Raw genomic sequence first — 139243 nt, forward strand, 5'->3', positions numbered from 1 at the left:
CAGAACAAAGTGGGGTTTCAGAGAACGTGACTGTGCGCCATACTGCATAATCCAACAATCCCATCTTCCCAGCCTGATAAGATCCCAGCCAGCTAAACATAAAAACACTTTTCGTATGATGTTCGTAATAGTCCTCTAACACAACTTCAGCAGGGTGGTCGTTTCTCTGCCCCCTCAAATTAATCCAGTATAATAGCCGCAATTCTCAGGGTAGTTGTCCCATATCAGCCAGTAAATCCGAAACAGGAGACGATCTTACTGCACCACCATGCGATCTTATAGCCTGGGCTTCTATCACATCCAAGTATTTCACAGTTGAAAATGCTGATCCATGGGCCACACAGCCATAATAAAGAACAGAACTAATAAAACCAATGTAATTCCCTGGATCATATTTTTACTGTTATGCTGTATGTATTTCATTCAGCAGTTCGGTAAAAGCAGTCCGTTCTGCTTTCAGCCTGTCTGGGTTATTGCTGAAGATAAGGGATGATGAGGAATGTGTGGCATCCAACCAGGATAGTGAAATTCGGGGAGGTTTTCCTTTCTGGTGAGGGACACTGAGGTCGGGCCTGGGGCTTTGTTCGGCGGGGGGGGGGGTGGAGATGGAGAAAGGAGACGCTGGATAGAACAGGTCTCAGGATTCGACCCAGTGTGGGACCGGGATTCGACGAAGCCAGAGGCCGAGATCGATTGAGAATCAGTGAATGTGGTGAAACTTTGAGCTCCTATTTGTGCACATTTCTTTTCTTTTTTGTTTATTAACCCTTTAATTAAGTTCAGATTCATAGATACACTTCCTTTAATCGGATGCAGGGTACTGTCCCTCATTTCGTGGTACTAATTTGTAACAGGGTAACAAATTACACACATCCACACAAACCGGGGTCTGGGACAGGAAAGCCGTCTCGGTCTCGCGAGTCTGGCGGTATTTATTCTAGTCCAGTGTCTTCCCTGGACTTTCGCAGCCGACGAAACCAGAGGGTTTCACTGTTGGGGTCTTGTCCGGGATCGATTTCGTTGGATGCTGTGTGATTGCCCTGAGCACTGATCCAGTGGGTTGTGTGTTTAAGTCTGTGCTAAACTACTGTCCGGTAAAGTGATTACGGTGTGAGGTTACGGATGCTGCAGGGTTTGATCAGTGGTGCGAATTCACGGGGTTACCAGTAACGAATACGTGAGTATTGACTAGGGTAAACATTCGTATCCCCGACGAGTTGTTAATTCGAACTTTAAATATCGTTAAAGTAGTCGGGCCTCGCTATCAAAAGCTGGGAATTTTCTCGGGAGCGAGGCCCACACTCGAGGGGGAAGAGGAGTATCGGACTCCGGGCGAGCAGACCGCTCAGATGCTGGGTGAGTGGCAGTGCTCCGATGACGTAAAAGACAACAATTGGTTGATAGCTTGACGGGGCCGACTGCTGACGTATTGATATCCGTAAAGACACAAAGCCTGTTAACGAATCTGCGGGCTACATGCAAGCGCCAGAATATGTGTTTGGCACCACGGGAAGCTCTTGGAACTTGGGAACTTAGAACAGGTTTCAGGAGAAGGGAGAGATACTTTCCGTCTACATTTTTCGGCTGGAGAGGCAGCTGAGTAACTTGTGGCGCAGATGGCCCATTCAAAACTGCGGAGGTGAATCAGTTAAGAATGGCCTGAACAGTGAAAGGCGCACAGTCACAGGACACGATCTCTTGCGGTTCCGACTGTCTCGTAAGTCACTGCCCACTCCGTTGTTCGTTGAGCTGATCAGAGAAGTAAGAGAGGAGGATACAGTTTTGGAGTCACAGTGGTGGTGGTGGTGCGGTACTTCCTCGGTAGTAATCCCCAGCGCTGAAGTGACCACTGATAGCCCACCACGGGGAGTGGTGAAGGACCACATGGCAGAGCTGAGAACGGAGATGTCCCAGTTGTCATCTGCGGGTTCGCTTCCAACCAACCGCTCCTCCCACCCAAACGATGGAGCTGATAGGGAGGCGGACCCCCTCAAGGGACGGACGATGCAGAGCGCTGCTAGTGGCCGGGGTCCCACGGGAAGGCCAGCGGCCGGTATTATCTGGTGGAGGGACACTTCAGCCGATAGTGTGAACGAACGGGAAACCTCCCGGAGAGTGAGCCTCCGGGTATCTAAGCAAGAGAGAGGCGTCGGGGAGCCTAGAAGATACGCAGTGAGGGATCGGCCTGGCGTCTTGGGGGAACATGTTCCCAGAAATATATTAAGGAACACCCTGAAGCAAGAAAACCCAGTCTTGAATGCTGAGTGGGGCCCAGCTCCAGTGTATCGTTACGGATAGAGGGTATTTAAGCTACAGCCATACTTGACACAGGCTCGCAGGTCACTTTGCTGTACTTGACACATTTATCATTGATGACACACAGGGCACTAGAGACCTGGGCTCTTAGTGAGGGGTGATTATCCGTATGATGGTTATTTGTCATTGAAGCTGGAGTTTTCGGAGACAGATGTGGGAGCGGCTGAGGTTCTTGATACATTAGCGCTGGTTTGTCCAGACCTGTTGAGAAGGGGGGAGTTTCAATTCTTGTGGGGACAACTACTCCTATCGTGAGGAGGCTAATGCAAGCCTGCACGGAGAGAGCTGGAGAGAACTTTCGGAAAACATTGTCAATTCACCAGTGGTTTCGAAATGCGTGGCCGCAGTGGTCGGGAGAATGAGTTTAGACGAGAGACTATGTGGTTCATCCGGTCAAACCCAATCGTGTTACGGCCTGGGTAAGTAGCGAGAGTGATGGGAATCCCCAAGTTTCCCGGAACGCCTGCGGCCGAGGCCCTCTTGGTGGATGCTCCGGAAGACCACGAACAGAAGTCAGGCTGACCTGCTGGGCTGCTGCTGAGACCTAAACTGCAGAAGCCCTCGGTTGTACAGGTGAGCAAGATGGCAGTGACTGTCAGGGACACAATGAAGAGGGAGGTCACCTTTAAGCGGGGGATGCCCCCGGTGCACCTCTTCTCGGTGACGGTAATGTCTACTGTCCCTGTGAGACAAGCCGGGGAAAAACTTTCTTCGAGAAAGGGAAAGGTGACCGCTGAGTCATTCAGCTTCGGGACTCCCCGGTACCTGTGGGTTGGAAGAGGAAGCTGATACAGAGGATGTTGAAACTGGAGGGTGTTTTTCCTACTGATGAGCTCGATGTGAGTTGTTCCAAGAGCACTCGCCACACCCTCCGGGTGACCGAGGGCACTCCGTTCAGAGAAACGTCACAGCGACTGGCCCTTGCAGAGCTGGAAGACGTTCGGCAGCATTTGTGAAGTCTGAAGGAAGGTGGGATAATTACTGAGTCCAGAACCCTTACGCGTCCCCAATAGTAGTGGCCAGGATGAAGAATGGTAAGATACGGGAGTGTGGACTATAGGCCCGACCGGGATACGGTCCCAAGGATCGAAGAAGCGCTGGCCTGTCTGAGTGGTGCGAAGTGGCTCAGTGTGCTGGACTTGAGGAGTGGATATTACCAGATCCCCATGAGTGAGGCTGACAAACAGAAGACGGCATATATACGTCGCCCTTCGGAGCCTCTTGGAGCCAAATGAGATGCGAAATGTGAAGAGGCCTTTCAGTTCCTGAAGGAGTTGCTGACACCAGCGCCCGTGCTGGCTTTTGCAGACCCCCGATTACCGTATGTAGTGCATACGGATGCCAGCAGAGAGGGCTCCGGGGGCGGTCTGTCTCAGGAACAGGGCTCAGGGCTGAGACCTGTTGCATTTGTTACCCGGCGTCTGTCATCCTCCAAGAAAAACTATCCCACGCACATGTTGGAGTTCCTGACATGGAAATGGGCTGTGGCGGATAAGTTGAGTAATTGAATCAATTACAAAGAGAATGGCCCAGATTGGAGTTGAGGAACCAGATGCTGTACTGGGTCACGTCAGCTGGCCTCGGCGTTCCCAGCTCGTTCTGCCTGAGAAGTATCGGAGGATCGTGTTGAAGTCACTTCATGATGACTCTGGCTATTTGGGGCGTGGCAAGACCTACGGATTGCTCAGAGATCGGTTCTACTGGCCCCGAACGAAGCCGGAGGTCGAAAAGTACAGCAAGCCGTGCATTCGATGTGTACAGAGGAAGAGACTGCGTACGAGGCCGCTCCATTGTCCCATTAGCAGAGTGCGGGGCCCCTGGATCTGGTGTGTATGGATTTTCTGTTAATAGGGTCCGATGCCAGCAACGTGACGAATTTCTTGGTCATGCATTTCTACACCATTTATGCGCAAGTTTTCCCACCCAAGGATAAGAGGGCGTCCACGGTGGCAAAGGTTTTTTCGGAAAAGTATTTAATTTGTTATAGTCTCCCCAGGCCGATACATAGTGATCAGGGACGGGATAGGCTCATACATGCGTTACTGAGCATGCTTGCAGTTGAGAAATCGAGAACCTTGATAGACATGCTCAGGACCTTGGAACTCATCAAAAATAACAAGTGGAGTGAACATATTGGACATCTGGTCCACTGTTACAACTGTAGGCAGAATGAGGCTACCGGCTGCTCGCCATATTACCCGATGTTTGGGCGCGAGGCGAGGTTGCTCACTGACCTTTCGGGACTGGTGAGGACGATCGACCACGAAAGGCTTATCTGAGGTATGTGTCTGATATGAGAAGCGGGCTGAAAAGAGCTTATAAATGAGCCGAGGTCGCGGCTGCGAAGCAGAAACATGGAAATACGAGGAGGAATGATCAAAAGGTTATGTTCTCCCAACTGATGCCGGGAGTCCTAGTCCTCATAAGGAATTTGGGGTTAACTGGGAACATAAATTGGCTGACCGCTAGGTGGCTGCGCCCTATGTAATGGAGAGTCAGATGCCAAACGCACCAGTTTCCCGGGTGAAACCAAAGGATGGGAACGTGCCTGCGACGATTCTCCATCGGAACCACCTTCTGCCTCCGGGACAACAGGCTGAGCCGGACCTGACACCTGGTAAGAAGACTCTGGCGGCGTCGTGGAGAGACTGAAGGACTAGTAGCAGCAAAGATTACACCAGCCCTCTCCTCTGAATGGCATAGGAAATCGGAAGACGGGGAAATTGGGATGTGGTATACGCTGGCTTTTGCTAAATCCCGACCAATTGAGGGAGAGATTTCCAACCCTTTCACGCTGAGGCAGGTGAAATCGGGCGAACTATCTGTGGACAGATTGGGTTTCAGCGGGACCGTAAAGGGCATGAAGCGGTGCTCAGGCAAATGGCAGAGAGATCCGAGATGCAGGAGGGCACGAGTGACGGACCGGTGGAGGCCTGGAAATCTTGACCAGATATTCTAAGGAGCGTCTGAATTTGAAGAAGAAGTAGATAATGGGGTAAGGAGGTCTCAAATAATAGGGAGACGACCAGATAAGCTGGCCTATGTAGTAGTGCGGAACAGAGTGCTACGGCTATTCCCCGGGTGAAATATGTCACTTCCTTTACAAATGGATTGGAGGTGCTGAGATCACGAAATTCCTTTGAAAGCGGTAGAATTAAGATGAGGAGACAAATTATTTCAAGGTCACTTGGACACGACTATTTTAGTGGGGGAGAGTGTAATGCCCTGGTTCATATTTTTTTAATGTTATGCTGTATGTAATTCTTTTTGTGCTGATCTGTGGAAGCTGCTTGTTTTCATCTTGTGTTTGGGTTATTGTTGAAGATAAGAGATGAGTAGAAATGTCTGCTATCAAATTGGGATGGTTGATTTGAAGGGAAGGTTTCTCATTTGAGGAACACTAAGGTTGGCTTGCTTTTTTTTTCTTTTGGGTAGAGATAGATGAAGAGAGAAGACGCCAGAGAAAGAGATCGTAGGATTCGACCCAGAACGGGACTGTAATTCGACGAAGCCCGGGGTGAGATCTATTGAGGGTCGGTGACTTGGGGAAACTGTGAGCTCCGACTTGAGCACATTGGACTGTTTCATTAAAATGGGCCCTTTTCTTTTTTGGTATTTTTATTACCAACCCTTTAGTCCAATTAAGAATTTTAAAGATAAATCTTTTAATGGAATGTGGTGTGCTGTCTGCTATTTTGTGGCACTCATTTGTCGTAGGGGAGCGAATTACCCAGCATCCGCACAAACAGCTGTTCGGGATGGGCTCGCGCCTCAATCTCACAAGTTTGGCGGGACCGGAGATTGTCTTCCCTAGACTTACGCAGCCGAGGAAACCAGGGTGTTTCACGTACAATGTAAAAAGAATTGGGGTCTACAGAGATCCCTGTGGAATGCAACTAGTCACCGGCAGCCAACCAGAAAAGGTTCCCTATTTACTGCAAGATGACAGAGAGAAGTGACAGTGGAGCTCAGCTCAAACAAAGAAGACAAGCGAAACAAAGAACAGGAGAGTGGTGGTGGAGGGAACTCGTTGGGTCTGGTGTCCAGGTGGAAACGGAGAGCTCTGTGGCTTTCCTGGTGGGAGGTGGATGTGTATATGGACTGGGTATCCACAGTGAAAAGCAAGATGATCGGGCCAGAGAACTTGAAATCATTGAAAAGATTTTGTGTCTGTTGCCTGGATATCCAGCATCAGCAAATTTACGCTTGGTTGTGACCGGGAAATTCCGTTTATTGCGGACAGAGCGAATGTGGACTCCTGATCTACATTGGGTCTCACTGATGTAGAAGAGGCTGCACAGGGAGCATCAGATACAGTAGATCGACCTGACAGACTCACAGGTGAAGTGTTACCTCTGTCACGTAATGCAACCCTGTGAAAGTATCAGCAGTAATAGAACACACCGGGAGTCTGGTTTTGCTGTTGACAAAACACTATTTTATTACTAAATACGACACATAGTAACTTAAACCAGGTAAATCATGAGTTAACGGTGTTATGGATATATAGTTGTAAATACATAAATCCCCAAACTTCTTCAGAGCAAGGGTGGCAAATGATACAGTCTTACGATGGTGTGGTAAGGAAATTCAGTTCAGTCCACGGGTTTGAAGTGAGAGAGAGAGTTTTGTAATCAAAGTAAACAGGTGTCATCGATCCTCCTCGATGTCCTCCAAATCTTCCAAGTTAGCCAAACTTGACCAGCTTAAGAGCGCCGACTTCAAATAATAATCTACCAACTCAGGCAAGGGTTAGACACACCGGTAGATTCCACAGGGTCACCCTTTCATGCACTGATAGTCACGGATTGATTCCTCTTAATCGATCCTCAGCCCCACCCTCGTGGGCACTTAAAAGTTCAGTGGCGTCTGCGTGTCCTGCGAAAGGGAGTTACGCTTGTTTAAATACTGATGTGCTGAACACCAGCTGTCCATCAAGTAGCTCCTCCCTCTCTCTCTCTCTCTCTCTCTCTCTCTCTCTCTTACAGGCATGATTCTTAAAGGCACAGTCCATAATCAATAAAACTAAGATTCCATCACACCTCACCTGGACAGACTGTTTGTGATCCGGAATGGGGCTGAGGGAGCGGGTAAATGGGAGCCTGTAGAACTCCCCTCAGTTGTAGTGATATGCTCCAGGAGGGAGATTAGTAGGGAGGGACGAATGGAATCCTTGTGAAAAGCAGACATCTGGTGCGGGGAGGGGAGGTAAGGGTGAGTTTGGTGGGGTCAGAAGTTGCGGAGAATCCTGTGTTGGATGCGGACACTCATGGGTTGCAGGTAAGGACAAGAGGGACTCCATCAGTGCTCAGGTAACTGGAAGACGGAGTGAAGGAGGATTTTAAGGAAGCAGATCCATTGGGAGTAACATCAACAACAAAGATCTATTCTTTGCAGAGGGACATCTCTGCTGTCCTGGAAAAGGCAACCTCATCCCGTGAACAGATGTGGCACAGATACAGGAAAGAAGAAAAGGGAACAGCCTTTTTTTAGAGAAGACAAGGTGACAAGAGGTTTCGTCAAGGTGGCCATGCAAATCGGTCTATTTATTTTTTTTAAAAAGTGTCAGCGAGTGTGAATGTGTTTTGTGAGCCCTGCCACCTGCCGTGGTGGTTGTCTTTCTCGCGTCAGCTGTCACATGAACGCACCAGGGTGGATAGTGTGGAATTTTACAAAGATCTCGAGTGCTGTAGGGGAGAGGACGAGTTTACAAAATGTTGATGGTTAGACGGGTTTTCAGAGATAGCGAAGTCTGTTGGGGTCGGAAGAGTTTACAGTAATGGGGAGTGGTCTCGTGCATGGAAGAGTTTTCACAGAGGGCGAGGGGTGTTGGGGTCCAAACGGTTTACAATGATGGTGAGTGGTATAGTGATGGAAGGGTTTACAGTAATGGGGAGTGGTGTAGTGACGGAAGGGTTTACAGTAATGGGGAGTGGTGTAGTGATGGAAGGGTTTACAGTAATGGGGAGTGGTGTAGTGACAGAAGGGTTTACAGTAATGGGGAGTGGTGTAGTGATGGAAGGGTTTACAGTAATGGGGAGTGGTGTAGTGATGGAAGGGTTTTCACAAAGGGTGAGGGGTGCAGGGCTGATTCTCTATCACTGTGGATATGTACTTCACTTGTAGTATCAAACTAGCATTTCTGTCTGTAACAAAATGGAATCTGAATTGTATCAGAGTGCTTGGCCAGTAATGTTCGTGCAATATTACACTGATGGAATCTGAGCTCATGAGTGCAGAACCACAGCTGCGTTAGTGGAAGAATACTAATTAACTGATTCAGCAAACAGAATGCTCCCTGCTCTTGAACTTGTGTCTGAAGGACTGACTGTACTGTCTATAGTTTTCTTTTTGGCAAAGTTATTACTTGCTCTTGGGCAGTGCTAGTCTTCCCTTACTGCAAGTAAAATAAACGCTCTTATGATTGATACCTTCTGAGTTAATTGTTGGTTAGAAGACGTAGTGAAATATGCTTCACACCACCTCCTAGCTGGACACCCACTCTTACCTGCATCCGCAACTTACTCCCCATGGCTTCGCCATGTCTGCACTATACCACAAGTCATAGCAACTGAAATACCCATTCCGTCCATTGAGTCTTCTCCACCATTCGATCATAGCTATTGGATTCACCCTCTAAACTCCATATTGCTGCCTGCTACCCAACATCTTTGACACCCTTATTAATTAAAAACCCACCATTTACTGACTTCAAGCCCGTACCGCCGCTGGTGTTTAGGGAAGCAACAGAGGCTCACCAGCATGTTGTCTGGATTAGAGGCTTGAGATACTGTGTGAGGAGAGTTCAGATAAACTTGGGCTGTTTTAGAACATAGAACAGTACAGCACAGTACAGGCCCTTCGGCCCACAATGTGGTGCCGACCCTTAAACCCTGCCTCCCATATAACCCCCCACCTTAAATTTTCTCTGCAGTGCAGAGGCTCAGGGTGGACCTGATGAAGCTTGATAAGATGATGAGAGGTATAGATAGAGTAGAGAGATGCCATTGTTGCCCTTTAGGGTCAAAATATCTAATATCCGAGAGGATGGATTTACGGAGAAAAGGGACTTGTGGAATTCATTGCCACGGACGGCTCAGAGGCCAAGTCTTCGGGTTTATTTATGTCACATACCCAGTGACGGGAATAAAGAACCAGCAGAGATGGAAAACACTTTGGAGTTTAGTATTGGTATTAACTAATAATATTTATTAGTAACTACGCAATACAGTAATATAAATGTAGATAAATCATACAGGTTAGCAATGATTATATATAAGTATATCAGTGTGGAAATATATATGATAAACCAAGCTTCTTCAAGTCTAGGGGTAAAAAGATACAGTTTTACGATGACGGGTAAAGTTCAGTTCAGTTCGTGGTTTTGAGTTGAGTAGTGATGGAGAGAGAGAGAGAGGGAGAAATTTGAGTCTTCAGTTGAGTTGACCCCGTCAATCTTCCCGTTGTCCTCCGAAATCCTTTAAAAGTCACCGACTGTGACCACAACAAAGGGGACCGGTTTTCTGTGGTGGAGCTATCAACCCAGGCAAAGGTCGGACACATGGACAACTCCCCACCGATCAATCCCTTTTCTCACTGTAAGAGTCAACTGATTGATCCGCCTGATCGATCCTCCAAAAACCCAATTTTTCTGCGGGCACAACAAAGCTCATTCAGTGTCCAAAACATGTGCCTGAGGTCTATATCATCTGACCTCCTATTTATCTCACAGTACTGGGCACCAACTGTCATTCAAATAACTCCTTCCCTTCTCTGTGTAAGAAATGCAAGCAGGCAAATGTCCTTGGGAAGTATCAACATGCGGCTCTCGGTCACCATAGCAACTTACGGGCTGCTCGGTGCCATATCAACTCAGCAGAAATCCAAAAGTTAGCCAGTTCTTTCTCGTGCCTTAAAATGACACCAACAGTTCGTCTTCGTCTCAATCTCTCTTTCTCTTTTCAAAACAAGATATCGGAGGTAATTACCTCTCTCTCTTTCTTCAAAAGCACAGATCACAGGGGTAATTCAGGACCCCGTCACAATTTAAAACAGAGGTCGATCAGTGCTTGATTAGTAAAGGTTCAAAGGTCATGGGGAGAAGGCAGGAGAATGGTGGTGTGAAGAATATAAAACAGACACTGGGAAAGGTATAGAAAGAGGAAACTTTAGAGTGAGACGTAAATTTATTATCAAGGTGTGTTATCCAGATGCTACTGAACAATTCATTTTCTTGTTGACAAGGCAACTCAATGCTCACCCCCAGCCTGGGGTCGGGAATGGGAACAATTCCAGAGGGGGAGGGTTGGGTGAGTCCGGGACTTTGTGCAGGAGCCCAAACTCCATCTTCCTCATTCCCCTGTTCCATTCTCACTCCCCACCCTCACACTCCAGTGCATGTGTTTGTATGTGAGAGAGAAACCTGACTGCCCACTTCACCCTCCATCAACAAAGTCCCCTCTCCCCCAGCGCACTCACACTCCTGTGCATACAGTAATCCTTGCGGGCTCAAATGATCCAATAATCTTATGCCGTCCCTCCTGCACCAACTCCTTATCCAGATGTTAAATTGTATATTCTCCCTATTCCTGACTCATGACACAGATGACAGACCTGAGATCACAGCCCTGGACGAGCTGCCCTTTAACTTAGCACCTCACACCCTGAACTCCCTTTGCAGAACCCCGTTACTCTACCAGTCCATATCATTGGTACCCACATGGACCACGACCTTCCCTATTCACCGTCCTGAGGAATGCTGAGCATTCAACCCGAGCACACAGGAGACAACATACTGTCCTGGGATCTCATTCTCGCACATAGAACATCCAGTCAGTTCCCTTAACTAACGAGTCACCTATGACCACAGCTCCACCCTTACCTTCTCAGTCTCAGAGACTCTCAGAGCCAGCCTAAGGGCCAGAGACCCTCCTGCTGTGACTGTCCTTTGCTAGGACATCCCACCATTCCCAACAGCATCCAAAGTGATATATGTGTTGTGTCACGTGATTGGCAACAATGAATATAGAAGTGAGTCAAGTTTTATAAAAACAGCCAAACGTTTATTATTCTCTGCTCAATATTAAAAAAAAACACGAAAATCTTAACCGGAAGTAAACTGCTATGCGGCCATTTAACAAACCGTCACTCAGTACTAGTTCTTAAAGCGATAAATGCGAAAACAGTTCTTAAAGCGGTCAATTCAGACACAGTTCTTAGAATGGCAAATTCAAGTCCAAGAGATTTATACAGTTAATCAGGAAAGACTTTCCTGAAGTAAAGAATTCCTCGAAGACACGACGTCACTGTCGATCCCAGCCGGATCCTGCCTTGTCAGCAGGATTCACGACGACAGAGTAACTTGATTAGGTTTACCCACAATTTGACACGTATGACATGTTCTGCAAAATGTCGCCACATCTTTTCTTAAATTAGGTCAGTAAAAGTGTTTAAAAACCTTGTTCACAGTTTTCTTTACACCTAGATGGCCACCCAATGGAATACTATGAGCCATAGTTAAAATCTCATTATGATAGACTTTAGGAACTACTACCTGGTGGTTAAATTCCCATTCCTCACTTGCAGGAACTGTAGGACATCTCCGCTTCCTCATTAATACTCCCTTTTCAAAATAATATCCTACTGGCACCTTCTCAATTTCACTATCTGGAAGAGCTTGTTCCTTTAATTTAAGTACCTCAGGATCTCTACCCAGCTCTGCTATCATCTCCTTCCGAGATAAAGACAAATCTTCATGGTCAGACTTACTACCAAATAATGAAGGTAAGAAAGTTTCTGACACATCCTCAAAATTCGAATCTCGAGTTGAACAGTCATGGGTAACAACCTTATCCTGCACATCAGTCCTTTTATCCATAGCTCAGGTTACAACACAGGAAGAATTTGTGTTAGAATCCCTCTGCGGTTCCTCAGAATTAGGCTTTATTGTCAAATGCACTTCAGGAAAACTAGTCCATTTGCTAAGTCATTCCTAACAATAGAGAAACATCATTCACAGGTAAACTGGGTTGTAGTCCTACTTTAACAAGCCCTGTAACTAACCCTGACCTTAAATTTACTCTATGTAAATGTACTGGCATAAGAGCACTCCCAACTCCTCTTATATAGTTTGCCTCACAAATGTCAGACTCATCACTAAACTTTAGAACACTGTCTAACATTAGTGATTGAGAAGCTCCAGTATCCAGTATCTCTAAGTATTTTTTTTTTTTATCGGTACCAGAGTGGATCCCTCTTTCAAGGATACAAATCCTTCAGTTATAAAATGTTCATATCCCCTCTTAATTTGGTCAGACTCTGATAAAACTTCATTGGTATTTATCGAACTCTGTGGATTTACAGGTGTTTCAATAGGCTGCACACAGGCATCTGGCACGGCTTCCTTCTCTTTCTCCTTCAATCAAAAACAGTTAGCTATTACATGTCCAGGATTCTTACAATAATTACAAATAATACCAAAATGTCTTTCCTTCACATGTCTCCCTTCATCCTTGCCTTTCTCACTAACTTCAGATTTAATTTCTGATTTACCTTGACTCTCTGCTATTTTTCCTTTTAAAAGTTCTACTTGGAGAAAATTTACTCTTATGAATTAAAGCATACTCATCAGCTAACTTTGCAACTCCTGCAATGTAGCAGTGTCCCTTTCATTTAAGTATGTCCCTACTTCAACAGGAATGCTCCTTTTAAATTCCTTCAGTAAATCAACTCTTTTAATTTATTATACTCCCCATTCACATTTTTAGAGGAAACCCATCTCTCAAAACACACAGATTTCTCGTAGGCAATTCCACACAAGTTTTTTCCGCAGATTTCTTCAACTTTCTGAATCTTTTTCTATACACTTCCGGAACTAACTCATACGCCTTCAATATATGGTGTTTAACAATATCATAATCCAGTGCTTGATCAGCATGTAAAGCTGTATAAACCTGTTGTGCTTTCCCTTTTATTGCACTTTGTAACATCACTGGCCATTGCTCTTTCGGCCACTTTTAAACTCAGAGCAACAATTTCGAAATGCTGGAAATATTTGTCCACTTCTGTCTCACTAAATGGAGGAGTCAAAATAACCTCACGACTCATTTTATACCGTTTCTTAGAACCAGAGGACTAATTCTCGGACTTTAATTTCTCCATCTCCAGCACAAACTCTCTCCTTTTATCTGCTTCTCTTTCTTCAAATTCCCTTTTCCTATGGGATTCTCTAGCCTCGAGTTTCTTCTGTTTAATTTCAGCTTCTAAGCGACATCTTTCCAAATCAGATTCTAATTGCTTTAACTTTATTTGTTCAACATGTAACTGCATTTCCAGATTACTCATTGGAAACCTATCTAACACTTATTCATCAAATATTCCCAACCTTATATAATGCTCAGCAATTTTTCTCTGAATTACGGGCTTTGTTGTAACCTTCGTAATTCCGTTAATATCCAACCTTCTAGCAATCTCAGATACAACACTCTTTCTCGCTGTCGCTAAACACTCCGGGTCTGGCGTTTCCATAAAGCCGTCAACATTCATTGCTGCCAAATACCACTCATACACTAATCAAACAAAAGAATCGTGTATATCCCCTTTTCCAAATTGGGTTGGTACTTAACCAAGCACTTAAATTCAAAATTGGAACATATCCCAGACGAGCCCCCAAATTTATGTCACATGATCGGCAACAATGAATATAGAAGTGAGTCAGGTTTTAAAAAAACCATCAAACATTTATTAAACTCTGTTCAATATTAAAAAAAAACAAACGAAAATCTTAACCGGAAGAAAACTGCTATGCGGCCATTTAACAAACTACCACTCAGTACTAGTTCTTAAAGCGATAAATCCGAAAACAGTTCTTAAAGTGGTAAATTCAAACACAGTTCTTAGAATGGTAAATTCAAAAGTCCAAGAGATTTATAGTCAATTAGGAGAGACTTTCCTGAAGTAAAGAATCCTTCGAAGACACGACGTCACTGTCGATCCCAGCTGGATCCTGCCTTGTTCGCAGGATTCACAATGACGGAAATAAAACAGTTTAAAGGCACTGCCCTTTCTCTCTGGATACTAGATACTGCACAGCCTTTTCTGCTGCTTTTAGCAGAGGCTATCTCATGCAGATCACTCTTTCTTGAACGAATTCAATAATGGTCAATCCTATCCAAAACCACCAAACGACTCCTTCAGGTTCCTGTCTTCACTCTCCAATATTACTGAAAAGATACATCAACAAACCTGGCAGTGATTGGTTAAAATGCCGGCCCAACACTTTTGTATCTTAAAATAGAACGCAAAACTCCGTTTTAAATGGAAACTGCATCATAAGGAAAATAAGCAGTGGAGCTAACTATCTAGCTGACGTTCTAACTGGAAAACCCACTGCGTCACCACAGGGGTCTTCTTTTATACCTGTGGTGAACATGTCATCATGTGACCTCACATCGGCGGGAAAATTACATCAGGTGACCTCCAAAAGACCATTACATCATGGTCATAAGACAGTTGCAAGATATCCATGAGGTATGTAACAATTGTCCAGGGGGGTTGACACAGGGTTACACTGCACTCACTGTTTCCCCCTTTCACCTTCCTGACTGTCACCCAGTTTCCTGTGCCTTACACCTTGGTTTCAACTACCTATCCATATGTCCTACCTATCACTCCTCCAGCCTCCCGAATGATCTGGAGTTCATGCATTTCCAACTCGAACACCTTAATGTGGATTGTTCGGAGCTGAAGCTGGATGCCCTTCTCACAAGTGTAGTTATCAGAGACACAGGAGGGTCCTCTGCCTTCCCACATCCCGCAAGAGGAGCTTTCCACTAACCTGCCTGGTATCTCTACTGTTCTAACTGAACGAATGTAAAGAAGGGGCAAAAAAAAATTCTACCTCTGGCATAATTTTGCCTTCTCTGACTGAATGCTCTCCTCACTGAAACCTCAAAGAGGTAAAGTCTCAGCGTCTCCGCTCTGACTCTGTCCACTTCAACAATGACCACTCCTCTTGCTCCTGGCCAACATTAATATCTTCTTGATAATCCATCCTGAATGCTGATTGGCCACTGCTGAAAGCCCAAAAATAACCTGCCCTGAACCATTGCCTTTAGTACTCAATTGGCGAACCTGAGTGAATTACGTCTTTCTCAAGCTTCTGATCTCTCTGATTAGCGATGGGTCAAAGCTCGGTAGTGCCACACAAGGATGAATGAATGATTGAAACCCAACCCACATTCAGAGCACATCACCACCCTCACCACAGTGTGAACCCACCACTATCTCTGCAGCGTGGATAAGTGTGTGAATGCCTTCCCACAGTCTGAGCAGGTCAACGTCCTCTCACTGCTGAAAACAGTCTGGTGTGTCGGCAGGCGAGATGAAAGTGTGAATTCATTCCCAGTTGGAACAGAGGAACGGTTTCTACTCAGTGCGAACTCAGTGATGTTTATTCAGTTGAGATGACTGAGTGAATTCCTTCCCGCAGTCTGAGCAGTTGTACAATTTGTCCCCAGTGTTTACACGCTGAAGTTCATTCAATACTGGACTGAAAATGTTATATTTGAATGCACACAGCATAAGAAATAAAATGGATTATCTTGAAATTCAGCTACAGATTGGCAAGTATGATGTTGTGGATATTTCTGAAACTTGGCTAAAGGATGGCTGCCATTGGGAGCTGAATGTCCAAGGATATACGGTGTATCAGAAAGATAGGTCAGTAGGCAGAGGGGGTGGTGTGACCCTGTGTATAAGAAATAATATTACATCATTAGAAAGCAATGACATAGGATCAGAAGGTGTAGTCTCTATGATTGGTGGTAAGAAATGGCAAGGGTAAAAGGACCCTAATGCCAGTTGTAAACAGGTCTCCAAACAGCAGTCGGGATGTGGATTACAAATTACAGCAGCAAATAGAAAAGGCATGTTGGAAGGGCAAAGTCATGATAATCGTTGGGGATTTTAACATGAAAGTGTATTGGGAATACCAGGTCAGTACTGGACGTCAAGAGAGTGCGTTTGTAAAATGTCTAAGGGACAGCTTTTTAGAACAGCTTGTTGTTGAGCACACTAGCAGATCAATTGTACTGGATTGGGTGTTGTGCAATGATCCAGAGGTGATAAGAGAGTTTAAGGCTAAGGTACCCTTGGGGTACAGTGATCACAATATGATTAAGTTCACTTTGAAATTTCTGAAGGAGAAACTAAATTCCAACATTTGGTATTTCAGTGGAATAAAGGAAATTACAATGACATGAGACGGGAACTGGCTGAAGTTGACTGGAAAGGGACACTAGCAGGAAGGACAGCAGAGCAGCAATGGCTGGAGTTTCTGAGAAAAACTTGGGAAGTGCAAGACAGATATATTCTAAACAAGAAGTAATTTTCGAATGGAGACGGACACTACCGTGGCTGACAAGTGAAGTCAGAGCCAAAGTAAAAGCAAAAGAGAGGGCATACAAGGGGAAGATAGGGGATTGGGAAGCTTTTAAAAACTTGCAGAAGAAAACTAAGAAGGTCATTGGGAAGATAAAGATGAATTATGAAAGGAAGCTGGTGACTAATATCAAGGAAGATACTAAAAGCATTTTTAAGTATATAAAGGGTAAAAGAGAGTTGAGGTTAGATATAGTATCAATAGAAAACGATGCTGGAGATATTGTATTAAGAGATGCAGAGATGGCAGAGGAAAGGAATGCGTATTTTGTATCAGTCTTCACAGTGCAAGATGTCTGCAGTATACTGGACATTCAAGAGTGTCAGGGAAGTGGAGTATGTGCAGTGAAAATGATGACTGAGAAGGTGCTTAGGAAGCTTATTGATCTGAGGGTGGATAAATCTCCTGGACCTGATGGAATGCACCCTCCGGTTCTGAAGGAAGTAGCTGGTGAGATTGTGGAGGCATTAACAATGACCTTTCAAGAATGGATAGATTCTGTCATTGTACCGGATGACTGGAAAATTACAAATGTTACTCGCTATTAAGAAGGGTGGGAGGCAGAAGAAAGGAAACTATAGACCTGTTAGCCTGACTTCAGTGGTTGGGAAGTTGTTGAACTAGATTGTTAGGGAGGAGATTACGGAGTACCAGAAGGCACATGACAAGGTAGGCCAAACCAGCATGGTTTCCTAACAGAAAAATCCTGACTGACTAACCTACTGCAATTCTTTGAGGAAACTACAAGCAGGATAGACAAAGGAAATGCTGTAGACATGGTGTATTTGAATTTTCAGTTGGCCTTTGACAACGTGCTGCACATGAGGCTGGTTAGCAAGATAAGAGCCCATGGAATTAGAGAAGTTACTAGTATGGGTGGAGCATTGGCTGATCAACAGAAAACAGAGAGTGGGAATAATGGGATCTTATTCTGGCTGGCTGCTGGTTACCACTGGAGTTCCACAGTGGTCGGTGCTTGGACCACTGCTTTTTGCGATGTACGTCAATGATTTTGACTATGTGATTAATAGATTTGTGGCTAAATCTACCGATGATACAAAGATAGGTGGAGGAGTGGGTAGTGTTGAGGAAACAGAGCCTGCAGAGAGACTGAGATAGTTTAGGGGAATGGGTAAAGAAGTAGCCAATGAAATACAGTGTTGGAAAGTGTATGGTCATGCACTTTGGTGGAAGAAATAAACGGGCAGACTATTACTTAGATGGGGAGAGAATTCAAAATGCAGAGATGCAAAGGGACTTGGGAGTCCTTGTGCAGGATACCCTAAAGGCTAACCTCTAGATTGAGTCAGTGGTGGAGAAGATGAATGCAATGGTGTCATTCATTTTGAGAGGTATAGAATATAAGAGCAGGTATGTGATGTTGAGGCTCTAAAAGGCACTCGCGAGAACATACTTGTAGTATTGTGTGCAGTTCTGGGCTCCTTATTTTAGAAAGGATACTCTCCTTATTTTTGAAGAGCATTCAGAGAACATTCACAAGAATGATTCCAGGAATGGAAGGGTTACCGTACAAGAAGCATCTGGCAGCTTTTGGGCTGTATTCCCTGGATTTCAGGAGAATGTGGTGGTGGGGTGGGGGGAAGATGGTGATCTCATTGAAACATTCTGAATGTTAAAAGCTCTGAACAGATTATATATGGGAAATTTATTTCCCATGGGAGGGGAGTCTATGACAAGAGGGCACGACTTCAGGATTGAAGGACATCCATTTAGAACAGAGGTGAGGAGAAATTACTTTACTCAGAGGGTGGTAAATTTGTGAAATTTGTTGCCACAAGCAACTGTGGAGGCCAAGTCATTCGGTGCATTTAAGGCAGAGAGCGATAGGTTCCTGATTAGCCAGAGCATCAAAGGGTATGGGGAGAAGGCAGGGGAGTGGGGATGACTGGAAGAATTGGATCAGCCCATGATTGAATGGCGGAGCAGACTCGAAAGTCCGAATGGCCTACCTCTGCTCTGATATCTTATAGTCTTAACTGACATGGCTGAGTGAATCCTTTCACACATTCAGAACAGGCGAGTGGCATCCCCCAGTGTGAATTCGCTGATGTATTTTAAAGTCCGATGACTGAGTGAATCCCTTCCCACATTCAGGACAGCTGAAAGTTTCTTCCCGGTGTGAACTCGCTGATGTACCTTCAGTTGAGCTGACAATGAATCCCTTCCACATTCAGAGGAGGTAAACAGCCACTCCCCAGTGTGAAGTCGCTGATGTTCCTTCAGTTGAGCTGACTGGGTGAATCCCTTCCCACATTCTGAGCAGATGAATGGCTTCTCCCCAGTGTGAACTCGCTGCTGTGTCAGTAGTCAAAAACGCCGAGTGAATCGTTTCCCACAGCCTGAGCAGGTGAACGGCCTCTCCACCGTGTGAACAAACTGATGTTCTTTCAGATGAGTTGAATAGGTGAATCCTTTCCCACATTCTGAGCAGCTGAATGGTTTCTCCCCAGTGTGAGTTTGTTGGTGTCTCAAGAGCTGAGATGAACTAATGAATCCTTTCCTGCATTCAGAGCAGCGGAATGGCCTCTCCCCTGTGTGAACTCGCTGGTGTCTCAAGAGCTGAGATGAAAAAATGAATCCTTTCCCACATTCAGAGCAACTGAATGGTTTCTCCCCAGTGTGAATTTGCTGGTGTCTCAAGAGCTGAGATGAAGAAATGAATCCTTTCCCACATTCAGCGCAAGTGAACGGCTTCTCACCAGTGTGAACTCGCTGATGTATCTTCAGTTCAGATGACCGAGCAAATAACTTCCCACATTCAGAGCAACTGAACGGCTTCTCCCCAGTGTGGACTCGGTGATGCAATTTCAGTTGAGATGAATGGGTGAATCCTCTCCCACAGTCTGAGCAGGTGAATGGCTTCTCCCCAGTGTGAACTCGCTGGTGTCTCTGTAGGTTGGACGAGTGAGTGAAACCCTTCCCACAGTCTGAACAGGTGAATGGCTTCTCCCCAGTGTGAACTCGCTGATGTAACTTCAGTTCAGATGACCGAGTGAATCCCTTCCCACATTCAGAGCAGGTGAACGGCTTCTCCCCAGTGTGAACTCGCTGATGCTCCTTCAGCTTAGTTGACTGAGTGAATCCTTTCCCACATTCTGAGCATGTGAATGGCTTATCCCCAGTGTGGACTCGCTGATGTAACTTCAGTTCAGATGACCGAGAAAATACCTTCCCACATTCAGAGCAAGTGATTGGCTTCTCCCCAGTGTGGACTCGCTGGTGTCTGTGTAGGTTGGAAGAGTGAGTGAATCCTTTCCCACATTCAGAGCAAGTGAACGGCTTCTCCCCAGTGTGGACTCGCTGATGTACCTTCAGTTCAGATGACCGAGAAAATACCTTCCCACATTCAGAGCAAGTGAACGGCTTCTCCCCAGTGTGGACTCGCTGATGTAGCTTCAGTTCAGATGACCGAGAAAATACCTTCCCACATTCAGAGCAAGTGAACGGCTTCTCCCCAGTGTGGACTCGCTGATGCTCCTTCAGTTGAGATGAATGGGTGAATCCTTTCCCACATTCAGAACAAGTGAACGGCTTCTCCCCAGTGTGAACTCGCTGGTGACTCTGTAGGTTGGACAACTGAGTGAATCCCTTCCCACAGTCTGAGCAGGTGAACGGCTTCTCCCCAGTGTGAACTCGCTGATGTAACTTCAGTCGAGATGACACAGTGAATCCCTTCCCACAGTCAGAGCAAGTGAACGGCATCTCCCCAGTGTGAACTCGCTGATGTAGCTTCAGTTCAGATGGCTGGGTGAATCCTTTCCCACATTCAGAGCAAGTGAACGGCTTCTCACCAGTGTGAACTCGCTGGTGTCTCTGTAGGTTGGACGATTGAGTGAATCGCTTCCCACAGTCTGAGCAGGTGAATGGCTTCTCCCCAGTGTGAACTCGCTGATGTAACTTCAGTTCAGATGTCCGAGCAAATAGCTTCCCACATTCAGAGCAAGTGAACGGCTTCTCCCCAGTGTGAACTCGCTGATGTAACTTCAGTTCAAACGACCGAGCAAATACCTTCCCACATTCAGAGCAAGTGAACGGCTTCTCCCCAGTGTGGACTCGCTGATGTAACTTCAGTTCAGATAACCGAGCAAATACCTTCCCACATTCAGAGCAGGTGAATGGCTTCTCCCCAGTGTGAACTCGCAGGTGTCTCTGTAGGTCGGACGAGCGAGTGAATCCCTTCCCACAGTCTGAGCAGTTGAATGGTCTCTCCCCAGTGTGAAGTCGCTGGTGTGTCAGGAGCTGAGAACGCTGAGTGAATCCCTTCCCACAGTCTGAGCAGGTGAACGGCCACTCCCCAGTGTGAATTACCTGATGTTGTAGCAGGTGATTTGACTGAGTGAATCCTTTCCCACAGTCTGAGCAGGTGAATGGCCTCTCCCCAGTGTGAACCCGCTGGTGTGTCAGTAGTTTGGACGAGTGAGTGAATCCCTTCCCACAGTCTGAGCAGGTGAACAGCATCTTTTCAGTGTGAACTCGCTGGTGTTCATTCAGTTGAGATGATTGAGTGAACCCTTTCCCACATTCAGAGCAGGTGAATGGCATCTCCCCGGTGTGAAATCGCTGGTGTCACTGTGGTGTGGTTGAGTGTGTAAGTGCCTTCCCACCGTCCGAGCAGGTCAATGTCCCCTCACTGGTGAATTTTATGATATACCCTTAGCATCAATAACAGAATGGCTTCCCGCTTGCAGAACAGGTGGAGCATCTCACTTTGGTGTGAACTTGCTGATGTATCTTCAGACGGGATGACTGAGTGGTTCCCCTCCCTCACACAGAGCGGGTGAATGGCCTCTCCCCACTGTGAACTCACTGGTGTGCCTGTGGGTAGCCTGTGAGTGAATCTCTTCCCACACTGAGAGAAGGAGAATGATATCTCACTACGATCAATTCTCTGGCAATTCAGGACGTCAGACGTTTGAATCCCTTGTACAATCAATGCAGTTGAAGAACTGATCTCCACTGAACAAATGCTGGTGTTTTCTCAGCTTCCGGTTCCAGTGGATTTCACAGAGTTAAAACAGAAAACTTCATTTCAGAGACAGAATACATTACCAGCTGGAGATATGATACTTCTTCATCTCCAAGGATCGACAACAGATGTGTTGGTGTTGCAAAGAAAATATTTGGTCACTCCTTAAATATCCAGACAAAGTCAGCAAAACTGGTGTGTTGTTGTGTTTGAGATTCCCGTAAACAAGTGTTCTGCCATTTCAAACCTGTAAAAATATTTGCAAAAGGCATCAATGGGTGAAGGACAATATTTCAGGAGAGATTTTAGTCTGTGGTGAGAACATAAGATCATAAGAAATAGGAGCAGGAGTCGGCCATCTGGCCCATCGAGCCTGCTCCACCATTGAATAAGATCATGGCTGATTTGGCCATGGACTCATCTCCACCTACCTGCCTTTTCCCCATAACACTTAATTCCCCTACTATGCCAAAATCTATCCAACCCTTTCTCAAATATATTTACTGAGGTAGCCTCCCCTCCTTCATTGGGCAGAGAAATCCACAGATTCATCACCCTCTGGGAAAAGCAGTTCCTCCTCATCTCCATCCCAATTTCCCCCGAATCTTGAGGCAATGTCCTCTAGTTCTAGTCTCACCTACCAGTGGAAACAACTTTCCTGCCTCTATCTTATCTATTCCTTTCATAATTTTACATGTTTCTATATGATCTCCTCTGAATGTGAGCCCTGGCATCACAATTTTACCAATTTCAGCTCAAGTTGGGGGTACTCAACTTGAGATATACCCCAGGCTAAGCGTGCTGTGCTTTATTTCGGTACATCAAATCTTTGCACATTAGTAAGGACAGGAAAAGTACTAGAGGCTTAGATCAGCGGTCCCCAACCACTGGGCCGCAAAGCATGAGCTACCGGGCCGCGAGGAAACCTTTCCTCATTCCCTGTCACGCCTACTGTTGAGCCATTACGCACACGAGGTCATTACCCGCGCGTCATCCATGTCAGCGCGGGAAGGAGATCAACTCCTCGAGCTTGCAAATGACGGTGGGCTGAAAAGTATGTTTGACATAACATCTCTGCTGGCATTCTGGATCAAACTCAAGGCTAAATATCCTGAGATAGCCACGAAAGCACTGAAAACGTTGCTTTCATTTCCAACATATCTCTGCAATGAATGCAACGAAAACCAAATTGCGGAATAGACTGGACATAAGGAACTCCCTTTGAGTATCGCTGTCTCCCATCACCCCTCGATAGGACCGTCTTGTTGCAGGGAACAAGTATTCAGCCCAGGGCTCCCGCTGATTCAGCGATATTGGTGTGTTGCAATGATTTTATATGTTCATATAGGGAAAATATGTGCTGTGGGTTTACTATCCAAACGTTACTTAAAATGTTTTAATGCTATTGACTTATAAGTGACTTATATAACCATATAACAATCACAGCACGGAAAAGGCCATCTCGGCCCTTCGAATCCGTGCCCAACGCTGCTCTCACCTAGTCCCACCGACCTGCACTCAGCCCATAACCCTCCATTCCTTTCCTGTCCGCATACCTATCAAATTTTTCTTTAAATATCGAACCTGCCTCTACCACTTCTACTGGAAGTTCGTTCAACACTTACTTCAAGCTCCCCTGTCCTCCCCGATAATTGACTTATCACTATATTCATGCGAGGAAAATATGAACTGTGTGTTTAATATTAAATTCGTTAGATATGCCCTTTTAGAAACGAAATTGAGTGTATTAGCCACTGATCACCTATATTTCATTCGTGATTAACACCCCCCCCCAAACAGAATTGCCAAAAAGGATTTGCAGGGAGTAAAATCGGCACGTACACACATGCATACTGGTGCCTGCTCAAGAGTTCATGGTCATTGTAGTCTTTTTCGGGGTAAACACAACGTATTTGACTGCTACCCCTGTCCGTTGGCAACCCTACCCGCCCCCCCACCCCCCAGGTTGGCTGGTTCACAAGAACATTGTCAATATTAAACTGGTCCGCAGTGCAAAATAGGTTGGGGACCCCTGGCTTAGACGATATTGTTCCCTTTTCAAGAAAGGGAGTCGAGATAAGACAGGAAATTACAGATCAGTGGTTCTTACTTCAGTGGAGGTCAAGTTGTTGGAGAAGCTCCTGAGAGGCAGGATTTATGAGCATTTGGAGAAGCATAATCAGATGTGGGATAGTCAGCATGGCTCTGTGAGCAGATCGTACCTTATAAACCTGATTGAATTCTTTGAGGATGTAACAAAACACACTGATGAAGGTAGAGCATTAGAAACCATAGAAACTACAACACAGAAACAGGCCCTTTGGCCCTTCTTGGCTGTGCCGAACCATTTTCTGCCTAGTCCCACTGACCCGCACACGGACCATATCCCACCATACACCTCCCATCCATGTATCTGTCCAATTTATTCTTAAATGTTAAAAAAGAACCCGCATTTACCACCTCGTCTGGCAGCTCATTCCATACTCCCACCACTCTCTGTGTGAAGAAGCCCCCTCTAATGTTCCCTTTAAACTTTTCCCCCCTCACCCTTAACCCATGTCCTCTGGTTTTTTTCTCTCCTTGCCTCAGTGGAAAAAGCCTGCTTGCATCCACTCAATCTATACCCATCATAATTTTATATACCTCTATCAAATCTCCCCTCATTCTTCTACACTCCAGGGAATAAAGTCCCAACCTATTCAACCTTTCTCTGTAACTGAGTTTCTCAAGTCCCGGCAACATCCTTGTAAACCTTCTCTGCACTCTTTCAACTTTATTTATATCCTTCCTGTAATTTGGTGACCAAAACTGAACACAATACTCCAGATTCGGCCTCACCAATGCCTTATACAACCTCATCATAACATTCCAGCTCTTATACTCAATACATCATAGAAACATAGAAAATAGATGCAGGAGTAGGTCATTCGGCCCCTCAAGCCTGCACCACCATTTATTATGATCATGGCTGATCATCCAACTCAGAACCCTGCACCAGCCTTCCCTCCATACCCTCTGATCCCCTTAGCCACAAGGGCCATATCTAACTCCTTCTTAAATATAGCCAATGAACCAGCCTCAACTGTTTCCTGTGGCAGAGAATTCCACAGATTCACCACTCTCTGTGTGAAGAAGTTTTTCCTAATCTCAGTCCTAAAAGGCTTCCCCTTTATCCTCAAACTGTGAGCCCTCGTTCTGGACTTCCCCAACATCGGGAACAATCTTCCTGCATCTAGCCTGTCCAATCCCTTTAGGATTTTATACGTTTCAATCAGATCCCCCCTCAATCTTCTAAATTCCAACGAGTACAAGCCTAGTTCATCCAGTCTTTCTTCATATGAAAGTCCTGCCATCCCAGGAATCAATCTGGAGAACCTTCTTTGTACTCCCTCTATGGCAAGGATGTCTTTCCTCAGATTAGGGGACCAAAACTGCACACAATACTCCAGGTGTGGTCTCACCAAAGCCTTGTACAACTGCAGTAGTACCTCCCTGCTCCTGTACTCGAATCCTCTTGCTATGAATGCCAGCATACCATTCGCCTTTTTCACCGCCTGCTGTACCTGCATGCCCACTTTCAATGACACCCAGGTCTCGTTGCACCTCCCCTTTTCCTAATCGGCCACCATTCAGATAACAATCTGTTTTCCTATTTTTGCCACCAAAGTGGATAACTTCACATTTATCCACATTAAATTGCATCTGCCATGAATTTGCCCACTCACCCAACCTATCCAAGTCACCCTGCATCCTCTTAGCATCAGCCTCACAGCTGACACTGCTGCCCAGCTTCGTGTCATATGTCACTCTCCATCTTAGTGAAGAATTCCACCATATTATGGTCACTCTTACCCAAGGGGCCTCTCACGACAAGATTGCTAATTAACCCTTCCTCATTGCTCAAAACCCAGTCTAGAAAGGCCAATGTACCAAAAGCTCTCTTTACGACCCTATCTACTTGTGACGACACTTTTAGGGAATTTTGTATCGGTATTCCCAGATCCCTCTGTTCCACTGCACTCCTCAGTGCCTTACCATTAACCCTGTATGTTCTACCTTGGTTTGTCCTTCCAACGTGCAATACCTCACACTTGTCAGTATTAAACTCCATCTGCCATTTTTCAACCCATTTTTCCAGCTGGTCCAAGTCCCTCTGCAGGCTCTAAAAACCTTCCTCACTGTCTACTACACCTCCAATCTTTGTATCATCAGCAAACTTTCTGATCCAATTTACCACATTATCATCCAGATCATTGATATAGATGACAAATAACAATGGATCCAGCACTGATCCCTGTGGCACACCACCAGTCACAGGCCTCCACTCAGAGAAGCAATTCTCTACCACCATTCTCTGGCTTCTTCCATCGAGCCAATGTCTAATCCAATTTACCACCTCTCCATGTATACCTAGCGACTGAATTTTCCTAACTAACCTCCCATGCGGGACCTTGTCAAAGGCCTTACTGAAGTCCATGTGGACAATATCCACTGCCTTCCCTTCATCCACTTTCCTGGTAGCCTCCTCGAAAAACTCCAATAGATTGGTCAAACATGACCTACCACGCACAAAGCCATGTTGACTCTCCCTAATAAGCCCCTGTCTATCCAAATGCTTGTAGATTCTGTCTCTTAGTACTCTCTCCAATAACTTACCTACTACTGATGTTAAACTCACCGGCCTATAATTTCCCGTATTACTTTTTGATCCTTTTTTAAACAACGGAACAACATGAGCCACTCTCCAATCCTCCAGCACTTCACCCGTAGACAGCGACATTTTAAATATTTCTGCCAGGGCCCCTGCAATTTCAACACTAGTCTCCTTCAAGGTCCGAGGGAACAGCCTGTCAGGTCCCGGGGATTTATCCACTTTAATTTTCCTCAAGACAGCAAGCACCTCCTCCTTTTCAATCTGTACAGTTTCCATGGTCTCACTACTTGATTCCCTCAATTCCATAGATTTCATGCCAGCTTCCTTAGTAAATACAGACGCAAAAAACCTATTTAAGATCTCCCCCATTTCCTTTGGTTCCGCACAAAGCCGACCACTCTGATCTTCAAAAGGACCAATTTTATCCCTTACAATCCTTTTGCTCTTAATATACTTGTAAAAGCTCTTTGGATTATCCTTCACTTTGACTGCCAAGGCAACCTCATGTCTTCTTTTTGCCCTCCTGATTTCTTTCTTAAGTATTTTCTTCACTTCTTATACTCCTCAAGCACCTGATTTACCCCTGTTTCCTATACATTTCATACAACTCCCTCTTCTTCTTTATCAGAGTTGCAATATCCCTTGAGAACCAAGGTTCCTTATTCCTATTCAATTTGCCTTTAATCCTGACAGGAACATACAAACTCTGCACTCTCAATTTCCCCTTTGAAGGCTTCCCACCTACTAATCACATCTTTGCCAGAGAACAACCTGTCCCAATCCATGCTTTTTAGATCCTTTCTCATTTCTTCAAATTTGGCCTTCTTCCAGTTCAGAACCTCAACCCTAGGACCAGATCTATCCTTGTCCATGATGAAATTGAAACTAATGGTGTTATGATCACTGGAACCAAAGTGTTCCCCTGCACAGACTTCTGTCACTTGCCCTAATTCGTTTCCTAACAGGAGATCCAATATTGCATCCCCTCTAGTTGGTCCCTCTATATATTGATTTAGAAAACTTTCTTGAACACATTTTACAAACTCTAAACCATCTAGACCCCTAACAGTATGGGTGTCCCAATCAATGTATGGAAAATTAAAATCCCCTACCACCACAACTTTTTGTTTCCTGCAGTTGCCTGCTATCTCTCTGCAGATTTGCTCTTCCAAGTCTCGTTGACTATTGGGTGGTCTGTAATACAATCCCACTAATGTGGCCATACCTTTCCTGTTTCTCAGTATGGATGTAGCGTACATGGCTTTCAGTAAGACTTTTGATAAGATTCCTCATGCGAGGCTCATTCAGAAAGTAAAGAGGCCAGGATCCAAGTTGACCTTGCTTCGTGGATCCAAAATTGGCTTGCCCACAGAAGCCAAAAGGTGGTTGGAGATGGTTTGTAAACTGCCTGGAGGACGGTGACCAGTGGTGTTCTGCAGGGGTGTGTTCTGAGACTCCTCTTTGTGATTTTTATAAATGCTCTTGATGAAGAAGTGGGGGGGGGGGGGGGAGGTCAGTAAGTTTGCTGATGACACAAAAGTTGAGGGTGTTGTGAACAGTCTGGACAGTTGTCCAGAGGTTACAGCAGGACATCGATAGGATGGAGAACTGGCAGTTGAAGTTCAGCCCAGGTAAGTGTGCTGTGGTTTATTTCCGTACATCAAACTTGAAGACAGAATACAATATTATGTTAGGACTCTTGGCGGTGTGGAGGATCAGCGAGATCTTGGGGTCCATGTCAATTTGACACTCAAAGCTGCAGCACTGATTGACATTGTTGTTAAAAAGGCCTTCATCAACTTTGGAACTGAGTTCAAGAGTGGTGAGGTAATGTTACAGTTATATAAAACCTTATTTATACCCCACTTAGAGTCTTGTGTTCAGTTACCTCATTACAGGAAGGATGTGGATATTATAGAAAGAGTGCAGAGGAGATTTACAAGGATGTTTCATGGATTGGAGAACATACCGTACGAGAATAGATTGAGCGAACTTGGGAGCGATAAAAGATGAGAGGTGACCTGATAGGTGCGTATAAGATGATGAAAGGCATTGATCGTGTGGATAGCCAGAGGCTTTTTCCTAGGGCTGAATTGGCAAACACAAGGGGCATAGTTTTAAGGTGCTTGGAAGGGTCAAAGGGGATGTCAGAGGTAGGTTTTTCACACAGACAGTAGTAGGTGCATGGAATGCACTGCCAGTGATGATGGTACAGGCAGATACCATAGAGTCTCTTAGATATGTACATGGAGCTTAGAAAAACAGACAGCAATGTGGTTAGGAAATCCGAGGCAGTTTCCAGAATAGGTTACCTGGACGGCACAACACTGTGGGCCGAAAAGCCTGTACTATATTGTAGATTTCTGTTTATATATGCACTCATCTTCTAACAAGCCACGGATCAGACATTCTGACTGACCATCAAATTCTCTGACTGTATTCCTGTCTGTATGAAAATGGGCTATTTCTGACTTCCATCAACCTGTGACTTGGCTCAATTTGTCTCTGTCCTTTGGTATTATTTCAAGTTCTGGTCATGTTCCACAACACTGCAAAAAGCACTTGTTACTACACGTATGATCTGGAGATTTACTAATCACTCGGATACCCTCCCACCAGCTGATTGACAGTGAGGAACCCATCGATGGCAATGCCAATGAATATAAAGTGGAGGGCATTGGTTATTCTCATGGGAGTGCGGCACTTTTGTGATGTGAAAGCCACAAGTCATTGGTCATCGAGGCAAAGGTGTTTCGTATCTTTATTTACCCAGAGAGAACTAAATCTGACGTAAGGTTTTATTTCCATACTGCACTAATTGACATTTTTACTGACTAGAAGGTAGACTCTTCAACCAAGATTAACTGGGAACTATATTTTTGTTCTGAGTTCCTAATCCTTGGATTTACATAGCTGGAGCTCGGCAGTGTTTGGGAGATACATCCACTTCCATTTCCTTCGACCGTACGGGACAATGCCAGTACTATCGGCCATGGCTGCCTCTTTACCCAGAAACCCTCACGAAGAGAAACGACCCTATCCGCCATCGAAAGATGCAAGAATGCGCATGCGCCGCAAAACTGGCGGCGGCGATGGCGGCCATAAGTTAAAAGCTTGCTGGGGCTCGGGTCCTGATCGTGGGGCTGAGAGAGCGAGAAAGGACCAGGATCGTCGTGGGGTGCAATACCAATGTGGCTGGAAATCACAGTAATTGTCTTTCGGTCGTGTTTCAGACGCCGGTGATTAAACACCCGCCCCGAGCCCGTTCTTACCTGCGTTCGATCGTTGAGACCCCTCGCGTCTACTCCGCGCATGCGCATTATCCGGGATTGAGCACGACGACCACGCATGCGCGTTGGTTTAAACAGGAGAATATCGGCAGATGCGGAAATCCAAAGCAACTCACACAAAATGCTGGAGGAAATCTGGGGGGAAGGCAGCAGCTATAGAGAGGAGTGAACAGTCGGCGTTTCAGACCGAGACCCTTCGTAAGGACTGGAAAGGAAGGGAGGGAGTCAGAACGTTGGGGGAGATGAGGTGATGTGTTAAACCGGGACAGGGGAGGAGTCAAGTCAAGAGCTGTGAAGTTGATTGGTGAAAGAGATATAGGGCTGGAGAATAATAATAATAATAATAATAATAATAAATACTTTATTTATCCCTAGTGGGGAATTCTTTCGAAACAGCAGCAATATTTAAAATGACATTTAGCAGGGTGCAGACTTTACTAAAAATAAAGCAGAGTCATAGTCATAGTCATACTTAATTGATCCCGGGGGAAATTGATTTTCGTTACAGTTGCACCATAAATAATAAATAGTAATAAAACCATAAATAGTTAAATAGTAATATGTAAATTATGCCAGGAAATTATGAAATAAGTCCAGGACCAGCCTATTGGCTCAGGGTGTCTGACCCTCCAAGGGAGGAGTTATAAAGTTTGATGGCCACAGGCAGGAATGACTTCCTATGACACTCTGTGCTGCATCTCGGAGGAATGAGTCTCTGGCTGAATGTACTCCTGTGCCCACCCAGTACATTATGTAGTGGATGGGAGACATTGTCTAAGATGGCATGCAACTTAGACAGCATCCTCTTTTCAGGCACCACTGTGAGAGACTCCAGTTCTATCCCCACAACATCACTGGCCTTACGAATGAGTTTGTTGATTCTGTTGATGTCTGCTACCCCCAGCCTGCTGCCCCAGCAAACATGATAGCACTGGCCACCACAGACTCGTAGAACATCCTCAGCATCATCCGGCAGATGTTAAAGGACCTCAGTCTCCTCAGGAAATAGAGACGGCTCTGACCCTTCTTGTAGTCAGCCTCAGTGTTCTTTGACCAGTCCAGTTTATTGTCAATTCGTATCCCCAGGTATTTGTAATCCTCCACCATGTCCACACTGACCCCCTGGATGGAAACAGGGGTCACCGGTACCTTAGCTCTCCTCATTTCTACCACCAGCTCCTTAGTCTTTTTCACATTAAGCTGCAGATAATTCTGCTCACACCATGTGACAAAGTTTCCTACCGTAGCCCTGTACTCAGCCTCATCTCCCTTGCTAATGCATCCAACTATGGCAGAGTCATCTGAAAACTTCTGAAGATGACAAGACTCTGTGCAGTAGTTGAAGTCCAAGGTGTAAATGGTGAAGAGAAAGGGAGACAAGACAGTCCCCTGTGGAGCCCCAGTGGTGCTGATCACTCTGTCGGACACACAGTGTTGCAAGCACACATACTGTGATCTGCCAGTCAGGTAATCAAGAATCCATGACACCAGGGAAGCATCCACCTGCATCACTGTCAGCTTCTCCCCCAGCAGAGCAGGGCGGATGGTGTTGAACGCACTGGAGAAGTCAAAAAACATGACCCTCACAGTGCTCGCTGGCTTGTCCAGGTGGGCGTAGACACTGTTCAGCAGGTAGATGATGGCATCCTCAACTCCCAGTCGGGGCTGGTAGGCGAACTGGAGGGGATCTAAGTGTGGGATCTAAGAGAATAATAATATACACAATAATACTGTACCAATGTGCAATAATAATGTATGGAACAATATTGCAGAGACTCGATCTATGATCTGTTGCAGAACAGTGTATTGAATTGACTATTTCTTACATCCTTCACATACTTGTGGAGTAAGAATGTTTACATTACGTCTCCATCTAAATGTGAAATGTGCAATCATAGTAATTTATAATAATTTATAAAACAAATAGAACAGTCAATGTAACATAGAAATTCACTCAAATCAGCCTGATTTCAGAAGTCTGATTCCTGGTGGAAGAAGCTGTCCCGGAGCCTGTTGGTCCTGGCTTTTATGCTGCGGTAGTGTTGTCCCGATGGTAGCAGCTGGAACAGATTGTGGTTGGGGTGACTCGGGTGCCCAATGATCCTGCAGACCCTTTTTACACACCTGTCTTTGTAAATTTCCTGAATCGTGGGAAGTCCACAGTTACAGATGCGCTGGGCTGTCAGCACCACTCTCTGCAGAATCCTTCGATTAAGGGAGGTACAGTTCCCATACTAGGCAGTGATGCAGATGGTCAGGATGCTCTTAATTGTTGGGGCCCATTCCAAACTTCCTGAACCGTCTGAGGTGAAAGAGGCGCTGTTGTGCCTTTTCCACCGCACAGCTTGTGAGTACAGACCACGTGAGGTCCTCGGTGATGAGGATCCTGAGAAACTTAAAGCTGTTCACCATCTCAACCCCAGCTCCATTGATGTCAATAGGGGTTAGCCATCTCCATTCCTCCTGTAATCCACAACCAGCTCCCTTGATTTTTTGACATTGAGGGAGAGGTTGTTTACTTGACTCCATTGTGTCAGAGAGATGACTTCTTCCTTATAGGCCACCTGATTATTGATTGAGATTAGACCAATCAATGTAGTGTTGTTGGCAGACTTAATTCGCAGATTGGAGCTGTGGGTGGCAGATTAGCAGATGAACTGTTGTATATTACACTTGATAGGAAAAATTTTCTGTAACGATTCTTGTGACGGCGGTGCTGAGTGAGCCTGTGCAAAAGGGTGCTCCGCTGCCGATGCAGTAGGTCATGGAGAGGACGTGCCCGATTGTCCGCAATGGAAGACCATTTGTTTCGTGACAAAGGGAAATTAGGGATAGTATCAATTCCAAAGAAGAAACATACAAATTAGTCAGAAGAAGCGGCACACCTGAGGACTGGGAGAAATTCAGCGTCCAGCAGAGGAGGACAAAGGACTTAATTAGGAACAATATTGTAGAGACTCGATCTCTGATTATGAGAGAAAGCTGGCAGCATAAAAACTGACTGTAAAAGCTTTTATAGATACGTGAAAAGAAAAAGATTGGTTAAGATAAATGTAGGTCCCCTACAGACAGAAACAGGTGAATTGATCATGGGGAACAAGGACATGGCAGACCAATTGAATAACTACTTTGGTTCTGTCTTCACAAAGGAGGACATAAATAATCTTCCGGAAATAGTAGGGGACCGAAGGTCCAGTGAGATGGAGGAACTGAGGGAAATACATGTTAGTAGGGAAGTGGTGTTAGGTAAATTGAAGGAATTGAAGGCAGATAAATCCCCCGGGCCAGATGGTCTGCATCCCAGAGTGCTTAAGGAAGCAGCACAAGAAATAATAGATGCATTAGTGATAATTTTTCAAAACTCTTTAGATTCTGGATTAGTTCCTGAGGATTGGAGGGTGGCTAATGTAACCCCACTTTTTAAAAAAGGAGGGAGAGAGAAACCAGGGAATTATAGACCAGTTAGCCTAACGTCGGTGGTGGGGAAACTGCTAGAGTCAGTTATCAAAGATGTGATAACAGCACATTTGGAAAGCGGTGAAATCATCGGACAAAGTCAGCATGGATTTGTGAAAGGAAAATCATTTCTGATGAATCTCAGAGAATTTTTTGAGGATGTAACTAGTAGAGTGGATAGGGGAGAACCAGTGGATGTGGTATATTTGGATTTTCAAAAGGCTTTTGACAAGGTCCCACACAGGAGATTAGTGTGCAAACTTAAAGCACACAGTATTGGGGGTAAAGTATTGATGTGGATAGAGAATTGTTGGCAGACAAGAAGCAAAGAGTGGGAATAAATGGGACCTTTTCAGAATGGCAGGCAGTGACTGGTGGGGTACCACAAGGCTCAGTGCTGGGACCCCAGTTATTTACAATATATATTAATGTCTTAGACGAAGGAATTAAATGCAGCATTTCCAAGTTTGTGGATGACACGAAGCTGGGCGGCAGTGTTAGACTGTGAGGAGGATGCTAAGAGGATGCAGGGTGACTTGGATAGGTTAGGTGAGGCAAATTCATGGCAGCTGCAATTTAATGTGGATAAATGTGAGGTTATCCACTTTGGTGGCAAGAACAGGAAAACAGATTATTATCTGAATGGTGGCCGATTAGGAAAAGGGGAGGTGCAACGAGGCCTGGGTGTCATTGTACACCAGTCATTGAAAGTGGGCATGCAGGTACAGCAGGCGGTGAAAAAGGCGAATGGTATGCTGGCATTCATAGCAAGAGGATTCGAGTACAGGAGCAGGGAGGTACTACTGCAGTTGTACAAGGCCTTGGTGAGACCACACCTGGAGTATTGTGTGCAGTTTTGGTCCCCTAATCTGAGGAAAGACATCCTTGCCATAGAGGGAGCACAAAGAAGGTTCACCAGATTGATTCCTGGGATGGCAGGACTTTCATATGATGAAAGACTGATTGGCTAGGCTTATACTCTCTGGAATTTAGAAGGTTGAGGGGGGATCTTATTGAAACGTATAAGATCCTAAAGGGATTGGACAGGCTAGATGCAGGAAGATTGTTCCCGATGTTGGGAAAGTCCAGAACGAGGGCTCACAGTTTGAAGATAAAGGGGAAGCCTTTTAGGACCGAGATGAGTAAAAACTTCTTCACACAGAGAGTGGTGAATCTGTGGAATTCTCTGCCACAGGAAGCAATTGAGGCCAGTACATTGGCTATATTTAGGAAGGAGTTTGATATGGCCCTTGTGGCTCTTTGGATCTGGGAGTATGGAGAGAAGGCAGGTACAGGGTTCTGAGTTGGATGATCAGCTATGATCGTACTGAATGGCGGTGCAGGCTCGAAGGGCCGAATGGCCTACTCCTGCACCTATTTTCTATGTTTCTATGACCTGCTCTCCACCACTAACTCGAAAGAGCCCCGGTTGTGGCTAAGGATGGATCCAACATTTTTGATGAGTTTATTTTGTCTTTTTGCCTCACCAGCACCGATGCTGCTCCCCCAACATAAAGCCGCAAAGAAGACAGCACTCGCTACAACAAACTGGTAAAAGATCTCCAACATCCTGCCTCACACATTCAAGGATCTAGGCTTCCTTGGAAAAGAGTCCACTCATCCCCTTCGTGTGAACAGCCTTACTTTTCGTTTTCCAGTTCAGGGCCATTGCCGAGGTGTACCCCCAAGTATTCGTACTCCTCCACCACCGCAACGTCTTCTCCCAGAATGTATACAGGACCCGTCACTGTCCTCTTCCTCATAAAATCAATCACCCTTTCCCTGGTTTTGTCCACATTCAGGAGCAGGTGATTCCTCCCTCACTTTTCCACAAACCTGTCCACCAGTCCTCTGTACTCCGACTCCTGCCCATCTCTGATGCACCAACTACCGCAGAGTAATCAGAGAACTTCTGCGAGTGGCCAGACCAAGAGTTGCACTGAAAGCCTGAGGTGTACAGTGTGAACAGAAGCGAAGGCAGAACAGTCACTTGTGGGTCTCCAGTGTCACTCACCTCCACCTCAGGCAGAGAACTACCCAACGGTACAAAGTGGGGTCTATCTGTCAGGAAGGCAGAAACGCAGGAGAGAGTGAATTTGTCTACGCCCATCCTTTACAGCTTCTTCCACAGATGATGTGCCTGGATTGAACTGAAGGCACTGGAGAAATTGTAAAAAAATGTGATTCTCAGAATACCACCGCCGTCAACCAGGTGGGCGTGAGCTCGCTGCTCCAGGTATATGACGGTGAAGCACCCAGGTTCTGTTCAGCTACCTAACTCTAGGGAAGACCATCTCTGGCCCCGCTAAACGTGTGAGATTGAGGTGTGAGCTCACCCGAGACCCCCTGTTCGGGTGGATGCTGCGTGATTTGTTTCCCTGATACAAATCAATGCCATGAAGTAACAGACTGGACACCACACACAATTAAACGACTGAGCTTTTTATTCTAAATTTGACTAAAGGGCTAGTAAAGAAAAGCAAAAAAAAAAAAGAAGGCCCCATTTTAATGAAACAGTCCAATGTGCTCAAGTTGGAGATCACGGTTTTCCCTTCGCTGCTCCTCCTTCTATCACCCTGGCCTTTGTCGGATCAGTATCGCATCCAGGGATGGGGCCGGTATAATCTCTCCTTCAATCTCTCAATGTCACCACAGAATCCTCTGTAGGCTCCCGGTTGGGCTCTGGGTCAACCCGCGCCTCTTGTCCCAGAGGCAGAAGGTAGTTCCGATAGAAAATCTTGACAGACCCGTCCCCATCCTCTGGTTTCACCCTGAAAACTGGTACGTTTGGCATCTGACTCTCCACCACACAGGGCGCAGCCACCCAGCGTTCAGCCAACTTATGTTCCCAGGTAGCCCCAAATTCCTTATCAGGTCTCTGTCTCCCGGCATGAGTTGGGAGAACCTAAAGTTTTTATCATAGCTCCTCTTATTTCCTTAATTCTGCTAGTTCATAAGAGTTTTATCAGCTCCCTTCTCATATCAGACACATACTTCAGATAAGTCTTCGATGGTAGGTCTTTGTCTCCAGTCCCAAAATAAAGGTCGATGGGCAACATTACCTGGCGCCCAAACATGAGATAATATGGCGACTACCCGGTGGCTTCTTCTCATGTACAGTTGTAGGCCCCCCCACCCCCCGCCCCCCAGGGCTGTGTGCTCAGTCCCCTGCTGTTCACTCTGCTGACCCACGACTCGAACCACGACCTACACACAGCTCGAACCACATCGTCAAGTTCGCCGATGACATGACCGTGGTGGGTCTCATCAGCAAGAATGATGAGTCAGCATACAGAGAGGAGATGCAGCGGCTAATGGACTGGTGCAGAGCCAACAACCTGTCTCTGAATGTGAACAAAACAAAAGAGATGGTTGTTGACTTCAGGAGGACACGGAATGACCACTCTCCGCTGAACATCGTCGACTCCTCCGTAAAGATCGTTAAGAGCACCAAATTTCTTAGTGTTCACCTGGCGGAGAATCTCACCTGGTCCCTCAGCACCAGTTCCATAGCAAAGAAAGCCCAGCAGCGTCTGTACTTTCTGTGAAGGCTGAGTAAAGTCCATCTCCCACCCCCCATCCTCACAACATCCTACAGAGGTTGTATTGAGAGCATCCTGAGCAGCTGCATCACGGCCTGGTTCGGAAATTGCACTATCTCGGATTGCAGGACCCTGCAGCGGATAGTGAGGTCAGCTGAGAAGATCATCGGGGTCTCTCTTCCCACCATTACTGACATTTACACCACACACTGCATCCACAAAGCAAACAGCATTATGAAGGACCCCACACACCCCTCATACAAACCCTTCTCCCTCCTGCCATCTGGCAAAAGGCACCGAAGCATTCAGGCTCCCATGACCAGACTATGTAACAGTTTCTTCTCCCAAGTCATCAGACTCCTCAATACCCAGAGACTGGACTGACACCAACCTACTGCCCTCTACTGTGCCTATTGTCTTGTTTATTATTTATTGTAATGCCTGCAATGTTTTGTGCACTTTATGTAGTGCTGGGTAGGTCTGTAATCTAGTATAGTTTTGTGTTGTTTTACGTAGTTCACTGTAGTTTTTGTAGCACCATGGTCCTGAAAAACGTTGTTTTTACCGTGTACTGTGCCAGCAATAAAAAGTGACTTAACTTGACTTGACTTGACTAGCAGTGGAACAGGTGTCGAATATGTTGACTCCAATTGTTCTTCTTGTTGATTTCCAAGTTTCCGAGCGTGTCTAATAAGGTCCGATGAAACATCTCCGGCTGGGGATCACCCAGCGGCTGAAAGGGCGTAGTCCACGACTTCTCGACCCCAAGCCGGCTCAGTAAATCATGTGTTCATGTCTGAGCCTACTCTGGAAATCCCGTCCCTGATCACTATGTATCCGTTTGGATCAGTACATGGACGGAGGGGTACCAGAGGGCCATGGTCCAGCTGCGGTTATGGGACTCGGCAGAATCACAATTCGGTACGGACTCAATGGGCAAAGGGGTTTGTTTGTTTGTTTGTTATAGTGCTCTCTGACTCCAGATAAAGTGTGGACGAAAGGGAATTGGCTGGGTCCGTTGTCGGGAAGAAAGTGGTGTGCTTTAAGGCCTTCCGATGGAGAATAGAAGTGAATAGGTAGAACAAACAATGTCATAGTGAGGCGATAAGGTCCAGGGATTTTAAAATTATTGAAAAGCATTCACATACCCACATGCACACAGGTGGGTAGGTAGGTAGACAGACAGACACACACGAGGACGCACATAAAGGCATAGAGATGCAGACACACAAAGGTACTTAAATATTGAATGCATTTTGAACTTTGAACTTTTAAAGATGGAGGCAGCTATTTTGTGAACTGTTGGAAATTATTCTTGCTCTGGGATAATCTACTGTGCATGTGGGGAGGTCAGTGGGTTTGGGGTGCACATGGAAATGGGGCTGCACATTGATTTGCGGATGTGCGAAGGTTTTAGGGTATGTTGGCGAATATGAGGGTGCACACGGATTTTGGAGTGTCGGTGAATTTGGCGGTGCACACTGCTTTGGTCATTTGAGGATGGACAGGGATTTGGGAGCATTTGGGGCTGTGCACAAATTTGGGTGTATTGGCCGATTTGGGGAGTCCTTGGAATTCGGGAAGTTATGAAGCTCAAGGCTGTTTCATTATAGATACTTTAAGAACAAATGCACTTCGAAATTTGGCCTTTATTCTTGCTGTTTGATTTAAGGTGGGGGCAGCTATTTTGTGAACTGTTTGAAATAATTCTTTCTCTGGGATAATGTAGTGAGCATGTGGGAGAGACAACGGGTTTGGGGTGGCACAGATCTGGGCATGTTGGTGGATTTCAGGTGTCGGCAGGCTTGGGGTGTGCATGGATTTGGGGATGCACACTGATTGGGGGTGAACTCTGAGTTGGGGGTTGCATGTGGGTTTGCTGGTGTGCACAGATTTGGGAGTGCACACAGATTTAAAGATTTGGGTATCCCGGTGGATTGGGAGGTGTTTCGAATCTCAAGTTTGTTTCATTGATACATACTTTAATAATAAAAGCAACTTGAACCTTCAACTCTGTTGTTGCTTTTTTTTAAAGTTGGAGGCAGATATTTTGAGAACTGGTTGATATGATCCTTGGTCTGAGATAATCTAATATGCATGTGGGGGAGTCAGCGGGTTTGAGATGTTCGCAGATCTGGGAACATGGGTGGATTTGGGGGTGTCGGCAGGTTTGGGGTGCGCATGGGTTTCGGGGTGCAGGCAGATTTGAGAATTGCACTGATTTAGGGATGTTTGGCGAATATGGGGTGCACAGGGATTTGCGGAGACATAGGGGTTGCTCAGTGAATATGGGGATGTCGATGGATTTGGGGGCACCAACTGACTCAGGGTGCGGATAGGTTTGGGGAGGTGAACAGATTTAAGGGGATGTCAACTAGAATACAAAGAATACACATGTAGATTTGTGTTTGGAATCTAAAATTTCTTCTTGCGACTTTGAAGGTGGAAGCAACTGTTTTGTGAAGTGTTTGAAATGATTCCTGCTCTGCGATAGCCTCATGTGTAGGTGTAAGCACGGATTTGGAGTAGGCACCGATTTGGGGATGTGCGCATATTTCCTGATTTGTCAGTGAATCTGGGGATGGTTATGGATTTGGCGGATGTTGCTTTGCGGATGTGTACAGATTTAAGGGTATGTCAGCGAATGTGTGAGTGCACAGGGACTTGGGGGTGTCGGTTGCTTTGAGGGTGCACACTGATGGGTTGAATGTGGGTTTACCTGTGAGCACAGATTTGTGGGTGCACACTGATTTGCAGATATGTGCTGAGTTGGGTGTGTTGGCGGATTCGGGGGTGAACAGTGACTTGGGGGAACTGGTAGATTTGGAAGTGTTTCAAATCTCAAGGTTTTCCCGTTTATACAGACTTCTTAAAGTGGAAACAGCTATTTTGTGAACTGTTTGCTCTGGTATAATCTAATGTGCATGGGTGTGTCTGCTGATTTGCAGCTGTGACGAATCTCAAGGCAGATTTACAGTGGAAACTTATTCAATCGATCAGACACCCTTATTAGGACCAACTAACTCCCACAAATGGTCTTAATTGAATCACAATCTGTCACCGTGGGGATTGCGCCAGTCAGACGTTATCAGGAGATCAGCGGGGTGAAATCTCCGGTCACCCCGGTGTTTCAGTTCATTAATAAAGCCTCGTCCTGAGCACACGCCAGAGGCGGCCGCAGTGTCTCCAGTCCGGGCTCCAGCTCATCACATTCACTGCCTCATCTCCCAGGTGTTATTCCCGGGCAGATTGTCCCATCGACCGGCAGCTCCGGGACATTATAGTGTTGGTATGGGGTGGGAGACTCACCACCTCAGTGGACCCGGCAGATGTCAGTCAAAGAACTACTCTGGAATAACGCCCGCACGTTGATCCGTGGATATGTCCATCTTTTCCCATTCCCGCCCACCGAACTCACAGACCGACTGTCATGGTCCGGTCCGTGAAATCAGCATTCTGGTTCATGGTCCGGTTCATTGACCCTTATTCCGAGTTTTCCTGTTTTCCCTTGTTCCATTGGGTCCCTTAATTGAGGCACCTGATTCTCGTTTACGCTGGCACATACATACCTCTGTAAAGCAAGGATTCCCGTCTGGACTGTTCCCTTCCCCTCCCCATTTGAACCCATGACAGCTTCCTCGGCGGTTTCCTCGGCGTTTACCTTGGCAAGTATCTTCGGCAGTCACCCGGCCCTGCGTCCTAGAAGGGTCCTGGCCTGCGTCCTAGAAGGGTCCCGGCCCTGCGTCCTATAAGTTTCCCAGCCCTGCACTCCAAAGGGGGTCCCGGCCCTGCACCTAAGAGCGTGATCAAGCCGAGTCGAAGAACCGAGCCAAACCTAGTTCAAGAGCCAAGTCCTGTGCTGGAGTACGTCGCGCAGCCCAGGAGCTCCCTGCCCAGCCCAGGAATACCTCGCCCATGCTGAAATTCCCTCGTCCTGTGCTGGAGTTCCCTCGTCCAGTCCAAGCCACGTCCAAGAACCTCGTCTAGTCCAAGCCAAGACCTAGAACCTCATCTTGTCCAAGTCATGGCTTTGTGTTCTCATCCTGCCCATGTGCCTCATCCTGTGCAGGAAGTCCATGTCCAATCCTGTAGCCACGTCTTCTTCTCGCCTAGATTGGAGTTCCGAACCTGAGTCAAGACCCAGCTTCCTGGTCCCCGTCCAGTCTCTGGCACGGAGTCCTCGCCAAGGCTCCTAGTCCCAAGTCCCTTTTCCTGGTCCCGCTTTCCTAGCCTTAGTCCAAGCCCAGGCTCGGTATCCTTGTCTCGTCCAGGGCCTGAGTCCTTGTCCAGCGTCATTTCTTCCTAACTCCCCTTGCTTTCTTGATAAACCTAGTCCTGTTCCTAGTACTTCAGTGTCTGTGTCTTGCATTTGGGTCCTCTCCCAGCGCCCCTTTATAACACAGGCGTAGCCACAAAGTGGCGGGGATCTAGTCGGATGCTGGTGGGATAATCCAATGTCAACCACACCAGTCTCCGCCATCCCCTTGAATGATTGGCTAACGTGAAGAACGAGGGCGAGGTTTGGATAAACGTTGGACGCTCCAACTTAAAGCCGCATTCTGCTCAGTAACTGGACTGGAGTGTGGTGTAGAGAATTGGGAAATAAAACCCTCACTGCTTCCTTTTTCAAATGAAACCTAATTTAGCCCCCAAAAGTCCGACAGATTGTGCGTAACAAGCCATAATACCGTGAATTAAACTAAAGTTACTGCAATAACTTAAGAAAGCTTTTAAACAAAAACTAAACGACCCAGAATGATGATTCCCAACACGAACGAGGGAATAGTGGCATAGTGTGCCAAATTCTAAGTCGTGTCAATGTAATTCCTTATCTTCTTGTTTTACCCCCTTCCCCCATAAACCTAACATATATTCTGTAAAGGTAACATCTGCCGGACGATGCTGAGGATGTTCTACGAGTCTGTGGAAGCCAGTGAGATCATGTTTGCAGTTGTGTGCTGGGGCAGCAGGCTGAGGATAGCAGACACCAACAGAATCAACAAACTCATTCGTAAGGCCAGTGAAGTTGTGGGGATGGAACTGGACTCTCTGACGGTGGTGTCTGAAAAGAGGATGCTGACCAAGTTGCATGCCATCTTGGTCAATGTCTCCCATCCACTACATAATGTACTGGTTGGGCACAGGAGTACATTCAGCCAGAGACTCATTCCACCGAGATGCAACACAGAGCGTCTTAGGAAGTCATTCCTGCCTGTGACCATCAAACTTTACAACTCCTCCCTTGGAGTGTCAGACACCCTGAGCCAATAGGCTGGTCCTGGACTTATTTCCTGGCATAATTTACATAGTACTACTTAATTATTTATGGTTTTATTACTATTTAATAATTTATGGTGAAACTGTAACGAAAACCAATTTCCAACGGGATCAATAAAGTATGACTATGTGTCTCCTTTGAGGCCCATTATCCCAACAGTCTTGCTGTAATTCTTAACCCACAAACCACTTAGCTTATGATTTGCTAGGTGGAAGGTGTTTATCCACAGTTGAAATTTTAACAGCTTTTGTAACTGAACCTCTACGTGCAAGGACCCATAAGAAGTGAACATATAAAACAGTACTTTGTGCAGAAAATAATCTTTGGTGAGTTTTCAACAGTAAATCTGTCCTACTGCAAGGATCCTGTTTTAAGGCTCTTCAAAACCGAAAAGGCATCTGAACAAATGACAACTTTACATGAACAAATTTCCACCAGCCACTGTAAGCCCAAAATGATGGCAACAAATTCTGCTGTATGTACAGATGAGTAGTTTGTAAGTTGTTTCTTTATCGTTACCTATAATTCATCCACACAGAGAGAAAAAATACAGCCACCTTAACATCCCAGTTAAGTTATCTTTGGATTCTTCTGCAGCAATGTTTAACATATCATAATAATTTTCCTCAAAGTACTGACGAATCAACAGACTCTCAAGCATAACAGAATCCTTAGACCTTATTTAATCATGTATCTAAAATCAACTAAAGGCATTGAAAAAAGCATGGTAGGGTTACCGAGAAGGCGATGGTGGGATATAATGCAAATCCAATGAACCCATATTCCCAGCGTGATAAGAACCCAGGCACCCAAAACTAAAACAGTCTTCTTGTGAAGTTCCCAACGGTCCTCCAACACAACTTTATCAGCTTATTATCCATCCACAAGCCTGGAAATCTTACCACTGACACGTCTTCAAGAGTTTGATCATATGATTTCAAATGAACTACAGGTCTATTAATCCTGTTTATAAAACACATGACTTGTGTTCTTTTGCCACTGAAAGCTTAAATCCTATCTACTTGCCGACTGCTCGACATTAATTGCTAATTGCATCGTATATAGGGTAAAATTGAAATTTCTACCTCCAATCTATAAATCTCCATCATCTACAGATAGTAATTTACACACCCCAGAACCTATCTCAAAGAAAACATTATTAATCATAATATGAAATGACAAATACTGTCTTGTGGGGTCCCAATTTCGATCCTATAGAAAACCGAATAAAACTTGCCCACCCGTACCTGCACAGGACGTCCAAATAAAAAAAAACTCAGAAAAAATTATTCAGTCGCCACTCAAACGCATTTCCAAAAATTAATCAAAAGTCCGTACTCCCATAAATATCATCTGCTTTTCCAATATCAAAATATTTTCTATTCCAACATCTATATTGAACTGTGCTTTGCTAATGTGATCTTCTAAACATAAAACTGAATCCAATGTTATTCTAACCTTCTTATATCCGCTCTGATGAAACACAAAATCACCCCTGTTTTCCAAAATATAGCTCAAGTGTTCGATTACCATACATTCCATCAGTTTATATAAATGAGACCAAACGATAGAAGGTTTTAAATTGGCACACCTGCAACCATTCTCCATGAGGAAGATAGTCAAACCTCCAAAAACAATTCAGAAATTTTAATATAATCACAAGAGAGTTGTCAGTCATATGTGTGATCATACAATAACATAACATCCTTTCCTGGAGACGACTGAACTGCCGATCCCTTCCAATATTATCACAATATAACCCCCAGAAAACCTTTTTCACAATTATCATCACTTTCCTCACCACGGCCGGTGCCCTTTTATACTTAATAAGGTCACTCGAAGACTGATACTTCTTAACTGTCCTAAACACCTTATTTCTCTCCCTTGCCCCTGCACACTCCGCCGTCCACCATGGTACAGCCTTTCTCCTATTATTAATTCTGTTTGTAAAGGGAATCACTGCCAATGCAGTTAGTTGAATAAAGTAACATAACCTTTCATTGTAAAAATATGTATCTTCCTCAACATTCTGTAGCAGTTCCAGAACTACTATGAACATTAAATCTCGTATCCATTCATACATGCAAGGTGAAAAACTCCTCTTCAATTAAACCATTACCTTCATTCCGCAAACAACCCCAGAGTGAGCGGGTGCGTTCAAATCCCCACACCACACAACCCTTTGTGAGTGGGAACTGCATATACTTTCTAACCGATCAATAGAAAGTTGTCAACAAGGGTTGTAAAAATTAACCGCTTTTATACACCTACCTCTTGAATCAAATGTTTCTACAACAAATCCCACATCCATTTCATTGACATCCACCCTGCTACTTGCCTTATAAAACTGGCAACACCACCCCTCTACCAACTAACCCACCACACCGAATGACAATATAATTGTGCACAAAAAACTTAAAATGTGCAAATAACCACGTTTGCTGAATACGTATAACATCGGGAGCATCTGACAAATCAGAAATAAACTTCTTAAAGTCTTAAACATTATAAATCTGGCTTCTTGCATTCCCCTGCAATATTTTAATCCCATCACGTACCTTCACAAGTAGACTGGGATACGGATACCCCTCCCATCAGAGCTTCAATTACAGCTTCCCACATAGCACCAGTTACACCAAGATACCTTTCTGCAGCTTTCACGGCAATTTTAATTTCCTCATTAGGACGATATGTCTGAGCAGTATAATTCACCACATCTTTATAAACATCACAAACTTCATTTTATCCAGCAGTAAAGTATCTGTGATGACGACATATATCCACTGACATCACGGTCTGTTCTCCGACTGGGAACACTTTATCCAGTTTACCTGCTCCACTTGCTGTACTTGTCCTTGAACAGGTCCTTCCGCTCCTTGTGTTGTTCTGAATCAACTGAACCGGTCATTTCATGCCTTACTGAAGCAACCCCTCTGCCTACACAAGGTCCACATCCCTCCATTCTCCACACGTTCATGTGGTATCTAATAGCCTCCATCACATCTGCCTCCACCACCACCCCTGACATTCACTCCAGACACTCCCCACAATGGGTATGAAAAACAAAACTTGCAATGCACATCTCCTTTAAACATTCTGAGTCAGGCTTTTAACATTATTGTCTTTTCTATTTTTTTAACAGCAGCTGTGGAGATAAAAGATACAAAATTACACTAAATTACAAAATACATAAACAGTGCAAAAAGGACCAATGAGGTAGTTTTTCCCCTTTCTCCTGAAGTGCATGCCCTCTGGTATTAGACATTTCCTCCATAGAGATCAAAATACCGGTTGTCCACTCTGTCTGTGCCTCTCACGTCCCTGTAAACATTTGTCAGACCTCCCTCAGCTTCAGCTGCTCCAGAGAAACTAGATTCCTAGATTGTCTAGTCTCACTTTATCCGAGCAGCATCCTGTTAAGCTTTGTCTACTCACCTCTCGTCCTCCATCACTCCAAGGGTAAAAGGCCAAGTTCACTGAATCTATTCTCATAAGGCTTGCTCTCTAATCCAAGTGCAGCTTGCTTGTAAATCTCCCCTGCACTCTCTCTGTAGTATCCACATCCTCCTAGTGAGGTGACCAGAACAGAACACAGTACTCCAAGTAGGGTGTAACTAAGGCCTTATATAGCTTCAACATTCCCTCACAGCTCTTGAACTCAGTCCCACGGTTGATGCATGCCATCACACCAGACGCCTTCTGAACAACACTGCCAACCTGCGCACAGCTTTGAGTGTCGTATGGACAAGGAACCCAAGATCTCTCTGACCCCCCACAATGCCCAAGAATCTTACCATTAATGTTATATTCTGTGTTCAAAATTGACCAGTCGAAATGAATCACTTCACTGTGTTGAATTCCAAACTCTGCCAACCATCCAGACTCTCCACAGCACCCCCAACTTCTGTGTCATCAGCGGGGCCTTCTGGGAATTGTAGTCATGTGGCCTCATCGGTCGCTCCATGAAAAAATATTTTTTCTCAGCTACCACAGACATCGCTGAAACAAACTTACTGAGGCATCGAAGGAGAATCACATCCATCCTTGTGGACACCAAGGCCGGCAACCACCGACAGCAGCAACTCGCTGAAATCTGTCATACCGATGCAGCGGAAGAAAAGGGGCTGAACTTGGGGTGGATTTCCACCAGCCTATCATAGCTCAGACCAACCTCTGGCCCCTTCTGTCAGTGGCTGAAGTGCCTGTCAGTCAAAAGAGAACTCACACAGTGATAATTTAATGTGAACGTCAGTCAGCCTTCCCGTCTTTATGAGTTTGAGTTTGGATTTACATCGGGGACAGGAAGCCACTTGTAGGAGGTGGAGTATTTGGTAAAGCAAATTGGGAGAAATGCAAGTTTTTATGTGCTGGTGCATCAGTCTCTGAGTGACAATATTAAGAATAAAAGGGCACAGGCCGTGGTGAGGAAGGTGGTGATTTACTGGAATCACATTGAGATAATATTGGAAGGGATATTAAACTTGAAGATGTTTGCGATGGGGTTAAAGAAATGGGATTTGTAGGGATCATAGTATTCCAGTGTTAATTAATGAGCGCAAAATGATTGTTACTGAAACAGGGAATGTTGTGTTACTGGATGGGTCATCTGCTGTCATTCATAATCAAGACAATTTAAATGAAGAAGTTAAACAATGTAGGGACATGTTTTTCAGTGAATACTGTACCCTGATGTGTTGGAAGTCAGCTGTAGCAATGATAGTATCACTAATGTAGAGTTTTATTTGAAGGAATTTCAGAAGTCTATTATTAATGCAGGTCAGGCGTCCCCAGGAAAGGGTGATTTCTGTAATTGTAATTTTCTCTCGTGAAAATATTAAAGTTTTGAATCGTGTTTAGAGTTTGGACCATCTTCTTCCTTCATGAAATATGGCAGCAGTAGTGCCTGTTCTGAAACCTGACAGGTCGCAGTCTGATCCTTTTAGTTATGGCATATATAGTTAATGTCTCATTTATGTAAACGGAATGTATGGAAATCGAGAGCTGGAGTTATATTGTGGAAAAGAGAGGTGATACAGTGTTTTATTAGAGTGGATCTTGGAATGGTAGAATAAGACCATAAGACCATAAGACAAAGGAGCAGAAGTCGGCCATTCGGCCCATCGAGTCTGCTCCGCCATTTTATCATGAGCTGATCCATTCTCCCATTTAGTCCCACTGCCCCGCCTTCTCACCATAACCTTTGATGCCCTGGCTACTCAGACACCTATCAATCTCTGCCTTAAATACACCCAATGACTTGGCCTCCACTGCTGCCCGTGGCAACAAATTCCATAGATTCACCACCCTCTGACTAAAAAAATTTCTTCGCATTTCTGTTCTGAATGGGCGCCCTTCAATCCTTAAGTCATGCCCTCTCGTACTAGACTCCCCCATCATGGGAAACAACTTTGCCACATCCACTCTGTCCATGCCTTTTGAAATGTTTCTATGAGGTCTCCCCTCATTCTTCTAAACTCCAAGGTGTAAAATGAGGGTAGCAGCAAAAAATAGTAAGGTGAAAAGTAAAAGTGGCAGGCCGGCAAATCCAGGGCAAAAATCAGAAAGGGCCACTGTTCAACATAATTGTATAAGGGCTAAGAGAGTTGTAAAAGCGGGCCTGAAGGCTTTGTGTGTCAATGCAAGGAGCATTCGTAACAAGATGGATGAATTAAAAGTGCAGATTGTTATTAATGGATATAATATAGTTGGGATCACAGAGACATGGCTCCAGGGTGACCAAGGATGGGAGCTCAACGTTCAGGGATATTCAATATTCAGGAGGGATAGACATGAAAGAAAAGGAGGTGGGGTGGCGTTGCTGGTTATAGATGAGATTAACGCAATAGAAAGGAAGGACATAAGCCGGGAAGATGTGGAATCGATATGGGTAGAGCTGCGTAACACTAAGGGGCAGAAAACGCTGGTGGGAGTTGTGTACAGGCCACCTAACAGTAGTAGTGAGGTCAGAGATGGTATTAAACAGGAAATTAGAAATGTGTGCAATAAAGGAACAGCAGTTATAATGGGTGACTTCAATCTACATGTAGATTGGGTGAACCAAATTGGTAAAGGTGCTGAGGAAGAGGATTTCTTGGAATGTATGCGGGATGGTTTTTTGAACCAACATGTCGAGGAACCAACTAGAGAGCAGGCTATTCTAGACTGGGTTTTGAGCAATGAGGAAGGGTTAATTGAATCAGCAAATTTGCTGATGATACAAAGATTGGAGGTGTAGTAGACAGTGAGGAAGGTTTTCAGAGCCTGCAGAAGGACTTGGGCCAGCTGGAAAAATGGGCTGAAAAATGGCAGATGGAGTTTAATACAGACAAGTGTGAGGTATTGCACGTTGGAAGGACAAACCAAGGTAGAACATACAGGGTTAATGGTAAGGCACTGAGGAGTGCAGTGGAACAGAGGGATCTGGGAATACAGATACAAAATTCCCTAAAAGTGGCGTCACAGGTAGATGGGGTCGTAAAGAGAGCTTTTGGTACATTGGTCTTTATTAATCAAAGTTTTGAGTATAAGAGCTGGAACATTATGATGAGGTTGTATAAGGCATTGGTGAGGCCGAATCTGGAGTATTGTGTTCAGTTTTGGTCACCAAATTACAGGAAGGATATAAATAAGGTTGAAAGAGTGCAGAGAAGGTTTACAAGGACGTTGCTGGGACTTGAGAAACTCAGTTACAGAGAAAGATTGAATAGGTTAGGACTTTATTCCCTGGAGCGTAGAAGAATGAGGGGAGATTTGATAGAGGTATATAAAATTATGTTGGGTATAGATAGAGTGAATGCAAGCAGGCTTTTACCACTGAGGCAAGGGGAGAAAAAAACCAGAGGACATGGGTTAAGGGTGAGGGGGGAAAAGTTTAAAGGGAACATTAAGGGGGGCTTCTTCACACAGAGAGTGGTGGGTGTATGGAACGAGCTGCCAGATGAGGTGGTAAATGTGGGTTCTTTTTTAACATTTGAAAATAAATTGGATGGATATATGGATGGGAGGTGTATGGAGGGATGTGGTCCATGTGCAGGTCAGTTGGTCTAGGCAGAAAATGGTTCGGCACAGCCAAGAAGGGCCAAAAGGCCTGTTTCTCGGCTGTAGTTTCTATGGTTTCTATGGTTCCTATTAACCCAATGGAAAGGAAGGACATTATCCGGGAGGATGTGGAATCAATATGGGTAGAGCTGCATAACACTGCGGGACAGAAAATGCTGGTGGGAGTTGTGTACAGGGCACCTAACTGTAGGAGTGAGGTTGGGGATGGTATAAAACAGGAAATTAGAAATTGTGCAATAATAGAACAACAGTTATAATGGGTGACTTCAATCTACATATAGGTTGAGTGAACCAAATTGGTAAGGGTGCTGAGGAAGAGGATTTCTTGGAATGCATGTGGGAGGGTTTTTTGAACCAACACGTCGAGGAACAAACTAGAGAGCAGGCTACTCTAGACTGGGTATTGAGCAATGAGGAAGGGTTAATTAGCCATCTTGTCGTGAGAGGCCCCTTGGGTAAGAGTGACCATAATATGGTGGAATTCTTCATTAAGATGGAGAGTAACATAGTTAATTCAGAAACAAAGGTTCTGAACTTAAAGAGGGGTAACTTTGAAGGTATGAGACGTGAATTAGCTAAGATAGACTGGCAAATGACACTTAAAGGATTGACGGTGGATACGCAATGGAAAGCATTTAAGGATTGCATGGATGAACTACAACAATTGTTCATCCCAGTTTGGCAAAAGAATAAATCAAGGAAGGTAGTGCACCTGTGGCTGACAAGAGAAATTAGGGATAGTATCAATTCCAAAGAAGAAGCATACAAATTAGCCAGAAAAAGTGGCTCACCTGAGGACTGGGAGAAATTCAGAGTTCAGCAGAGGAGGACAAAGGGCTTAATTAGGAAGGGGAAAAAAGATTATGAGAGAAAACTGGCAGGGAACATAAAAACTGACTGTAAAAGCTTTTATAGATATGTAAAAAGGAGAAGACTGGTAAAGACAAATGTAGGTCCCCTACAGACAGAAACAGGTGAATTGATTATGGGGAGCAAGGACATGGAAGACCAATTGAATAGTTACTTTGGTTCTGTCTTCAATAAGGAGGACATAAATAATCTTCCAGAAATAGTAGGGGACAGAGGGTCCAGTGAGATGGAGGAACTGAGCGAAATACATGTTAGTAGGGAAGTGGTGTTGGGTAAATTGAAGGGATTAAAGGCAGACAAATTCCCAGGGCCAGATGGTCTGCATCCCAGAGTGTTTAAGGAAGTAGCCCAAGAAATAGTGGATGCATTAGTGATAATTTTTCAAAACTCGTTAGATTCTGGACTAGTTCCTGAGGATTGGAGGGTGGCTAATGTAACCCCACTTTTTAAAAAAGGAGGGAGAGAGAAACCGGGGAATTATAGACCGGTTAGCCTAACGTCGGTGGTGGGGAAACTGCTGGAGTCAGTTATCAAAGATGTGATAACAGCACATTTGGAAAGCAGTGAAATCATCGGACAAAGTCAGCATGGATTTGTGAAAGGAAAATCATGTCTGACGAATCTCATAGAACTTTTTGAGGATGTAACTAGTAGAGTGGATAGGAGAGAACCAGTGGATGTGGTATATTTGGATTTTCAAAAGGCTTTTGACAAGGTCCCACACAGGAGATTAGTGTGCAAACTTAAAGCACACGGTATTGGGGGTATGGTATTGATGTGGATAGAGAATTGGTTAGCAGACAGGAAGCAAAGAGTGGGAATAAACGGGACCTTTTCAGAATGGCAGGCCGTGACTAGTGGGGTACCGCAAGGCTCAGTGCTGGGACCCCAGTTGTTTACAATATATATTAATGACTTGGATGAGGGAATTAAATGCAGCATCCCCAAGTTTGCGGATGACACAAAGCTGGGCGGCAGTGTTAGCTGTGAGGAAGATGCTAAGAGGATGCAGGGTGACTTGGATAGGTTGGGTTTAGTGGGCAAATTCATGGCAGATGCAATTTAATGTGGATAAATGTGAAGTTATCCACTTTGGTGGCAAAAATAGGAAAACAGATTATTATCTGAATGGTGGCCGATTAGGAAAAGGGGAGGTGCAACGAGGCCTGGGTGTCATTATACACCAGTCATTGAAAGTGGGCATGCAGGTACAGCAGGCGGTGAAAAAGGTGAATGGTATGCTGGCATTTATAGCGAGAGGATTCGAGTACAGGAGCAGAGAGGTACTACTACAGTTGTACAAGGCCTTGGGGAGACCACACCTGGAGTATTGTGTGCAGTTTTGGTCCCCTAATCTGAGGAAAGACATCCTTGCCACAGAGGGAGTACAAAGAAGGTTCACCAGATTGATTCCTGGGTTGGCAGGACTTTCATTTGAAGAAAGACTGGATGAACTGGGCTTGTACTCGTTGGAATTTAGAAGATTGAGGGAGGATCTGATTGAAGCGTATAAAATCCTAAAGGGATTGGACAGGCTAGATGCAGGAAAATTGTTCCCGATGTTGGGGAAGTCCAGAACGAGGGGTCACAGTTTGAGGATAAAGGGGAAGCCTTTTAGGACTGAGATTAGGAAAAACTTCTTCACACAGAGAGTGGTGAATCTGTGGAATTCTCTGCCACAGGAAACAGTTGAGGCCAGTTCATTGGCTATATTTAAGAGGGAGTTAGATATGGCCCCTGTGGCTACGGGGTCAGGGGGTAAGGAGGGAAGGCTGGTGCAGGGTTCTGAGTTGGACGATCAGCCATGATCATAATAAATGGCGGTGCAGGCTCGAAGGGCCGAATGGCCTACTCCTGTACCTATTTTCTATGTTTCTATGTTTCTATATAGTGGGGATCACAGAGACATGGCTCCAGGGTGACCAAGGATGGGAGGTCAACATTCAGGCATATTCAATATTCAGGAGGGATAGACATGAAAGAAAAGGAGATGGGGTAGCATTGCTGGTTAGAGAGTCAGCATGGATTTACGAAGGGGAAATCGTGCTTGACTAATCTTCTGGAATTTTTTGAGGATGTAACTATGAAAATGGACAAGGGAGAGCCAGTGGATGTAGTTTACTTGGACTTTCAGAAAGCCTTTGATAAAGTCCCACATAGGAGATTAGTGGGCAAAATTAGGGCAAATGGTATTGGGGGCAGAGTACTGACATGGATTGAAAATTGGCTGGCTGACAGAAAACAAAGAGTAGCGATTAACAGGTCCCTTTCGGAATGGCAGGCGGTGACCAGTGGGGTACCGCAGGGTTCAGTGCTGGGACCGCAGCTGTTTACAATATATATTAATGATTTAAATGAGGGAATTAAAAGTAACATTAGCAAGTTTGCTGATGACACAAAGCTGGGTAGCAGTGTGAAATGTGAGGAGGATGTTATGAGAATGCAGGGTGACTTGGACAGGCTGGGTGAGTAGGCAGATGCGTGGCAGATGCAGTTTAATGTGGATAAATGTGAGGTTATCCACTTTGGTGGTAAGAACGGGAAGGCAGATTATTATCTAAATGGAGTCAATTTAGGAAAAGGGGAAGTACAATGAGATCTGGGTGTTCTTGTACATCAGTCACTGAAAGCAAGCATGCAAGTACAGCAGGCAGTGAAGAAAGCTAATGGCATGCTGGCCTTCATAACAAGGGGAATTGAGTATAGGAGCAAAGAGATCCTTCTGCAGCTGTACAGGGCCCTGGTGAGACCACACCTGGAGTACTGTGTGCAGTTTTGGTCTCCAAATTTGAGGAAGGACATTCTTGCTATTGAGGGAGTGCAGCATAGGTTCACAACGTTAATTCCCGGGATGGCGGGACTGTCATATAGAAACCATAGAAACTACAGCACAGAAACAGGCCTTTTGGCCCTTCTTGGCTGTGCCGAACCATTTTCTGCCTAGTCCCACTGACCTGCACATGGACCATATCAGTCCATAAACTTCCCATCCATGTATCTGTCCCATTTATTCTTAAATGTTAAAAAAGAACCCACATTTACCACCTCATCTGGCAGCTCATTCCATACTCCCACCACTCTCTGTGTGAAGAAGTCCCCCCCAATGTTCCCTTTAAACTTTTCCCCCCTCACCCTTAACCCAAGTCCTCTGTTTTTTTTCTCCCATTGCCTCAGTGGAAAAAGCCTGCTTGCATTCACTCTATCTATACCCATCATAATTTTATATACCTCTATCAAATCTCCCTCATTCTTCTACGATCCAGGGAATAAAGTCCTAACGTATTCAACCTTTCTCTGTAACTGAGTTTCTCAAGTCCCAGCAACATCCTTGTAAACCTTCTCTGCACTCTTTCAACCTTATTTATATCCTTCCTGTAATTTGGTGATCAAAACTGAACACAATACTCCAGATTCGGCCTCGCCAATGCCTTATACAACCTCATCATAACATTCCAGCTCTTATACTCAATACTTTGATTAATAAGGGCCAATGTACCAAAAGCTCTCTTTATGACCCTATCTACCTGTGACGCCACTTTTAGGGAATTTTGTATCTGTATTCCCAGATTCCTCTGTTCCACTGCACTCCTCAGTGCCTTACCATTAACCCTGTATGTTCTACCTTGGTTTGTCCTTTCAACATGAAATACCTCCCACTTATCTGCATTAAACTCCATCTGCCATTTTGCAGCCCATTTTTCCAGCTGGTCCAAGTCCCTCTGCAGGCTCTGAAAACCTTCCTCACTGTCTACTACACCTCCAATCTTTGTATCATCAGCAAATTTGCTGATCCAATTTACCACATTATCATCCAGATCATTGATATAGATGACAAATAACAATGGACCCAGCACTGATCCCTGTGGCACACCACTAGTCACAGGCCTCCACTCAGAGAAGCAATTCTCTACTACCGCTCTTTGGCTTCTTCCATTGAGCCAATGTCTGATCCAATTTACCACCTCTCCACGTATACCTAGCAACTGAATTTTCCTAACTAACCTCCCATGCGGGACCTTGTCACAGGCCTTACTGAAGTCCATGTAGACAATATCCACTGCCTTCCCTTCATCCACTTTCCTGGTAACCTTGATTCTGTCTCTTAGTAACTTACCTACTCCAATAACTTACCTACTACCGACGTTAAATTTACCGGCCTATAATTTCCCGGATTACTTTTCGATCCTTTTTTAAACAACGGAACAACATGAGCCACTCTCCAATCCTCCGGCACCCCACCTGTAGACAGCAACATTTTAAATATTTCTGCCAGGGCCCCTGCAATTTCAACACCAGTCTCCTTCAAGGTCCGAGGGAACACCCTCAAGGTCCAGGGGATTTATCCACTTTAAGTTTCCTCAAGACAGCAAGGACCTCCTCCTTTTCGATCTGTAGAGTTTCCATGATCTCACTACTTGTTTCCCCTAATTCCATAGACTTCATGCCAGTTTCCTTAGTAAATACAGACGCAAAAAACCTATTTAAGATCTCTCCCATTTCCTTTGGTTCCGTGCATAGCCGACCACTCTGATCTTCAAGAGGACCAATTTTATACCTTACAATCCTTCTGCTCTTAATATACCTGTAAAAGCTCTTTGGATTATCCTTCACTTTGACTGCCAAGGCAACCTCATGTCTTCTTTTAGCCCTCCTGATTCTTTCTTAAGCATTTTCTTGCACTTCTTATATTCCTCAAGCACCTTATTTACTCCCTACTTCCTTTACATGTCATACAACTCCCTCTTCTTCTTTATCAGAGTTGCAATATCCCTTGAGAACCAAGGTTCCTTATTCCTATTCACTTTGCCTTTAATCCTGACAGGAACATACAAATTCTGCACTCTCAAAATTTCTCCTTTGAAGGCTTCCCACCTACCGATCACATCCTTGCTAGAGAACAACCTGTCCCAATCCACGCTTTTTAGATCCTTTCTCATTTCTTCAAATTTGGCCTTCTTCCAGTTAAGAACCTCAACCCTAGGACCAGATCTATCCTTGTCCATGATCAAGTTGAAACTAATGGTGTTATGATCACTGGAACCAAAGTGCTCCCCTATACAGACTTCCGTCACTTGTCCTAACTCGTTTCCTAACAGGAGATCCAATATTGCATCCCCTCTAGTCGGTCCCTCTATATATTGATTTAGAAAACTTTTTGAACACATTTTACAAACTCTAACCCATCTGGACCCCTCACAGTATGGGAGTCCCAATCAATATATGGAAAATTAAAATCCCCTACCACCACAACTTTATGTTTCCTGCTGTTGCCTGCTATCTCCCTGCAGATTGGCTCTTCCAATTCCTTTGACTATTGAGTGGTCTGTAACACAATCCCACTAATGTGGCCATACCTTTCCTGTTTCTCAGCTCCACCCATAAGGACTCAGTAGACAAGCCCTCTAATCTGTTCTGCCTGAGCACTGCTGTAATATTTTCCCTAACAAGCAATGCTACTCCCCCACCTTTCAGTCCTCTGCCTCGATCACATCTGAAACATCGGAACCCTGGAATATTAAGCTGCCAGTCCTGACCCTCCTGTAGCCAAGTTTCACTAATTGCTATAACGTCATAATTCCACGTGTCAATCCACACCCTCAACTCATCCGCCTTCCCCGCAATACTCCTAGCATTGAAATATATACACTTCAGAAGATTTTTACCACCACTCACAACCTTTCTATTAGCGGATTTGCTTGAACTTTTAACAACATTTATTTTCACCCTAGCCACACTGTCAGCTCTGGCACTCTGGTTCCCATCCCCCTGCAAATCTAGTTTAAAGCCTTCCCAATAGCACTAACAAACCTCCCTGAAAGGATATTTGTCCCCCTGTAGTTCAAGTGTAACCTGTCTCTCCTGTACAGGTCCTACCTGCCCCTGAAGAGGTCCCAATTATCCTGAAATCTGAAACCCTGCCTCCTACACCAGTTCCTCAGCCACTTGCTCATCCTCCAGAGCATCCTATTCCTACCCTCACTGGCACGTAGCACAGGTAACAATCCTGAGATTACCACCCTCGAGGTCCTGCTTTTCATCTTCCTACCAAGCTTTCTATACTCACTCTCCAGGACCCCCTCACTCTTCCTTGCTATGTCATTGGTACCGATGTGCACCACGACATCTGACTGATCACCCTCCCACTTCAGAATGTCATGCAATCGATCAGAGTCATCCTTGACCCTGGCATCCGGGAGGCAACAAACCATCCTGGATTCTCTGTCACAACCACAGAACCTCCTATCTGCACCTCTAACTATAGAGTCCCCTATCACTACCGCTCTCCTCTTTTTCCACCCTCCCTTCTGCACTGCGGAGCCAGACTCAGTGCCAGAGATCCGGCTACTGCAGCTTGTCCCAGGTAAGTCATTCCCCCCCCAACAGTATCCAATGCGGTATACTTGTTGTTGAGGGGAATGGCCAAAGGGGAACTCTGCTCTGCCTGCCCTTTCCTCTTCCCTCGCCTGACAGTGACCCAATTTCCTGTCCTCTGCTCCTTTGGCGTAACTACCTCCCTGTAGCTACTATCTATAATCTCCTCATTCTCCCAAATGATCCGCAGGTCATGCATCTCCTGCTCCAGTTCCCTAACGCGGTTTGTCAGGAGCTGCAGCTGGATGCAGTTCTTGCAGGTGTCGTTGTCAGGGACACCGGAGGGCTCCCTGACTTCCCACATCCTGCAAGAGGAGCATTTCAACATCCTGCCTGGCATTCTCTCTATGCTAAACAATCTCAACAAAAAACTTACTGGAACCTACCCTGGCCTCTGCCTGTTCTCACTGAAGCCTTTTGAGCCAAAGCCGTCCCACTCTGACAATGGCCGCTGCATATGGTGGTCTGCTTTTAAACCTTGGCGCGCTACGTCACGCGCCTGTGCAGTGCAGACCCTTCTCCCCGAGCAGTGTTTTAAAAAAAATGACTTTTTCTACCCGATTTCTTCCACTCCCTTCTTCAGCTGCTTGCTTCGACTGAAACAAGAACCGTTGAAAATTTCTCTTTTTAAACCTTGGATACGTCGAAAGATCAGAGCGACTGGGCTTGTATATTCTGGAATTTAGAAGGCTGAGGGGATCTTATTGAAACATCTAAGTTTATTAAGGGATTGGACACGCTGCAGGCAGGAAGCAGGTTCCCACTGATGGGTGAGTCCAGAACCAGAGGCCACAGTTTAAGAATAAGGGGTAGGCCATTTAGAACGGAGTTGAGGAAAAACTTTTTCACCCAGAGAGTGGTGGATATATGGGATGCTCTGCTCCAGAAGGCTGTGGAGGCCAAATCTCTGGATGCATTCAAAAAAGAGATGGATAGAGCTCTTAAAGATAGTGGAATCAAAGGTTATGGGGATAAGGCAGGAACTGGATACTGATAGTGGATGATCAGCCATGATCATAGTGAATGGCGGTGCTGGCTCGAAGGGCCGAATGGCCTACTCCTGTACCTATTGTCTATTGTCTAACCCTCCATTCCTTTCCTGTCCATATATCTATCCAATTTAACTTTAAACGACAACATCGAACCTGCCTCAACCACTTCTACTGGAAGCTCGTTCCACACAGCCACCACTCTCTGAGTAAAGAAGTTCCCCCTCATGTTACCCCTAAACTTTTGCCCTTTAACTCTCAACTCATGTCCTCTTGTTTGAATCTCCCCCACTATCAATGGAAAAAGCCTATCCACGTCAACTCCATCTATCACCCTCATAATTTTAAATACCTCAATCAAGTCCCCCCTCAACCTTCTATGCTCCAAGGAATAAAGACCTAACTTATTGAACCTTTCTATGTAACTTCGGAGATGAAACCCAGGCAACATTTTAGTAAACCTCCTCTGTACTCTCTCAATTTTATTGACATCTTTTCTACAATGCGGTGACCAGAACTGCACACAATACTCCAAATTTGGCCTCACCAATGCCTTATACAATTTCAACATTACATCCCAACTCCTATACTCTGATTAATAAAGGACAGCATACCAAACGCTTTCTTCATCACCTTATCCACATGAGATTCCACCTTCAGGGAACAGATCCCTCTGTTCTACAGCATTTTTCAACGCCCTACCATTTACCATGTATGTCCTATTTTGATTATTCCGACCAAATTGTAGCACTTCACATTTTTCAGCATTAAACTCCATCTGCCATCCTTCAGCCCACTCTTCTAAATGGCCTAAATCTCTCTCCAAGCTTTGATAACCTACTTCATTATCCAGAACGCCACCTATCTTAGTATCACCTGCAGACTTACTAATCCAATTTACCACCCCATCATCCAGGTCATTGATATATATTATAAACAACATTGGACCCAGTACAGATTCCTGAGGCACACCGCTACACATCGCCCTCCAATCTGACACACAGTTACCCACCACTACTCTCTGGCGTCTCCCATCCTGCCACTGCTGAATCCATTTTACTACTTCGATATTAATGCCTAACGATTGAACCTTCCTAACTAACCTTCCATGTGGAACCTTGTCAAAGGCCTTACTGAAGTCCATATAGACAACATCCACCGCTTTACCGTCGTCAACTGTCCTAGTAACTCATCAAAATATTCAATAAGATTTGTCAAACATGACCTTCAACGCACAAATCCATGTTGACTGTTCCTAATCAGACCCTGTCTATCCAGATAATGATATATACCATCTCTCAGAGAGAGAGAGAGACCGAGACCTGACTGCCCACTTCACCCTCCATCAACAATGTCCCCTCTCCCCCAACGCACTCACACTCCTGTGCATACTGCAATCCTTGCGGGCTCAAATAATCCAATAATCTTATGCCGTCCCTCCTGCACCAACTCCTTAGCCACATGTTAAACTGTATATTCTCCCTATTCCTGACTCGTGACACAGATGACAGACCTGTGATCACAGCCCTGGATGAGCTGCTCTTTAACTAAGCACCACACTCCCTGAACTCCCTTTGCAGAACCCCGTTACTCTACCAGCCCATATCATTGGTACCCACATGGACCACGACCTTCCCTGTTCACCCCTCTGAGGAATGCTGAGCACTCACCCTGAGCACACAGGAGACAACATACTGTCCTGGGATCTCATTCTCGCACACAGAACATCCAGTCAGTTCCCTTAACTAACGAGTCACCTATGACCACAGCTCGCCTCTTCTCCACCCTTCCCTTCTCAGTCTCAGAGCCAGACTAAGCGCCAGAGATCCCCCCTGCTGTGACCTTCCATTGCCAGGTCATCCCACCGTCTATAAGTGCGTCTAAAGTGATATATGTGTTGTCCATGGGGATGGACACAGGGGTACACTGCACTCACTGTTTCCCCCTTTCCCCTTCCTGTCACCCAGTTTACTGTGCTGTGCACCTTGGTTGCAACTACCTCTCTATAATTCCTACCTATCACCCCTCCAGCCTTCCGAATGATCTGGAGTTCATCCAGTTCCAGCTCCCCCTCCTTAATGTGGATCGTTCAGAACTGAAGCTGCAGTTATTAGGGACATAGAAGGGTTCCCTGCCTTCCCAAGTCCCGCAAGAGGAGCTTTCCACTATCCTGCCTGACATCTCGACTGTTGTAACTGAGTAAATTTAAAGAAGGTGGCAAATAATATTCTACCTCCGGCATAATTTTGCCTTCTCTGATTGAATGCTCTCCGCATTGAAACCTCAAAGAAGTAAAGTCTCAATGTCTCCGCTCCAACTGTCCACTCCAACAACGACCGCTGCACCTGCTCCGGCCTAACATTAATATCTTCTTGATAATCCATCCTGAATGCTGAGTGGCCACTGCTGAAAGCTCAAAAATAACCTGCCCTGAACCACCGCCGTTAATACTCGATTGGCGAACCTGAGTGAATTGTGTTCTCTCAAACTTCTGGTCTCTCCGATAAGCGATGGGTCAAAGCTCGGTAGGGTGACACAAGGATGAATGACTGATTGAAACCCATCCCACATTCAGAGCACATCGCCTCCCTCACCACAGTGTGAACCCACCACTGTCTCTGCAGCGTGGATAAGTGTTGAATGCCTTCCCGCAGTCTGAGCAGGTCAACGTCCTCTCACTGCTGAAAACAGTCTGGTGTGTCGGCAGGCGAGATGAAAGACTGAATTCATTCCCAGTCGGAACAGATGAACGGTTTCTACTCAGTGCGAACTCGGTGATGTTTATTCAGTTGAGATGACTGAGTGAATTCCTTCCTGCAGTCTGAGCACTTGTACAGTTTGTCCCCAGTGTTTACACGCTGAAGTTCATTCAATACTGGACTGAAAGTGTTATATTTGAATGCTTGCAGCATAAGAAATAAAACAGATGACCTTGAAATTCAGCTACAGATTGGCAAGTATGACTTTGTGGATATTTCTGAAACTTGGCTAAAGGATGGCTGCCATTGGGAGCTGAATGTCCAAGGATATACGGTGTATCAGAAAGATAGGTTAGTAGCCAGAGGGGGTGGTGTGACCCTGTGTATAAGAAATAATATTACATCATTAGAAAGCAATGACATAGGATCAGAAGGTGTAGTCTCTATGATTGGTGGTAAGAAATGGCAAGGGTAAAAGGACCCTAATGGCAGTTGTAAACAGGTCTCCAGACAGCAGTCGGGATGTGGATTACAAATTACAGTAGCAGATAGAAAAGGCATGTCGGAAGGGCAAAGTCATGATAATCGTTGGGGATTTTAACATGAAAGTGGATTGGTAAAACCAGGTCAGTACTGAACGTCAAGAGAGTGTGTTTGTAGAATGTCTAAGGGATGGCTTTTAGAATAGCTTGTTGTTGAGCTCACTAGCGGATCAGTTGTACTGGATTGGGTGATGTGCAATGATCCGGAGGTGATAAGAGAGCTTAAGGTTAAGGAACCCTTGAGCAACAGTGATCACAATATGATTGAGTTGAAATTTCTGAAGGAGAAACTAAATTCCAGTGTTTGGTATTGCAGTGGAATAAAGGAAATTACAATGGCATGAGAAGGGAACTGGCCAAAGTTGACCGGAAAGGGACACTTGCAGGAAGGACAACAGAGCAGCAATGGCTGGAGTTTCTGCGAAAAACGGGGTAAGTGCAAGATAGATATGTATATTCTAAACTATAGAAACCATAGACAAACTACAGCACAGAAAAAGGCCTTTTGGCCCTTCTTGGCTGTGCCGAACCATTTTCTGCCTAGTCCCACTGACCTGCACACGGACCATATTCCTCCATACACCTCCCATCCATGTATCTGTCCAATTTATTCTTAAATGTTAAAAAAGAACCCGCATTTAACATAGAAAATAGGTGCAGGAGTAGGCCATTCGGCCGATCGAGCCTGCACCGCCATTCATTATGATCATGGCTGATCATCCAACTCAGAACCCCGCCCCGGCCTTCCCTCCATATCCCCTGACCCCCGTAGCCACAAGGGCCATATTTAACTCCCTCTTAAATATAGCCAATGAACTGGCCTCAACTGTTTCCTGTGGCAGAGAATTCCACAGAACCACCTCGTCTGGCAGCTCATTCCATACTCCCACCACTCTGTGTGAAGAAGCCCCCCCTAATGTTCCCTTTAAACTTTTCCCCCCTCACTCTTAACCCATGTCCTCTGGTTTTTTTCTCCACTTGCCTCAGTGGAAAAAGCCTGCTTGCACTCATTCTATCAATACCCATCATAATTTTATGTACCTCTATCAAATCTCCCCTCATTCTTCTACGCTCCAGGGGATAAACTCCTAACCTACACAACCTTTCTCTGTAACTGAGTTTCTCAAGTCCCAGCAACATCCTGGTAAACCTTCTTTGCACTCTTTCAATCTTATTTATATCCTTCCTGAAATTTGGTGACCAAAACTGAACACAATACTCCAGATTCGGCCTCACCAATACCTTATACGACCTCATCATAACATTCCAGCTCTTATACGCAATACTTTGATTAATAAAGTCCAATGTACCAAAAGCTCTCTTTACGACCCTATCTATCTGTGATGCTACTTTTAGGGAATTTTGTATCTGTATTCCCAGATCCCTCTGTTCTACTGCATTCCTCAGTGCCTTACCATTAACCCTGTATGTTCTACCTTGGTTTGTCCTTCCAACGTGCAATACCTCACACTTGTCTGTATTAAACTCCATCTGCCATTTTTCACCCTATTTTTCCAGCTGGTCCAAGTACATCTGCAGGCTCTGAAAACCTTCCTCACTGTCTACTACACCTCCAATCTTTGTATCATCAGCAAACTTGCTGATCCAATTTACCACATTACCATCCAGATCACTGATATAGATGACAAATAACAATGGACCCAGCACTGATCCCTGTGGCACACCACTAGTCACAGGCCTCCTCTCAGAGAAGCAATTCTCTGCTACCACTCTTTGGCTTCTTCCATTGAGCCAATGTCTGACCCAATTTACCACCTCTCCATGTATACCTAGCGACTGAATTTTCCTAACAAACCTCCCATCCTTCCCTTCATCCACTTTCCTGGTAACCTCCTCGAAAAATTACAATAGATTGGTCAAACATGACCTACCATGCACAAAGCCATGTTGACTCTCCCTAATAAGTCCCTGTCTATCCAAATGCTTGTAGATTCTGTCTCTTAGTACTCCCTCCAATAACTTACCTACTACCGACGTTAAACTTACCGGCCTATAATTTCCCGGATTACTTTTCGATCCTTTTTTAAACAACAGGACAACATGAGCCACTGTCCAATCCTCCGGCACCTCACCTGTAGAGAGCAACATTTTAAATATTTCTGCCAGGGCCCCTGCAATTTCAACACTAGTCTCCTTCAAGGTCCGAGGGAACACCCTGTCAGGTCCCGGGGATTTATCCACTTGAGTTTTCCTCAAGACAGTAAGCACCTCCTCCTTTTCAATCTGTACAGTTTCCATGATCTCACAACTTGTTTCCTTTAATTCCATAGACTTCATGCCAGTTTCCTTAGTAAATACAGACACAAAAAACCTATTTAGGATCTCCTCCATTTCCTTTGGTTCTGCACATAGCCGACCACTCTGATCTTCAAGAGGACCAATTTTATCCCTTACAATCCGTTTGCTCTTAATATACCTGTAAAAGCTCTTTGGATTATCCTTCACTTTGACTGCCAAGGCAACCTCATGTCTTCTTTTAGCCCTCCTGATTTCTTTCTTAAGTATTTTCTTGCACTTCTTATACTCCTCAAGCACCTTATTTACTCCCTGTTTCCTATACATGTGATACAACTCCCTCTTCTTCTTTATCAGAGTTGCAATATCCCTTGAGAACCAAGGTTCCTTATTCCTATTCACTTTGCCTTTAATCCTGACAGGAACATACAAATTCTGCACTCTCAAAATTTCTCCTTTGAAGGCTTCCCACCTACCGATCATATCTTTGCCAGAGAACAACCTGTCCCAATCCACACTTTTTAGATCCTTTCTCATTTCTTCAAATTTGGTCTTCTTCCAGTTCAGAACCTCAACCCTAGGACCAGATAGATCCTTGTCCATGATCAAGTTGAAACTAATGGTGTTATGATCACTGGAACCAAAGTCCTCCCCTACACAGACTTCCATCACTTGTCCTAACTCGTTTCCTAACAGGAGATCCAATATTGCATCCCCTCTAGTTGGTCCCTCTATATATTGATTTAGAAAACAAGAAGAAATTTTTGAATGAAAGATGGACACTAAAGTGGCTGACAAGTGAAGTCAGAGCCAAATTAAAAGTAAAGGAGAGGGCATATTAATGATCTGGATGATGGGGTGGTAAATTCGATTAGTAAGTATGCAGATGACACTAAGATAGGCGGTGCTGTGGACAGTGAAGTGGGTTTTCAAAGTTTGCAGATAGATTTAGGCCAGTTGGAAGAGTGGGCTGAAAGATGGCAGATGGAGTTTAATGCTGAAAAATGTGAGGTGCTACATTTTGGTCGGACTAATCAAAATAGGACATACATGGTAAATGGTAGGGCATTGAAGACTGCTGTAGAACAGAGGGATCTAGGAATAATGGTTCATAGTTCCCTGAAGGTGGAATCTCATGTGGATAGGGTGGTGAAGAAAGCTTTTGGTATGCTGGCCTTTATTAATCAGAGCATTGAGTATAGGAGTTGGGATGTCATGTTGAAATTGTATAAGGCATTGGTAAGGCCAAATTTGGAGTATTGTGTACAGATCGGGTCACCGAATTATAGGAAAGATGTCAATAAAATTGAGAGAGTACAGAGGAGGTTTACTAAAATGTTGCCTGGGTTTCATCTCCTAAGTTACAGAGAAAGGTTGAACAAGTTAGGTCTCTATTCTTTGGAGCGTAGAAGTTTGAGAGGGGACTTGATAGAGGTGTTTAAAATTATGAGGAGGATTGATAGAGTTGACGTGGATAGGCATTTTCCATTGCGTGTGGGGGAGATTCAAACAGGAGGACATGAGTTACGAGTTAAAGGGCAAAAGTTTAGGGGTAACATGAGGGGAAACTTCTTTACTCAGAGAGTGGTGGCTGTGTGGAACGAGCTTCCAGCAGAAGTGGTTGAGGCAGGTTCAATGTTGTCATTTAAAGTTAAATTCGATAGATATATGGACAGGAAAGGAATGGAGGGTTAAGGATCAAGTGCAGGTCGGTGAGAGTAGGAGTTCGGCACGGACTAGAAGAGCCGAGATGGCTTGTTAATTGTTATATGGTTTATGGTTGTATTGTTATATGGCATACAAGGAAGCCAAACCTAGTGGGAAGATAGAGAATTGAGAAGCTTTTAATAACTTGCAGAAGGAAACTAAGAACGTCGTTGGGAAGGAAAAGATGTATTATGAAAGGAAGCTGGTGACTAATGTCAAAGAAGGTACTATAAGTATTTTTAAGTAAAAGAGAGTTGAGGGTAGATATAGGACCAATAGAAAATGATGCTGGAGATATTGTGATGAGAGAGACAGAGATGGTAGAGGAAGAGAATGCGTATTTTGCATCAGTCTTCACAGTGGAAGACATTTGCAGTATACCGGATATTCAAGAGTGTTAGGGAAGTGAAGTATGAAGTTATGACTTAGATGTGGGAATTAAATGCAGCATCTCCAAGTTTTCAGATGACACGAAGCTGGGCGGCAGTGTTAGCTGTGAGGAGGATGCAGGGTGACTTGGATAGGTTAGGTGAGTGAGCAAATTCATGGCAGATGCAATTTAATATGGATAAATGTGAGGTTATCCATTTTGGTGGCAAAAACAGGAAAACAGATTATTATTTGAATGGTGGCCGATTAGGAAAAGGGGAGGTGTAACGAGACCTGGGTGTCATTATACACCAGTCATTGAAGGTGGGCATGCAGGTACAGCAGGCGGTGAAAAAGGCGAATGGTATGCTGGCATTCATAGCAAGAGGATTCGAGTACAGGAGCAGGGAGGTACTACTGCAGCTGTACAAGGCCTTGGTGAGACCACACCTGGAGTATTGTGTGCAGTTTTGGTCCCCTAATCTGAGGAAAGACATTCTTGCCATACAGGGAGTACAAAGAAGGTTCACCAGATTGATTCCTGTGATGGCAGGACTTTCATATGATGAAAGACTGGATTGACTAGGCTTATATTCGTTGGAATTTAGAAGATTGAGGGGGGACCTTATTGAAACGTATAAAATCCTAAAGGGATTGGACAGGCTAGATGCAGGAAAATTGTTCCCGATGTTCAGGAAGTTCAGAACGAGGGGTCAGAGTTTGAGAATAAAGGGGAAGTCTTTTAGGACCGAGATTAGGAAAAACTTCTTCACACAGAGAGTGGTGAATCTGTGGAATTCTCTGCCACAGGAAACAGTTGAGGCCAGTCCATTGGCTATATTTAAGAGGGAGTTAGATATGGCCCTTGTGGCTAAAGAGATCAGGGGGTATGGAGGGAAGGCTGGTACAGGGTTCTGAGTTGGATGATCAGCCATGATCATAATGAATGGCGGTGCAGGCTCGAAAGGCCAAGTGGCCCACTCCTGCACCCAGTTTCTATGTTCTATGTTTCTATGTTAGATTAGATTATGAGGACATGCAGTCCTCTTTTATTGTCATTTAGTAATGCATGCATTAAGAAATGATACGATGTTTTTCCAGAATGACATCACGGAAACACATGACAAACTGACTTGAAAACTAACAAAAACCACATAATTATAAAATATAGTTACAACAGTGCAAAACAATACCGTAATTTGATAAAGAACAGACCATAGCACGGTAAAAATCTCAAAGTCTCTCGAAAGTCCCATCATCTCACGCAGGCGGTAAACCTCCAGTGCTACCAACTTGCCAATGCAGCATCCCGGAAGCATCCAACCACAGCCTGACTCCGAGTCCATCCGTCAACTCCGAGCCTCCGACCAGCTCTTCGACACTGAGCACTGAGCACTATCTCTGCCGAGCGCTTCCACCTTGGCCCCAGCAACAAGCAATAGGCAAAGCTGAGGATTTGGGGCCTTCGTCTCCGGAGATTCTCGATCGCACAGTAGCAGTGGCAGTGAAGCAGGCATTTCAGAAGTTACTTCAGGTGTTCCTCCCTGCCTGTCACAGCTGTCTCCATCAAATTCGGATTGTGCACGGCCCCCTAGTTACACATAATCGATATCATTGGGAACGGCCGCACACGCTGCGTCGTGCCGCCATCTTCTCCTCCCCACCATTAAGGTGGCAATATTAATGTGCAGAGAAAATTACGACTTAGGATGTGCTCAAGAAGCTTAATAGTCTGAAGGTGGATAAATCTCCCGGACCTGATGGAATGCACCCTCGGGTTCTGAAGGAAATAGCTGGAGAGATTGCGGAGGCTTTAACAACGATCTTTCAAGAATCGACAGATTCTCGTATTATATTGGATGAAGGGAAAATTGCAAATGTTACTCCGCTAGTAAGAAGGGTGGGAGGAGCAGAAAGGAAACGATAGACCTGTTAGCCTGACATCAGTGGTTGGGAAGTTTTTGGGTTTGATTGTTCGGGACGAGTTTACGGAGTACTGGGAGGCACATGAGAAGGTAGACCATAGCCAACATGGTTTCCTAAAAGAAAAATGCTGCCTGACTAACCTACTGCAATTCTTTGAGGAAATTACAAGCAGGATAGACAAAGGAGATGCTGTAGATATGGTGTACTTGGAATTTCAGTGGGCATTTGACAACGTACTGTACAGCATGATAAGAGCCTGTGGAATTACCGATTCCATGATGCTGGAGAAATTGTAATGGGAGATAAGGAGATGGTAGAGGAACAGAATGAGTATTTTGCATCATTCTTCACTGAGGAAGACATCAGCAGAATACCAGACACTCAAGGGTGGCAGGGAAGAGAAGTGCGCGCAGTCATAATTACGACAGAGAAAGTACTCAGGAAGCTGAATAGTCTAAAGGTAGATAAATCTCCTGTACCAGATGGAATACGCCCTCGTGTTCCGAAGGAAGTTGCAACAGAGATTGCGGAGGCATTAGAGATGATCTTTCAAAAGTCGATACATTCTGGCATGGTTCTGGAAGACTGGAAGATTGCAAATGCACTCCGTTATTTAAGAAGGGGGCAAGGAAGCAAAAAGGAAATTATAGACCTGTTAGCTTGGGAAGTTGTTGGAGTCGATTGTCAAGGATGAGGTTACAGAGTACCTGGAGGCATATGACAAGATAGGCAGAACTCAGCATGGTTTCTTTAAAGGAAAGTCCTGCCTGCCAAACCTATTCCAATTTTTTGAGAGAATTACAAGTAGGCTAGACAAGTGAGACGCAGTGGATGTTGTATATTTGGATTTTCAGAAAGCCTTTGACAAGGTGCCACAGATAAGGCTGCTTAACAAGATAAGACCCCATGGAATTACGGGAAAGTTACATACGTGGATAGGGCATTGGGTGATAGGCAGGAAGCAGAGAGTGGGAATAAAAGGATCCTATTCTGGTTGGTTGCCGGTTACCAGTGGTTTTCCACAGGGATCAGTGTTGAGGCCGCTTCTTTTTAAGTTGTACATCAACGATTTAGATTATGGAATAGATGGCTTTGTGGCTAAGTTTGCTGATGATACGAAGATAGGTGGAGGGGCCGGTAGTGCTGAGGAATCAGAGAGTCTGCAGAGAGACTTGGACAGATTGGAAGAATGGGCAAAGAAGTGGCAAATGAAATACAATGTTGGAAAGTGTATGGTTCTGCACTTTAGCAGAAGAAATAAACAGGCAGACTATTATTTAAATGGGAGAGAATTCAAAGTTCTGAGATGCAACGGGACTTGGGAGTCCTCGTGCAGGATACCCTTAAGGTTAACCTCCAGGTTGAGTCGGTGGTGAGGAAGGCGAATGCAATGTTGGCATTCAGTTCTAGGGGAATAGAGTATAGGAGCAGGGATGTGATGTTGGGGCTCGAAAAGGCGCTGGTAAGACCTCACTTGGAGTACTGTGGGCAGTTTTGGTCTCCTTATTTAAGAAAGGATGTGCTGACGTTGGAGAGGATACAGAGAAGATTCACTAGAATGATTCCGGGAATGAGAGGGTTAACATATAAGGGACGTTTGTCCGCTCTTGGACTGTATCCCTTGGAGTTTAGAAGAATGAGGGGGGACCTCATAGACACATTTCGAATGTTGAAAGGCATGGTCAGAGTGGATGTGGCAAAGTTGTTTCCCATGATGGGGGAGTCTAGTACGAGAGGGCATGACTTAAGGATTGAAGGGCGCCCATTCAGAACAGAGATGTGAAGAAATTTTTTTAGCCAGAGGGTGGCGAATCTATGGAATTTGTTGCCACAGGTGGCAGTGGAGGCCAAGTCATTGGGTGTATTTGAGGCAGAGATTGATAGGTATCTAAGTAGCCAGGGCATCAAAGGTTATGGTGAGAAGGCGGGGGAGTGGGACTAAATGGGAGAATGGATCAGCTCATGCTAAAATGGCAGAGCAGACTTGATGGGCCGAATGGCCGACTTCTGCTCCTTTGTCTTATGGAATTAAAGGAAAGTTACTAGCATGGGTGGAGCATTGGCTGATCAACAGAAAACAGAGTGGGAATAATGGGATCCTATTCTGGCTAGCTGCCGGAGTTCCACAGTGGTCGGTGTTTGGACCACTGCTTTTTCTGCTGTCTGTCAATGATTTCAACTATGGGATTAATAGATCTGTAGCTAAATTTGTCGATGATACAAAATCTGTGGAGGAGCGGGTAGTGCTGAGGAAACAGACAGCTTGCAGAGAAATTTAGATAGTTTAGGGGAATGGACATAGAACTAGACAATGAAATACAATGTTGGAAAGTGTATGGTCATGCACTTTGGTGGAAGAAATAAACAGACAGACGATTATTTATATTGGGAGAGAATTCAAAATGCGGAGATGCAAAGGAACTTGGGAGACCTTGTGCAGGATACCCTAAAGGTTAACCTCCAGGTTGAGTCGGTGGTGAAGAAGGTGAATGTAATGGTGGCATTCATTTCTAGAGGTATAGAATATAAGAGCAGGGATGTGATGTTGAGGCTCTATAAGGCACTCATGAGACCACACTTGGAATATTGTGTGCAGTTCTGGGCTCCTTATTCTAGAAAGGATATACTGACATTGGAGAAGGTTCAGAGAAGATTCACAAAAATGATTCCAGGAAAGGGTTACTGTATGAGAAGCATAAGACCATAAGACAAAGGAGCAGAAGTAGGCCATTCGGCCCATCGGGTCTGCTCCGCCATTTTATCATGAGCTGATCCATTTTCCTATTTAGTCCCACTCCCCTGCCTTCTCACCATAACCTTTGATGCCCTGGCTTGCCTGCAGAAGGCAGAGGGTGGTGGTGGAGGGAGTACATTCAGATTGGAGGATTGTGACTAGTGGTGTCCCACAAGGATCTGTTCTGGGACCTCTACTTTTCGTGATTTTTATTAACGACCTGGATGTGGGGTAGAAGGGTGGGTTGGCAAGTCTGCAGACGACACAAAGGTTGGTGGTGTTGTAGATAGTGTAGAGGATTGTCAAAGATTACAGAGAGACATTGATAGGATGCAGAAGTGGGCTGAGAAGTGGCAGATGGAGTTCAACCTGGACAAGTGTGAGGTGGTACACTTTGGAAGGACAAACTCCAAGGCAGAGTACAAAGTAAATGGCAGGATACTTGGTAGTGTGGAGGAGCAGAGGGATCTCGGGGTACATGCCCACAGATCCCTGAAAGTTGCCTCACAGGTGGATAGGGTAGTTAAGAAAGCTTATGGGGTGTTAGCTTTCATAAGTTGAGGGATAGAGTTTAAGAGTCGCGATGTAATGATGCAGCTCAAAAAACTCTGGTTAGGCCACACTTGGAGTAGTGTGTCTAGTTCTGGTCACCTCACTATAGGAAGGATGTGGAAGCACTGGAAAGGGTACAGAGGAGATTTACCAGGATGCTGCCTGGTTTAGAAAGTATGCATTATGATCAGAGATTAAGGGAGCTAGGGCTTTACTCTTTGGAGAGAAGGAGGATGAGAGGAGACATGATAGAGGTGTACAAGATAATAAGAGGAATAGATAGAGTGGATAGCCAGTGCCTCCTCCCCAGGGCACCACTGCTCAATACAAGAGGACATGGCTTTAAGGTAATGGGTGGGAAGTTCAAGGGGGATATTAGAGGAAGGTTTTTTACTCAGAGAGTGGTTGGTGCGTGGAATGCACTGCCTGAGTCAGTGGTGGAGGCAGATACACTAGTGAAGTTTAAGAGACTACTAGACAGGTATATGGAGGAATCTAAGGTGGGGGCTTATATGGGAGATAGGGTTTGAGGGTCAGCACAACATTGTGGGCCGAAGGGCCTGTACTGTGCTGTACTATTCTATGTTCTATCTTCTATGTAGTGCATCATAAGTTTGGATGACTGAGTGAATCCCTTCCCACATTCAGAGCAGCTGAAAGGTTTTTCCCCAGTGTGAACTCGCTGATGTTTCTTGAGTTGAGCTGACAATGAATCCCTTCCCACATTCAGAGCAGTGAATGGCCTCTCCCCAGTGTGAACTTGCTGATGCACCTTCAGTTAAGCTGATTGGGTGAATCCCTTCCCACATTCAGAGCATGTGAATGGCCATTCCCCAGTGTGAAGTCACTGATGTTGCTTCAGATGAGCTGAATGGGTGAATCCCTTCCCACATTCTAAGCAGGTGAATGGTTTCTCCCCAGTGTGAATTTGCTGGTGTCTCAAAAGCTGAGATAAACTCATGAATCATTGCCCACATTCAGAGCAAGTGAATGGCTTCTCCCACGTGTGAACCAACTGGTGTGTCAGTAGTGCAAAACGCCGAATGAATCCTTTTGCAGTCTGAGCAGCTGAATGTCCTCTCCGCAGTGTGAACAAACTGATGTTCTTTCAGATGAATTGAATAGCTGAACGCCTTCCCACATTCTGAACAGCTGAATGGTTTTTACCCAGTGTGAATTTGCTGGTGTCTCAAGAGCTGAGATGAACGAATGAATCCTTTCCCACATTCAGAGCAACTGAACGGCTTCTCCCCAGTGTGGACTCGCTGATGTAACTTCAGTTCAGCTGACCAAGCAAATCCCTTCCCACATTCAGAGCAAGTGAATGGTTTCTCCCCAGTGTGGACTCGCTGATGTAGCTTCAGATGAGATGGATCCGTAAATCCCTTCCCACATTCAGAGCATGTGAACGGCTTCTCCCCAGTGTGAACTCGCTGGTGTCTCTGTAGGTTGGACGAGTGAGTAAATCTCTTTCCACAGTTTGAGCAAGTGAACGGCTTCTCCCCAGTGTGAACTCGCTGATGTGACTTCAGGTCAGATATCCGAGCAAATACCTACCCACATTCAGAGCGGGTGAACGGCTTCTCCCCAGTGTGAACTCGCTGGTGTCTCTGTAGGTTGGACGAGTGAGTGAATCCCTTCCCACATTCAGAGCAGGTGAACGGTTTCTCCCCAGTGTGGACTCGCTGATGTAACTTCAGTTCAGATGACTGGATGAATCCTTTCCCACATTCAGAGCATGTGAATGGCTTCTCCCCAATGTGAACTCGCTGGTGTCTCTGTAGGTTGGACGAGTGAGTGAATCCCTTCCCACATTCAGAGCAGGTGAATGGCCTCTGCCCAGTGTGAACTCACTGATGTAACTTCAGGTCAGATGACCCAGCAAATAACTTCCCACATTCAGAGCAAGTGAATGGCTTCTCCCCAGTGTGGACTCGCTGATGTATCTTCAGTTCAGATGACCAAGAAAATACCTTCCCAAATTCAGAGCAAGTGAACGGCTTCTCCCCAGTGTGAACTTGATGATGTAACTTCAGTTCAGATGACCGAGCAAATCCCTTCCCACATTCAGAGCAACTGAACGGCTTCTCCCCAGTGTGAACTCGCTGATGCTCCTTCAGTTTAACTGACTGGGTGAATCCTTTCCCACATTCAGAGCAAGTGAATGGCTTCTCCCCAGTGTGAACTTGCTGGTGACTCTGCAGGTTGGACAACTGAGTGAACCCCTTCCCACAGTGTGAGCAGGTGAACGGCTTCTTCCCAGTGTGAACTCGCTGATGTAACTTCAGTCGAGATGACACAGCGAATCTCTTCCCACATTCAGAGCAAGTGAACGGCACCTCCCCAGTATGAACTCGCTGATGTAACTTCAGTTCAGATGACTGGGCAAATCCCTTCCCACAGGTAGAGCAAGTGAACGGCTTCTCACCAGTGTGAACTCGCTGGTGTGTCAGTAGGTTGGATGATTGAGTGAATCCCTTCCCACATTCTGAGCAGATGAACGGCTTCTCTCCAGTGTGAATTTGCTGGTGTCGCAAGAGCAGAGATGAACGAATAAATCCTTTCCCACATTCAGAGCAGCTGAACGGCTTCTCCCCAGTGTGAACTCGCTGATGTAACTTCAGTTGAGATGACCGAGCAAATACCTTCCCACATTCAGAGCATGTGAATGGCTTCTCCCCGGTGTGAACACGCTGGTGTCTCTGTAGGTTAGACGGGTGATTGAATCGCTTCCCACAGTCTGAGCAGGTGAACGGCCTCTCCCCAGTGTGAACTAACTGATGTTGTAGTAGGTGATTTGACTGAGTGAATCCCTTCCCACAGTCTGAGCAGGTGAACAGTATCTTTTCAGTGTGAACTCGCTGGTGTTCATTCAGTTGAGATGATTGAGTGAATCCTTTCCCACATTCAGAGCACGTGAATGGCATCTCCCCGGTGTGAACTCGCTGGTGTCACTGTGGTGTGGTTGAGTGTGTGAATGCCTTCCCACCGTCTGAGCAGGTCAATGTCCCCTCACTGGTGAATTTTCTGATATACCATTACCATCGATAACAGAATGGCTTGTCGCTTCCACAACAGGTGGAGCATCTCACTATGGTGTGAACTTGCTGATGTATCTTCAGACTGGATGACTGAATGGTTCCCCTCCCTCACACAGAGCAGGTGAATGGCCTCTCCCCACTGTGAACTCACTGGTCTGTCTGCGGGTAGCCTGTGAGTGAAACTCTTCCCACACTGAGAGAAGGAGAATGATATCTCACTACGATCAATTCTCTGGCAATTCAGAAAGTCAGATGTTTGAATCCCTTGTACAATCAATGCAGTTGAAGAACTGATCTCCAGTAAACAAATGCTGGTGTTTTCTCAGCTCCCAGTTCCAGTGGATTTCACAGAGTTAAAACAGAAAACTTCATTTCAGAAACAGAATGCATCACCAGCTGGGATGTGATCTGGGATCACCTTCATCTGCAAGGATCGATAACAGATGTGTTGGTGTAGCAAAGAAAATACTTGGTCACTACTTAAATATCCAGACAGACTCAGCAAAACTGATGTGTTGTTGTGTTTGAGATTCCCGTGCACAAGTGTTCTGCCATTTCAAACCTGTAAAAATATTTGCAAAAGACATCAATGGGTGAAGGACAATATTTCAGGAGAGATTTTAGTCTGTGGTGAGAACATAAGAACATAAGAAATACGAGCAAGAGTCGGCCATCTGGCCCGTCGAGCCTGCTCCACCATTGAATAAAATCATGGCTGATCTGGCCATGGACTCAGCTCCACCTACCTGCCTTTTCCCCATAACACTTAATTCCCCAACTATGCCAAAATCTATCCAATCTTTTCTCAAATTTACTTACTGAGGTAGCCTCCACTCCTTCATTGGGCAGAGAAATCCACAGATTCACCACCCTCTGGGAAAGGCAGGTCCTCCTCATCTCCATCCCAATTTCCCCCGAATCTGTCCTTTGATATTCAAATAACAAGCCATGGGTGACAAAGGACATTAAGGACACCCTGAATGCTAAAAAGAGGGCTTTTAGAGATGGAAATAGGGAGGAGCTGAGGGCAATACAGAGGGACCTGAAAGCCAGGATCAGGGAGGCTAAAGACAGGTACAGGAAGAAGCTTGAGTGGAAACTCCAGCAGAACAATATGAGAGAGGTCTGGAGGGGGATGAGGACCATCACTGGGTTCCAGCAAACTAGCAACAGAGGAGCTGAAGGCGGTGTGGACAGGGCCAATGAACTTAACCTGTTCTTTAACAGATTTGACATTGTGACCCCTGCCCATCCCCCACATGAGCCATCTGTTGTCAGCCCCGAACCAACACATATTCCACTCTCCCCTCCTACCCCTCCTCACACTCCCTCACCCTGCTCTCATGACTATACCTCTTCCCCACACAAAACCACCATGGTGGGCTTCACAGCTGAACAGGTGAGAAGACAGCTGAAACGTCTCAACCCAAGCAAGGCTGCAGGACCGGATGGTGTCAGTACCAGGGTGCTCAAAACCTGTGCCCCTCAGCTATGTGGAGTACTTCGCCATGTATTCAACCTGAGCCTGAGGCTCCGGAGGGTTCCTGTACTGTGGAAGACGTCCTGCCTCGTCCCTGTACCGAAGACGCCGCGTCCCAGCAGCCTCAATGACTACAGACCGGTGGCATTGACCTCCCACATCATGAAGACCCTGGAGTGACATGTTCTGGAGCTGCTCCGGCCTATGGTCAGGCCACACTTAGATCCCCTCCAGTTCGCCTACCAGCCCCGACTAGGAGTTGAGGATGCCATCGTTTACCTGCTGAACCCTGTCTACACTCAGCTGGACAAGCCAGCGAGCACTGTGAGGGTCATGTTTTTTGACTTCTCCAGTGCGTTGAACACCATCTGCCCTGCTCTGCTGGGGGAGAAGCTGACAGCGAAGCAGGTGGATGCTTTCCTGGTGTCATGGATTCTTGATTACCTGACTGGCAGACCACAGTACGTGTGCTTGCAACACTGTGTGTCCAACAGAGTGATCAGCAGCACTGGGGCTCCACAGAGGACTGCCTTGTCTCCCTTTCTCTTCACCATTTACACCTCAGACTTCAACTACTGCACAGAGTCTTGTCATCTTCAGAAGTTTTCAGATGACTCTGCCATAGTTGGATGCATCAGCAAGGGAGATGAGGCTGAGTACAGGGCTACAGTAGGAAACTTTGTAACATGGTGTGAGCAGAATTATCTGCAGCTTAATGTGAAAAAGATGAAGGAGCTGGTGGTAGACCTGAGGAGAGCTAAGGTACCGGTGACCCCTGTTTCCATCCAGGGGTTCAGTGTGGACATAGTGGAGGATTACAAGTACCTGGGGATACGAATTAACAATAAACTGGACTGGTCAAAGAACACGGAGGCTGACTACAAGAAGGGTCAGAGCCGTCTCTTATTTCTTGAGGAGACTGAGGTCCTTTAACATCTGCCAGACGATGCTGAGGATGTTCTACGAGTCTGTGGTGGCCAGTGCTATCATGTTTGCTGTTGTGTGCTGGGGCAGCAGGCTGAGGGTAGCAGACACCAACAGAATCAACAAACTCATTCGTAAGGCCAATGATGTTGTGGGGATGGAACTGGACTCTCTCACAGTGGTGTCTGGAAAGAAGATGCTGTCTAAGTTGCATGCCATCTTGGACAATGTCTCCCATCCACTACATAATGTACTGGGTGGGCACAGGAGTACATTCAGCCAGAGACTCATTCCACAGAGATGCAACACAGAGCGTCATAGGAAGTCATTCCTGCCTGTGGCCATCAAACTTTACAACTCCTCCCTTGGAGGGTCAGACACCCTGAGCCAATAGGCTGGTCCTGGACTTATTTCATAATTTACTGGCATAATTTACATATTACTATTTAACTATTATTATTTATGGTGCAACTGTAACGAAAACCAATTTCCCCCGGGATCAATAAAGTATGACTATGACTACTATCTTGAGGCAATGTCCTCTACTTCTAGCAACACACATCAAAGTTGCTGGTGAACGCAGCAGGCCAGGCAGCATCTCTAGGAAGAGGAACAGTCGACATTTCCGGCCAAGACCCTTTGTCAGGACTAACTGAAGGAAGAGTGAGTAAGGGATTTGAAAGTGGGAGGGGGAGATCCAAAATGATAGGAGAAGACAGGAGGGGGAGGGATGGAGCCAAGAGCTGGACAGGTGATTGGCAAAAGGGATACGAGAGGATCATGGGACAGGAGGTCCGGGGAGAAAGACGGTGGGGGGGGGGAGCCAGAGGATCGGCAAGGGGTATAGTCAGAGGGACAGAGGGAGAAGAAGGAGAGTGAGAGAAAGAATGTGTGCATAAAAAAAAATAACAGATGGGGTACAAGGGGAAGGTGGGGATTAGCGGAAGTTAGAGAAGTCAATGGTCATGCCATCAGGTTGGAGGCTACCCAGATGGAATATAAGGTGTTGTTCCTCCAACCTGAGTGTGGCTTCATCTTTACAGTCGAGGAGGCCGTGGATAGACATGTCAGAATGGGAATGGGATGTGGAATTAAAATGTGTGGCCACTGGGAGATCCTGCTTTCTCTGGCGGACAGAGCGTAGGTGTTCAGCAAAACGATCTCCCAGTCTGCGTCGGGTCTCGCCAATATATAGAAGGCCACATCAGGAGCACCAGACGCAGTATATCACCACAGCCGACTCACAGGTGAAGTGTCGCCTCACCTGGAAGGACTGTCTGGGGCCCTGAATGGTGGTAAGGGAGGAAGTGTAAGGGCACGTGTAGCACTTGTTCTGCTTACAAGGATAAGTGCCAGGAGGGAGATCAGTGGGGAGGGATGGGGGGGACGAATGGACAAGGGAGTTGCCTAGGGAGCGATCCCTGCGGAAAGCAGAGAGAGGGAAAGATGTGCTTAGTGGTGGGATCCCGTTGGAGGTGGCGGAAGTTACGGAGAATAATATGTTAGACCCGGGGGCTGGTGGGGTGGTAGGTGAGGACCAGGGGAACCCTATTCCTAGTGGGGTGGCGGGAGGATGGAGTGAGAGCAGATGTGCGTGAAATGGGGAAGATGCGTTTGAGAGCAGAGTTGATGGTGGAGGAAGGGAAGCCACTTTCTTCAAAAAAGGAGGACATCTCCCTCATCCTGGAATGAAAAGCCTCATCCTGAGAGCAGACGCGGCGGAGACGGAGGTTCTAGCCTCATCTGCCAGTGGAAACAACTTTCCTGCCTCTATCTTATCTCTTCCTTTCATAATTTTACATGTTTCTAGATGATCTCCTCTGAATGTGAGCTCTGGCATCACAATTTTACCAATTTCAGCTCAAGTTGGGGGTACTCAACCTGAGGTATACCCCAGGCTACTGTGGGAAGTGAGGGAGGAAATTGCTGAGCCTCTGGCGATGATCTTTGCACATCAATAGGGAGAGGAAAAGTACCAGAAGATTAAAAGACATTGATGCCTTTTCAAGAAAGGGAGTAGAGATAAGACAGGAAATTACAGAGCAGTTGTTTTCACTTCAGCGGACAGGCAAGTTGTTGGAGAAGCTCCTGAGAGGCAGGATTTATGAGCATTTGGAGAAGCATAACCAGATGTGGGATAGTCAGCAGATCATGCCTTACGAACCTGATTGAAATCTTTGAGGATGTAACCAAACACACTGATGAATGTAGAGTAGTGGTCGCCAACCTTTTTAAGCCCAAGATCCCCTACCTCGGCCTTAGTGAAAGGCAAGATCAACATACTAAATTGTTTAGAGAAAAAACAGCTCATATTGTACTTCCAACTTGAGGCCATTTATTTTGGCTAATGGTACTTGAATTACATAAACTGCTTTTGTCAAACTTTCAAATTAATTCAACTAAGAAAACACAAAAACTAGCATATCAAACAGGTGTCCTTAAGAATATTACAATACTTCATACCTTTAAATCTAAGTTTCATTATTTAATTTTATTTCAACACGAAAAATAAATGAACAGAAATTGGCTGTTCCCCTCAGTGTGATGACTGGGGCTGAATACTTTCTGCTAGTTCCCTGAAATTTGGGTCCTAACTTCTGTGAGGGGATCCAGGTGTGCCCCTATTAACTGTTCGGAGAGAGACATTTATCATTGATGGCTTGTTTGGAAAGGAGAGAGAGACAGAGTTATTTATCACCGATGTGTTGCTTTTGAAAAGACAGAGAGAGAGAGAGAGAGACAAAGATCAACGGTTGGACTGTCACTTTAAGGCATTGGAAGTAACTTTGGATTTCTACTGAGTTGAGCTGGAGACAGCACCGAGCAGCTCGAAAGTTGCTATGGTAACCGACGGCAGTGTTATTTAATGGACACTCGATGTTATGATTTTCGGCAAGTTGTTGATATTACTTCCAAGGACAGGTTGCCTGCTTGTGCATTTCTTCACAGACAAAGGAAGGAGGGACTCTTTGAATGACAGGTGATGCTCAGCACAGAGAAATAAATGGGAGGTCAGATGATATAGACCTCAGACACATGATCTGGATACTGAATGAGCATTGTTGTGCCCACAGAGAAAGTGGGTTTTGGAGGATCGATCAGGCGGATCGATCCAAATTGCTATTCCAGCGTGAAGAAGGGGTTGACTGATGGGGAGTTGTCATTGTGTCCACCCTTGCCAGGGTGACAGCTCCACCACAGAAGACCAGTCCCTCTGGTTAAAGTCACAGTCGGTCACTTGTCAAGGATTTTGGAGGATGAGGAGAAGATCGACGGCATCAGCTCACCTGAGGACTCAATTCACTCTCTCTCTCTCTCCCCGTCATTACTCAACTAAATACCACGAATTGAACTGAAATGAACTTTACTCAACATCGTAAGACAGTATCTATTTACCCCAGACTTAAAGAAGCTTGGTTTTTCATACATATATATTCCACACTTATTTTTATATATAATCATTGCTAACTTGTGTGATTTATCTTCATTTCTATTACTGTATTGCGTAGTTACCAATAAATATTATTAGTTTATAGCAATACTAGACTCCAAAGTGTTTTCCATCTCTGCTGGTTCTTTATTCCCGTCACGGGGTACGTGACACTACAGACAGCCAGTCTGAAACAGTCTGTGAGGTGTCTGTCAGCCAGACAGCTCCTGTACTTAGATTAAATAATTTTCATCTTGTGAAAATGCAATTTCACACAGATAAGTTGACCCGAAGTAGGCGCTGACTTTTAGTGCTCATGTGGTGAGATGAGGAAACTTCTCCCTGCTGACAAACCCCCAAGAGTCACCGCCCTTCATCGATGTCATTTTGCAAATCAATCGTTTCCATTTCAATATCACTTGGCACACCAGATACTTGCTGGAATTTGGCTGCTATCTGTTCTATATCGACTGGCAGAAATGGGTTTGAAATAAATGCAGAGATATCTTTCATGACATTTAACTCCTCAAAACGCCGATCGAACTCTATTGCCAGTTTGTCTCGGTAAGCACACTACTGCTCAGGGCGAAAAGCATTGGTTTCCTTGATGGACTGTAACATAACAAATTGGGAAAATGTGTAAGCCTCCCATTCTTTAAATTTGAAATCCAAATACCGAGCTTGGCCTTAATCGCATTAACTGCGCTGATCATGAGGTTTTTTATCATGTTGGTTTTTTGAACCAACATGTGGAGGAACCAACTAGAGAGCAGGCTACTCTAGACTGGGTATTGAGCAATGAGGAAGGGATAATTAGCAATCTTGTCGTGAGAGGCTTCTTGGGTAAGAGTGACCATAATATAGTGGAATTCTTCATCAAGATGGAAAGTGACATAGTTAATTCAGAAACAAAGGTTCTGAACTTAAAGAAGGATAACTTTGAAGGTATGAGACGTGAATTAGCTAAGATAGACTGGCAAATGACACTTAAAGGGTTGACGGTGGATATGCAATGGCAAGCATTTAAAGATCGCATGGATGAACTACAACAATTGTTCATCCCAGTTTGGCAAAAGAATAAATCAAGGAAGGTAGTGCACCCGTGGCTGACAAGAGAAATTAGGGATAGTATCAATTCCAAAGAAAAAGCGTACAAATTAGCCAGAAAAACTGGCACACCTGAGGACTGGGAGAAATTCAGAGTCCAGCAGAGGAGGACAAAGGGCTTAATTAGGAAGGGGAAAAAAGATTATGAGAGAAAACTGGCAGGGAACATAAAAACTGACTGTAAAAGCTTTTATAGATATGTGAAAAGAAAAAGATTGGTTAAGACAAATATAGGTCCCCTACAGACAGAAACAGGTGAATTGATCATGGGGAGCAAGGACATGGCAGACCAATTGAATAACTACTTTGGTTCTGTCTTCACGAAGGAGGACATAAATAATCTTCCGGAAATAGTAGGGGACAGAGGGTCCAGTGAGATGGAGGAACTGAGGGAAATACATGTTAGTAGGGAAGTGGTGTTAGGTAAATTGAAGAGATTAAAGGCAGATAAATCCCCAGGGCCAGATGGTCTGCATCCCAGATTGCTTCAGGAAGTAGCCCAAGAAATAGTGGATGCATTAGTGATAATTTTTCAAAACTCTTTAGTTTCTGGACTAGTTCCTGAGGATTGGAGGGTGGCTAATGTAACCACACTTTTTTAAAAAAGGAGGGAGAGAGAAACCCAGGAATTATAGACCGGTTAGCCTGACATCGGTGGTGGGGAAAACGCTAGAGTCAGTTATCAAAGATGTGATAACAGCACATTTGGAAAGCGGTGAAATCATCGGACAAAGTCAGCATGGATTTGTGAAAGGAAAATCATGTCTGATGAATCTCACAGAATTTTTGAGGATGTAACTAGTAGAGTGGATAGGGGAGAACCACTGGATGTGGTATATTTGGATTTTCAAAAGGCTTTTGACAAGGTCCCACACGGGAGATTTCTGTCCAAACTTAAAGCAGTCGGTATTAGGGGCAAGGTATTGATGTGGATAGAGAGTTGGTTGGCAGAGAGGAAGCAAAGAGTGGGAATAAACGGGACCTTTTCAGAATGGCAGGCAGTGACTAGTGGGGTACCGCAAGGCTCAGAGCTGGGTCCCCAGTTGTTTACAATATATATTAATGACTTGGATGAGGGAATTAAATGCAGCATCTCCAAGTTTGCGGATGACACGAAGCTGGGCGGCAGTGTTAGACTGTGAGGAGGATGCTAAGAGGATGCAGGGTGACTTGGATAGGCTAGGTGAGTGGGAAAATTCATGGCAGATGCAATTTAATGTGGATAAATGTGAGGTTATGCACTTTGGTGGCAAAAACAGGAAAACAGATTATTATCTGAATGGTGGTCGATTAGGAAAAGGGGAGGTGCAACGAGACCTGGGTGTCATTATACACCAGTCATTGAAAGTGGGCATGCAGGTACAGCAGGCGGTGAAAAAGGGGAATGGTATGCTCACATTCATAGCAAGAGGATTCGAGTGCAGGAGCAGGGAGGTACTACTGCAGTTGTACAAGGCCTTGGTGAGACCACACCTGGAGTATTGTGTGCAGTTTTGGTCCCCTAATCGGAGGAAAGACATCCTTGCCATAGAGGGGGTACAAAGAAGGTTCACCAGATTGATTCCTGGGATGGCAGGACTTTCATATGATGAAAGACTGGATGAACTAGGCTTATACTCGTTGAAATTTCAAAGATTGAGGGGGGATCTTATTGAAACGTATAAAATCCTAAAGGGATGAGACAGGCTAGATGCAGGAAGATTGTTCCCGATGTTGCGGAAGTCCAGAACGAGGGGTCACAGTTTGAGGATAAAGGGGAAGCCTTTTAGGACTGAGATTAGGAAAAACTTCCTCATACAGAGAGTGGTGAATCTGTGGAATTCTCTGCCACAGGAAACAGTTGAGGCCAGTTCATTGGCTATATTTAAGAGGGAGTTAGATATGGCCCTTGTGGCTAAAGGGATCAGCGGGTATGGAGGGAAGGCTGGTACAGGGTTCTGAGTTGGATGATCAGCCATGATCATACTGAATGGCAGTGCAGGCTCGAAGGGCCGAATGGCCTACTCCTGTACCTATTTTGTGAAAAACGATTGCTGGGCCTTCAACCCTGAGTTCAGCTCCTCAACTTCCCTGGCACAGATGCGCTCTTTGGGGGGGGTAGGTGTCTTTCAATTTCTGGTGGTTGGTGTTGTGGTGCCGCTCCAGATTCCCTCTTTTAGTCAGTACATGTGTTTGGTGGCACAACATACATACACACTTGTCTTTCTCTAACGTAAACAGAAATTCCTCTTCCCATTCTGAATGGAATTTGTATGTTTTTGCCTTCTTTCGTGGAGCCTCCGCCATGCTAGCGAGCTTGCAGGATATCACCAGCGAGTGCCGTATACTGATGTTTGCGACAATCTGTACTCTTATCTAATCTAATTGGTCACTTTGATGCAGCACAAGCTACGCTGAAAAAAGTACAACAGCTAAATGAAAAGAGAGAGAGAGGCGCTAACTTTTCAGTAAAAACTAAAATTAATGCTAATTACTAGCACACTATCTGAAATGCTAAACGTATTCATGCTATCAAAGGCAAACAATTTGAAAGAAAGAGAGTACAACTGATCAAGCTTTTGCATAACTGATGTAATATAAATAGCAGCATAACAGAGTCAAAACCGATAAAAATTGGTCAAATTTCAGTTAAGTCATGAACGCAGAAGTGAGTCATTTTTACCCACGCGTGTTGTATTCTTTTGCCAATGGACAGTTTGCCCGTTTGTTCGTTTATGTTTAAGATAAACGAAGCTCTCCCATGCTCCATGGAATTTGACAGACAGTGGCACATCTGACACAAAACGCTGGGCAGCGGAAAAAGATAAAACACAATAAACAGGGAAAGCAAGTAAGTGTGGGTTAAAAACGACTCACATACGCGTTCTAGGGGTAAAATCTGCTTTTGCATCGAAAGGTTTATCAGGCATAATGTATTTGTGTATTTATTTTTCTTTTTTTTTCGGGATCTAATAGGAAAGTCTCAAAGATCAACCGGTCGATCGGGATCGACTGGTTGGCGGCCACTAATGTAGAGCATTGGATGTAGTGTACATGGCTTTCAGTAAGAATTTTGATAAAATTCCTCATGCGAGGCTCATTCAGAAAGTAATGAGGCCAGGATCCAAGTTGACCTTGCTTTGTGGATCCAGAATTGGCTTGCCCACAGAAGCCAAAAGATGGTTGGAGATGGTTTGTAAACTGCATGGAGGATGGTGACCAGTGGTGTTCTGCAGGGATGTGTTCTGAGAATCCTTCTCTTTGTGATTTTTATAAATGCTCTTGACGAGGAAGTAGAAGGGTGGGTTAGTAAGTTTGCTGATGACACAAAAGTTGAGGGTGTGGTGAATAGTCTGGAAAGTTGTCCAGAGATAACAGCAGGACATTGATAGAAACATAGAAAATAGGTGCAGGAGTAGGCGATTCGGCCCTTCGAGTCTGCACCACCATTCAGTATGATCATGGCTGATCATCCAACTCAGAACCCTGTACCAGCCTTCCCTCCATACCCCCTGATCCCTTTAGCCACAAGGGCCATATCTAACTCCCTCTTAAATATAGCCAATGAACTGGCCTCAACTGTTTCCTGTGGCAGAGAATTCCACAGATTCACCACTCTCTGTGTGAAGAAGTTTTTCCTAATCTCAGTCCTAAAAGGCTTCCCCTTTATCCTCAAACTGTGACCCCTCGTTCTGGACTTCCCCAACATCGGGAACAATCTTCCTGCATCTAGCCTGTCCAATCCCTTTAGGATTTTATATGTTTCAATCAGATCCCCCCTCAATCTTCTAAATTCCAACGAGTATAAGCCTAGTTCATCCAGTCTTTCATCATATGAAAGTCCTGCCATCCCAGGAATCAATCTGGTGAACCTTCTTTGTACTCCCTCTATGGCAAGGATGTCTTTCCTCAGATTAGGGGACCAAAACTGTACACAATACTCCAGGTGTGGTCTCACCAAGGCCTTGTACAACTGCAGTAGTACCTCCCTGCTCTTGTACTCGAATCCTCTTGCTATAAATGCCAGCATACCATTTGCCTTTTTCACCGCCTGCTGTACCTGCATGCCCACTTTCAATGACTGGTGTATAATGACACCCAGGTCTCATTGCACCTCCCCTTTTCCTAATCGGCCACCATTCAGATAATAATGTGTTTTCCTGTTTTTGCCACCAAAGTGGATAACTTCACTTATCCACATTAAATTGCATCTGCCATGAATTTGCCCACTCACCTAACCTATCCAAGTCACCCTGCATCCTCCTCACAGCTAACACTGCCACCCAGCTTCGTGTCATCCGAAAACTTGGAGATGCTGCATTTAATTCCTTCATCCAATAGGATGCAGAACTGGCAGATGGAGTTCAACCCAGGTAAGTGTGCTGTGGTTTATTTCCGTACATCAAACTTGAAGACAATATTATGTTAGGACACTTGGCAGTGTGGACGATCAGCGAGATCTTGGGGTCCATGTCAATTTGACACTCAAAGCTGCAGTGCTGATGGACAATGGTGTTAAGAAGGCCTTCATCAACCATGGAACTGAGCTCAAGATCGGTGAGGTAATGTTACAGTTATATAAAACCTTATTTATGCCCCACTTAGAGGATTGTGTTCAGTTACCTCTTTACAGGAAGGATGGGGATACTATAGAAAGACTGCAGAGATTTACAAGGATGTTGCATGGATTGGAGAACATGCCTTATGAGAATAGGTTGAGTGAACTTTGAAGATGAGAGGTGACCTGACAGATGTGTATAAGATGATGAAAGGCATTGATCATGAAGATAGCCAGAGGCTTTTTCCTAGGGCTGAATTGGCAAACACGAGTGGCATAGTTTTAAGGTGCTTGGAAGGGTCAAAGGGGATGTCAGAGGTAGGTTTTTCACATAGACAGTAGTAGGTGCATGGAACGCACTGCCAGCGATGATGGTAGAGGCAGATACCATAGAGTCTCTCAGATATGCACATGGAGCTTAGAAAAACAGAGTGCAATGCGGTTGGGAAATCGGAGGCAGTTTCTCGAATAGGTTACCTGGACGGCACAACACTGTGCGCCGAAGGGCCTGTAATATATTGCAGATTTCTGTTTCGATATGCACTCAGCTTCTAACAAGGCACGGATCAGAAATTCTGACTGATCATCAAATTCTCTGACTGTATTCCTCTCTGTATGAGAATGGGCTATTTCTGACTTCAAACAACCTGTGACTTGGCTCAATTTGTCCTTTGGTATTATTTCAAGTTCTGGTCATGTTCCACAACACTACAAAGAGCACTTTCCTGGAGCACGATACTGGAGATTTACGAATCACTCGGATACCCTCCCACCGGCTGACTGACAGAGAGGAACCCATCGATGGTAATGCCAATGAATATAAGGTGGAGGGCAGTGGTTATTCTCATTGGAGTGCGGCACTTTTGTGATGTGAAAGCCACAAGTCACTTGTCATCGAGGCAAAGGTGTTTCGTATCGTTATTTACCCAGAGAGAAGTAAACCTGACAGAAGGTTTTATTTCCACAGAAAAAAAAAGAAAAACTACAGCACAGAAACAGGCCTTTTGGCCATTCCTGGCTGTGTATTCAGGAGTACATTCAGCCACAGACTCATTCCACCGAGATGCAACACTGAGCGTCATAGGAAGTCATTCCTACGACTTTACAACTCCTCCCTTGGAGGGTCAGACACCCTCAGCCAATAGGCTGGTCCTGGACTTATTTCCTGGCATAATTTACATATCATTATTTAATTATTTATAGTTTTATATTGCTATATCTATACCCTATTCTTGGTTGGTGCAACTGTAACGAAACCCAATTTCCCTCGGGATCAATAAAGTATGAATATGACTATGACTATGACTATTTTCTGCCTAGTCCCACTGACCTGTACATGGACCATATCCCTCCATACACCTCCCATCCATGTATCTGTCCAATTTATTCTTAAATATTAAAAAAGAACCCGCATTTGCCATCTCGTCTGGCAGCTCATTCCACACTCCCACCACTCTCCGTGTGAACAGCCTCCCCTAATGTTCCCTTTAAACTTTTCCCCCTTCACCCTTAACCCATGTCCTCTGTTTTTTTTCTCCCCTTGCCTCAGTGGAAAAAGCCTGCTTGCATTCACTCTATCTATATCGATCAGCTGTCACGGACTTTGTCTGGAAATGCACGGAGGACTGTGTGTCTCGCAAGACGATCCGGGTATTCCCTCACCGGAAACCTTGGATAAATTATGAGGTCCAGTCCCTTTTGAAGGCTAGAGCTGCAGCTTTTAGGTCCGGGGATACCAGTCACTACACGGAATCCAGGCATGAACTCCGGAAAGCCATTAAGGGCGCCAAGAGCCAATATCGAGCCAAGTTGGAAGCCCAGGCTAACCAGAGGGATGCCAGCAGACTATGGCAGGGTCTAAATGAGATCGCTGGGCGCAAAGAAAAGGCTGGGAATATCAATAACTGTGGCGCTTCTCTTCCTGACGAACTTAACGTATTCTACGCAAGATTCGAACAGAAGAGGAGCGTCCCGCTCCCTCCGGATGAACCAGACCTGATGGCATCGAGATTCATCGTAACCGAGGATATTAGAAGGGCGTTCCTGAAGATAAATCCAAGGAAGGTGACGGGCCCAGATGGCATCCCGGGACGGGTTCTCCGGGCCTGTGCAAGCGAGCTAGCTGGAGTGTTTGCTGACATCTTCAACAGCTCTTTGCTTCAGTCTAAGGTCCCTTTTCCATGATAATGCTAAAGGCCAGGGAGTGGTGGTCACTGTCCCCCAGATGCTCACCCACTGTGACCTGACCCAGTTCATTACCTAGTACTAGATCTGGTATGGCATTCCCCCGGTCGGCCTGTCCACATACTGTGACAGGAATCTGTCCTGCACACACTTAACAAACTCTGCCCCATCTAAACCCTTGGAACTAATCAGGTGCCAATCAATATTAGGGAAGTTAAAGTCACCCATGAAAACAACCCTGTTATTTTTGCACCTTTCCAAAATCTGCCTCCCAATCTGCTCCTCTGTATCTCTGCTGCTACCAGGGGGCCTATAGAATACCCCCAATAGAGTAACTGCTCCCTTCCTGTTCCTGACTTCCACCCATACTGACTCAAAAGAGGATCCTGCTACATTACCCACCCTTTCTGTAGCTGTAATAGTATCCCTGACCAGTAATGCCACCCCTCCTCCCCTTTTTCCACCCTCTCTATCCCTTTTAAAACACTGAAATCCAGGAATATTGAGAATCCATTCCTGCCCTGGTGCCAGCCAAGTCTCTGTAATGGCCACTACATCACAATTCCATGTATGTATCCAAGCTCTCAGTTCACCACCTTTGTTCCTGATGCTTCTTGCATTGAGGTACACCCATTTCAGCCCTTCTAGCTTACTGTCTTTACACCTTGTATTCTGCTTCTCTTTCCTCAAAGCCTCTCTGTATGTTAGATCTGGCTTTACCCCATGAACTTCTTTCACTGCTCTATCGCTCTGGGTCCCATCCCCCTCGCAAATTAGTTTAAACCCTGCCGAACGATGCTGGCAAACCTATCTGCAAGGATATTGCTCCCCCTCGAGTTCAGGTGCAACCCATCCAATCTGTACAGGTCCCACCTTCCCCAGAAGAGATCCCAATGATCTAAAAATCTAAAACCCTGCTCCCTGCACCAACTCCTCAGCCACGCATTCAACTGCCATCTCCTCCAATTCTTACCATCACTGTCATGTAGCACTGGCAGCAATCCTGAGAACGCCACCCTTGAGGTCCTGTTCTTCAGCCTTCTGCCTAGTTCCCGAAACTCACACTTCAGGACCTCATCCCTCTTCCTGCCTATGTCGTTGGTCCCAACATATATCACGACTTCTGGTTGCTTTCCCTCTCGTACCAGGATGTCGTGCACCCGGTCAGAGACATCCCGGACCCTGGCACCCGGGAGGCAACAAACCATGCGGGTATCCTTCTCACGTCCACAAAATCTCCTGTCTGCTCCCTTGACTATAGAGTCTCCAATGATGACAGCTCTCCTCTTCTCCGTCCCACCCTCCTGCACCACAGGGTCAGACTCAGTGCCAGAGGCCCTGCCACCGTGGCTCACACCTGGTCGGTCGTTCCCACCAACAGCATCCAGGACGGTAAACTTATTATTCAGGGGAATGGCTACAGGGGTGCTCTGCACTACCTGTCTGCTCACCTTTGCTTTCCCCCCTCTGAATGTCGCCCAACGACCTGCTTCTGACAGCCTAGGTGTGACTACCTTCCTGTAGCTCTCATCTATGACTGCCTCATTCTCCCTTATGGGTCGAAGGTCATCCAGCTGCTGCTCCAGATTCCTTACACGTCTTCCAGATCGCCCAGCCGTATGCACTTCTGGCAGATATGACTCTGCGAGAGAGGGAAGTTCTCCCAAGACTGCCACATCTCACATGAGAGGCACATCACCGTCTCAGGAGACATTGAAAAAAAATAACTGCGAGCTAGCTTGTCCTCCGCCTCTTCTCATCAAAGCCTCAAAGCTCCACTCCTTCACTGGCCCACTCAATCACTGGCCACTTCGCTTGAGCTATCCCTCTATTTATCTGTTTGAGCTTTTCAAAATGTTTGGTCACCTGACCTCGACTGCCCAATCAACGGCTTTCTGCTGATCTATTCAAATCTTGATTTACTTGATTGCACAGACCAACTGCCAAAACTGCCAGAATCTCTCGAGTCAAAGCCTCAAAGCTCCACTCCTTCACTGGCCCACTCACGCACTGGCCACTTTCACTGCCAAGAAGGCCCACCAGCGCCTTTACTTCCTGAGAAAAATAAAGAAATTTGGCCTGTCCCCTAAAACCCTCACTAATTTTTATAGGTGCACCGTAGAAAGCATTCTTCTAGGGTGCATCACAACCTGGTATGGAAGTTGTCCTGTCCAAGACCGAAAGAAGCTGCAGAAGATTGTGAACACGGCATAGCACATCACACAAACCAATCTTCCGTCCTTGGACTCACTTTACACCGCACGCTGTCGGACCAGTGCTGCCTGGATAATCAAGGACACGACCCACCCAGCCAACAGACTTTTCGTCCCTCGTCCCTCCAGGAGAAGGTTCAGAAACTTGAAGACTCATACGGCCAGATTTGGGAACAGCTTCTTTCCAACTGTGATAAGACTGCTGAACGGATCCTGACCCGGATCTGGGCCGTACCCTCCAAATATCCGGACCTGCCTCTCGGTTTTTTTGCACTACCTTACCCCCTATTTACCTATTTTCTATTTATGATATATAATTTTTAATATTTACTCATTTTAACTATTTTTAATATTTATAATATTTAATATTTGTAATCCAGGGAGTGTGAAGCACAGAATCAAATATCGCTGTGATGATTGTACGTTCTAGTACCTATTGTTTGGCGACAATAAAGTATAAAGTACAATATTATACACCTCTATCAAATCTCCCCTCATTCTTCTACGCTCCAGGGAATAAAGTCCTAACCTATTCAATCTTTCTCTGCAACTGAATTTCTCAAGTCCCGGCAACACCTTTGTAAACCTTCTCTGCACTCTTTCAACCTTATTAATATCCTTCCTGTAATTTGGTGACCAAAACCGAACACAATACTCCAGATTCGGCCTCACCAATGCCTTATACAACCTCATCATAACATTCCAGCTCCTATACTCAATACTTGGATTAATAAAGACCAATGTACCAAAAGCTCTCTTTACGACCCTATATACCTGTGAAGCCACTTTTAGGGAATTTTGTATCTTTATTCCCAGATCCCTCTGTTCTACTGCACTCCTCAGTGCCTTACCATTTACCCTGTATGTTCTACCTTGGTTTGTCTTTCTAAAGTGCAATACTTCAGACTTGTTTCTATTAAACTCCATCTGCCATTTTTCAGCCCATTTTTCCAGCTGCACCAAATCCCTCTGCAAACTTTGAAAAGCTTCCTCACTGTCCACTACACCTCTAATCTTTGTATCATCAGCAAATTTGCTGATCCAGTTTACCACATTATCATCCAGATCATTGATATACATGATAAATAACAATGGACCCAGCACTGATCCCTCTGGCACACGACTAGTCACAGGCCTCCACTCGGAGAAGCAATTCTCTACTACCACTCTTTGGCTTCTTCCATTGAGCCAATGTCTAATCCAATTTACCACCTCTCCATGTATACCTAGCGACTGAATTTTCCTAACTAACCTCCCATGCGGGACCTTGTTACAGGCCTTACTGAAGTCAATATAGACAACATCCACTGCCTTCCCTTCATCCACTTTCCTGGTAACCTCCTCGAATAACTCCAACAGATTGGTCAAACATGACCTACCATGCACAAAGCCATGTTGACTCTCCCTAACAAATCCCTGTCTATCCAAATGCTTGTAGATTCTGTCTCTTAGTACTCCCTCCAATAGCTTACCCACTACCAACGTCAAACTTACCGGCCTATAATTTCCCGGATTACTTTTTGATTCTTTTTTAAACAACAGAACAACGTGAGCCATTGTCCAATCATCTGGCACCTCACCTGTAGACAGCGACATTTTAAATATATCTGCCAAGGCTTCTGCAATTTCAACACTAGTCTCCTTCAAGGTCCGAGGTAATACTCTGTCAGGTCCCGGGCATTTATCCACTTTAATTTTCCTCAAGACAGCAAGCACCTCCTCCTTTTCAATCTGTACAGTTTCCATGATCTCACTACTTGTTTCTCTTAATTCCATAGACTTCATGCCAGTTTCCTTAGTAAATACAGACGCAAAAAACCCATTTAAGATCTCCCCCATTTCTTTTGGTTCCGCACATAGCCAACCATCCTGATCTTCAAGAGAACCAATTTTATCCCTTACAATCCTTTTACTCTTAATATAAAAGCTCTTTGGATTATCCTTCACTTTGACTGCCAAGGCAACCTCATGTCTTCTTTTAATCCTCCTGATTTCCTTCTTAAGTATTTTCTTGCACCTTTTATACTCCTCAAGCACCTTATTTACTCCCTGTTTCCTATACATGTCATACAACCCTCTCTTCTTCTTTATCAGAGTTGCAATATCCCTTGAGAACCAAGGTTCCTTATTGCTATTCACTTTGCCTTTAGTCCTGACACGAACATACAAGCTCTGCACTCTCAAAATTTCTCCTTTGAAGGCTTCCCACTTACCAATCACATCCTTGCCAGAGAGCAACCTGTCCCAATCCACACTTTTTAGATCCTTTCTCATTTCTTCAAATTTGGCCTTCTTCCAATTTAGAACCTCAATCCTAGGACCAGATCTATCTTTATCCATGATCAAGTTAAAACTAATGGTGTTATGATCACTGGATCCAAAGTACTCCCCAACACACAATTCCGTCACTTGTCCTAACTCGTTTCTTAATAGGAGATCTAATATTGCATAACCTCTAGTTGGTGCCTCTATTAATTGATTTAGAAAACTTTCCTGAACACATTTTACAAACTCTAACCCATCTAGACCCCTAACAGTATGGGAGTCCCAATCAATATGTGGAAAATTAAAATCCCCGACCACCACAACTTTATGTTTCCTGCAGTTGCCTGCTATCTCTCTGCAGATGTGCCCCTCCAATTCTCGCTGACCATTGGGTGGTCTATGATACAACCCCACTAATGTGGTCAGCTCCACCCATAAGGACTCAGTAGACAAGCCCTCTGATCTGTCCTGCCTGAGCACTGCTGTAACATTTTCCCTGACTAGCAATGCTACCCCCCCCCCTTTCATTCCTCTGCCTCGATCACATCTGAAACATCGGAACCCTGGAATATTAAGCTGCCAGTCCTGCCCCTCCTGTAGCCAAGTTTCACTAATTGCTATAATGTCATAATTCCACATGTCAATCCACGCCCTCAACTCATCTGCCTTCCTCTCAATACTCCTAGCATTGAAATATATCTCAGAAGATTTTTACCAGCACTCACAACATTTCTATTTGCGGCTTTTCTTGAACTTTTAACATCATATATTTTCACCCCAGCCCCACTGTCAGCTCTGGAACTCTGGTTCCCATCCTCCTGCAAATCTAGTTTAAAGCCTCCCCAATAGCACCAAAAAACCTCCCTGAAAGGATATTGGTCCCCTTGTAGTTCGAGTGTAACCCGTCTCTCTTGTACAGGTCCCACTTGCCCCAGAAGAGGTCCCAATTATCCATACTGCACTAATTGACATTCTCACTGACTGGAAGGTAAACTTTTCAACCGAAATTAACTGGAAACCATCTTTTTGTTCCGAGTTCATAATCCTCGGATTTACATAGCTGGAGCTCGGCAGTGTTTGGGAGATACATCCGCTCCCATTTCCTTCGACTGTATGGGACAACGCCAGTACTATTGCCTATGGCTGCCTCTTTACCCAGAAGCCTTCAGGAAGAGAACCCTCTCTATCCGCCATCCAAAAGATGCAGGAATACGCATGCGCCGCAACACTGCCGATGGCTGCATCAGGGCCCATGAGTCAAAAGCTCGCTGGGGCCCGGGTCCGGATCGTGGAGCTGAGAGAGAGGGAAAGGACCAGGACCGTCGTGGGGTGCAGCACCAGTGTACCGGGAAATCACAGTAATTGCCTTTCGGTCGTGTTTCAGACGCCAGTGATTATGTTTTTCCTGCCCGGAGCTGGCTCTTCCCTGCACCCGTTTTCGTGAGCGGCTCGTATTCTCAGCGCATGCGCGGTATTCGGGACTGAGCACGACGTCCACGCATGCGCATTTGTTTAAACAGGAGAATATCGGCAGATGCGGAAATCGAAAGCAACTCACACAAAATGCTGGAGGAACTCCGGGGGGGAAGGCAGCAGCTATGGAGAGGAGTGAACAGTCGGCGTTTCAGACCGAGACCCTTCGTCGGGACTGGAAAGGAAGGGAGGGAGTCAGAATGTGGGGGACTGAAAACGGGAGAGGGGGAGGAGTAAAGTGAAGAGCTGTGAAGTTGATTGGTGAAAGAGATATAGGGCTGGAAAATAATAATAATAATAATAATAAATACTTTATTTATCCCGAGTGGGAAATTCTTTCGTTACAGCAGCAATATTTAAAATCACACTTAGCGGTGTGCAGACTTTACAAAAAATAAAGTAGAGAATAATTATATAGACAATAATATGGTACCAATGTGCAATAATAACGTATGAAACAATTGCAGAGACTATTGAACTATGATCTGTCGCAGAAAGATGTATGCAATTGACTTTATTTCTTACATCCTTCACAAACGTGGAGTAAAAAAAATTACGTTACGCCTCCGTTTAAATGAGCAATCTGCAATCATAGTAATTTATAATACACAGAACAGTCAATGCAACATAGGAATACACTCAAATTAGCGTGAGTTAAGCCGTCTGATTCCTGGTGGAAGAAGCTGTCCCGGAGCCTGTTGGTCCTGGCTTTTATGCTGCGGTAGCGTTGCCCGATGGTAGCAGCTGGAACAGATTGTGGTTCGGGTGACTCGGGTGCCCAATGATCCTGCAGACCCTTTTTACACACCTGTCTTTGTAAATTTCCTGAATCGTGGGAAGTCCACAGTTACAGATGCACTTGGCTGTGCGCACCACTTTCTGCAGAATCCTTCGATTAAAGGAGGTACAGTTCCCATACCAGGCAGTGATGCAGCCAGTCAGGATGCTCTCAGTTGTGCTCCCGTAGAAAGTTCTAAGCTTTTGGGAGCCCATACCAAACTTCCTCAACCGTCTGAGGTGAAAGAGGCGCTGTTGTAACTTTTCCACCGCACAGCTTGTGAGTACAGACCACGTGAGGTCCTCGGTGATGCGGATCCTGAGGAACTTAAAGCTGTTCACCCTCTCAACCCCAGATCCATTGATGTCAATAGGGTTAGCCGTCTCCATTCCTCCTGTAATCCACAACCAGCTCCCTTGATTTTTTCGACATTCAGGGAGAGGCTGTTTTCCTGACACCATTGTGTCAGAGAGATGATTTCTTCCTTGTAGGCCACCTCATTATTGTTTGACATTAGGCCAATCAATGTAGTGTTGTCAGCAGATTTAATTCGCAGATTAGAGCTGTGGGTGGTAGATTAGCAGATGAACTGTTGTATATTACATTTGATAGGAAAAATTTTCTGTAACGATCCTTGTGACAGCGGTGCTGAGTGAGTCTGTGCGAAAGGGTGCTCCGCTGCCGATGCAGTAGGTCATGGAGAGGACGTGCCCGATTGTCCGCAATGGAAGACCATTTGTTTAGTGATCTCGTCTCCACCACGAACTCGAAAGAGCCCCGGTTGTGGCCAAGGACGGTTCCAACCATTTTGATGAGATTATTTTGTCTTTTTGCCTCACCAGCACCGATGCTGCTCCCCCAATATGAGCCACAAAGAAACATAGAAAATAGGTGAAGGAGTAGGCCATTCGGCCGTTCAATCCTGCGCCGCCATTCAGTACGATCATGGCTGATCATCCAACTCAGTACCCTGTACCAGCCTTCCCTCCATACCCCCTGATCCCTTTAGCCACAAGGGCCATATCTAACTCCCTCTTAAATATAGCCAATGAACTAGCCTCAACTGTTTCCCGTGGCAGAGAATTCCACAGATTCACCAGTCTCCGTGTGAAGAAGTTTTTCCTAATCTCGGTCCTAAAAGGCTTCCCCTTTACCCTCAAACTGTGACCCCTCGTTCTGGACTTCCCCAACATCGGGAACAATCTTTCTGCATCTAGCCTATCCAATCCTTTTAGAATTTTATACGTTTCAATAAGATCCCCCCTCAATCTTCTAAATTCCAGAGAGTATAAGCCTAGTCAATCCAGTCTTTCATCATATGAAAGTCCTGCCATCCCAGGAATCAATCTGGTGAACCTTCTTTGTACTCTCTCTATGGCAAGAATGTCTTTTCTCAGATTAGGGGACCAAAACTGCACACAATACTCCAGGCATTTAGAGAATCATGGTCTGATCAAGGACAGTCAGCTTCGCTTTGTGAAGGGCAGATCGTGTCTAAGAAGCCTGACAGAGTTCTTTGAGGAGGTGACCAGGCAGTGGATGTGATCTATATGGATTTTAGTAAGGCATTTGACAAGGTTCCACACGGTAGGCTTATTCAGAAAGTCAGAAGGCATGGGATCCAGGGAAGTTTGGCCAGGTGGATTCAGAATTGGCTTGCCTGCAGCAGGCAGAGGGTCGTGCTGGAAGGAGTACATTCAGATTAGAGGATTGTGACTAGTGGTGTCCCACAAGGATCTGTTCTGGGACCTCTACTTTTCGTGATTTTTATTAACGACCTGGATGTGGGGGTAGAAGGGTGGGTTGGCAAGTTTGCAGACGACACAAAGGTTGGTGGTGTTGTAGATAGTGTAGAGGATTGTCAAAGATTGCAGAGAGACATTGATAGGATGCAGAAGTGGGCTGAGAAGTGGCAGATGGAGTTCAACCTGGAGAAGTGTGAGGTGGTACACTTTGGAAGGACAAACTCCAAGGCAGAGTACAAAGTAAATGGCAGGATACTTGGTAGTGTGGAGGAGCAGAGGGATCTCGGGGTACGTGTCCACAGATCCCTGAAAGTTGCCTCACAGGTGGATAGGGTAGTGAAGAAAGCTTATGGGGTGTTAGCTTTCATAAGTTGAGGGATAGAGTTTAAGAGTCGCGATGTAATGATGCAGCTCTATAAAACTCTGGTTCGGCCACACTTGGAGTACTGTGTCCAGTTCTGGTCACCTCACTATAGGAAGGATGTGGAAGCATTGGAAAGCGTACAGAGGAGATTTACCAGGATGCTGCCAAGTTTAGAAAGTATGCATTATGATCAGAGATTAAGGGACCTAGGGCTTTACTCTTTGGAGAGAACGAGGATGAGAGGAGACATGATAGAGGTGGACAAGACAATAAGAGGAATAGATAGAGTGGATAGCCAGTGCCTCTTCCCCAGGGCACCACTGCTCAATACAAGAGGACGTGGCTTTAAGGTAATGGGTGGGAAGTTCAAGGGGGATATTAGAGGAAGGTTTTTCACTCAGAGAGTGGTTGGTGCGTGGAATGCACTGCCTGAGTCAGTGGTGGAGGCAGATACACTAGTGAAGTTTAAGAGACTACTAGACAGGTATATGGAGGAATTTAAGGTGGGGGGGGTTATATGGGAGGCAGGGTTTGAGGGTCGGTACAACATTGTGGGGCAATGGGCCTATGGGCCTGTACTGTGCTGTACTATTCTATGTTCTATTAAAGAATCGAAAGGTCAGATTGTGGATATTTCAACCCGATTGGAACAGGCTCAACGCAAAATTGTCGATTTAGACGCAAGATTGCGTAGAAATAACATTCGCATTGTGGGTCCTCAAGAAGGCTCCGAGAATGGGAATTTATTGGATTATTTTGCCAAACTGTTTCAAACTCTGTTTCCGGATATTCTATCTCAATTTCCCGATATTGAAAGAGCTCACAGAATTTTCACTTCGTCAGATAAAGCTCGACCAATTTTAGTCAACTTTCTTCGTTTTAAAGTTAAAGACCAAATCATAAAATGTGCAAGAAAACAGAAAGCTTTTAAATGTAACGGTTCCGAGATCCGTTTTTTTGAAGATTATCCACGGGAAGTTATGGAACAATGGATTAAATTCATATCGGTCATGAAGATCGCTCACAAAAAAGACTCTTTCCATCCCTGAGATATCCAGCGAGATTAAAGTGATTTCCTAAACATTCTACCCCTCGTGTCTTCTTGGATCCCCAAACGGCATCGGATTTTGTCAACTCTATTGTGGTATTGGCTGATGTATGAAGGATATTAGAGTTTCTGAATAATTTTCTGAAAGAAAACAGGCTTTGAAGATTTCGGTATGCTGAAGATATCCTTTGATCGATAGATTACTTAAAGAAGAGGTGATCTTCTTGGTTTGACTAAAGAATGACTATTTTTTGAAGACTGTTTAGTATACGGAGTGAATTAATACAGCAGATAGATTGTGAACTGGTTTGGTTATCTGTTTCTATTTTTTTCTTTTTCTTTATTAATTAAGTGATATTTTGCTTACAGTTTATATAGACTTATGGAGTGTTTAGTAATAGATAATTAGCTTTAGTTCTTTCATTAAATAAGGTAGTAAGTTAAAGCATAATGGCGCTGCTTTTTTCTCTTTCGAGATTAAACCGTTTGGGTTAATAGTATTGCTTTGGCGTCTTTGGAGACTGTTTTCGCATTCCCTCGTTTATTTTCAATGATTAAGTATAAGCATTTTTTTTCTTCTTTGCTGGGCTTTCTTATCTTAAGGTTACGTATTCTCTTTGTAAGGGGGAGGGGGGAATTAGGAGAAAAAACTTTTAATCATTATTTCAATTGAGCGGCACGCGGAATTCCGTTCTTACGCTTTTCTTCTTGGGGATGCGCTCCGGCTTTTTTTCTCTTTTGCCGGATTTCCTTCTTTGGGGATGGTGTGAGGTTTGGGGGTATTTTTGTATTTTGGAGTTTATTGTGGGATTTTATTTTTTTCACACACACGTCCTGTATTTTTTTCCCCATTATGGAGTTCCGGAGCATGCGTGTTTTCATTTTGGTTATATTCATCACCGCCATCTTTGATTAGCCCCCGATGGAACGTGTGGATTGTCGTGTTTAACAATAATATCAAATGGTACTTAAACAGATCAACGTTATTAGTTGGAATGTACGTGGCTGGAATCACCCTATTAAGCAAAGGAAGACTTTTAAAGTTATTATTCGATTCCAGCCCGATATAATTTTTATTCAAGAAACACATATCAGAACGGGAGACAAGGGCCTTCAATACCATGCTGCTTGTCAAAATAAAACAAAGGGAGTATCTATTTTTATTAAATCTAATATTTTATTTATTCAAGAAGACATTGTCTCAGATAATAATGGTAGAATTTTTAATTATTAAAGGAACAATTTGTTATAGAAAAATTGTCCTGGTTAATCTATACGGCCCTAATGTAGATGATCCTTTTTTAAAAAATGTATTTGGTTTACTACCAGACTTAAATGAATATATGCTGCTGATGGGAGGTGACTTCAACTGTTGCTTAAATCCTTTGATGACAAGAGTTCAACCAATCAGCAGCTTCCGAGTTGTTCGGCAACACTTATTAATTCCTTATTAATTGATTATGGTTTGATAGAAACCTGGAGAAATTTACATCCTAATGACAGAGATTATTCTTTCTATTCACGTGTTCATAATAAATATTCGAGAATTGATTATTTTATAGCTGATTTCCAATTTTTGTCTAAAGTCCAGAAATGTGAATGTGATGCTATTGCAGTCTCGGACCATGCGCCTTTAAGCTTAACTTTTGAGTTCAATGATGTTAGTAATGTAAACTTGCCTTGCCTTGGCGCTTTCCAGAAAATTTATTACAAAGTTCGGACTTTGTTAAATTTATAGAGATTCAGATAAAAGATTTCTTTCTTCTTAATAATACGGGAGATGTCTCGAAATTGATTATATGGGATACACTTAAAGCATATTTGCGAGGTCAGATAATATCCTATTTGGCTAAACTCAAGAAACAGACAAAAATAGAGTTAGATAGAATTTCAAAACTAATTAAAGACCTGGATATCACTTATGCAGTTTCTCCTAATGTTAATTTATTTAAACAAAGGGTTGAACTTCAATCACAATATAATTTATTATTAACTTATCCTATTGAGAGAAATTTGCTTAAATTAAAAATTCAAATTTATATGTTTGAAAATAAAAGAAACAAGCTATTAGCATCTCAACTTAAAGCAGTTAGAGCTAAAAGACAAATTTTTAAAAATCGTAAGAGAGATGGTAGTTTAGCTTGTAATTATGAAGATATTAATAAAATTTTTCAAGACTATTACAGTGATCTCTATAAATCTCAATTTCCAGCTGATCTTTCTAATATGTATGCCTTTTTACAAAAGATTGATTATCCTAGAATATCTGTTGAAGATCAGCAAATTCTTGATGCTCCTTTTGCTGAAAGAGAAATTCAGAAAACTATTCTTTCAATGCAATCTGGTAAAGCTCCTGGATTGGATGGTTTTACTGTAGGATTTTATAAAAAATTTGAAGATTTGCTGAGTAAGATTTGCTTATATGTTGGAAATGATTGAAGATTATCTTCTGCTAAGAGAGTTACCTTCCACATTTTATGAAGCTTCTATTTCTTTAATTCTTAAGAAAGATAAAGACCCTACTGATTGTGCTTCATATAGACCTATTTCATTATTAAATGTGGAAGCCAAAATTCTTTCAAAAATAATAGCTAATGGGATGGAGAATATACTAGCTAAAATTATTTCTCAGGATCAAACAGGTTTTATAAAAGGCCGTTATTCTTTCTCTAACACTCGGAGATTGTTAAATATTATATACTCATCCCTCTCTAAGATTCCCCAATGTGTTGTTTCTCTGGATGCTGAATGGGCATTTGATAGAGTTGAATGGAAATATCTATTTAAAGTTTTAGAGAAATTTAGCTTTGGTACTAACTTTAATAAATGGATGAGATTGATATATACTCATAGTTATAGTCATACTTTATTGATCACGGGGGAAACTGGGTTTCATTACAGTTGCACCATAAATAATAAATAGTAATAAAACCATAAATAGTTCAATAGTAATATGTAAATTATGCCAGTAAATTATGAAATAAGTCCAGGACCAGCCTATTGGCTCAGGGTGTCTGACCCTCCAAGGGAGGAGTTGTAAAGTTTGATGGCCACAGGCAGGAATGACTTCCTATGACGCTCTGTGTTGCATCTCGGTGGAATGAGTCTCTGGCTGAATGTAATCTTGTGCCCACCCAGTACATTATGTAGTGGATGGGAGACATTGTCCAAGATGGCATGCAACTTGGACAGCATCCTCTTTTCAGACACCACCGTCAGAGAGTCCAGTTCAATCCCCATAACATCACTGGCCTTACGAATGAGTTTGTTGATTCTGTTGATGTCTGCTACCCTGAGCCTGCTGCCCCAGCACACAACAGCAAACATGATAGCACTGGCCACCACAGACTCGTAGAATGTCCTCAGCGTCGTCCGACAGATGTTAAAGGACCTCAGTCTCCTCAGGAAATAGAGACGGCTCTGACCCTTCTTGTAGACAGCTTCAGTGTTCTTTGACCAGTCCAGTTTATTGTCACTTCGTATTCCCAGGTATCTGTAATCCTCCACCATGTCCACACTGACCCCCTGGATGGAAACAGGGGTCACTGGTATCTTAGCTCTCTTCAGGTCTACAACCAGCTCCTTTGTCTTTCTCACATTAAGCTGCAGATAATTCTGCTCACAGCATGTGACAATGTTTCCTATCGTAGCCCTGTACTCAGCCTCATCTCCCTTGCTGATGCATCCAAATATGGCAGAGTCATCCGAAAACTTCTGAAGATGACAAGACTCTGTGCAGTAGTTGAAGTCCGAGGTGTAAATGGTGAAGAGAAAGGGAGACAAGACAGTCCTCTGTGGAACCCCAGTGCTACTGATCACTCTGTCGGACACACAGGGTTGCAAGCACACCTACTGTGGTCTGCCAGTCAGGTAATCAAGAATCCATGATACCAGGGAAGCATCCACCTGCATCGCTGTCAGCTTCTCCCCCAGCAGAGCAGGGCGGATGGTGTTGAACGCACTGGAGAAGTCGAGCAGCGGGCAGCGTAGTTTGCGGGCGGTGGAGTGTGCCGGGAGCGGAGCGAAGGCTGAAGGGCTTCGGCCCAACGGGCTCAGGCGGAAACGGGGAGGCGAGGAAGGTTTGGTATTCATTTTTTGTTGTTATTTGAGGAGAGGGACAGTATTAGAGTGAGGGCAGCTTGTTGTTCTCGGTGCCGGATGTGGGAGGTCCTGGAGTCTCCAAGCCTCCCCGTCGTCCACATCTGCGCCAGGTGCGCCGAGATGCACCTCCTAAACGACCGCGTTAGGGAACTGGAGCTGCAGCTCGATGACCTTCGTCTTGTCAGGGAGACTGAGGAGTTGATATAGAGGAGTTACAGGCAGCTGGTCACACCGGGGCCACGGGAGGCAGACAAGTGGGTCACAGTTAGGAAGGGGAAGGGGAAGAGTCAGGTAATAGAGAGTACCCCTCTGGCTGTGCCCCTTCACAATAAGTACTCCTGTTTGAGTACTGTTGGGGGCGACAGCTTACCTGGGGGAAGCGATAGTGGCCGTGCCTCTGGCACAGAGTCCGGCCCTGTAGCTCAGAAGGGTAGGGAAAGAAAGGGGAAGGCAGTGGTAATAGGGGACTCGATAGTGAGGGGGTCAGATAGGCGATTCTGTGGATGCAGTCCAGAGACCCGGATGGTAGTTTGCCTCCCTGGTGCCAGGGTCCAGGATATTTCTGATCATGTCCAAGATATCCTGAAGTGGGAGGGTGAGGAGCCAGAGGTCGTGGTACATATTGGTACCAATGAAATAGGTAGGAAAAGGGAAGAGTTCCTTAAAGGAGGATATAGGGAGTGAGGAAGGGAGTTGAGAAAAAGGACTACAAAGGTAATAATCTCGGGATTACTGCCTGTGCTACGCGACAGTGAGAGTAGGAATGCAATGAGGTGGAGGATAAATGCGTGGCTGAGGGATTGCAGCAGGGGGCAGGGATTCAAGTTTTTGGATCATTGGGACCTCTTTTGGCGCAGGCGTTACCTGTACAAAAAGGACGGGTTACACGTGAATCTTAGGGGGACCAATATCCTGGCAGGGAGATTTGCGAGGGCTACTGAGGTGACTTTAAACTAGAATGTTTGGGGGGGGGGGAACAAATTAAAGAGACTAGGAGAGATAAGGTTAGTTCACAATAGGGGGATGGGAACAAGTGCAGAGAGACAGAAGGGTGTAAAATGAGGGTAGAAGCAAAAAGTAGTAAGGTGAAAAGTAAAAGTGGTAGGCCGGCAAATCCAGGGCAAAAATCAAAAAGGGCCACTTTTCAACATAATTGTATAAGGGCTAGGAGTGTTGTAAAAGCAAGCCTGAAGGCTTTGTGTGTCAATGCAAGGACCATTCGTAACAAGGTGGAAAAATTAAAAGTGCAGATTGTTATTAATGAATATGATATAGTTGGGATCACAGAGACATGGCTACAGGGTGACCAAGGATGGGAGCTCAACATTCAGGGATATTCGATATTCAGTAGGGACAGACATGAAAGAAAAAGAGGTGGGGTAGCATTGCTGGTTAGAGAGGAAATTAACGCAATAGAAAGGAAGGACATTAGCCGGGAGGATGTGGAATCGATATGGGTAGAGCTGCATAACAGTAAGTGGCAGAAAACGCTGGTGGGAGTTGTGTACAGGTCACCTAACAGTAGTAATGAGGTTGGGGATGGCATTAAACAGGAAATTAGAAAGGCATGCAATAAAGGAACAGCAGTTATAATGGGTGACTTCAATCTACATATAGATTGGGTGAACCAAATTGGTAAGAGTGCTGAGGAAGAGGATTTCTTGGAGTGTATGCGGGATGGTTTCTTGAACCAACATGTCGAGGAACCAACTAGATAGCAGGCTATTCTAGACTGGGTATTGAGCAATGAGGAAGGATAATTAGCAATCTTGTTGTGAGAGGCGCCTTGGGTAAGAGTGACCATAATATGGTGGAATTCTTCATTAAGATGGAGAGTGACATAGTTAATTCAGAAACAAAGGTTCTTAACTTAAAGAGGGGTAACTTTGAAGGTATGAGACGTGAATTAGCTAAGATAGACTGGCAAATGACACTTAAAGGTTTGACGGTGGATATACAATGGCAAGCATTTAAAGATCGCATGGATGAACTACAACAATTGTTCATCCCAGTTTGGCAAAAGAATAAATCAAGGAAGGTAGTGCACCCGTGGCTGACAAGAGAAATTAGGGATAGTATCAATTCCAAAGAAGAAGCATACAAATTAGCCAGAAAAAGTGGCTCACCTGAGGACTGGGAGAAATTCAGAGTTCAGCAGAGGAGGACAAAGGGCTTAATTAGGAAGGGGAAAAAAGATTATGAGAGAAAACTGGCAGGGAACATAAAAACTGACTGTAAAAGCTTTTATGGATATGTAAAAAGGAAAAGACTGGTAAAGACAAATGTAGGTCCCCTACAGACAAAAACAGGTGAATTGATTATGGGGAGTAAGGACATGGCAGACCAATTGAATAATTACTTTGGTTCTGTCTTCACTAAGGAGGACATAAATAATCTTCCAGAAATAGTAGGGGACAGAGGGTCCAGTAAGATGGAGGAACTGAGCGAAATACATGTTAGTAGGGAAGTGGTGTTAGGTAAACTGAAGGGATTAAAGGCAGATAAATCCCCAGGGCCAGATGGTCTGCATCCCAGAGTGCTTAAGGAAGTAGCCCAAGAAATAGTGGATGCATTAGTGATAATTTTTCAAAACTCATTAGATTCTGGAGTAGTTCCTGAGGATTGGAGGGTGGCTAATGTAACCCCACTTTTTAAAAAAGGAGGGAGAGAGAAACCGGTGAATTATAGACCGGTTAGCCTAATGTTGGTGGTGGGGAAACTGCTGGAGTCAGTTATCAAAGATGTGATAACAGCACATTTGGAAAGCGGTGAAATCATCAGACAAAGTCAGCATGGATTTCTGAAAGGAAAATCATGTCTGACGAATCTCATAGAATTTTTTGAGGATGTAACTAGTAGAGTAGATAGGGGAGAACCAGTGGATGTGGTATATTTGGATTTTCAAAAGGCTTTTGACAAGGTCCCACACAGGAGATTAGAGTGCAAACTTAAAGCACACGGTATTGGGGGTAAGGTATTGATGTGGATAGAGAATTGGTTAGCAGACAGGAAGCAAAGAGTGGGAATAAACGGGACCTTTTCAGAATGGCAGGCAGTGACCAGTGGGGTACCACAAGGCTCAGTGCTGGGACCCCAGTTGTTTACAATATATATTAATGACTTGGATGAGGGAATTAAATGCAGCATCTCCAAGTTTGCGGATGACACGAAGCTGGGCGGCAGTTTTAGCTGTGAGGAGGATGCTAAGAGGATGCAGGGTGACTTGGATAGGTTGGGTGAATGGGCAAATTCATGGCAGATGCAATTTAATGTGGATAAATGTGAAGTTATCCACTTTGGTGGCAAAAATAGGAAAACAGATTATTATCTGAATGGTGGCCGATTAGGAAAAGGGGAGGTGCAACGAGACCTGGTGTCATTGTACACCAGTCATTGAAAGTGGGCATGCAGGTACAGCAGGCGGTGAAAAAGGCGAATGGTATGCTGGCATTTATAGCAAGAGGATTCAAGTACAGGAGTAGGGAGGTACTACTGCAGTTGTACAAGGCCCTGGTGAGACCACACCTGGAGTATTGTGTGCAGTTTTGGTCCCCTAATCTGAGGAAAGACATCCTTGCCATAGAGCGAGTACAAAGAAGGTTCACCAGATTGATTCCTGGGATGGCAGGACTTTCATATGATGAAAGACTAGATGAACTAGGCTTATACTCGTTGGAATTTAGAAGATTGAGGGGGGATCTTACTGAAACGTATAAAATCCGAAAGGGATTGGATAGGCTAGATGCAGGAAGATTGTTCCCAATGTTGGGGAAGTCCAGAATGAGGGGTCACGGTCTGAGGATAAAGGGGAAGCCTTTTAGGACCGAGACTAGGAAAAACTTCTTCACACAGAGAGTGGTGAATCTGTGGAATTCTCTGCCACGGGAAGCAGTTGAGGCCAGTTCATTGGCTATATTTAAGAGCGAGTTAGATATGGCCCTTGTGGCTAAAGGGATCAGCGGGTATGCAGGGAAGAATGGTACAGGGTTCTGAGTTGTATGATCAGCCATGATCATACTGAATGGTGGTGCAGGCTCGAAGGGCCGAATAGCCTACTCCTGCACCTATTTTCTATGTTTATATGTAACATGACCCTCACAGTGCTCACTGGCCTGTCCAGGTGGGTGTAGACACAGCCCTGGACAAAAGCCCTATTGCCACTGTAAGTACTAATAACGGTAGATCCCCCTTTTTCCAACTCTCCCGGGGTACGAGACAAGGATGTCCGTTAAATCCTCTGTTATTTAAGTTGATGTTGGAATCTTTGGATATTGCACTTCGTGAAGCTAAAAATATTCAAGGAATTTCTATAAATGGGACTATTCATAAGATCTCCCTTTTTGCGGATGATCTTTTGGTTTATGTTTCGAATCCTGAAGAATCTATTCGTAGTTTATTGAAATTATTAAATGAATTTGGATTGTTTTCAGGATGTAAATTAAACCTGCATAAAGATGAATTATTTTCTTTAAATAATTCTGCTTCTATATATGATGACATTCCTCTAAAAGTTACGGATTCTTTTAAATAGTTAGGTATTATCATCACTAAAAATTATGGAGACCTTTATAGAGCTAATTTAGTTCCCTTAGTGGATTTTATGAAGCAACTTTTTTCTAGATGGAATCCACTTACACTTTCGTTAGCAGGTCGAATTCATGCAGTTAAAATGATGATTATACCACCTTGCATTGATTTGGAAATGAAAATTGTGAAACAATTTCATTTAACTTCATTATTAGGAGCTCCTTTACCTGTACAATTAGCCAAAATTTCTATTCTAAATATAAATCATATGATTAATCAATCATTACGAATCTGGTACCAGTTTCGTAAGTTTTTTCATCTTAAAAAATTTAACCTTTTTAGTTTAATTTATCGAAACTATTTATTTAAACCTTCACTTAGTGATCCTACCTTTTTTCTTTGGAGGAATAAAGGGTTTTTTTCCTTTATGGACTTGTTTCAAGAAGGCCGATTGATGTCCTTTGAGAAATTAGTAACTAAATACTCTCTCTCATATTCACATTTTTTGCAATATCTTCAGGTCAGACATTTCTTACAAGAATATTTAAGTAATTTTCCATATATACAAGAATCTGACCTGTTAGACATTATTTTAAAAATGAACCCTTTAGTGAAAGATTTTTTTGGGAAAATTTATAATTTACTATTGCGACAGGATAACTATCCTTCAGTTAAGATTAAGCAAGATTGGGACAGAGAGCTTAAAGTGACCTTGATAACAGAGGATTGGTTGCGAATTTTGAAGCTGGTTAACCCTTCTTCGATTTGTGCCAGTCACTCTCTAATTCAATTTAAAATTGTACATCTTTATTATTTGACAAAGGAGAGATTGTCTAAAATATTTCCTAATGTAAATAGTCAGTGTGATAAATGCAAAACTGTGATAGCTACATGGACACAAATGTTTTGGTCATGTTCTGTATTGAAACAATTTTGGAAATCTATTTTTTCTACAATTTCTAAAGCTTTAAAAATCAATTTACAACCTAATAAATTGACAGTTTTGTTTGGTAAAATTCCTCAATATATTCACGGTATTTCTATATCATAGAACCATAGAAACTATAGCACAGAAACAGGCCTTTTGGCCCTTCTTGGCTGTGCCAAACCATTTTCTGCCTAGTCCCACTGACCTGCACACGGACCATATCCCTCCATACACCTCCCATCCCTGTATCTGTCCAATTTATTCTTAAATGTTAAAAAAGAACCCGCATTTACCATCTCGTCTGGCAGCTCATTCCACACTCCCACCACTCTCCATGTGAACAGCCTCCCCTAATGTTCCCTTTAAACTTTTCCCCCCTCACCCTTAACCCATGTCCTCTGGTTTTTTTCTCCCCTTGCCTCAGTGGAAAAAGCCTGCTTGCATTCACTCTATCTATACCCATCATAATTTTATATACCTCTATCAAATCTCCCCTCATTCTTCTACGCTCCAGGGAATAAAGTCCTAACCTATTCAACCTTTCTCTGTAACTGAGTTTCTCAAGTCCCGGCAACATCCTTGTAAATCTTCTCTGCACTCTTTCAACCTTATTTATATCCTTCCTGTAATTTGGTGACCAAAACTGAACACAATACTCCAGATTCGGCCTCACCAATGCCTTATACAACCTCATCATAACATTCTAGCTCTTATACTTAATACTTCGATTAATAAAGGCCAATGTACCAAAAGCTCTCTTTACGACCCTATCTACCTCTGACGATACTTTTAGGGAATTTTGTATCTATATTCCCAGATCCCTCTGTTCCACTGCACTCCTCAGTGCCTTACCATTAACCCTGTATGTTCTACGTTGGTTTGTCCTTCCAACGTGCAATACCTCACATTTGTCAGTATTAAACTCCATCTGCCATATTTCAGCCCATTTTCCCAGCAAAAACATCATCCCAATTCACACCCGCAAGTTCTAGCCTTATAGCCTCATAATTTGCCTTTCGCCAATTAAAAATTTTCTTGTCCTCTTTGATTCTATCCTTTTCCATGATAATTATAAAGGCCAGGGAGCGGTGGTCACTGTCCCCCAGATGCTCACCCACTGAGAGATCTGTGACCTGACCCGGTTCATTACCTAGTACTAGATCTAGTATGGCATTCCCCCTGGTCGGCCTGTCCACATACTGTGACAGGAATCCGTCCTGGACACACTTAACAAACTCTGCCCCATCTGAACCCTTGGAACTAGTCAGGTGTCAATCAATATTAGGGAAGTTAAAGTCACCCATGACAACAACCCTGTTATTTTTGCACCTTTCCAAAATCTGCTCCTCTGTGTCTCTGCTGCTACCAGGGGGCCTATAGAATACCCCTAGTAGAGTAACTGCTCCCTTCCTGTTCCTGACTTCCACCCATGTTGACTCAAAAAAGGATCCTGCTACATTACCCACCCTTTCTGTAGCTGTAATAGTATCCCTGACCAGTAATGCCACCCCTCCTCCCCTTTTTCCGCCCTCTCTATCCCTTTTAAAGCACTGAAATCCAGGAATATTGAGAATCCATTCCTGCCCTGGTGCCAGCCAAGTCTCTGTAATGGCCACTACATTACAATTCCATGTATGTATCCAAGCTCTCAGTTCATCACCTTTGTTCCTGATGCTTCTTGCATTGAGGTACACACATTTCAGCCCCTCTACCTTACTGTCTTTACACCCTTTATTCTGCTTCTCTTTCCTGAAAGTCTCTCTGTATGTTAGATCTGTTAGATTTTGTTTTTTTTATTATTGATAAAAAAAATCCTAACCTACTGTGTGGTTTAACCGGAAACCAGGGTCCCTGACCACTTTTCTTTCTTTTCAAGTGCACCCCAGGGTGCCAAAATATGTTGACCGTTCATCAGCTGAAATCAGTTTGGAAACTCAGCAGGCAACTTTTAATTAACGAAAGCTCGCACTTAATTGTTCCTGCACAAAAAACAAAGTAACTATGTTGACCCCAGGCCAACAATTTAAAACATGAATTTCATTGTTCCCTCTGTAGTAATACACACCCAGACCACTTCTCAAATTCACAACACTGAAACAGGGGGTTCTCCTTTGTCCAAATGATCAATCATTTCTTCTCCCAGTCCCTTTCATGGGGGACCTTCCTTGTGATGGTTAGTCTCAGGAGTTATCACACCTGTGAAGCTGAAACTCTTAACTTGTTAAGCACCTCTTATCAGTTCACAGGATGCAACTCATTCCTGTTGGCTGAAGTTTACCAGGCTGCTGACTAACAGATTCCCATTGGATGTACTTCATGCCGAAGGTGACTCCTTTTGTTCTCTTCAACTCTGGTTCACACACTCAGCAGAAATAACGAGATTCCTTCTGCAGACCTGACAGTGCAAATAATACACAGTTTATCTGAAAGTGATTTCAGGTTCAGAGATAACGAGATTACTTCTGAAATCCTGACAGTGTACATAATACATGGCTTATCTGAGAGTGATTTCAGTATTAGAATGCGAATACCAAAAACTTCTTGTGTTCAATTGATCTTATTAGGTTATCCCACAGCAAGAATCAGTTCATCAATCAGTTCAAAAAATGGGGATTACAGAGCAGCTTCACAAAATGGCAGCCTCTATTCCTTCGACCTCATGGCAAGAACACAGACAATTGATCACTCTACTTCCATTGTCATTGACCCATTCAAGTTTGATGTTTTCTTGCATATGTTAATTCCTTCCTGACCCACAGTGGTGTATTTTAGTGCAGAGCAGTCAGGATGGGATGCTCTTCCTGTCAGATGTGGGAATTCTGGATATCTGACAGTTTCCTTGATGACTATATTTGCAGGAAGTGCATCCAACCACAGCGCCTGACTGTCTGGGTCAGGGAGTTGGATATACTCAGGATTATTTGGGAGCCTGAAGATACTATCAATGAAACATCTGAAGAGATGGCCACAGCCAGAGTACAGGCGGATAGGAGATGCGTGACCAGCAGCAGCGGTAAGGGGCATTCGGAAGTCAGAGCAGGGCTGTCCTGTGGGAATCCTCCTCAGCAGTGGGATACTGCTGGGTGTGGGATGGTGGGTGTTGGGGGTGACCCTGATGTTGGGGGGGGGAATTGACCCTTTGGGGCCCAGCTGCAACAGAAAGGTTGCTGATACTGTCGGCTCCAAGGCTCAACGGAGAAGTGTAAATGTAGGGTTTGCGGTAGTTATAGGAGATGATAGTTAGGGGAGAGAAAGGAGATTCTGTCGATGCGGACAGAATTTAAATTACAACTGATTTCTGTGCCACAGATTAAAACCATTAAACTCCAATCCATTAAACATGAACATTAGCCGAGGGATACCTCCCAAGCCCGGTGACCAGAGTGCAGAACTGGGTTTGATAAACAGCAGCAATAATTGCCGAGTTCGGCACCACCAGTCACTTTTGAACTTGGTTCAGCAACTGTGATGGTTAAATATCCAGTCTGTAGCTTGCTTAAACAGTTTCCCCAGTGTGAACTCGGTAGTGTGTGACAAGGTGGGATGACTGAGAGAATCGCTTCCCACATTTGGAGCAGGAGAATGGCCTCTCCCCAGTGTGGACTCGTTGGTGTGTCTGTAAGTCAGATGATTGATTGAATCTCTTTCCACATTCAGAGCAGGCGTACGGCCTCTCACCAGTGTGAATTCGCTGATGTACCATCAGTTGAGATGACTGAGTAAATCCCCTTCCACAGTCTGAGCAGGTGAATGGTCTCTCACCAGTGTGAACTCGTTGATGCACCTTCAGCTGATACGACCGAATAAACCCTTTCCCACAGTCTGAGCAGGTGAACAGCCTCTCCCCAGTGTGAATTCGCTGATGTGTCTTCAGTTCAACTGACCGAGTAAATGCCTTCCCACAGTCTGAGCAGGTGAATGGCCTCTCTCCAGTGTGGACTCGCCGGTGCACTTGCAGGTCAGATAAATGAGTGAATCTCTTCCCACATTCAGAGCAGGAAAATGGCCTCTCCCCAGTGTGAATTCGCTGGTGTACCATCACTTGAGATGACCGAGTAAATGCCTTCCCACAGTCTGAACAGGTGAATGGCCTCTCTCCAGTATGAACTCGCCAGTGCGCCTGTAGGCTGGATGAGTCAGTGAATTTCTTCCCACAGTCTGAGCAGGTGAATGGCCTCTCCCCAGTGTGAATGCGCTGATGTATCTTCAGTACAGATGAATGTGTGAATCCTTTCCCACAGTCTGAGCAGATGAACGGCCTCTCCCCAGTGTGAATTCGCTGATGTTCATTCAGTACAGATGACTGAGTGAATCCTTTCCCACAGACTGAGCAGGTGAATGGCCTCTCCCCGGTGTGAATTCGCTGATGTACTTTCAGTTGAGATGACCGAATAAACCCTTTCCCACAGTCTGAGCAGGTGAACGGCCTCTCCCCAGTGTGAGTTCGCTGATGTACCTTCAGTTCAGATGACCAAGTGAATCCCTTCCCACAGTCTGAACAGGTGAATGGCTTCTCCCCAGTGTGAACTGACAGGTGTCTCTGCAGTTGTGATGACTGAGTGAATCCCTTCCCACAGTCTGAGCAAGTAAACGGCTTCTCCCCAGTGTGAACTCGCTGGTGTGTCAGTAGGGTGGATGACCGAGTGAATCCCTTCCCACAATCAGCACAGGTGAACAACATCTCATCAGGGTGAACTCGCTGGTGTGCATGCAGGTCAGATGAGTGAGTTTAGAGTGAATCCCTTCACACAGTTCTTTATCAATTCATAAGTCAAATGTCAGATGTAGCAAATCCCTTGCACAATCGATGTAGTTGAAGAACTGATCTCCAGTGAACAAATACTGGTGTGTTCTCAGCACCCCGGTTCCAGTGGATTTCACAGAGCTACAACAGAAAACTTCATCTCAGACACAAAGCACTTTTCCAGCTGGAATAGCATACTTCTTCATCTCCAAGGACCAACACGGATATATTGTTGAATATCTAGTAACTCCTTAAATACCTGGGCAGAGGCAGCAAAACTGACATGTTGTTCTGTTTAAAATTTCCATACACAATTTTTTTGCCATTTCTAACCTGTAGAAAGGATTTACAAGAGACATCAATGAGTGAAAGACATTATTTAGAGAAGTGTATGTTCATCCTCTTTGCTAGAAGCAATGAGAGTGCAGACTATTGTCTCAATGGAGAAAAAATTGAATTGAAGAGTACGAGATATAAAAGCAAGGATGTGTTGTTGAATATTTATAAAGCACAGGTGTGGGCTCACATGGACTCTTGAGAGCAGATTCAGGTCCCTTATCCAGAACAGACGTGCTTACATTGGAGAGGGTTCAAAGGAAGTTGACAAAAATATTTCTGGAATTGTATGGAAAAGGATAGAATCAAAGAGGACAGGAAAATTTTTAATTGGGGAAAGGCAAATTATGAGGCTATAAGGCTAGAACTTGCGGGAGTGAATTGGGATGTTGTTTTTGTAGGGAAATGTACTATGGACATGTGGTCAATGTTTAGAGATCTCTTGCAGGATGTAAGGGATAAATTTGTCCCGGTGAGGAAGATAAAGAATGGTAGAGTGAAGGAACCATGGGTGACAAGTGAGGTGGAAAATCTAGTCTGGTGGAAGAAGGCAGAATACATGAGGTTGAGGAAGCAAGGATCAGATGGGTCTATTGAGCAATATACGGAAGCAAGAAAAGAGCTTAAGAAGGGGCTGAGAAGAGCAAGAAGGGGGCATGAGAAGGCCTTGGCGAGTAGGGTAAAGAAAAACCCCAAGGCATTCTTCAATTATGTGAAGAAAAAAAGGATGACAGGAGTGAAGGTAGGACCAATTAGAGATAAAGGTGGGAAGATGTGCCTGGAGGCTGTGGAAGTGAGCAAGCTGCTCAATGAATATTTCTCTTCAGTATTCACCAATCAGAGGGAACTTGATGATGGTGAGGACAATATGAGTGAGGTTGATGTTCTGGAGCATGTTGATATTAAGGGAGAGGAGGTGTTGGAGTTCTTAAAATACATTAGGACAGATAAGTCCCTGGGGCCTGATGGAATATTCCCCAGGCTGCTCCATGAGGCGAGAGAAGAGACTGCTGAGCCCCTGGCTAGGATCTTTATGTCCTCGTTGTTCACGGGAATGGTACCGGAGGATTGGAGGGAGGCGAATGTTGTTCCCTTGTTCAAAAAAGGTAGTAGGGATAGTCCGGGTAATTATAGACCAGTGAGTCTTACATCCGTGGCGGGAAAGCTGTTGGAAAAGATTCTTAGAGATAGGATCTATAGGCATTTAGAGAATCATGGTCTGATCAGGGACAGTCAGCATGGCTTTGTGAAGGGCAGATCGTGTCTAACAAGCCTGATAGAGTTCTTTGAGGAGGTGACTAGGCATATAGATGAGGGTAGTGCAGTGGATGTAATCTATATGGATTTTAGTAAGGCATTTGACAAGGTTCCAAACGGTAGGCTTATTCAGAAAGTTGGAAGGCATGGGATCCAGGGAAGTTTGGCCAGGTGGATTCAGAATTGGCTTGCCAGCAGAAAGCAGAGGGTGGTGGTGGAGGGAGTACATTCAGATTGGAGGATTGTGACTAGTGGTGTCCCACAAGGATCTCTTCTGGGACCTCTACTTTTCGTGATTTTTATTAACGATCTGGATGTAGGGGTAGAGGGGTGGGTTGGCAAGTTACGACACAAAGGTTGGTGGTGTTGTAGATAGTGTAGAGGATTGTCAAAGATTGCAGAGAGACATTGATAGGATGCAGAAGTGGGCTGAGAAGTGGCAGATGGAGTTCATCCTGGAGAAGTGTGAGGTGGTACACTTTGGAATGACAAACTCCAAGGCAGAGTACAAAGTAAATGGCAGGATACTTGGTAGTGTGGAGGAGCAGAGGGATCTCGGGGTACATGTCCACAGATCCCTGAAAGTTGCCTCACAGGTGGATAGGGTAGTGAAGAAAGCTTATGGGGAGTTAGCTTTCATAAGTTGAGGGATAGTGTTTAAGAGTCGCGATGTAATGATGCAGCTCTATAAAACTCTGGTTAGGCCACACTTGGAGTGCTGTGTCCAGTTCTGGTCACCTCACTATAGGAAGGATGTGGAAGCATTGGAAAGGGTACAGAGGAGATTTACCAGGATGCTGCCTGGTTTAGAATGTATGCATTATGATCAGAGATTAAGGGAGCTAGGGTTTTACTCTTTGGAGAGAAGAAGGATGAGAGGAGACATGATAGAGGTGTACAAGATAATAAGAGGAATAGATAGAGTGGATAGCCAGCGCCTCTTCCCCAGGGCACCACTGCTCAATACAAGAGGACATGGCTTTAAGGTAAGGGGTGGGAAGTTCAAGGGGGATATTAGAGGAAGGTTTTTTACTCAGAGAGTGGTTGGTGCGTGGAATGCACTGCCTGAGTCAGTGGTGGAGGTAGATACACCAGTGAAGTTTAAGAGACTACTAGACAGGTATATGGAGGAATCTAAGGTGGGGGCTTATATGGGAGGCAGGGTTTGAGGGTCGGCACAACATTGTGGGCCGATGGGCCTGTACTGTGCTGTACTATTCTATGTTCTATGTTCTATGTAAGGTTTGTCATATGAAGAGTGTTTGATGGTTTGGGGCATCTACTGACTGGAGTTCAGAAGAATGAAGGGGCCCTCATTGAAATCTATTGAACATTGAAAAGTCTCGATGGAGTGGATGTGGGGGAGTGGGGGAGTTTCAGACCAGAGAACACAGCCTCAAAATTGAGCTTTGCTCTTTCAGAATGGAGATGAGGAGCAATTTCTTTAACTGGAGTGTGGTGAATCTGTGGAATTTGTTGTTTTAAGTTGGTCTGGAAGCCAAGTGATTGGATATATTTTACGGAAGAGGGTGATGGATTCTTGATTAATCAGGGCATGAAGGGAAATGGGGAGAAGGCAGGAAACTGGGGTGAGAGGGAAAATGGATCAGCTATAATGAAATGGTGGAGCAGGCTCGATGGTCCAAATGACCTGATTCTGCTCCTGTATCTGATGAGGAGACTAACTGTTCATGGTGCCGGAAAATGGTCTGTTCATCTCATTCTCTGACAGTCTTCCTGCCTGTGTAAGAATGGGACATTCAATCACTGACTTGGCTCAGTCTGATTCCTTCCATTAGTATTATTCTCTGTTCCATATTATTCTAAGCTGCGCAGTAACTGAAATGCTCCCACACAGAGAGCCTTTGTTACTGCACAGGTGGTATTGTGCCGTCCTGTTTTCAGGCTGCATAAAAAATTTAACCTTCAGACAAATTGTTGGTCCACACAATGTGAGAAAAATAAATTATTTCAAGTTCTGGTCATGTACTACAGCACTACAAAGAGCACGTGATGTTCCATGGCAAACCCTGGAGAGTTTCAAGTTACTCTGCCACTCTGCACAGGTGATTGACGCTGGAGAACTCAACAGAGGCAATGCCAAAGAACATGATGGAGGGCAGTCCTCGTTCTCATTGGAGTGTAGCACATTTGTGATGTGAAAACTACAGGTCACTTGTTATACAGGCCAAAGGTATTTGATATCATTATGTACCCAAAGCGAATGGTACTAAACATGTTCTCACAGGTAGAAAGGTCCAGAACAAGATGGAACAAAGGTGATTTCCTCAAGGACTAAAGCTGATGTAAGGAATTTGTTTTGCTCTTTTCATGCAGCACAAATTGATATTTTCATTTACCGGAGGGCAAGGTCTTCGGTGCTCGGTAGTGCCTGAGTGATCCATCTGCTGCTCTTCCCTCCCCCTGCGCTTCCAAATACGGCCTACAGACTGACGGGGAAAACGCTGGTCCTGTCATCTATGGCTTCCTCTTTACCCAGAACCCAGCACGAGCAAGAAACCCATCTATCCGCCATGGCTCCAGCACCTTCGCTCATCAGCAGCAAGTTCCCAGGAGCCCCAGTACAGATCATTGCGCTGAGAGAGAGGGAAGGGACTGTCCCGGGGTGCGGAGGAAAGGTGTGGATGGAGCTCACAGTAATTGTACTTCAGTCCAATAGAGTAATAGAGTAACTGCTGTTCCTGACTTCCACCCATACTGACTCAAAAGAGGATCCTGCTACATTACCCACCCTTTCTGTAGCTGTAATAGCATCCCTGACCAGTAATGCCACCCCTCCTCCCCTTTTTCCACCCTCTCTATCGCTTTTAAAACACTGAAATCCAGGAATATTGAGAATCCATTCCTGGCCTGGTGCCAGCCAAGTCTCTGTAATGGCCACTACATCACAATTCCATGTATGTATCCAAGCTCTCAGTTCATCACCTTTGTTCCTGATGCTTCTTGCATTGAGGTTCACACATTTCAACCCTTCTACCTTACTGTCTTTACACCTTGTATTCTGCTTCTCTCTCCTCAAAGCCTCTCTATATGGAGGGCAGTCCTCATTCTCATTGGAGTGTGGCTTATTTGTGATGTGAAAACTCCAGGTCACTTGTTATCCAGGCCAAAGGTATTTGATATAGTCAGAGGAGCAGACAGGAGATGTGTGTGGACGTGAGAAGGACACCCGCATGTACATCCTGGTACGAGAGGGAAAGCGATCAGAAGTCGTGATACATGTTGGGACCAACGACATAGGCAGGAAGAGGGATGAGGTCCTGAAGTATGAGCTTCGGGAACTAGGCAGAAGGCTGAAGAACAGGACCTCAAGGGTGGCGTTCTCAGGATTGCTGCCAGTGCTACGTGACAGTGATGGTAAGAATTGGAGGAGATGCAGTTGAATGCATGACTGAGGAGTTGGTGCAGGGAGCAAATTTTAGATTTTTGCATAATTGGGATCTCTTCTGGGGAAGGTGCGACCTGTACAGATTGGATGGGTTGCACCTGAACTCGAGGGGGGGCAATATCTTCACAGGTAGGTTTGCTGGCATGGTTCGGGAGGGTTTAAACTAATTTGCGAGGGGGATGGAACGCAGAGCGATAGAGCAGTGAAAGAAGTTCATGGAGTAAAGCCAGATCTAACATAAGGTACGTAAAAGTTGCTGGTGAACGCAGCAGGCCAGGCAGCATCTCTAGGAAGAGGTGCAGTCGACGTTTCAGGCCGAAACCCTTCATCCCCTGACGAAGGGTCTCGGCCTGAAACGTCAACTGCACCTCTTCCTAGAGATGCTGCCTGGCCTGCTGCGTTCACCAGCAACTTTTATGTGTGTTGCTTGAATTTCCAGCATCTGCAGAATTCGTGTCGTCTAACATAAGGTAGAAGGGCTGAGTTGTGTGTACCTCAATGTAAGAAGCATCAGGAACAAAGGTGATGAACTGAGAGCTTCGATACATACATGGAATTATGATGTAGTGCCCATTACAGAGACTAGGCTGGCACCAGGGCAGGAATGGATTCTCAATATTCCTGGATTTCAGTGCTTTAAAAGGGATAGGGAGGGCGAAAAAAGGGGAGGAGGGGTGGCATTACTGGTCAGGGATACTATTACAGCTACAGAAAGGGTGGGTAATGTAGCAGGATCCTCTTTTGAGTCAATATGGTTGGAAGTCAGGAATAGCAAGGGAGCAGTTACTATATTCGGGATATTCTATAGGCCCCCTGGTAGCAGCAGAGATACAGAGGAGCAGATTGGGAGGCAGATTTTGGAAAGGTGCAAAAATAACAGGGTTGTTGTCATGGGTGACTTTAACTTCCCTAATATTGATTGACACCTGACTAGTTCCAAGGGTTCAGATGGGGCAGAGTTTGTTAACTGTGTCCAGGACGGATTCCTGTCACAGTATGTGGACAGGCCGACAGGGGGAATGCCATACTATACTTAGTACTAGGTAATGAACCGGGTCAGGTCACAGATCTCACAGTGGGTGAGCATCTGGGGAACAGTGACCACCGCTCCCTGGCCTTTAGCATTATCATGGAAAAAATTAGAATCAGAGAGGATAGGAAGATTTTTAATTGGGGAAGGGCAAATTTTGAGGTTATAGGGTTAGAACTTGCAGGTGTGAATTGGGATGATGTTTTTGCAGGGAAATGTACTATGGACAAGTGGTCGATGTTTAGAGATCTCTTTCAGGATGTTAGGGATAAATTTGTCCTGGTGAGGAAGATAAAGAATGGTAGGGTGAAGGAACCATGGGTGACAAGTGAGGTGGAAAATCTAGTCAGGTGGAAGAAGGCAGCATACATGAGGTTTAGGAAGCAAGGATCAGATGGGTCTATTGAGGAATATAGGGAAGCAAGAAAGGAGCATAAGAAGGGGCTGAGAAGAGCAAGAAGGGGGCATGAGAAGGCCTTGGCGAGTAGGGTAAAAGAAAACCCCAAGGCATTCTTCAATTATGTGAAGAAAAAAAGGATGACAGGAGTGAAAGTAGGACCGATTAGAGATAAAGGTGGGACAATGTGTCTGGAGGCTGCGGAAGTGAGCGAGGTCCTGAATGAATACTTCTCTTCGGTATTCACCAATGAGAGGGAACTTGATGATGGTGAGGACAATATGAGTGAGGTTTATGTTCTGGAACATGTTGATATTAAGGGAGAGGAGGTGTTGGAGTCGTTAAAATACGTTAGGACGGATAAGTCCCCGGGGCCTGACAGAATATTCCCCAGGCTGCTCCACAAGGCGAGAAAAGAGATTACTGAGCCTCTGGCTAGCATCTTTATGTCCTCGCTGCCCATGGGAATGGTACCGGAGGATTGGAGGGAGGTGAATGTTGTCCCCTTATTCAAAATAGGTAGTAGGGATAGTCCGGGTAATTATAGACCAGTGAGCCTTACGTCTGTGGTGGGAAAGCAGTTGAAAAAGATTCTTAGAGATAGGATCTCTGGGCATTTAGAGAATCATGGTCTGATCAGGGACAGTCAGCATGGCTTTGTGAAGTGCAGATCGTGTCTAACAAGCCTGATAAGAGTTCTTTGAGGAGGTGACCAGGCATATAGATAAGGGTAGTGCAGTGGATGTGATCTATATGGATTTTAGTAAGGCATTTGACAAGGTTCCACATGGTAGGCTTATTCAGAAAGTCAGAAGGGATGGGATCCAGGGAAGTTTGGCCAGGTGGATTCAGAATTGCCTTGCCTGCAGAAGACATTGGGTTGTAGTGGAGGGAGTACATTCAGATTGGAGGATTGTGACTAGTGGTGTCCCACAAGGATCTGTTCTGGGACCTCTACTTTCCATGATTTTTATTAACGACCTGGATGTGGGGGTAGAAGGGTGGGATGGCAAGTTTGCAGATGACACAAAGGTTGGAGATGTTGTAGATACTGTAGAAGATTGTCAAAGATTGCAGAGCTATATTGATAGGATGCAGAAGTGGACAGAGAAGTGGCAAATGGAGTTCAACCCGGAGAAGTGTGAGGTGATACACTTTGGAAGGACAAACTCCAAGGCAGAGTACAAAGTAAATGGCAGGATACTTGGTAGTGTGGAGGAGCAGAGGGATCTGGGGGTATATGTCCACAGATCCCTGACAGTTGCCTCACAGGTGGATAGGGTAGTTAAGGAAGCTGACGGGGTGTTCGCTTTCATAACTCAAGGGATAGAGTTTAAGAGCCGTGATGTAATGATGCAGCTCTATAAAACTCTGGTTAGGCCACACTTGGAGTACTGTGTCCAGTTCTGGTCACCTCACTGTAGGAAGGATGTGGAAGCATTGGAAAGGGTACAGAGGAAATTTACCAGGACGCTGCCTGGTTTAGAGAGTATGCATTATGATCAGAGATTAAGGGAGCTAGGGCTTTACTCTTTGGAGAGAAGGAGGATGAGAGGAGACATGATAGAGGTGTACAAGATAATAAGAGGAATAGATAGAGTGGATAGCCAGTGCCTGTTCCCCTGGGCACCACTGCTCAATACAAGAGGACATGGCTTTAAGGTAAGGGGTGGGAAGTTCAAGGGGGATATTAGAGGAAGGTTTTTTTACTCAGAGAGTGGTTGGTGCGTGGAATACACTGCCTGAGTCAGTGGTGAAGGCAGATACACTAGTGAAGTATAAGAGACTACTAGACAGTTATATGGAGGATTTTAAGGTGGGGGCTTTTATGGGAGGCAGGGTTTGAGTGTCGGAACAACATTGTGGGCCGAAGGGCCTGTACTGTGCTGTACTTGTCTATGTTTTATATTCTATGTTCTATATCATTTTGTACCCAAAGAGAATGGTACGAAACATGTTCTCACGGGTAGAAAGGTCCAGAACAAGAAAAAACAAAGGTGATTTCCTCAATAACTAAAGCTGATGTAAGGATTTTGTTTTGTTATTTCCATGCAGAACAAATTGATATTTTCATTGACTGGAGGGTAAAGTCTTCGGTTGTCGATAGTGCCTGAGTGATCAATCTGCTGCCCTTCACTCCCCCTGCGCTTCCAAAAACGGCCTACGGACTGACGGGGAAAACGCTGATTGTGTCATCTATGGCTTCCTCTTTACCCAGAACCCCGCACGAACAAGAAACCCTTCTATCAACCACGGCTCCAGCACCTTCGCTTATCAACAGCAAGTTCCCCGGAGCCCGAGTACGGATCATTGCGCTGAGAAAGAGGGAAAGGACTGTCCCGGGGTGCGGAGGAAAGGTGTGGATTGAGCTCACAGTAACTGGACTTCAGTCGCGGTTCGGACACCGGTACTGATGATGAAGACCGCCCGAATCCCCCTCTCCTACCTGCCGCCGACTGTCCACGTCCCTTTGTCCACTGTGCGCACGCGCGAGACTCTCCGCGATGGTTACGCATGCGCATGTGATCGGCTGGTCACGGCGTGGAACTAACACGAGAAAGTCTGCAAATGTTGGAAATCCAGACCAACTCACACAAAACGCTGGAGGAATTCAGTAGCTCAGGCAGCATCTATGGACAATAATAAACAAGCCGCGTTTCGGGTCGAGACCTTCTGCAGAACTGAGAAACATGGGGGAAGATGACAGAATAAAAATGTGGTGGGGGAGAGGAAAGAGGCGCGCTGGAAACTGCTGGGTGGAAAGGACAAGGAAGAGTGGGCTGGAGAAAAAAAGAATCTGATAGGGGAGGAGAGTGGATTATAGGAGAGAGGGAAGGAGGAGGGGACCCCGGGGAAGTAATAGGCAGGTGAGAAGAAGTAAAATATCAGAGTGGGGCACCGAGGAGGGTGGCGGGAATTTGTCCACCGGAAGGTGTAATGGATCTTCATGCTGTCAGGTTGGAGGGTATCCAGACGGAGTATAATGTGCTGCTCCGCCACCCACAACACCTTATATTCCGTCTGGGTAGCCTTCGACCTGATGGCATGAACATTGACTTCTCAAACTTCCGCTAATGCCCCTCCTCCCCCCCGTACCCCATCCGTTATTTATTTATATACACACATTCTTTCTCTCTCTCTCTCTCTGTCCTTTTTCTCCCTCTGACTATACCCCTTGCCCATCCTCTGGGTTTTTAATCCCCCCCCCCTTGCTTTCTCCCTGGGCCTCCTGTCCCATGATCCTCTCATATCCCTTTTGGCAATCACCTGTCCAGCTCTTGGCTCCATCCCTCCACCTCCTCTCTTCTCCTATCATTTTGGATCTCCCCCCCCCCCTCTCACTTTCAAATCTCTTACCAGCTCTTCTTTCAGTTAGTGCTGACGAAGGGTCTCAGCCCGAAACGTCGACTGTACCTCTTCCTAGAGATGCTGCCTGGCCTGCTGCATTCACCAGCAACTTTGATGGAACAGGAATGGGAATGAGAATTAAAATGCTTGCCGACTGGGAAGCCCCACTTGTGGAGAGTGGTGCGAAGGTGCTCGACAAAGTGTGCTCCTAATTGGTGAGTCCATCCTCAGGGTGGAGAAGCAACAACTTATATTCTGTCTTGGTACCTTCAAACTAGATGAACTGATCCATAGTGCATCAGTCTTGTCTGTTTGAATCTGGAGCCCAAGGAAAGCTCCCTCTTTTGTGTCTCAGTTGTCCTTGACCCCCTGAAGAACTGTTTCTGAGTGACAGCTAAGATCCACCTGCAATTCCTTGGCCCACTTTCCGAACTGGTCTCCATTCCACTGTAACCTTAGACAACCATCCCTTTCACCACACACCAGTTTTGGTGGCACCCATTATGCTCCCTGGTGGCACCAAAAACCAGCCCGAGGACCCCGGTCTCTGGTTGGCAGCAGCTCATTAGAGGAACCCACCTTTTTGGGCTCCACCCCATTCAAAGGCACACGTTTTGTGGGTAGGTTAAGCTCATTTCACACTCTGATGACCCTCTGAATGAAGAAACATCCCCTCATGTTCCCCATAAATGTTCTGTCAATCCATTGTGACTTGGACAGGCTGGGTGAGTGGGCAGATTCAGTTTAATGTGGATAAATGTGAGGTTATCCACTTTGGTCGTAAGAACAGGAAAACAGATTATTATCTAAATGGAGTCAAGTTAGGAAAAGGGGAAGCATAATGAGATCTAGGCATTTTTGTACATCAGTCACTGAAAGCAAGCATGCAGGTACAGCAGACAGTGAAGAAAGCTAATTGCATGCTGGACTTCATAACAAGGGGAATTGAGTATAAGAGCAAAGAGGTCTTTCTGCAGCTGTACAGGGCTCTGGTGAGACCACACCTGGAGTACTGTGTGCAGTTTTGGTCTCCAAATTTGAGGAAGGACATTCTTGCTATTGAGGGAGTACAGCATAGGTTCCCAAGGTTAATTCCCGGGATGGTGGGACTGTCATATGTCAAAAGATTGGAGTGACTGGGCTTGTATACTCTGGAATTTAGAAGGCTGAGAGGGGATCTTATTGAAACATATAAGATTATTAAGGGATTGGACACGCTGGAGGCAGGAAGCATGTTCCTGCTGATGAGTGAGTCCAGAACCAGAGGCCACAGTTTAAGAATAAGGGGTAGACCATTTAGAACGGAGTTCAGGAAAACCTTTTTCACCCAGAGAGTGGTGGATATATGGAATGCTCTGCCACAGAAGCCTGTGGAAGCCTTCTCTGGATACTTTCAAGAAAGAGATGGATAGAGCTCTTAAAGACAGCGGAATCAAAGGTTATGGAGATAAGGCAGGAACTGGATATTGATTGTGGATGATCAGCCATGATCACAGTGAATGGCAGTGCTGGCTCAAAGGGCCAAATGGCCTACTCCTGCACCTATTGTCTATCGTCATTTTCAAGTACATCTCTGCTGAGTCTCACAAAACACAATACTGACACTGAGTGTACCTTTATCAAGCACCTTTATTCTTTATTACCTGCAAGGGGTAAATTCACCTCCATTCTCACCAGGGATGGTAGGGGACTTCAGACACAGCGTTTACAAAATATTATTTCTGTATTTCAGAGCAAGACGAGGTTACTGTTTCCAGTGAGTTCGGTGTTCCAGATATATTTGCTGCAGGCTGCCATCTCTGGTTGAGTCATCTCTGCTACTTCCTCATTTTTGCACAATGTTCAGTGTTTGCAGTCACGAGTTCCTTCAGTAAGCACATTTTTTTGTAGTTTCTTCCTGCTACATTAGTCACATACATATATTGTACATAATAGCTCAGCACTCTGGGGTTTGTACAGCTCCATTTTGGCACAAATACTTACAATAAAATGCAAAGTTCAGTACATATCTCCCCATTCCCTCCTCTTTGTTATCCCGTAACAACAGACATCTAATATTATCAAGACTTACGAAGTGAATGGTGTCTTTAAGGCGATAATGCTTCAGACCACAGGGCTTTCTTTTCCCTTTTATCCCGTCCATTCCCTATGAGTACCCAGAGCCCTGATGTCCCCTCCTTTTCTGGCACACGACTGAGCACAAGAATCATAATCAGATTGTTGTGATTATTATTGCTCTAATGGTTATTCCATAATGTAAAGCAGTATCCCACCATCCTCCCAGAGTCTCAAATGGTCACCAGCTTCCTGAAGGATTATCATTATGGAACTGCTCTCCCACTTCTCTCATTCTATCTGCTGCCTCTCAGATATAGTCCATCAGGTGAGTTATATTTTCAGATTTGTCTGGTGTGTTGGTGCAACATTCTTGCCCAATTGAAGCAGGCATACCCCACTTATTAGCTAATAAAAAGTTTAGGGCCATTCGGATTTGCAGAGCTACAGTTCGAACTGCCAATAACTCTGCCGCTATTTCAGAAATTGCCTGTTGTGCCTCATCAAGTCAGTCAGCTCAGTCTTTTGCCAATTTTCCAAGGGCGAAGACATGCAAATCAACTCCAAGTCACTTTTCCCGTCCCATATTGATGTGGATCCTTCAGGTACATAAAGTGTAAAAGAGAGGTGAGAGTGGATAGCGGACAGCTGGAAAAGAACGCTGGAGAGCTAGTAATGGGAGACAAAGAAATGGCAGACAAACTGAATATGTATTTTGTGTCTGTCTTAACTGAGGAAGACACAGCATAATGATGGAACTTCCAGGTGTCAGAAGTGTGCAAAGTTACCAGAACTAGAGGGAAGGATCTTGAGAAATTGAAAGGTCAAGTTAGATTGGTCACGTGACCCAGATGTTTTACACCCCAGGGTTCCGAAAGAGGTGATAAAGAGGTTGTGGACCCATTAGTAATGAACGTTCAAAAACCACAAGATTCTGGAATGGTTCAGCAAGAATGGAAAACTGCAAATGTCACTCCACTCTTCAAGAAGGGAGAGAGGCAGAAGAAAGGAAACTATAGGCCAGTTTGTCTGTCCTCAGATTGGGAAGATGTTGGAGTCAATTATTAATGATTAGGTCTGAGAGTACCGAGTCACATGATAAAATAGACCATAGTCAGCATGGTTTCCTGAAGGGAAAATCTTGCCTGACAAACCTGTTGAAATAATTTTAGGAAATAACAAGCAGGATAGACGAAGGGGAATTGATCGATGTTGTGTAATTTGGATTTTCAGAAGGCTTTTGACAAGATGCCACACATGAAGCTGCTTTAACAACCTATGTGCCCATGGTATCACAGGAAAGATTCTAGCATGGATAAAGCCGTGACTGATTGAGAGGAAGCAAAGAGTGGGTATAAAGGGAGCCTCTTGACTAGTGTGTTCTACAGGAGTCTGTGCTGGGATTGATACTTTTTATGTTAAATGTCAATGATGTGTATGATGAAATTGATGACCTTGTTACAAAGTTTGCAGGTGATATGAAGATGGTTGAGGGTCAGACCGTTTTGAGGAAATAGAGAGGCTGTGGAAGGTCTTCAACAGATTAGGAGAATGGACAAAGAAGTGTCAGATGGAATGCAGTATCAGGAAGGATATCACCATGCAGTTTGGTAAAAAAAAAATGACAGAGCTGACTGTTTTCTAAATAGTCCCTAAAGGTTAATTTGCAGATTGAGTCTGTATGAAGAAGGCAGATGTAATGTCAGCATTCATTTCAAGATGAAAAGAATATAAATGCAGGGATGTAATATTGAAAATTTTGAAAGCACTGGTGAGGCCTCACCTGGAGTACTGAGAGCAGTTTTGGACCCCTTATCTTAGAAAAGATGTGCTGAAACTGGAGAGTGTCCAAAGCAGGTTCACATAAATGATTCCCAAATGAAACATGTTTTCATATGAAGAGTATTTGATGACTCTGGGCCTGTATTGATTGGAATTCAAAAGAATGAGAGGTGACCTAATTGAAATATATCAAATGGTGAAAGGATATGGAGGGGATGCTTCCTATTTTGGGAGAGTCTAAGACCAAAGGTCACAACCTCAGAATAGAGGGGTATCTTTAAAATGGAGATGAGGAATTTTTTTAGCCAGAGAACAGTGAACCTATGGATAGTGAATCAGTGGCAGCTATGGAGGGGAAATATCCATGTATGTTTAAGGCAGAGGTTGATAGTTTCTTGATTGATCAGGGCATGAAGGGCTACCAGGAGAAGGCAGGAGACTGGGGCCAAGAGGAAAATTGGATCAGCTAAAATGAAATGGTGGAGCAGATTCGCTGGGCCAAATGGCCTAATTCTGCTACTATATCTTATAGTCTTATAACAGCCTCTTAGTTAATATCAGCAAGAGCAAGGAGCTGATTATTGACTTCAGGAGGAGGAAACAGAAGGTCTGTGAGCCAGTGCTCATCAGAGATCAAAAGCGAAGAGGGTCAGCAACCTTAAATTCCTCAATGTTATCATTTTCCAGGATCTATCTTGAGCCCAGCATGTTAGTGCAATTACGAAGAAAGCACAGCAACATCTTCATTTCCTTACTAGCTTGCAGAGATTCAGCTTCTACAGATGTGTGTGGAGAATGTGTTTAGTGGTTACATCACGGCTTGGTATGGAAACACCTAAGCCCTTGAAAGGAAAATCCTACAGAAAGTCGTGGATATGGCCCAGTACATCACGAGTAAAACCCTGCCCACATTTCTATGGTGTGTTGTCACAGGAAAGCTACCTCTGTCATCAAGGAACCCACCATGCAGCGGATAATCTCTTCATACTGATTCCATCAGGAAGAAAGTGCAGGACTCTCAGGACCCACACCACCAGGTTCAGGAACTGTTATTACCCTTCAAACATCAAGCTCTTCAACCAGAGGGGATAATGTTCCTTAAATCACTTGCCCCATCACTGAACTGTTCCCACAACCTATGGACACATTCACGGATTCTTCATGTCAAGTTGACAATATTTATTATTTATTTACTAATTCTCTTGTATTTGCACAGTTTGTTGTCTCTTGCACATTGTATTTTGTCCACGATGCTGGGTTCAGTCTTTCATTGATTCAATCATGATTCTTGGATTTACTGAGTTTGTCCCAAAAAAAGTAATCTCAGGATTGAATATTGTGACATGCGTATACTTTGATAATAAATTTACTTTGTAAATTTTGAATGCTACATTGAAATTTGTAAATACTCTCTCAAACACACACGTGGTCTGTAATATTTAAAGGTTCAGCATTCTCTGGGTAAATTATTTTGTTCTCATCAGAATGATCGTCCCATCACTGTGACCCCACTTTCGAGGCAGCCCATTTACAATTCCTGAATCAAACTGGGATCACTGTTTCAAGTGTGCACACACAGACACACAGCTGTTTCAAATAGCGACAATCAAACCACTATCAATGACTATCACCCAGTGGTGTTCACATCTACTGTGATGGACTGCTTTAGGGGTTGGTCATCTCTGGAATCAACTCCCGCTTGTGCACGGACCTGGACCCACTGCAATTTGCTGATCACCACAATATGTCTACAACAGATGCAATCTCACTGTCTCTCCACTCAGCCTTAGATCACCAAGACAATAGCAATACACAAGCCAGGCTGCTGATTACAGCTCAGCCTTCAACACAATCAGACCCTCAATTGTAATCAACAAGCACCAAAACCTGGGCCTCTGTACCTCCTTCTGCAACTGGATCCTCACCAGGAGACCACAATCTGTGTGGATCAGAAATAACATCTCCTCCTTGCTGACAATCAACACTGACACACCTCAACGATGTGCGCTCAGCCCACTGCTCTACTCTCTCTACACCCACGTCTGTGTGGCCAGGCTGATCTATAAACTTGCCGACGACACAACTATTGTTGCAACACAAAGTTGCTGGTGAATGCAGCAGATCAGGCAGCATCTCTAGGAAGAGGTACAGTCAACGTTTTGGGCCAAGACCCTTCGTCAGGACTAACTGAAAGAAGAGTTAGTAAGAGATTTGAAAGTGGGAAGTGAAGGGGAGATCCAAAATGATAGAAGAAGACGGGGGCGGGGGGCAGCTGGAGCCAAGAGCTGGACAGGTGATTGGCAAAAGGGATGAGAGGATCATGGGACAGGAGGCCCAGGGAGAAGGAAAAAGGGGAGGGCGGGAAAACCCAGGGGATGGGTAAGGGGTATAGTCAGAGGGACAGAGGGAGAAAAAGCAGAGAGAGTGAGAAAGAATGTGTGTATATAAATAAATAGAACTTTTTGCTGTTGGACTCTGGCCATATTATTTGCCAAGGGAAATCTTGCATGCAATTGTGGTTGTAGTGTACATCCCTCCCTCTGCCAACCTGACGTCAGCGTGTAACATCATTTACACCGTCATAGCCAGATTACAAACCCAGCACCCGAGTGCCCTCATTACCATCTCAGGTGATTTCAACCAGGTTACCATGGCTAGAACACTGCCCAACTTCACGCATTATGTGAGCTGCACAACAGAGGGGAGAGGACTCTGGATTTGACGTACACTAACGTTAAGGATGCATACAGCTCCTCTCCCCTCCCCCCACTGGGAAGGTCAGATCACAACCTGGTGCATCTAAAACCCTGCTACGTGTCTCTGGTGAAGAGTAAACCTGCAACCTCGAGGACAGTGAGGAAATGGTCAGAGGAGGCTTATGAGGCACTCCAGGGTTGTTTTGAGGTGACAGACTGGCAGGCACTCTCTGAGCCACGTGGAGAGGATATTGATGGGCTCACAGAGTGCATCACTGATTACATCACCTTCTGTGTGGACTGCAATGTTCCGACAAGAACTGTCCTTTGTTATTCAAATAAACAAGCCATGGGTAACAAAGGACATTAAGGACATCCTGAACGCTAAAAAGAGGGCGTTTAGAGATGGAAATAGGGAGGAGCTGAGGGCAATACAGAGGGACCTGAAAGCCAGGATCAGGGAGGCTAAAGACAGGTACAGGAGGAAGCTTGAGTGGAAACTCCAGCAGAACAACATGAGAGATGTCTGGAGGGGGATGAGGACCATCACTGGGTTCCGGCAAACTAGCAACAGAGGAACTGAAGGCAGTGTGGACAGGGCCAATGAACTTAACCTGTTCTTTAACAGATTTGACACTGTGGACCCTGCCCATCCCCCACGCGAGTCATCAGCAGTCAGCCCCCAACCAACACATATTCCACTCTCCCCTCCTACCCCTCCTCACAGTCCCCCACCCTGCTCTCATGACTATACCCCTTCTCCACACGAAACCACCACGGTGGGCTTCACAGCTGAACAGGTGAGAGGAGAAGACAGCTGAAACGTCTCAACCCAAGCAAGGCTGCAGGACCGGATGGTGTCAATACCAGGCTGCTCAAAGCCTGTGCCCCTCAGCTATGTGGAGTACTTTACCATGTCTTCAACCTGAGCCTGAGGCTCTGGAGGGATCCTGTGCTGTGGAAGACATCCTGCCTCGTCCCTGTGCTGAAGACACCGCGTCCCAGCGGCCTCAATGACTAATGACCCGTGGCATTGACCTCCCACATCATGAAGACTCTGGAGAGACTTGTTCTGGAGCTGCTTCGGCCTATGGTCAGGCCACACTAAGATCCCCTCCAGTTCGCCAACCAGCCCCGACTAGGAGTTGAGGATGCCATCGTCTATCTGCTGAACCGTGTCTACGCCCACCTGGACAATCCAGCGAGCACTGTGAGGGTCATGTTTTTTTTGACTTCTCCAGTGCGTTCAACACCATCTGCCCTGCTCTGCTGGGGGAGAAGCTGACAGCGATGCAGGTGGATGCTTTCCTGGTGTCATGGATTCTTGATTACCTGTCTGGCAGACCACAGTATGTGTGCTTGCAACACTGTGTGTCCAATAGAGTGATCAGCAGCACTGGGGCTCCACAGGGGACTGTCTTGTCTCCCTTTCTCTTCACCATTTACACCTCGGACTTCAACTACTGCACAGAGTCTTGTCATCTTCAGAAGTTTTCGGATGACTCTGCCATAGTTGGATGCATCAGCAACGGAGATGAGGCTGAGTACAGGGCTATGGTAGGAATATTTGTCACATGGTGTGAGCAGAATTATCTGCAGCTTAATGTGAAAAAGACTAAGGAGCTGGTGGTAGACCTGAGGAGATCTAAGGTACGGGTGACCACTGTTTCCATCCAGGGGGTCAGTGTGGACATGGTGGGGGATTACAAATACCTGGGGATATGAATTAACAGTAAACTGGACTGGTCAAAGAACACTGAGGCTGTCTACAAGAAGGGTCAGAGCCATCTCTATTTCCTAAGGAGACTGAGGTCCTTTAACGTCTGTCGGACGATGCCGAGGATGTTCTACGAGTCTGTGGTGGCCAGTGCGATCATGTTTGCTGTTGTATGCTGGGGCAGCAGGCTGAGGTTAGCAGACACCAACAGAATCAACAAACTCATTCGTAAGGCCAGTGATGTTGTGGGGATGGAACTGGACTTTCTAACGGTGGTGTCTGAAAAGAGGATGCTGTCCAAGTTGCATGCCATGTAGGACAATGTGTCTCATCCACTACATAATGTACTGGTTGGGCACAGGAGTACATTCAGCCAGAGACTCATTCCACCGAGATGCAACACAGAGCATCATAGGAAGTCATTCCTGCCTGTGGCCATCAATCTTTACAACTCCTCCCTTGGAGGGTCAGATACCCTGAGCCAATAGGCTGGTCCTGGATTTATTTCCTGGCATAATTTACATATTACCATTTAACTATTTATGGCTTTATTACTATTATTTATGGTGCAACTGTAACAAAAACCAGTTTCCCCCAGGATCAATAAAGTATGACTATGACTAAATAACAGATGGGTTATGAGGAGGAGGTGGGGCATTAGCAGAAGATAGAGAAGTCAATGTTCATGCCAGCAGGTTGTAGGCTACCCAGATGGAATATAAGGTGTTATTCCTCCAACCTGAGTGTGGCTTCATCTTTACAGTAGAGGAGGCAGTGGATAGACCATAGAACCATAGAAACTACAGCACAGAAACAGGCCCTTTGTCCTTTCTTGGCTGTGCCGAACCATTTTCTGCCTAGTCCCACTGACCTGCACACGGACCATATCCCTCCATACACCTCCCATCCATGTATCTGTCCAATTTATTCTTAAATGTTAAAAAAAGAACCCGCATTTACCACCTTGTCTGGCAGCTCATTCCACACTCCCACCACTCTGTGTGAAGAAGCCCCCACTAATGTTCCCTTTAAACTTTCCCCCCCTCACCCTTAACCCATGTCCTCTGGTTTTTTTCTCCCCTTGCCTCAGTCGAAAAAGCCTGCTTGCATTCACTCTATCTATACCCATCATAATTTTACATACCTTTATCAAATCTCCCCTCATTCTTCTACGCTCCAGGGAATAAAGTCCTAACCTATTCAACCTTTCTCTGTAACTGAGTTTCTCAAGTCCCGGCAGCATCCTTGTAAACCTTGTCTGCACTCTTTCAACCTTATTTATATCCTTCCTGTAATTTGGTGACCAAAACTGAACACAATACTCCAGATTCGGCCTCACCAATGCCTTATACAACCTCATCATAACATTCCAGCTCTTATACTCAATACTACGATTAATAAAGGCCAATGTACCAAAAGCTCTCTTTACAACCCCATCTACCTCTGACGACACTCTTAGGGAATTTTGTATCTATATTCCCAGATCCCTCTGTTCCACTGCACTCCTCAGTGCCTTACCATTAACCCTGTATGTTCTACATTGGTTTGTCCTTCCAACGTGCAATCCCTCACACTTGTCAGTATTAAACTCCATCTGCCATTTTTCAGCCCATTTTTCCAGCTGGTCCAAGTCCCTCTGCAGGCCCTGAAAACCTTCCTCACTGTCTACTACAGCTCCAATCTTTGTATCATCAGCAAACTTGCTGATCCAATTTACAACATTATCATCCAGATCATTGATATAGATGACAAATAACAATGGACCCAGCACTGATCCCTGTGGCACACCACCAGTCACAGGCCTCCACTCGGAGAAGCAATTCTCTACCACCACTCTCTGGCTTCTTCCATCGAGCCAATGTCCAATCCAATTTACCACCTCTCCATGTATACCTAGCGAATGAATTTTCCTAACTAACCTCCCATGCGGGACTTTGTCAAAGGCCTTACTGAAGTCCATGTAGACAATATCCACTGCCTTCCCTTCATCCACTTTCCTGGTAACCTCCTCGAAAAACTCCAACAGATTGGTCAAACATGACCTACCACGCACAAAGCCATGTTGACTCTCCCTAATAAGCCCCTGTCTATCCAAATGCTTGTAGATTCTGTCTCTTAGTACTCCCTCCAATCACTTACCTACTACTAACGTTAAACTCACCGGCCTATAATTTCCCGGATTACTTTTTAATCCTTTTTTAAACAACGGAACAACATGAGCCACTCTCCAATCCTCTGGCACTTCACCCGTAGACAGCGACATTTTAAGTATTTCTGCCAGGGCCCCTGCAATTTCAACACTAGTCTCCTTCAAGGTCCGAGGGAACACCATGTCAGGTCCCGGGGATTTATCCACTTTAATTTTCCTCAAGACAGCAAGCACCTCCTCCTTTTCAATCTGTACAGTTTCCATGGTCTCACTACTTGATTCCCTCAATTCCATAGATTTCATGCCAGCTTCCTTAGTAAATACAGACGCAAAAAACCTATTTAAGATCTCCCTCATTTCCTTTGGTTCCGCACAAAGCCAACCACACTGATCTTCAAGAGGATCATTTTTATTCCTTACAATCCTTTTGCTCTTAATAGTAAGAGAAATTAGGGATAGTATCAATTCCAAAGAAGAAGCATACAAATTAGCCAGAGAAAGTGGATCACCTGAGGACTGAGAGAAATTCAGAGCTCAGCAGAGGAGGACAAAGGGCTTAATTAGGAAGGGGAAAAAAGATTATGAGAGAAAACTGGCAGGAAACATAAAAACGGACTGTAAAAGCTTTTATAGATATGTGAAAAGGAAAAGACTGGTAAAGACAAATGTAGGTCCCCTGCAGACAGAAACAGGTGAATTGATTATGGGGAGCAAGGACATGGCAGACCAATTGAATAATTACTTTGGTTCTGTCTTCACTAAGGAGGACATAAATAATCTTCCAGAAATAGTAGGGGACAGAGTGTCCAGTGAGATGGAGGAACTGAGCGAAATACATGTTAGTAGGGAAGTGGTGTTAGGTAAATTGAAGGTATTGAAGGCAGATAAATCCCCAGGGCCGGATGGTCTGCATCCCAGGGTGCTTAAGGAAGTAGCCCAAGAAATAGTGGATGCATTAGTGATAATTTTTCAAAACTCGTTAGATTCTGGACTAGTTCCTGAGGATTGGAGGGTGGCTAATGTAACTCCACTTTTTAAAAAAGGAGGGAGAGAGAAACCGGGGAATTATAGACCGGTTAGCCTAACGTCGGTGGTGGGGAAACTGCTAGAGTCAGTTATCAATGATGTGATAACAGCACATTTGGAAAGCGGTGAAATGATCGGACAAAGTCAGCATGGATTTGTGAAAGGAAAATCATGTCTGACGAATCTCAGAATTTTTTGAGGATGTAACTAGTAGAGTGGATAGGGGAGAACCAGTGGATGTGGTATATTTGGATTTTCAGAAGGCTTTTGACAAGGTCCCACACAGGAGATTAGTGTGCAAACTTAAAGCACACGGTATTGCGGGTAAGGTATTGGTGTGGGTGAGGAGTTGGTTAGCAGACAGGAAGCAAAGAGTGGGAATAAACGGGACATTTTCAGAATGGCAGGCGGTGACTAGTGGGGTACCGCAAGGCTCAGTGCTGGGACCTCAGTTGTTTACAATATATATTAATGACTTGGATGAGGGAATTAGATGCAGCATCTCCAAGTTTGCGGATGACACGAAGCTGGGTGGCAGTGTTAGCTGTGAGGAGGATGCTAAGAGGATGCAGGATGACTTGGATAGGTTGGGTGAGTGGGCAAATTCATGGCAGATGCAATTTAATGTGGATAAATGTGAAGTTATCCACTTTGGTGGTAAAAATAGGAAAACAGATTATTATCTGAATGGTGGGTGATTAGGAAAAGGGGAGGTGCAACGAGACCTGGGTGTCATTATACACCAGTCGTTGAAAGTGGGCATGTAGGTACAGCAGGCGGTGAAAAAGGCAAATGGTATGCTGGCATTTATAGTGAGAGGATTCGAGTGCAGGAGCAGGGAGGTACTACTGCAGTTGTACAAGGCCTTGGTGAGACCACATCTGGAGTATTGTGTGCAGTTTTGGTCCCCTAATCTGAGGAAAGACATCCTTGCCATAGAGGGAGTACAAAGAAGGTTCACCAGATTGATTCCTGGGATGGCAGGACTTTCATATGAAAAAAGACTGGATGAACTGGGCTTGTACTCGTTGGAATTTAGAAGATTGAGGGGGGATCTGATTGAAACGTATAAGATCCTAAAGGGATGGGACAGGCTAGATGCAGGAAGATTGTTCCCGATGTTGGGGAAGTCCAGAACGAGGGGCCACAGTTTGAGGATAGAGGGGAAGCCTTTTAGGACCGAGATTAGGAAAAACTTCTTCACACAGAGAATGGTGAATCTGTGGAATTCTCTGCCACAGGAAACAGTTGAGGCCAGTTCATTGGCTATATTTAAGAGGGAGTTAGATATGGCCCTTGTGGCTACGGGGGTCAGGGGGTATGGAGGGAAGGCTGGGGCGGGGTTCTGAGTTGGATGATCAGCCATGATCATAATAAATGGCGGTGCAGGCTCGAAGGGCCGAATGGCCTACTCCTGCACCTATTTTCTATTTATGTTTCTAATATACTTGTAAAAGCTCTTTGGATTATCCTTCACTTTGACTGCCAAGGCAACCTCATGTCTTCTTTTTGCCCTCCTGATTTCTTTCTTAAGTATTTTCTTGCACTTCTTATACTCCTCAGGCACCTGATTTACCCCTGTTTCCTATACATTTCATACAACTCCCTCTTCTTCTTTATCAGAGTTGCAATATCCCTTGAGAACCAAGGTTCCTTATTCCTATTCAATTTGCCTTTAATCCTGACAGGAACATACAAATTCTGCACTCTCAATTTCCCCTTTGAAGGCTTCCCACCTACCAATCACATCTTTGCCAGAGAACAACCTGTCCCAATCCACGCTTTTTCGATCCTTTCTCATTTCTTCAAATTTGGCCTTCTTCCAGTTCAGAACCTGAACCCTAGGACCAGATCTATCCTTGTCCATGATCAAATTGAAACTAATGGCGTTATGATCACTGGAACCAAAGTGCTCCCCCACACAGACTTCCGTCACTTGCCCTAATTCGTTTCCTAAGAAGAGATCCAATATTGCATCCCCTCTAGTTGGTCCCTCTATATATTGATTTAGAAAACTTTCCTGAACACATTTTACAAACTCTAAACCATCTAGACCCCTCACAGTGTGGGAGTCCCAATCAATATATGGAAAATTAAAATCCCCTACCACCACAACTTTATGTTTCCTGGGCAGTTGTCTGCTATCTCTCTGCAGATTTGCTCTTCCAAGTCTCGTTGACTATTGGGTGGTCTGTAATACAATCCCACTAATGTGGCCATACCTTTCCTGTTTCTCAGCTCCACCCATAAGGACTCAGTAGACAAGCCCTCTAATCTGTCCTGCCTGAGCACTGCTGTAATATTTTCCCTAACAAGCAATGCTACTCCCCCACCTTTCATTCCTCTGCCTCGATCACATCTGAAACATCGGAACCCTGGAATATTAAGCTGCCAGTCCTGCCCCTCTTGTAGCCAAGTTTCACTAATTGCTATAACATCATAATTCCACACGTCAATCCACGCCCTCAGCTCATCCGCCTTCTCCGCAATACTCCTAGCATTGAAATATATACACCTCAGAAGATTTTTACCACCACTCACAACCTTTTTATCAGTGGATTTGCTTAAACTTTCAATATCATTTATTTTCACACCTGCCACACTGTCAGCTCTGGCACTCTGGTTCCCATCCCCCTGCAAATCTAGTTTAAAGCCTCCCCAATAGCACTAACAAAGCTCCCTGAAAGGATATTGGTCCCCCTGTGGTTCAAGTGTAACCCGTCTCTCTTGTACAGGTCCCACCTGCCCCAGAAGAGGTCCCAATGATCCTGAAATCTGAAACCTTGCCCCCTACACCAGTTCCTCAGCCACTTGTTCCTCCTCCAGAGCATCCTATTCCTACCCTCACTGGCACCTAGCACAGGTAGCAATCCTGAGATTACCACCCTTGAGGTCCTGCTTTTCAACTTCCTACCAAGCTCTCTATACTCACTGTCCAGACATATCAGATGGGAATGGGACGTGGAATTAAAATGTGTGGCCACTGGGAGATCCTGCTTTCTCTGACGGACAGAGCGTAGGTGTTCAGCAAAACGATCTCCCAGTCTGCATCGGGTCTCGCCAATATATAGAAGGCCACATCGGGTGCACCGGATGCAGTATATCACCCCAGCGGACTCACAGGTGAAGTGTCGCCTCACCTGGAAGGACTGTCTGGGGCCCTGAATGGTGGTAAGAGAGTAAGTGTAAGGGCATGTGTAGCACTTGTTCTGCTTACAAGGATAAGTGCCAGGAGGGAGATCAGTGGGGAGGGATGGGGGGGAACGAATGGACAAGGGAGTCACGTAGGGAGTGATCCCTGCGGAAAGCGGTGGGGGGGGGGGTAAAGATGTGCTTAGTGCTGGAATCCCGTTGGAGGTGGTGGAAGTTACGGAGAATAACATGTTGGACCCGGAGGCTGGTTGGGTGGTACATGAGGACCGGGGAACCCTATTCCTAGTGGGTGATGGGAGGATGGAGTGAAAGCAGATGTGCGTGAAATGGGGGAGATGCGTTTGAGAGCAGAGTTGATAGTGGAGGAAGGGAAGCCCCTTTCTTTAAAAATGGAGGACATCCCCCTTGTCCTGGAATGAAAAGCTTCATCCTGAGAGCAGATGCGGCGGAGTCAGAGGAATTGCGAGAAGGGGATGGCATTTTTGCAAGAGACAGGGTGAGAAGAGGAATAGTTCAGATAGCTGTGAGAGTCAGTAGGCTTATAGTAGACATCAGTAGATAGCTATCTCCATAGATAGAGACAGAAAGATCCAGAAAGGGGAGGAAAGTGTCAGAAATGGGCCAGGTAAACTTGAGGGCAGGGTGGAAGTTGGAGGCAAAGTTAATGAAGTCAACGAGCTCAGCATGCCTGCAGGAAGCAGCGCCAATGCAGTCGTCGATATAGTGAAGGAAAAGTGGGGGACAGATACCAGAATAGGTTTGGAATATAGATCGTTCCACAAAGCCAACAAAAAGACAAGCGTAGCTAGGACCCATACGGGTGCCCATAGCTACGCCTTTAACTATTGTTGACGGTATTTCAGGTGGAGACGAGGAGTACGGGACTGAGACAGATCAGCAAGTTGAGTGGTGTCGCAGCAACGACCTTGCTCTCAACATCATTAAGATTGTGGACTTCAGGAAGGGGAAGTCGAGGGAACACACACCAGTCCTCATCGGAAGTGAAAAGGGTGAGCAGTTTCCATTTCCTGCCTGTCAACATCTCTGAGGAACTATCCTGGGCCCAACATATTGATGCAGTTACAATGAAAGCACAACATCGGCTATATTTCATTCGGAGATTGAGGGTAATCGGTCTGTCACTAAAGACACTTGCAAATTTCTACAGATGTACTGTGGAGAGCATTTGAACTGGTTGCATCACTGCCTGGTGTGGAGGGGCCACTGCACAGGATCGGAAAATGCTGCAGAAAGTTGTAAACTCAGCCAGCTCCTGCATGGGCACTGGACTCCACAGCAGCCAGGCCACAGTCAAAAGATAATGCCACAAAAGGTGGCATCCATCATTAAGGACCCCCATCACCCAGGACAGGCCTTCTTCTCAGCAGGTAGGGCATGGAGGACCCTGAAGACACACTCAATGGTTCAAGAACAGCTTCTTCCCCTCTGCCATCAGAATTCTGAATGGACAATGAACCCATGAACACTCCCTCAGTAGTTTCCCTCTCATTGTGCACTACTTTCTAAATTTAATTTTATACATACTGATTTAGTTTATAGTCTTTATTAATATGTATTGCAATGCACTGCTGTCAGAAAACAACAAATTTCACCACATATGCCAGTGATATTAAACCTGATTCCGATACACAAACACACACAGCTGGGCTCAGACACACAACACTCCCACATTTCTCCCTTTGTGACTCCCTGCTTGCTTCGTGGCCCCCGGTATGAAACTCAAACTGTTGCTACACTTGCCCTTTAAATTCATGTCTGAGGGTGTGTTGTATCTGTTCACTGTTTCAGTTCCATATTAAATGAAGAGCATTGAATAGGAAGTAAGGTTTGAATACCAGAATAAGGATCTCCTCTGAAGGTATACGGGGTCCTGGTGAGAGCGTACTTGAACACTGTGCACAGGTCTGGTCTCCCTCCCAGAGTCAGCCTGTGGGATAAAGAGAATGAAGAGATGTTTCCCAGATTGATTTGGGGGCTGAGGTAGTGTCCGTACAGAGATGATACTGACTGAGCCTGTCTAAAAATGAGAGAAATAAGAGGTGGTCTGACAGAGACAGACACAGTCTGACGGGGTACTGACAGGGTAGGGGCAGGAATGACTGTGGTGAGGAACCAGGGGCCGCAGACTCAACAATCGGAGGCCAGCTCAGCAGGACTGAGATGAGGAGTGCAGAGTGGAGTAAATCTTTCGAATTTCCTCCACAAGATTTCCGCACTCAAAGAGCAAATTTAGGGGCTCTGCGATACAGGCAACTTTGCCGGAAAGTGGCGCTGAGGTCAAAGATCAGGCATGTTCTCAGTAAAAGGCGGAACAGGCGCAATGGGCCGAATGGCCTGCTCCTGTTTCTTATTTTCTAAAGTCTGATTTTACCTTTGCGCCTTGTTCTCCCTTGGCCTTCAGCCTGTCGGATTACACAGGGAAGCGCTGAGAGCACCGGAGTTCCTTCGGCAGCCGCTGCGGGCCAGCTCCCATCTCCCTGCAGCAGGGGTCGGGTCTGGGAAGCAACTCCAGACAACAGACTCCGATCCGGGGAAAGGCCGGCGTCCCCTGTGTAGGTGAAACATCTCATGGAATCTCCGCCAGTCTCTTCATCTCTGCCATCGGAGGGATTGAAGCCCCCGGCCGGTGTTGCAGCCTTTACCCGAGGAGCTCCTCCCAATCCCCGGCCTCTCACTGGGTCCACTCGCTCTGGGTTCCCGACAGCGGTCCTTTCCGAACGCTCAGCGTCCCGCCCTCTGACACTGCAGCCAATGGGAGTAAGAGCCTCCCAGCGGTGTTCGCTGATTGGCTGTGAGTGTGACTCAGCGGCCGGGAGCTGGAGCTGAGGATGTCAGTCACAGTTTATTCTCAGGATCAAAGGAAGTTCCCCGAAACCCAAAATTCAAAGTAAATTTTATTATCAGAGTACATACAAGTCACCCCATACAACCTGGAAAATCATTTTCCTGCGAACATACAGAAATAATCTACAGAATAGTAACTATAACTGGATCAGTGAAAGATCAATCAGAATGCAGAGGACAACAAAACTGTGCAAATGCAAATACAGATAAATAACGAGAACATGAAATAACCGCAGCTGCCGCCGAGGGATTTCTGGAGCTCTCACCGCTCCCCTGTGCAATCTGATAGGCTGAAGGCCAAGGAAGTAGAAGGCGCAAAGGTAAACTCGTGTTTTATAAAATAAGAAATAGGAGCCGGCGTGGCTATTCGGCCCATCACTCGGATTATGACTGACCTTTGACCTCAGCCCCACTTTCCTGCAACGTCCCCAGCGGAACCCTGAGGAGAAAATTCCGAAGATTCACTGCATTCTGGGTGAGGAAATTTCTCCTCATCTCAGTCCTGCTGAGGTGAACACGGATTTTGAGCCTGTGACCCCAGGTTCCACACCCCAGCGGGAGGAAACATCAGTCCTGCCCCAAGCCTGTCAATATCTGTGAGATTGTGTCTAATTCTCAGACAGGCCCAATGCGATCTGCCTCAGTCAAACCACCTCTGATTTCATTAACTTTGATACAAGCCCAGTACGATGATTGGTTTGGGAGCATCTCAATGGACGGCAAGTGAGTGAAGTTATCCTCTTCAAAGTTGCTGGTGAACGCAGCAGGCCAAGCAGCAACTGTAGGAAGAGGTGCAGTCGACGTTTCAGGCCGAGACCCTTCGTCAGGACTAACTGAAGGAAGAGTGAGTAAGGGATTTGAAAGTTAGAGGGGGAGGGGGAGATCCAAAATGATAGGAGAAGACAGGAGGGGGAGGGATAGAGCCAAGAACTGGACAGCTGATAGGCAAAAGGGGATACGAGAGGATCATGGGACAGGAGGTCCGGGAAGAAAGACAAGGGGGGGGGGGGAGACCCAGAGGATGGGCAAGAGGTATATTCAGAGGGACAGAGGGAGAAAAAGAAGAGTGAGAGAATATGTGCATAAAAAGATGGGG

The 139243-nt window shown here is 45.1% G+C and overlaps 1 protein-coding gene across 1 annotated transcript; it reads right to left on the reverse strand.

Annotated features, from left to right (window-relative positions):
* Positions 1 to 11392: 11392 nt before the first annotated feature.
* On the reverse strand, positions 11393 to 119825 carry LOC140198347 (uncharacterized). The gene is given in 4 exon segments (XM_072259448.1): positions 11393 to 20924; positions 71641 to 72862; positions 109751 to 111260; positions 119803 to 119825. Coding segments are annotated over 3 exon segments (4476 nt in total). The 5' UTR covers positions 110865 to 111260; positions 119803 to 119825; the 3' UTR covers positions 11393 to 18784.
* Between the last annotated feature and the right edge of the window lie 19418 nt (positions 119826 to 139243).

This window comes from Mobula birostris, chromosome 5 (assembly GCF_030028105.1).
Source record: "Mobula birostris isolate sMobBir1 chromosome 5, sMobBir1.hap1, whole genome shotgun sequence".
Lineage (NCBI taxonomy): Eukaryota > Metazoa > Chordata > Chondrichthyes > Myliobatiformes > Myliobatidae > Mobula > Mobula birostris.